The sequence below is a fragment of the Pipra filicauda genome, unplaced genomic scaffold (genome assembly GCF_003945595.2).
Source record: "Pipra filicauda isolate LSUMZ 115617 unplaced genomic scaffold, ASM394559v2 scaffold23_size5868930_pilon, whole genome shotgun sequence".
Taxonomy (NCBI): domain Eukaryota; kingdom Metazoa; phylum Chordata; class Aves; order Passeriformes; family Pipridae; genus Pipra; species Pipra filicauda.
The window spans coordinates 2,288,605-2,432,783 of NW_024104354.1; the positions used below are offsets into that span (position 1 = coordinate 2,288,605).

General features: G+C 38.9%; 1 protein-coding gene and 1 long non-coding RNA gene across 3 annotated transcripts; both read left to right on the forward strand.

Moving 5' to 3' along the window:
* The first annotated feature begins 19,610 nt into the window (after positions 1 to 19,610).
* Positions 19,611 to 70,150, forward strand: MOXD1 (monooxygenase DBH like 1). 2 transcript variants are annotated; one of them, XM_027746657.2, is made up of 12 exons: positions 19,611 to 19,672; positions 31,132 to 31,278; positions 32,716 to 32,880; positions 33,232 to 33,315; positions 51,351 to 51,530; positions 53,787 to 53,889; positions 56,943 to 57,109; positions 58,516 to 58,707; positions 61,422 to 61,481; positions 63,222 to 63,364; positions 66,763 to 66,931; positions 69,656 to 69,951. In XM_027746657.2, the coding sequence occupies exons 2-12, from the start codon at positions 31,201 to 31,203 to the stop codon at positions 69,818 to 69,820; spliced, it is 1,506 nt and encodes a 501-aa protein (XP_027602458.1). In that variant the 5' UTR covers positions 19,611 to 19,672; positions 31,132 to 31,200; the 3' UTR covers positions 69,821 to 69,951. The 2 variants fall into 2 exon arrangements, with proteins under 2 accessions (XP_027602458.1, XP_027602456.1); XM_027746655.2 differs by lacking the exon at positions 19,611 to 19,672 and adding an exon at positions 19,855 to 20,224 and having other exon boundaries at positions 69,656 to 70,150.
* A 13,890-nt stretch (positions 70,151 to 84,040) lies between these two features.
* Positions 84,041 to 88,042, forward strand: LOC120323344. Its single transcript, XR_005563692.1, has 2 exons — positions 84,041 to 84,230; positions 87,324 to 88,042. It is a non-coding gene; the product is annotated as an uncharacterized LOC120323344 (long non-coding RNA).
* The last annotated feature ends 56,137 nt before the right edge of the window (positions 88,043 to 144,179 follow it).

Consider the following 144,179-nt stretch of genomic DNA (forward strand, 5'->3'; position numbering starts at 1 on the left):
TGGGCCACTACCAGCTATGTTAAGGCTGGCACTAGTGATGCTAATGCCTTGGGTCTTTTGTTTTCAGACTACACTAGTCTAAAGTAGAACAGCAGTCAGCATTGTGGCTGAGTAGCTTTCTCACCAGTGAACTGTCTAAAACTGACTTGGAAATTTCCTGACTTTAATATTTAACAAACTCTTTATACTATTGCAAACAGGCACAGAGACATGGCCTGATTCTGTTTGCCCAGGAGATCCTTTTTGCTGCTGCAATACCTCTGTCAGTGACTGACTGATTCCACTGACATGCTGAGGAAGGAAAAGCAATGCTTTGGCAGCAGCTGACTCCTTCCTGACAGATCAGAAATTTTGTCCATGCTTGATACTTGTCACATTGCATATGCATTGTGATTTGTCTGCTTCTTTGGTTTTCTACTAGGAGGATTCTCTACTAAAACACAACTTGAAGAATATTGCTCATCTTGGGAAGAATGGTGTATTTACTTATGGTCTGTTTACCTTATAAAGGGATGAATACAGTCTTTACTGAGTTTGTCCCATAGTGGCTGCAAAGCAGAATAGCCAGTATATAAAACTTCATCCATTAGGAGCTGGTGAGAATCAGGCTTGGGCAACAACATCAGATGACTTGGAAATTCTGTGAGTTGTGCCACATTGCTTTTCCCTAACTCCTACTGCAACCTGCTGCCTCTATTCTTGTTCTTCTGTGTCTGATGTCTGCATGTCTTTATTTCCCACATGGAATTGGCTCTTTATTTTCAGTCATGCGCCTGTTCAGCTGCTCTCTGGTGGTAGTGGCTGGGGCGCTGTCAGGGAGAAGAGCACTGCTGAGAGCTCACGTGTGCTTTGCTGCTTTCATTCATGATTTACTAAAAAAAGCAGCTTCTGGTGTGTGGGGGTGCCTTTCCCACGTGCTCTCAGATGAAAGTATTCTTCCTTTCTTAAATCCCAGTGGAGGTGGGATGCTGGACCGCTTTACCTATGGAAGAGATGAAGGGCCAACTGCCAGAAATCACAGGGATGTCCCTGCCTGGGCAGCCAGGTGGGGCTGGCTGGCTCCAGCAGGCTGGGTGGTTGCTGCTGCTGCCCTGTCTCTGAGGCAGGGGCTGGTGGGGAAGTCAGCACTAGAGTGTTTACATACAAGCTCCTGTACCTTTTGGAGAGACCAGCCTGCAAAGCCCTAATTGCTCATTAAGAATCTTGGTTCTGTTAATTTTCAAACTTGATTAGACAGAAACAAAGTGCTGGGAGTGGTTGTATTTAGTGCATTGAAGGGCATAAAAAATTCTTTTTTAAGCTGTTCTTAGTGGAACTTCTCTCTATCATTTCCCTCCCCTGCATGCATACACTCTTAAATGTATAAAATGCAACTTACAAGTGTTTAAAGGAAACTTTGATATCTACTAAGAAACCAGTAAAACATCTGGATGTAACATGTATGAGTCAATGTTTTTTAGAACAAAGATTTTGGCTGTTCCAAATTATCCATCAATATCTGTCAGATTAGCAAGGCCAAAAAATGCAATAAAAGCACCCTTCATTTTACTGAAGGAACCTGCTAAGAATAGTTCCTTTGTAGTTATCTTAACCACACACCAGGGGTGCTTTTCTGTTCTTTCTTACTTTTTCAAAGAGCTGAAAATCAGAGGGGCAGACAGCTTTTTAAAGCTTTTTTTTTCTTTCTCCCCCTGCACTTCCCCCCTTGGAAATTGTTCTTGATAATCGGCAGGGTATGCAATATCCCCAAGCTAACTTCATACCTAACAGTCTTCTTATGTCACCCACTGTGTGTATAGTCAGCAAATATGTTTGATGTCAGGTATGGACTAGATTTTTGGCATCAAAAGTAGTCTGAAACAATGAAAAAAATGTTAACGTTGGGGAGCAAGGGGTCTAAAGGTGGAGGGAGGGAGAGAATGACACAATCTGTTAGTGAAGTTGGAAAGAACCAATACCCTTGTAGTTGATTACTGTATTGGGTTGTTTCAAGAACTGTGTTGTTGAGTATCACATTTGGAAGAGATTACCTGCTTTGCTTTTGTTTAGTTCTGTATGAACCTATTTGATTCTTTTGGGAACATCAGTGAGAAAGGAATGCACAGGGATCTCCTTCCTGCTGGATATCAACAGTTGATGACTTTCTGTTTCTTATGATACCCATGGTGAAAAGTGGTGCTTAAGTGGGTACCATGCAGCTTTCCTTTTCAGATTGCAAGTCCAGATCTCTCACCCAAAGCCACTGTGGAGTGAGGAGTAATTATCCTCTGATGAGGTACCCACCTGCAGAGCCATTCTAGATGATATTGCAACATAAGAATTGCAAGAATAAATATCTGAAAGCCATCAGCTTCCAGACATATTTGTCCTTGTATGTGTTTCTGATGGTGTCCCTGACACTGCAGAGGTTTCTGTAGCTTAAAAATGCAAGTAACAAGGCATTTATTTAGTTCTTTATATTTCCTGATATATGATATCCTTCAATGATAAGGGGAGTCATATTTGCATAATAGTAAAGAATTACACAAACCTAGAAATAACCAGAAAAAGAACAAAATGTTGATCTTTGAAAGGCAGGCTGGAAAGCAACAAATGATGATGTAACTTGCTATTTATACAACTCATTCTCCACTTTTCCCCCACATGGCTATATCAAATGTCTAGGCTTGAACACAGCTGCAGTGATTTGGTTTGCTTTCCTATTCCAAATATCACAGACTATTTCAAATACCAGAAAGGTAGTCAGGATAAGGAAATGAATCACGCTTGTTGATATGGTGTGGGTACAGAGGAAGGCCACAAAAATGATCAGATGGCTGGAGCACCTCTCTTACAGACAAAGTCTGAGAGAGTTGGGGTTGTTCAGCCTAGAGAAGAGAATGCTCCAGGGACAGTCACTGCAGCCTTCCAGTGCTTAAAGGGGTTCTCCAAGAGAACTGGAGGGGGACTTTTTACAAGGGGTGTAGTGATAGGTCAAGGCAGTGATGCCTTAAGGTCCATCTGTTTTTTTTATTTTTCTAATTTTTATAAGCTTTGTAAGTAGTTATATAGTAGAAGTAGATTTAGAAGCAGCAGCACTTATTCCCTTACTCTTAGCATAGAAGCTACACACATTCTCCAACCCTTTTATCCCAACTCCCCATATCAATAACGCCTGAATTCCAGTAGAAATGTTTAGTCTCTCTTTAAGATAGGGCTCTTCTGTTTGAGGACATCTAATCCTGGCCTGAGTATAGTCAAAAACTGGGTGAACTAGTCCCCTTTGTGCTCTGAAGAAGATCAAAATTGATGAAGAGAGGGTCTCCGAGACCTCAACCTCAATTCCCAAGGGGTGTGACTGAGGGTGGTCCGGGGCCAAAGCCAGGGGGTGGAAAGATCTCTGATCGGACAGGCAGTATTATAAATTGTAACATCTGTAACAGAGCAGGGGCTCACATCTTGTAACCTATGTCCAGACACAAATTAAACCCTTTCCTTATCTCACCTTCAAAACTAAATTGTCTCAGAGTTTTTTTCTCCCTGAGTTTTCTTTAGGCAGCAGCAGAATGGCTTTGAACTGAAAGAGGGTAGGTTTAGACTAGAAAGTGTTTACAATAAGGGTGGTGGAACACTGGCATAGGTTTCCCAGAGAGGTGGTGAACGCCCTAGCCCTGGAAACATTCAAGACCAGGCTGGATGGGGCTCTGAATAACCTGATCTAGTTGAAGATGTCTCTGCACGTTGCAGAGATTGGACTAGGTGACTTTTGAAGGTCCATTCCAGCCCAAACTATTCTATGATTCTGTATTTGCAAGAATATTCTAAAGAAGGAATATTCACTATAAGTGTCTGCTCTTTTGTAGACGTATCTCTTTCCATGAACACTTCTTTGCTACTGCTGCTAAAATATATTTTTCTGATATAAGACAAAAATAACCTAGATTAAAATGCTTGTTAGCACAAGAAAATTAATCAGTTTGAAGCCTTTTTTTTTTTTTACTTTCACATTTTGAAATATGTTTTGCAAAAATTGTGGGGAAAAAGTAAAAATAAAAAAAAAAAATAAAAAAGAAGTTAGAAATTGGTAACAGGATTGTTCACTCCCTCCCTTTCCACCAAGTACTTCAGGATTCGTCCTGGACTGAGTTATAATTGTGTTTTTCCTTTGTTTAATGTTTATGCAGAAACATATGGTTTTTGGCAGTAAAGACTGAAGTCTAAAGAGGTAATAAGAGGTGGGAAGGAGTAGGCAAACTGCATAATCCAGGCAGTACAAATGATAATCTACCTTTCCACCTTTACTCAGAAAAGCTGCTGGAGTTTACTGCAGCTGCCAAGTTTGCAGCTTAGGAGGAAGGACTCAGCTGTGTTCAAGATCCACACTGAATTCCTCAGCAAGAGATTCAGCTGCTCTCAAGCCCTGTTTTCTGGATGGACCTTTATCTGAAGGAGGTAAGTAGGGACAGACAGGATCTTTTCTCCTCAAAAGGAGAACAGCAACCAGCAACTTGTGGGGAGAGTGGAGAAATATATTCCCTGCCATCGGCACTGTTTGCTCACTTCCCACCCACCCTTTCTCCCTTCTCATACACCCAGATATTCTTGCTGCAGAGAAAACTGAAGCCCCAAAATGGGGTCCTCAGAGCCTAGCACAAGAGAAGAATTTGACCTTCGTATCTTGTGCTCTTCAAGACCTTCTCTGGTACAGTGTTACTGAAATAGATGCCTTGCTGTCTGATATGCCATTCCCCAACAGCTTTTCTTCGACCAGATAAAGAATAAATATAGTCTTGGAGACTAGCCACTGTGTTGTCAGGAGAATTAGGCTGAAGAAGTTTGGAGGATTAGAAATGCATATTAAAAAGTAGATTTAAATTGTCTTTGTAAGATGACAAAAAATTGTTGAGGCTTATTCTGTGTCAGACGCAGTTTTGCTGTCTTCAACCAGTCTTTCTTTAAAATAATAATAAAAAAAACTTTAAACAGAGAATGAAAGTAGACCATTTGCCCCAATTTGTATTGTTTTTGTTAGTTTACAAACTAGTTTGTAGATTCCCAAGCAGGAAACTGCAAGCCTTTGCCGCGGTCCGAAGAGGGGATGGGACATGAGGAAGGGTGCAAGTCCAATTCCCTATTCACTCGTGCACACTGTCTTTTGTCAGCTCGAGAGGGGAAAGGGCCAGAACATAGGGCGGAGCATGAGACAGACAAGCACGGGGACAAACCAGGATAGGGACATGGGCAAAAGGGGGAGGAGTGGGGGAAACAGGGAGCAGGGAGCAGGCAAATTCGTGGCAAGCCTGGGCATGTCCAGGCTGTGCACTGTGCAGTGTGAACACAATGAAACCACATAATAACAGTAAAGTCCATATGATAACTGCAAGGTCCATATAATAAAGTCCTGCCAATTGCTGTATGCTTTTCTCCACGCCTGGAACTGTTCCCATCCTGAATCTTGCTCCTTCAAGCCTTGAAGCTCTGAGGGAAGAGGAGCTGTCTCTGCAGCAGTGAGCCACTATCCTTCTACTGTAGCCCCACAGTGGCGTCCCTGGAAAAAGGCAATCTGGCACCTGAGTGGCCAAGCAAAAGCACAGGGTATCGCTACTTTTCAAGTCTTAAGGTAAAAGCAGGTTTTTTTATTTAAGGATGAAATACTCTTAAGTACCATCTGATGCCAGAGGAATAGAAGCATATCTCTCTGATGCCTGAGTTTCTAGAGTTGGGGAAAGGGCTTTTCTGCAACCTGTTGCCGGTGTATTTTGGTGCTGAAAAAAATCTCCGGAGCAGTTAATTAGGGGTGAGATAAGAAAGGGTTTATTTGCCAAGGCTAAGATGTTATACGACGCGCGCAGCCGTGCCTGAGAGGTTACATTTTATAATACCATCTATCCAATCCCAAATGTGCCCACCTTTTGGCCTTTCCTCTGGACTGCCCCGGGTCCACCCCCTTGAAATGAGTCTGGGGTGTATTTTGGGACCCCCCTTCATCCCATCTTTGTCTTCATCAGAGCACAAAGGGTACATAGTTACCTAATTCCTGACCGTATTCTGTAATGTGGACATTACAGATATGCTGTAATGTCAACTGTCTAGGCCTTGCCTTGACAAAAGACTAAACACTCTGCTGTATTCAGAAGCAGGATTGATATGGGGAGCATAGAATGGGGTAAGAGGGTTAGGGAATGTATAAACAAGGCTGCTAGAGAGAGGGAAAGGAACAAGGGATAAAGAAGGAAGGGGTTTCTGCTTTTAAAACCTACCTATAAAACTTACAAGTCTTACAAATATTAGAAAAATAAAAAACCATTAGGGGCTTAAGGCATCAGTAAAAATATTTGGAATATAAAATAGATTTTGAAATACACAAATTTGCTTTAAGTGCTGTATAAACTGAGGGGAGTAGATTGTATGCTATTTGGGATTTATTCAGGTAAAATGTCAGTATGATTCTGTAGGATGTGTAAGATATTTGCTTGGTTGCTCATTCTGCTAAACTAAATGAGCAGCTATTGGGAAAGATGGGCTGTTTCAGTAGGATTTCCATAACCTTCATTTGGGGCAGATGGGACTGAGACCCTGTTAGCTGTTGCTGAGTCATTCTGCTTAACCCTGTAGTGTCCCCGTCCCTTTGAAACTGCCTCTGTGAAGCACCGCTGCGAGTTTGTTCCAGCAGAAACTTAACAGGAGAAGCAACCACTGTTGTTTGCAAGGGAGGTTATATCTGATTCACTAACAGAATGTGGGAGGTGCATAAACCAGAGAGTGAAGGCAACTGGTGCTCCGATCCACCTCTCAGGCTTCACCATCCTGGGAGTGGTGAAACCAAATTCCCTTCCAGGACTGGGACTTGCCTCCTTCAGTATCTTCCCTACATTCCCTATGTCAAGTCACCCAAACAGGAGGCAATTTTTTTTAAAAGCATCTCTCCACAATTTATCCTGGTCTTGGCTTTCCTATTGGCAGCTTTTCCCCTTGTTCCAGCCTTTGCCTGGCAACCCATATGGGCAGAATCAGCTGTGCTTTAAGACTCTGCCTACCCCATTGTGATGACTTTCTTTCTGCAAATAAGGCCACTTAGGTTGGCTACATGATTGCTGTGCAAGTCAGTAGTTCTAGGCTGGGAACAAACATTTTATTCAATCAGTGTCAAAGGCATTCAGTGATGAAGCGATCTGACATCATCAATTTGGAAACTTCAGTGAACTTCTCAACCAATTAGTGGTTTTATCTCAGTGTAGCTCTTCTCAGTAAAGTAGAAATTTCAGATTATTTATTCTGACAGATACTGGAGAGAGTATTTTTTTTATTTAATACCTACAGTTCTAATTCCATGATGGAACTGCACTTGAAAACAGGCACATGCCCAGTAAGCCAAGCATTTCCTTGGAAGTCAACCCTTCTGTCATCTCCTCTGCCTGTCCCCAGTCCCCAATTTACATCTGAACCTTGCCAGGACTGTGGAAGTTTGACCTCAAATTTAACTTTGCACCCAGACTTAAGATATCCATAAACTCTCTACCTAAACTGCAACTCCTCTAAATTTCAGTAGAAATTATTTCTCAAAAAAAAAAAAAAAGAAATATGAGATTTATGATTCATCCATTTGCAAACACAGCTCTACAAAAAAAGGGCTAAAGGGATATATTGTAAACCATGCACATAGACTAGAAGAGTTTTGAAAACCCAGAAATATTACATAAAGGCCACAAGACTAAATGAAAGCAAGAAAAATATTTGAGGGGAAAGGATGAGGTAGGGGAGACAGAAAAGGATCTTTCTATTTCTTATGCTATAGAGAAGGGCAGAAACAAATACGACAACTGTAGGTCTGAGAAACTGGACATGACTGCAGAGGGTTGTACTGAATAACACTATGCAACATTGTTCTGGGCATTAAATGGTGTCTGACTATTACCCCGTACAGATGACTCAAACTTTGGAAATTTGTCTTCCATGAATAGCCTTCTGAAGCTGGTCTTCTTTACAGCCAGAAAACCCATTTTTGCTGTCGTTGTTTCACAGGGAGGGAAAAAACAGAAGCTTCCCTGCATGTTGTGTTTCATTTGGTGCCTGAGAATTCAATAGTCTGGTGGAGTCATTTTGGCTATGACTCTAGGGAAGTGGCCAGTTCCCTGAACTTTTATTGACTTGCCTGTTATTTTCTTGTTTTCTGGGAGGGCTGCAGTTGGAGTAAAAATATAAGGAGGACTGGAGCAAGGATTAAGAAGACAAAAGCATTGGCATCATAGTAATATGAAGAAGTTGAGATATGCAGGCATAATTCAGCTTGGCTATGCATGAGTTGTTATAAGACAAAGTATATGCTAGTCTCAAAAACTTAGCAAGTCAAATATTTTATTAAATGATATTCAAAATTTCAGTAAAACATATTTGCCTGAACAACATCCTTAAGGTTGCAAAAAGTCAGAGGGTGTTGTATTTTAATTACTTTTGTTTCTTAATTACTTTTATGCCTCCTCATCTCTACTGTTCTGTCAGGAAGGTGTTGGTGAAATATGAGCTGTTCCCAATGCGAGTTTGTTCATTTGTGATTTTCAGCATGATTCCTCTGCACCAAAGTCATGTCTGCAACAGTCCTGTGCTATTTTGTTGAGATGTTTCTAGCAAGAACTCTGCCCCAAGCTGTGTTGTCTGCTTGTATGCAGCAACCCTGATCCCCAAAGGAATGCAAGGACATGACTCTTCAAGACTGATATTTTTTTAAAAGTGTGTACAAAATACTGTGGCAGGTATGGGAAGATGTAAGTAAAATCTTATGCTAATCTGACTTGCTGCTCTTTGATGCCAAGGACACTTTGAATATTTTCATCTGGCAACAAAACCTTCTTTGGTTGGGTTTTGGTTGGGGTTTTTTTGGGGTTTTTCTGAGATAGAAATTTGGGTTGGCCTTCAGTTTGTTTCTAAAGGCAGAAAGGAGGAGGTTTCTTAGCTTGGCCCTCTGTCTTTCCTTGTTAGACTTTGCCATGTAGATAGAGAATCTTTTGATATGGTCCTTAACAAAATCAGACGAAAATAATTTAAAGAAGGCAAAAAGTACAACATTATCAAATGCTTTATCAGGAAACCATTTGACTGATGAAAAATTCCTGAGCCTTAAAAAACCCATGGGGTTTGTAAATCAAAATGAGAAAGGAGAATGCAAATTTTGCATTGTTTAACCCAGCCTCTAACACAAGCTCTTTTTAAGAATTGATTGTTATTTTGGTTTTTTTTCTACTAGTGCAGGGTTGTAAAATTTTCCACGGATGCGCATTACAGGATACTTCCCACTGTGCTGAGTAGTGCTTAATGACTATTAGTCATTATGGGACTAATATTACTGATTTGTTTTCAATGGGTGTCAAGGTACCTTAGGTGTTTGTGAAAGATGCTGTGGGAAGATTTAACAGGATGGCACAAGACTGGGACTAGTCTGAGCTGGTGCATGGACATCATCTTGGATGAGAACAAGTGGGTGACAGCGGCACCTCAGAACCATGCTGCTTCTGGAGTAGTGATGGGGAAATAATTTATTAAAAAAACCCATCAAACCAACAAGGCAAATCAACAAACCCTGCCTGCCTGACACTAAGGCAACAGCCTAGCAGTAGAGTCTGAAGCCGGAAATGCTATGGTATTCCTCTTTTCTCTCAAAGAGGATAAGAACAACCTGGACAACCTCCACACCAGTCACCCTACTGGTGACATTTTTTCCACCAGCTGCAAGAGTACGGTTTAGTGACACACCATGCAAGATCTGCCCAAGACTTGAAGATACTCTCTTGGAAAACCCTCAATGATGGTTTTTAAAATCATTAGTCCAGATGCAGGTTTGCTAGAAGAACAAGCAGGTGACTGTGGATGTTCCTTGCACTGGCGGTGATATGCTTCACAGAGAAATCTCTGACAAGAGGCTGTGAGCAATAAACTAGCAATTTGCAGGGAAGGTCAGGTTTGGACTGCAACCTCACATCCTACCAGGGGTAATGAGTGTATGGTGTTAAAATAACACAGAAGCTCTGGAAAAATGCTGAGGAGTCAGGCACTGGTCTATACTTAGCACTGTGAAATTATAGTACAGCACCAACAAACCGAAATTCATTACTTGTAGACCTTCTATTTAATAGAAAACTGAGTATTTGACTGTTGCAATGTCAGGCTTGTAAGAATAGAGAGAGATGAATGAAGCTAAATGACCAAAAAAAAATTATGATTTTAAGTCTGTGAAATGCCACTATTTACTGAAAATAACCCATTGTGCATCTGGGTTGGAAAGAAGTGGTCAACAACAATATTGGTATCACATGAGTCTTCTGAGGTTGTGACCACAGATGGATGTGTACTGCTGACTTCTCCAGCTTCCAGAGGGTTTGGGAGAGAGTGCTGAATTCACTGCTTCCTTGAGGAGCTCTTCTTCAAAAATACAACCATTATGGGCAGAGATAGACGAGCTCCAGAACAAACATTGATCTCATTAGAGTTATATTTTTCTCTTACTGATTGAAGGAAAAGGAGAAAAATAAAAAAAAAAAACCAACAACAAACTCCTTTTCCCGCTCTGAGCTAGAGTAGTGTATGAAAACATTACTTGTCTTCAAAATGCTGTATCATAAAGAAATCAGGGACTGTGGAAAAAATTTCTGTTTACAAGGTGCTTCACAGGCTCCATCATCACACAGCATCACCCAAATTAGCTGCTTGAAATCTTGGCACCAGCACAGAACTTTTAAGGCAACCCCTCCAGTCTTTTGCAGAAATGCAGCTTGGGAGGCCTCTGACCTTCCCTGGGAGGGATGTTTGAGAAGAATTTTTTGTGCACATGTATTCCCATATCCAGATTGCACAAAAGTCACTGCTCTGATACTTTCACTGTTAATAGTTTGTGTGTGGAATTGCTGCATAAGTCTGTCTTACACACACCGGAGCTGCTGGCTTTGCAAAAGGAGCACCCCTGTAAATTTACAGCTTGACGACTGTCAGGAATGGAGGTTGGAGCTGTTTTCCCATCTTTATGCTTTTTTCTCATAGAAATCTTCTCTTTGGGAGTGGGGAAAGAACAGCCCTGGCTTTCGTGTTTCTGTAGATGAGCAAGAGGGAGGAGGGGAGCTCCTAGTACTCTTTTGCAACCTCTTCCCTGCTTCCCTCTACCCCAATCACAAGATGATAACACAACTTGAGCTGAAGTAAATTTAGGAATCGCGTAATCAATCTTCATTCTTGTATTCAAAAGTAAAGGTTTTCCTAAATTAAAATAAACATTTAAATTATTTTTCTCTTGTCAAGTTTTCATATTAAAGAGCTGCAGCTCCTGGAAGTCCAAAGCAAGTTTGGCTACTGAAAGAGGTAGTTTCTTTTTCCCACAGCCCAGTGATCTTTTGTCAAAATGGGATTATCTATGTATTTCGTAAATGTCATGACTTATGACTAATACAAAAGGAATTAAAGCTTCAGTTAAACCAAAACCAAGCAAATAGGCAGATGCTTCTGCATGATCTTTGCTCTCCCCTCACACCCACGCAGTTAGCACACCTGGAGTCATCTGATGGCTTATAAAGCCAACAAGGACCCAAATTCATATCACCAGCAGAAAGTGTTAAAAGCAGCTCCACCCAGAAGTCCCCAGAAATAGTCTGTGATTATTGAGCTCAGCTGGTACAGTCACATGTGAAAAGGTTGCTTATATAAGTCTGGGTTTGAGGCTACAGTCGCATGGGTATATTAACCAACCTGTCATCACCAAAAATTGAAATAACATGTATTCTTCCTTTGGATTGGTATTGTGTGCTCCAAGCAGCAGTTTATTTAGTTATGTTTGGAATACTCCAGCTTTGATGAAGTGAGCCCTAATTTGAAAACTTTTGTGCCTAGGAACATTAGACAGCTGCAAATCTGTACAGTAGTGCTCATATTAGAACATCAGACAACTGCTTTTCTCCTGATGTTTAGAAGAAACATCTGCAATCTGCTATTGTCTGGACTTTCTCAAAAAGTCTAGAAATCTGTTCATCATACCCACTGTCTCTTCTGCAACACTTGTATCGTGTCTTTGAAAAAAATGTCAGTAATTCATAAAATAATATGTATTGATAACACTGTCCTCAACATAGCTGTTTTATAAAATAATAAGAATGTAAAGATATAAATAATTCTATTAGAGTAACTCTTAAATGACCAAACTGAGCATCAAAGAATATTTAACGAGATACAACCTTCTCGTATGGTCATAAAACATCTGTCCAGATCCTCTCTAAGCAATCAGCTACTGAGAAGGTGAATGGTGGTATTGAAAAGCAATTACCAGACTACCTCATAAATATATGGGACAGAACCGTATAACAAACCTGGAAAAAAATTTGAAAAAAATATTTTTTAAAAAAAGCAGTTTCTTGTCAAAACTATAGTGAGCTAGGGTAGTTTAAAAACTTTAAAAGCACAATTTTGGATCAACTTATTTGGAAAACAATGGGCTAGGGGGTGTTTAGGGCAGTAAAGCAAGGAGCAGAAGCAGTGTAGGGAAGGAAAGGAGAGATGGGAGAAAAATGGTGATGGTGAACATTTGGAATTTGGCTGGGAGAGCAATCTCTTTACACAGCTCAGATGCAGTAAAAACATTACATGGGTGACAGCCTGAACGTGCTTCAGATTGTATTACATTGATTAAAATCTCTTACAATGATAACTTGTCATTAAACATTTAAATTTAGCTTTCTGATAAAGCCTTTTTATTTAAAAACTATACCTTTTAATTTAAAAACTATGTCTTGCTATCTCCTGCTAATGTAAAAGCCAGAATAGCTACTGTGACTTTGATGTCAGATCAGCACAGAATCATTTAGGTTGGAAAAGACCTCTAATTATCAAGTCCAAGCATTAACCCACCACTGCCAAAGCCACCACTAAAGCATGTCCCTAAAAATATTGCCCAGAAATTCTCTGTCCCATGAAATGTTACCTAGAAATTTCTGTGCCCAATTCACAGCTCCAGGCTGACCTGGCATGTACCTGTATATTAGGACCATGGATCCTGCCTGGAAGCCTGCAGGGCCTGAGTACCCACCTCATCTTTTGGGAAGCTGGTCAAGCATCTATGGTTACCATGTAACTTTTCTGTACAGTTGTCCTTCTTGTTTTGAATTTGAACAGCTTTTGCTTTCAGTGATGCAGCTGGGACATATCTTTATTTGCAGATCATATTTTCTACTGTAATTTTATCCATAGGTATTTACAAGCCATAATCAACTCATCTCACCTTTGACTCAGAGCTAAGAAAAGGAAGGAGATTTTTGAGGGCTTCAGTGAGTATTTAGGTCATTTTTCTCTATATTCTCAGTTTCTTTTGGAAATCTTACAGTACACTTACCATTGAATCAGCAGTTAAGAATTTAATTTCTCAACCTGTGTACACTTTAAATGCACACACTTTATTTGTAAACTGCACATTTCAACAAAATTTTCATTGCTTAAATACAAGCTGTCTTTTGTGTATAAGTGTTTGGTGGGGGAGGGGGGAGGGTATTATATATACAGAGCAAAATGTATTGCATCAGTTCTAAGTAAAAAAAACCTCAGCTCAGCAGAGTGCTTTAAAGTTTTAGAGATGAGTATTTTTTTCCACCAAAGAATGTTTTCCTTCTCAAAGGCAAGGTTACTTCTCTTGTTTGCATTGGGAATTTACCACTGCCTTCAGTGAAAACAGGATTGGGTTCAGTAGTTTGCTGTGTTGAAAAATTCTGGAAACATTTTCATTAGATGGAGTAACTTCAAGCTAATCTTTTTAATTTGTGGGGAAGAAAGATACTACTGTTGTTGTCCAAAGGATGCAGTACATTTGGCACCCTCTTTCTGCTACATCTTTGTTTCTTGTGTGTATTTATATATTTGACTGGCTATGCAGGCTGTTTGCACAGAGGGTAGGTAGGTGCACTCTCTCCTTCTGCAGAGCAATACATCCCCCCAAAGGCACCAAGTTCCACCTCCTGCTCTCCTTCTGTTTTGTGTTTGTTCTGCTAATATTAACATTATAAATAAGAGGGGAAAACTAAACCCAGAGGGAAATTATGCTTTCTGAATCCATCTGTCCAATTATGAAAAAAGGAGAGACTGTTCATTTAGATTTAGAAAACTGGATGCCTAATGAACTTTGTGAAAGCTGTACAGGAGGGATAGTCTTCAGCTTCTTACAGAAGTCATACAGGTTAAAAACCTATATCCACCAGCTGGTTTCTGAACTGGATCAAGACAGACAACAAGACAGTGAAGGATAGGGACCAGAAAGTGCCTTCCTCCCCTCCAAGAGCAGCTGTGTTGTCTTCCACACAGTCAAAGAAATATATAAGGTGCAGAACAGCAGTTATGGGCCTGAACTACCTCTTCCAAGATCAGCCACCTAACAGAGCTTTCTAACAGGACGAATGGTGATGAATGAGAGTTGGTTCTATCCAAAGGCAGAGCAAGAGAGGAGAAGAGAAAAAAACTGAGAGTGATGGACATTGCAATGGGGAGGCTAGACAGACATCTCCTAGGTCTGATACAGGTAAAAGGTGATTCCAGCCCATGAGCCAGTGTTTGGCTTAGGTCAGAAAGTTAATTGTCACCTGGGAAGTGCATTACTTAAATAAAGACTTCCACTTTGATTTTAGTCAGCCTGTCTTAAGGAAAAAATTTAAAATCAACATGTCTATTTTCAATACGACAATTATTTGTCAACCTGCGTTATTTACTACTTTTTAGTAAAAGAGATGTCAATAGTAAATCATTATTAATCCAGTAGCATATATTCTGTCTCTCAGAAATTTAGTATTATGTGGAGATAGCAAATGACAATATTTAATTAACCAATAAAATCTATAGTAATCTCTCTACAATCTTGTTCTAACCAGTAAAAAAATATGTTAAATTTGCTATCCAGATTTCTACTCATGTCTGAAATTGCCAAGACACAGCAGAGAGAAACATTTTGACTCCATTTTTTCAATGGTGTTATTGTGGTGAAAGTCCACCTGGCACCAGGGTTCTTCCAGGGTTGGCTGGCTTCCTGCACTCTGCCTCTGCTCCAAATAAATGGATTCATCTGGCTATATGTGAGGAAGAATACAGGAGGTACTTTTTAGATGAAGAAATACTGGAAGAGGAATTATTTTACAGTGTTTAATCCAGACGGGTGCTTTTTGTAATCACTAAAATCTTTGAGATGACATTATTAATGAGACTATGAGAAATCAATTTAGAGATGTACCATAGACCTCCTAAAGTCAGGAACCTCAGAATCCTCATTTGTTTTGAAAAAGTCATTTTATACAACTCTAAATTTGTTTTTTTATCTATGGTTTCGTGCATTTGAAGTTAGAGTTCTCCACAAACTACATGCTGCTTTCATACTCATTATATATAATAATTTTCTCATTTGTTCAGGCCTACACTTTACAACCATAACCCCTGTACGTAAACTAAATTTGGCAGGTTTTAGTACTGTGCGGTATACCCAGGTTTAGAAATGGTAAGAAGTTCTAAGAAATAAGAGATGCACTTTCCTTCCTGGTGCTACCCTATTGAGCCTGCTCCCAGGAGCTGATAGGAGCTGGGGAGCAAACAGAAAAGATCACAGAATCGTAGAATGGTTTGGGCAGGAAAGGACCTTAAAGATCATCTAGTTCCAACCCCACTGTCGTGGGCAGGGACACTTTCCACTAGACCAGGTTGTTCAGGGCCCCATCCAACCAGGTCTTGAACACTTCCAGGGATGGGGCATCCATTCCTTCTCTGAGGAACCTGTTCCAGTGCTTTAGCACCCTCACAGTAAATAATTTCTTCCTATTATCTAAATATTATATGTCTCTATATACGTATCTAATATCTAATGCTAAAAAGCATTTGAACTATGTATGTCTTGTGTGACAGATGAAGAGACAGGTAAAATTGTGATTATGTGTGTACTAACTTAGCGAACATATATGTGAAGCATAGGTAACCATTTTAAAATAGTACTCATCCTTAAAGGTACATGTGTTAAAAGCTATTTCTCTTCAGGGAACAACAACACCAAAACAAATACACTCAGGGAAAAGTAAAAAACCTGAGATTAGGTTAAATTCAAATGAAAGGGAATGAATTCTTCCCCACATCTGAGGACATATGACTGTATAAAAATGCCATTGCTGAGGTATCCCCTTGTGGGACTTGCTGTGAATCAGCTCCCAGCATTACCCTGCATGACTGACTATGGCTAAGTGCCTCCTTCTGCAGAGGTACTCGTAAAAGAGGGGAAAAGACAACAACCACAACCAAGAGAAATGAGGAACTCTTTGCTGTAAAGCCTGCTGGCTTTTCCAACTGGTCTAATAAAACTCTTGCCCTCCAATTTTCTCTCCCAAGAGAAGTTTTAAGAAGTTTTTATGAACTTGAGTCAAGGTATTTGGAAATTTCGCAATATCTGCTGAAACCAGCCTGCCGATGAGGAAAAGAAAGCGAAATCATTCTGCTGCTCCCCCAAGCACAGGGCTGGGAAAATATTTTTTTTTCTAACATTGATTTTATTTTTCTGTCCTCAAGCAACTAATTTAAAATATCAACCAGCATGAGTCCAGAATCATCATAAGAATAGCTGAAAGCATACTAGTCTTTATTTATACTAGTTTAAGACTAACAGAACATTTAAAATGTAGGTTGTAGATAGCACAGCAGAGCTCCAAAACTATCCTCACTGGAGCCAATCAGTCTCCTTCAAGAACAGAATGGTTCACCTTTGTATTCACTGTTCCCAAACTTTGCTTCCAGCTTCACTGATTATTGTATATTACTTCATAAGAAGAATTTGCATCTCCTCAGTATGCCTATCTGAAAGGAAAAACAACCGTGTCTTATTCTGTACTACCTCCAGCAATAGAAAAGAAAAATTCAAAAGGACAAAAAATGCATAGAAAGAAAGAGAATTAAAGACTTCTGAAAACCTTCGTACAGTTACTCTGTTTGCAGTGATCAATTAAATTGTGGGCATTTTCCACTTTACAATGTAAAAATAATTTTCAAGTATTTGGGAAAGAGGGGCAGAGAAGAATAAGAGGGGAATAAAACTTTAAAGACCAATACACAACTTCTGATACATTTACATGGCTGTATTTCTACTCTCCAAAGTGCAGCTTCAATAAACATTAATAAAATAAGCATGGTGCTTTGTTCTCTCACCTTAGTTGAGTAGGTTCAGACAAAACTGTTGTTCCCAATTTGAGGTTTTTTTCTCTAAGATAAATATCAACCTGACCTTGGTTCCTGGCAAGGTTGTGGAGCAGATCATCCTAAGTGCAATCACACAACAGCTACAGGATGGACAAGGGATCAGACCCAGCCAGCACGGGTTTAGGAAGGACAGGTCCTGTCTGACCAACCTGATCTCCTTTTATGATCAGGTGACCCATCTGGTGGATGAGGGGAAGGCTGTGGATGTGGTCTATCTGGACTTCAGCAAAGCCTTTGACACCATCTCCCACAGCATACTCCTGGAAAAGCTGGCAGCCCACGGCTTGGACAGGGACACCCTGTGCTGGGTTAGGAACTGGCTGGAGGGCCGAGCCCAGAGAGTGGTGGTGAACGGTGCTGCATCCAGTTGGCAGCCGATCAGTAGTGGTGTCCCCAGGGATCAGTGGTGGGCCCAGTTCTGTTTAATATCTTTATTGATGATTTAGATGAGGGGATCAAGTCCACCATCAGCAAATTTGCAGATGACACCAAGTTGGGGGGGAGTGTTGGTCTGCTGGAAGGCAGGAGGGCTCTGCAGAGGGACCTGGACAAGCTGGAGAGATGGTCTGATTCCAGTGGGATGAGGTTCAACAAGGCCAAGTGCCAGGTCCTGCACTTTGGCCACAACAACCCCATGCAGTGCTACAGGCTGGAGACAGAATGGCTGGAGAGCAGCCAGGCAGACCAGGGAGTTTGGATTATCAGGAAGCTGAACATGAGCCAGCAGTGTGCCCAGGTGGCCAAGAAGGCCAATGGCATCCTGGTCTGTATCAGGAACAGTGCGGCCAACAGGTCCAGGGAAGTGTTTCTTCCCCTGTACTCAGACCTGGTGAGGCCACACCTGGAGTACTGTGTCCAGTTCTGGGCCCCTCAGTTCAGGAAGGATATTGAGGTGCTGGAGCAGGTCCAGAGAAGAGCAACAAGGCTGGTGAAGGGACTTGAGCACAAGTCCTATGGGGAGAGACTGAGGGAGCTGGGGTTGTTTAGCCTGGAGAAGAGGAGGCTCAGGGGAGACCTCATCACTCTCTACAACTACCTGAAAGGAGATTGTAGCCAGGTGAGCATCGGTCTCTTCTCCCAGGCAACCAGCAGTAGGACAAGAGGGCACAGTCTTAAGCTCTGCTGAGGGAAGTTTAGGTTGGATATTAAGAAGAACTTTTTTACAGAGAGAGTAATCAGACGTTGAAATGGGCTGCCCAGGGAAGTGGTGGATTCTCCATCCCTGGAGGTTTTTAAGATGAGACTGGATGTGGCACTTTGTACCACGGTCTAGCAACCATGGCAGTGTTGGATCAAGGGTTGGACTTGATGGACTCAGAGGTCTTTTCCAATCTGGTTGATTCTATGATTCTATGAAAATCTCACAATTTTCTGTTTTGTCAGTCATCTGAGGTTGTACATTTGAAGTTCTTGCTATAATTAAAAGACAGGTCAAAATAATCTATTATCTTTAAAGATTGCTTTCATTTCACCAGTATCTAATTATTGTTTTCTCTCATTTCTTGTGATGCTTTAAGTAAAAGTAAGTTTTGGTGCTTATCTTTTTAAGCACTTGCTTTTCTAGAAGATGTTTTGTCATTTGATATATCCCTCACATGACAGGAGGTGGTGATATTCTGGAAGCTCAAGCGATTTTGTGAAATATTTTCATGCAAAAGGCAAAAAAAGAAGCATTACTAATTCCCCTTATGTACTAGTTTAATTGGGTTTTATAAAATTAATATTTAATTTTTGTTGAGTACCAGACTCTTACTTTTTCATTTAAGTGTGAAGAAAACACAATTCAAACGGTGTAATTTTCTTTTGAAATTGATTTTGTATTTCTTGGAGCTTTCAAGACCCATTATGACTTCTTGTCGACTCTAACTTTCCCGTTTTGGATGTTATGCTACTTTTTGTTTCCATCCAGATTTGCAGAGGGCTGGGAACATTCCTCCAAACCCATCTTTCTGTTCGTTGCTCTCCCCCGGCATTGGCAGTGGTGGTGTGCCGAGAAAAGGGGGGGGGCAGCATTTGCTGCTGGTGTGTCGGAAATAGCACAGCCGGGCCGGCCGAGTGTTGGTGGCACCGGGGACGGTTGTGGGGGTGTCAAGGGACACGAGTGGGCTTTTGAGCTGTGCTTTTGTAGCCGTCTCAGTGCAAATCACTCGAGGGGTCCTCGTTTTCCACTCATGAAGCGAAAAGAACTCTCCCGACGGGAGACCTCCTGCATCGCTCCATCCGTCTGCCGCGCTGTGCGCTCGCACTGAGTGAAGAAGCGGCCGAGAGAGGGAAAGCGCCCGTTTGCCTCCGGGCTTTCTCCCTCAGAATTCTTCCGCCGGAGTTAGAGCTGCCGGGGGACAGGCGGGGGTCTCCCGTCCGCCGCCTTCTCTCCGCTTCTCCGGTTAGGAGAAGGATTTTCGCTCGCTAATGCCGACTCCGAGCATCTCCCCGGGAAGCCCCCGCGGCGAGCGCACAGCAGGTGCTCCGAACGCGGCGGGTTCCGTCCCGTCCCCGACGGGGACGCGAGGGAGCCGGGGGCGGCCGCAGCGCCGGGCCGGGGCGGGGAGCGAACAAAGCAGCTGCCGAGGGCGCGCTGCCCCGACGGGGCCGGCGCGGTGCCGCCCGCAGCGGGGGCGGAGTGACCGGGGCACCCGGCCCCTTCTCTGAGCTCACACACACACACACCGCACACACAGACACCGCACACCGAACACGCCCTCCCGGACACACGCAGAGGCCGCTGGTGCGAGGCGAGAGGATGCGGCGGCTGCGCCCCTGGGCGCTGGTGCTGTGCGGGCTGCTGTGTGCCAGTGCCGGTGCCGGGCCGTCGCTGCGGAGCTACCCGCACAGCGCGGTGCTGGACGGCGCGGGCGCCTACCGCCTCCACTGGGGCCGCCGCGGCAGCGCCCTCGCCTTCTGTCTGGAGGTGCGCACCCACGGCTACGTGGGCTTCGGGCTCTCGGCCAGCGGCAGCATGGCCTCAGCCGACATCGTGGTGGGGGGCGTGGAGAGGGGCCAGCCCTACCTGCAGGTAAGGCCCGGCTCCTTTATCTCGACCGCCGGCCCGGGACCAGCGCTGCTGGCACCCCGCTCCCACTCCGCTTGCCGGGTCCTCTTTGTTCGCCCACCTTCCCCCTCGCTGCTTCTCTCTCTGAATAACCCTCTTTCCCTGCTCCTCTTTTATTTCTCAGCTTCCTCGCCCCGCATCTCCATACCTCTTTACTTCTTCCCTCAAACTTTTTGGTCACCCCTGTTGTTCGGCGTTCATTTCCCCTGGAGGAGATACTCCTTTTCGATCCCCTCCCTGCCAACCTTCCCTCTAAACTTCTACAATGTTTTTATTTAAAGGTGTCAGGTTTCTTTCCTTTTTATCCAGAAAATGCAACAACCCTTTTCTCCCTCCTTGGGCGCTCTCCCTGCCTGCCCGCTAAGCCTAGACCCGCGGAGGAGAGGGGAGGGATGGCAGTCTCTCCCAAGGAGGTGCGCCACCTTTCCCCTCACCCTGCCAACAACTGACGGAGCTTGGCCGTCCTGATGCCGACTGAGCTTGATCTTTCTAATTCTATTGGCATGAGAGCACGATCCCACCAGCTTCCAAGCCTGATGACGTCCCCGTCTGCTGGGGCAGAGCCGATGATGCTCCTTTCTCTGCTGTTCCTCCTCTCCTCACCTGGAGGTGTTTTGACAAAGATATCTGAAGGAACTTGCAGAGTAACCACAGGGACTTCTGATACATGTCCTTGGTCTGGTAAAGCAACCTCAGAAGGGCCCAGCTGTATTGGCATAATTTGCTTGGTATGTTTCTGTAGTAGTCTAGATGTTGTCAGGGCTGCATTTGGAAACAGGAGTGTGAAACAGACGCTCTTCTGGTGCTTCCAATGAATCATCCCTTCCAAAAGGCACTGGTGGGTGGTGGGGTAGGAGCCATGAGAGAGGAAGGGACCCACACCTCTGGTCCCCTCTCATCAACCTGAGATACCGCCTGGAGGAGATGCCCTGGGGCCGGGGGAGCAGGGACAGCTCGTCCCATAGGTCAGTGAAAGGGGAATCAGGCCTGGAATGACATCGTTGCCCCCCATTGCTTAAATAAAAACTTTACAGGCAATTTAAGAGCAGAGTTTTTAGAACTCAGTTGTTAGAGTATGGTCTAGAAGTTGTCTGTCTTTATTTCATTGTGTCAGAGTTTTTTGATCTTTGAAGCTGCTGCTTAAATTTTAGGAGCTTTTACTCTAAGATTATGGATTTTTATTAGCATTGTACCATAAGAAAGCTAAATGCATAATATGCTTTCCCTACTATTTGTCAAGATTTTATAAAATCTATACTTTTCCAGAAAAAGGGAACCTTTTTTTTTTTTTTTTCCCTCTTAGTTTACTGTATGAAGTTTAGGCAAAATATTGTCTTCTCTAAGTTCAGATCAATGATTTTCAGAATGTTCTTTTCTCCATATTTCAAAATGAAGATAATTTTTCTGAAAACCTGAGACTAAATAAAACACTAATAGTAATAAAAATAAAACCTATTCTGCTCATTAAAGATTGAGCTCTTCACTCACAGGATGTAAGGCACTCTGGAGCCTTACACTTCAGAAGATACACCTATTAACAATTAAAAGAACCCCAAACTTCTTGCTTGGTTAGTTCACAGATCCAGTTAGAATAAAGCAAACCTTTTAGAAAGGCATTCAAAACTAGAGTAGACATATCCAATGGTAGAGGATCCATCGCTTCACTTGATAGTCTGTGTTGTTCCTGATTTCCAGTATTAGTTTGTCTGAGTTTAGGTTTCAGCTGTGTATCTTCTCTGCTATATTAAGAAATGTACTCCCCCTGCACCCCACCTCCAAAAAGTTATTTATATGCTGCAATCAAGGCAATCAAGTCACTGCTCAATTTTCTTTTTTCATAAAATAAAGAGATTGAGCTCTTTATCATCACAGGACATTTTCCCCAGCAATCAAAGCACTTTTGTGGCTCTTTCCAGCGCTCTTCACAGGTTTTGTCATCCTTTAGGAGTGGCCCCATACAAACTCCATTCTTCCACAGATTTTATTCACTGACATTCCATGACAAATAGAAACGGACTGTAGTGCCTGCTGATACAGAACTACTGATATTTTTCCTGAAACACTAATTTAGCACATAAACTGCTATGCTAAGTGCTATATTATTTTCTTGCACTTTTGAGATGCAACTCAAGTATTTCTTCTGTGAAATATTCCTGTTATGCTTGCTTGCAACATGAGGCCTTTTCCATCCCCATTCCTTCTTCAGTTCCGGTCAGCACAGTTTCCTTTTAAACTGGACTGAGGCTTTTTAAAAAGTTGCTCAGTTAAAATATTTCCATATATTTCCATACTTGCATCAACAAGGAAATGCCAGAAACAAAGACGGCCCCAAGATGGCCCCCCCAAATTTGTCCAAAGGCTTTTTCTGATCAGGTAGCAGGGATTGCTATAAAACAAATAACTTGTTCTAGGATGCCATTTCAGTAATATCTAATTCTTGCCTTTACTGGACACACAAATACAGTTGTTATTTTAAAAATACATTCTGTGTTAATTGTATATCATCATAATTTACATTATTTACTACTGAAAAAGATTTTTTCATAGATAGCACCCTTGAAAGTATGTGGTTTTATGCCTAGCTGCACTCCATGAAATATGTACGCCCTATAATGAATGAACTTACTTTTCTTTTTGGTTTTAGAAATATGTTTTTATTCCATGACCATCAGTTGGAAAATGTGCATCGTGGTCTAAACTCTTAGAAGGGTCATTTTTTGGTTTCTTTGAAAGTTTTGAGATGCTTGTTAGTGGCCTGACATTCAGATGATGTTCTGAAACACCTTTATAGCCTTTCAAGTGGGCATTGAAATTGCTAGTCTCTTGGGTCAATTTTGCCTCTTTCTCCCCCTTAAATTCTCTCTCCTTAAAAATAGAAAGTGTTCTCAGAGGTAAGAGTTCTCTTCTGGGAACAAACATGTAAATGTAGTTAGACTACAGCTGTCAGTAAGGGTAAAAGCAGATACTCCTTAGTCTGTGGAACATCCAGCTATTGAGGTAGAGGAAAACTTTCAGATAGTTTTCAGAGAAGAAAGAGAATGCTATTTTCTCTGGCATTTATTCATTGGCCTCATAGAGCAAGTAAATGCTATTCCCACCATCAGCAGGCAGTGTTTGCCTTGAAAAAATGGGGTCCTGGATATCCAAGATTAGGTTTTACTTTTCTCATTTTTCAGGTGTATCCTGAACTTGAATATAATGAACTATTTGTTTTGATTTGCTTTTCTGTGTTTGAGCTGTATTTAATCTGAAAGTGTGCCTGACATAAGGAAAGGCTAAAATTATCTGGAAATCTGAGATTTAGTTTTCTTTAATTATATCAAGATGAAAAGTGTTACAATGTCATAAGAGAAGAAGAAGAAACCTTCATGGTGTACCAGAGTAGTTTTTTGAAAAGCGTTTGAATGATCAGAGAATTATACATTTACTTTAATAACATTTCAGAAGGTATTTGAAATGGGAAGCTAAGCATATTTTGGGAGGATTTAGAAGGCATAGCATGGATATATGTATGCATACATGCATAACTTTAGTGTATCGTCGTGAGAGACGCACCTCCACCAAGCAGAAGAAGAAAAAGAAGGAGATCAAATTATTCTCACACATTACTGAGAGCCCTGTGGTGCCAGATTGTGTGAGGTTTCGGTGAGCATGTTTGAGAACAAGATACCAATGGGGGTTGATATTGGAAAGCTGTCTTTGTCTGTTTAGGAAGGAGGTGGACTTAGGAGAGTTCATACTTAGGAAAATATTACCTTGAAATATTGCCACAGTCACTTGCATCATGTGTTACTCTTCGTACAAGTTGCAAGTTCTTGGGGCAGCCTCAGCTTTTGCATCTAATTTTCTTTCATCTTTTTTTTTTCTTCTTTTTTTTCTCTTTCTTTTTTTCCCCTTTCTTTTTTTTCCCTAATACATCTCTTTGTGCTTCTGAATTGACACAGCATGCATTTTCAGGCTAGACCCATGCTTTTTCCTTGGTCTCCACCCCTGTCTGGAATTGTGCATCCCCACCCACAGCACGTAGCTGCTGAGAGCCCCATTTTGGGGAGAGTAATCCTCCTTGATGAATGCCTATTTTGTGCAAGTTATACAAGAGGGTTGCATTGTTAGAATCTTCTGTTGAACTTGCACAAAAATAGTCCCTACTCAGGGTGAATAGGGACTGTGTGTCACTAAAAAGTACTTTATTATTCATTAGAGCCTTGCTTGTTAACTGTCACCCAAACTAAAGAATATCTGTTATCAAATGTGTCCCATAGAGTTAGCTTAATTGCTCACAGGGAAGTACTTGGAAGAGATTTTGAAGGACAGAAAACAGTGAGCATTTTCAGTACTTAAAGATATGCTGCTTTTAAGTGCACTCATGCCAACAGCAACAAAAGAAGTGTTTAGAAAACAACTTGAAAGGCACCAAGAGATGCAAAGCAAGTGCCACACTGACATATCTCAGTCGGTGTTTTGTTGGAGGTATTTCATGCCTTTGGGCATTGGGGCAAAATCTCCAGATGACTAATGTCTCCCTCTTGGCTTCAATGCGGGGCATAAAGAGACACTCCAGTGTACATCTCCTCTGGCTGGATGCTTTGTAGTTCCCTTTCAGAGGTACAATAGTTAGGACAAGGAAGAAACATTTGGAGAACAAAAGATGGGAAGAATTCTGAAGCTGTTTGCAGGCTTTGGAGAGGACATTTTTGCAAGTATTTTTAATTTGTTTGTTTTTGGGGGGTTTTGGTGGGTTTGTTTGTTTTTGGTTTTGTTTAGTTTTGTTTTGTTGGTTTTTTTCTTTTATCGTTTTATTCCCTCTCTTTTGGATTTTGGAAACACCAAGAAAATGAAATCTTCCTACAGCTCCCCAAAAATATGGAATTGTAGCCACCATGAGTTATGTAAAGGCTTAAAATAATGGAAGAATGATTTGATTCCCAACACAAACAAGGATCCTACAGAAGTAGGAGGGGGAAGAGGGGAGATTTTCTAAGGCACATACAGAAATTTTGGGAACAAGTATCACTAATAGTTGTGCTTGAAAATCCCCTAAGTGTTTTTAATCTTCCTCATAATTGAAGTAATTGAAGTAATTAAAGTAATTAAACCAAGAAAACTTGTACTGGTTAAATGTGGCTCCTGTGTAAGGAATGTTCCTTGTGATAAAGTGCAGTTGTAAGATTGTATCTTGCAGTATCTCCTACTTACTGATTTTCTTTCCCTTAAAACACTTTGATATATGTTTTGTCTAGTCTGTTTGTGTTAGGACAGCCTTTAATCTAGTTTACTATCTTCTGATATAACTGGAATATAAACTCTTAAACTAACATTTATTCTCCATGTAAAGACTAGGATAGGCCCTTGGGACTCCACTGCAAAGTCAAATTACCCATGCCAATGTGTGATGTTGTATTTCAACCTCTAACTGCTTGTGCTTCTTACACCTTTGTGTGGTAAGTTAGACAGGTCTCCACACTCCAGTGTTTTCATTTGTGTGTGGCATAAGCAATATTTTTTTATCTCTCAGGAATGTCACATAAACAAAAGGGTGTCACTGCCAGCTATAGGCTACTGGGAAGCCACTCTGGGCAGCATTTAACTAGATATAAGAAATACCCCGAAGTGTATTCAAGTGACACAGTTTGAAAGAGTAAAGACATATTTCTAAATAAATGATTGTGTTTAATGTGTAAAAAATACAAACCCTCTTTTTTATAAAGAAAATGTATGTACATACACAGGCATTTTCTGTTTCTGTAAATACTCAAGTGGAAAATGTGTTGTTGTTGTGTATATCTGTATGTCTGCATTTGAAATACAGACACATCCACAATTATTTGTTAGAGGTAAAAATTTTCTGTCCCTATCAAAGTTAGTAGTGCACAGGAAGTAAACAACCCACATTTACTCTACCGTATTTCATCCAGTTTAATTGGAATTGTACCACGAATTGTGCACAGCTTCTCAGAACTGCCCGCATGAGCAAGATCCAGGCTTCCTAGCAAGGACTGAATCACTTTTTGCTAATTTGAACTTACTTATCCCAGTTACTTTAGGAGCATCCTGCAACTGCTTGATTGCTGTTACTCTACCTTTTCTATGGTTATTTTTTCATTTGTGTACAATCCCAAGATCGGCTCAGTCAACTGGAATGCTCTCAAGGTGTTCTTGCACTAAGCAGTGATGCTTTCAAACTCCTGTGTTAGGTTTCTGCAGGTGGGCTCTGCTTTTCCCTAGCATAAGAGCATAGTAAGATCTTTGCCTGAAACTCAAGCTGAAATTCATTTGAGGTTGCAAAAAAGTTTGCTTTGCTTGTTTGTAAACTTGTGTTCTGTTTGCTTCTTGCCAAATATGGTGTAAAAGCAGCTTCTTTTTGGTGGTAATATCTAGTGTGTACTGGAACCTTGAGCAGCAGGATTCCATTTAAATTGAGTACAACAATAAAAAAGAGAAATGTTAACCACAGTTATTTTTTTTGAAACCCAGAAAGGCATAGCTTGGTGTTTATTTCAAACAACTGTTTCATTAAGTTCTTTTCTGTACCGTAGTAAGCTATCCACCCTATTTATACTAAGATCCTCTCCTGCACCAACTTTCATCTTTGTTCCAGCTTCATGATTCCTTTTGCCAAACTTGTCGTTGGTCCTGATCATGGACATCGGTTTGGTAATTTGGGTTGGCTACAGAACATCGGTGGGGATGAGTTGCAACACAGCTTGTTTTTCTGTCATTTCCCATTCTTGGCTTGTCACTTTTTTAAATTCTAGGTGTTAAATTGATGAAACAGCAGCAATCTTCCAGTTAGAGAAGAGCAGCATACATAAATTGGGGTGGCCGAGTTGCTCACAAGCCAAGCCCACAAGACACTTGCTGGATGGGGCCACAGTCTGAGAATTATTTTATGGTCCCTGAGGTTGAAAGGAGATATATGTAATTTAGTACAGGAAATGGATATTGTAAACAAAACAATCTTGTACATTGTAAAGATGTGGGGAAGTAGTCCCATAAACACCTGTTTCAGTCCGTGATGACAGCTGGTAGGGCTTTTGGGGTCAACCTTCCCTCTGCAGCTGTGCTTGCATTCTTGAAGGAGGAACCAACTTCTTTTCACATCCTTAAGAAATTACTCTCCCTAACTCTTTGTGAAGCAGAATCAGAAACCATATATATCACAAAACATTTTTTTTTTAAGAAGGAGAGAGGCTGATGGGATTTGAAAAACATATAACATGATCGGCCTCACATCTGGAAAGGAACATAAAATAACTTATACTGTCAGGAAGATTTTTCATTTCCCATATGTTTTTTCAACTCCCAGGTTCTATGAGGAAGGAGATACTTAATTATGTGATGGATTGCACAACTTAGTCCAGAGTTTAATATGGTATTTTATGCAATATTATTAAAGGGAGTACAAAAACTTTAAATGTTTCATGGGTAAACAATTTACATAAGAATATTCTGAAATAAACATCCTTGTTATCATGTAGTATGACCAATAACACTTTTGCAACTTAGTTTTAAACACTCTTTAAATAATCAAAGATATTCATACTAGAACAATATAGTTGCTTCACCATTTTCTTTCTGTAGTTCTTATACTTTTGTAAAGGTGATTTGTAATTTGAGAACTTTATCTTCATTAAACATAGGATATATGCTTTTTAGTGTGTATAAGAAACTGAAGAATCTGAGTGCAAGTACTGAATCAGTACTTGCATTCGTTTTTTGTGGATTTATCCACACTCACACATGTGAGTGTTTCAAAAATTCAGTTTTAAGGAATTGACAATTAGTGTAGATTTCTGCTGGGACTCCATGAAATGCGGGGAGACTTGTATCAGTGTAATCTATCCTACAAAAGACACAGGTTTTCCAGCTAACTGTATAGGGTAGCAAAACCAGATCTGTGTAAAAAAAGTCACCATTTTAGAGCCTTTTCCTACTTGGTAGGAAGAATAAACGGTTCCAATATGAAGCATGTTTCAGACCACGTGTGATAGATACCAAATCACTGTAATGCTGTTGATGAAAACATCACACTCCTTTCTCTAAAGAATTAAATAAGCGAAACCTATGAATTTAAATGACTTCTGTGTTACAGAAGTCTGGACCTGAGAGAGTTTCAAACCATACTTAGATATCCTCAGTTCTGAAAAAGATGTGGCATCATATCTTTTCAGTGTGTCTTCATTTTTGAAAACCTCCTTTTGTTCATTATGTTTTGTATATAAACACAAATCTTAAAGGCTTTTAAGCTCTGATGAGTAAATTGAGCAAAATCTTCACAGTTTGACTTAAAATCTCTGCAAACAGAAATAGATATGTATAGTTCCTGGGCAATATGGCATTATTTTGTTTTAAAACTGGTAAACAAACAATTTGCATGTGAGATGTTGAGCAATCGAAGTCTGAGTTGTTTAGATTTTTTTTGGTTACGTTATTTGGTTTTATTTTTGTGATGAACAGCTGGATAATTTTCAACAAAGGAAGTAAAAATAGTAATAGGAGCAGTTCGCTTACTCCTAAATAAGTCTTGGCAAGTGTACTTGCAGTTGATTGCTCTTGGGTGTTTCTGCTGCACACAGTGGAATTGTAAGAACTGGGGAATAAACACTGTCTTCCTAGGCATTATATAAATTTGCTTCCCAGGTATTCTCAGCACCTTGATATTCAAGACCTGTTTGAACATAGTGTGTATCAGGCAGAGAAAGTAAGTAGAGACAAGGAATTAATACTTTCACAGAAATTTTCACATGAGAATGATTACTGTTAGTTTGTCAGATTAGCATCTAGCCACAGAATAATTTCAGGTGTGCCGCTGAAATCAGTGAGGTGCTGTTCGTTGTGGGCAGCAGGGGTGGGCAGCGAGCACCCGGGCAGGCAGCAATGTGAGTGCCCAACGCAGCTCTTGTCCCATGGGGAGGATCCTGGTCCTCTCCTGTGGCCTGGGCTTTGGGACCACCTTCCCCAAAGCATTTGCCAGCAGCCACAAAATGAGCCCCTCGTGGTGAGCCAGAGATGTGACCTGGTTTTGACTGTCATGCAGGTAAGTGAAATAATTACAGTGACAGTCACATTATCAAGGCACATCTGAGCTCTGTCTTCTAGACTTGTGAAGAAATGGTGAAGTTCACCAACAAAATATTTGTGTGAACACCTAGCTTTGCTTCACATTTCTCAGCTTTCCTTCTCACAGGGTTCAGGCAAAGACTTTGAATTTGTTCACATGAGGAAAAGTTGTTCTTGAATTTGTATTCCTCAATATTTCAATGTGTGGGTGCTCTTTCTAATATGAGTGCCTTCCTCCAATTTAAGGTAACATTTCAGCAAAGATATCACACTTCAATAAAAGCTGATGTTCACAAGGTTACGTTTCTCGTCCAGACAAGCCCTTACTATTTTCAAGCAGAAGCAGAGCTTCCACAGAGGAGTGTTTTCAGAGCAGGAATGATATTGTGTACAGACATGCACTGCCTCTTTCCAAGTTCTGATGCAGGGCTAAAGTGGAGTGTTTTGATCCCATTAATTACCCATCTTCAAAGAACCCTCCCAGAACAAGTCTATTATTTCCATCTGGAAAAGCACAAATCCAAAATTATTTCTCTAAATAAACACAACTCATCAGTTCCCTTTCTTTCAGGTCCCAGGTCCTTCTTTTGCTCTTTTTGGTGATTATTTTTTCCATGTGTCTATTATTTGACATATGTACTTATTCATTTGTATTTGTAAGAAGTGTTGATAGGAAAAGAAGGACTCTGTGGTCTCTTGCACACACACAGGTTTCTAGGGTGGGGTTAAGTTTAAGATTACAGCTCCTAAATTATCCCTTAGTGAATTAATAAGGCTTCAGTTGTTGTTTATTAGTATCAAAATGCTTGGACATAATATTTTGCAATTTTTCATCTTTGTTATCTCAACTTAAACAAAAGGGGAAAGATAGAAATCTCTCCAAAAGTGAATAGAGGTCCAAACAGCTACAAAAGTAAATGCCTGCCAGAATCACCAGTGCTGCATTATTTTGCAAGGGACACCACACAATTAATGGTGTCTGTCTGTTTGGTGTGAGAAATACATTGATTAATTAGAAGCCCCCTTCCCTACCCCAACTCAGGCAGAAACAGCCTAAAGCTCAAAGGAGGGCAACCAGAGAAGGTGCGTCTGAGGCAGTGGCCAGCCCTTTTCAGGTGGCTGGTGTAGGAGGAGAGGGAAGGCTGGGTCCCAGCTGCACTGGGCTGCAGGAATTTGGGGTGAGGAGGTTAATGACCTGACATTGCTGCCCTGCTACTCCATTGTACCAGGCCTTTGCTGAACTCTTGATGGAGAGCATCTTTCTTATAAACAGTTCCCTAGCCTCTTCCAAAACCTCAGTCTAATCCCAACCCATCAGCTTTTGAATGAACTGAGCACTTTCTGTCCTAGTTAAGCCATAGGGTTTCTAGTTCCAGTCGATGTTCATTCAAAGTTTGTTTTTGTGGGGAAATAAAAAACATAGGAAAAGTTGTGAAAGGACGGAATGACTATTGTTGTTACAAATATTAAGTGAAATTAGTTATCTCCGTAATTTCTTCTGAAGTTCATGGCATCCCAGTTATGATAAATAAGGTTTCTTGGTTGTTGGGTACAACCTTTACTTCTGCAGTTATGTCAGACAACCTGTTGCTAAAGTTACTCAAGATGTCCTTTAAGCTGCTTATCGAGGAGACTTGCTTTCTTGGAGATTTTGTATGAAAAAATAGTTCAGTGCCACCTCACATTTATCATTTGCTTCAAAACTGATACTTCAGAACTTTACATGTTTCAAGGGGCTTCAGTATTAGACATAGAGTTTCATTTTTAATATTAAATTTTAATAATAATGGGTCACCTTTTCTTTAAAACAGGATTATTTTACAGATGAAAACAGAGTACTAAAAAAGGACCCTCAACAGGATTACCATCTGGAATATGCCATGGAAAACAGTACACATACAATATTGGCTTTTAGCAGAGATCTGCACACTTGTGACACAAACGACAAGAGCATAACGGTAAGAGACTCTGACTATATGTAGACAGATGAAGTAATTTATACAGGTTAATTGTATATGTAGTTATTAAACTGGTTATTAAAATCTCTTTTTAGTAAAAAGACAGAATTAGAGAAATTCACTTTCCAAAATACCTGTTTGCTCAACTTAAATTAACCAAGCAAAATTCTTGTACCAGTTTTATTAAGCTGTTATATTTTCATTTCTGCTTTCTTTGTCCTTTGTACTTTAATACATTATGTTCTTTAATTTCTAACAAGAGTACAGAGGATTGAAACAGGTATCTCTGGGCCATCAAGTCCCAGACGCCACAGTTCCAATCGTTCAAGATGCCAAATTAAGAAACAGTTTTTAGATATTACGCTAACTTGTAATTGATCTTAGAAACAGATTTTTAAAAAGTTTGGAGCAGACATATTTAAAGTATCTATTTATTTCTTTATTCAAAATTAAGAAGTTAAAGAATTTTATGGTAAAAATTTCCACGGTAAAATATTTTTCATGTTAAATTCTTGTGTTGCCCTAGGGACTGCTGTGTCATTTCCTAAGTGTAATTTTAAATTACATGAAATTGATGACTTCTGTATTGGAAATGGCAGATAAGTTAGACAAATTTGCAAGGCGTTCTATGCTTTGGCTTGTTTAGTACTTATTTTGGGAGCTGTAGTGTAAGAGTAAAACAGTATTTGCTTTATCTATGTTTTCATAACATATGCAATAATAGCAACATGAGAGGCTGAAAGATGCAGGAAGCAAAGGAAGCAAACCACAGCTGTATAAACCACCAGTTTTCCAGGCAGTCAATGGATCTCTGTTTTTCACACCTGCTCCAAATTCTGAGCATAATTTAGCATTCTGGGACACTTCAGGATTTATTAGAGCACTTTGACTCAAGGGTGATTATTGCAACCTGAGAATAGTTTGCAGAGAACTGATCTGTGCAGTGACTCTAGAATGATTTTTAAGATGTAAATCTGTCCTGTAATTGAATGTCTATCTTCCCTAGTATGTAAAGACAGCATTTCACTGAAGGTATTCACATCTTCACAGATCTGAGCCTGGAAAAAATTTGACAGGGAATCTCATTGCTGGCCAAATAAGTAATATCTCTAGAAAAATATTTGTCATGCATTTAATTGGATACCTCTTTATGAATCTGTTCTGCCATTTGCAGATAGGATTTCAACTCACAACATTAGGGAAAGAATTTCTCAGAGAAAGATTTAACTTCTGTGTATCTCCAGTGAACCCTATACATTATTAATTTTAAAGGCAAAATTGTGTAAGTAGATGACTGCTCCTCTGGTATACATTGTCATTGTTCAAATACAGCTACATCTATGTCATACAATTGTAGGAACTATGTGAACTATGTAAGGAAGATGTTGCTTCTATTCCTTATGGGCTTTTTGTTTGGTTTTGTTTTGTTTTTTTCAGGAGAGCACAGTGCGGGTAATCTGGGCCTACCACCACAAAGACATGGGAGAAGCGGGTCAAAATTACCATGGATCTAATCGTGGCACAAAGAGTCTACGTTTGCTAAATCCTGAGAAAGAAGTCTTATCTGCCTCTCTGCCATACTTTGACTTGACAAACAAAGACGTAAGTTACTCCATGTTTTGAGTTTATGTGGAGATGGGAATAAAGTGGTAGCCCAAGCTTTGGGCTTACACAACAGGTAGTGTGACTTCTATATATAGATTAAATATAAGGAAGGAATTCTCCACTATGAGGTTGATGTAACAGGTTGCTCAGAGAAGCTGTGCATATCTCATCCCTGTTCAAAGTCAGGCTGGATGGGACTTTGAGTAGCCTGGTTTAGTGGAAGGTGTCCCTGCCCATGGTGAGGGGATTGACATAGGGTGGGATAGATGTTCTCTAAGGTCCCTTCCAAGCCAGACCGTTCTGTGATTCTATGATAATATTGTGTTCTTGCCCTTTTTATTAAGACAGGTGCCTGTACCAGACAAGGATACAACATATTGGTGCCAAATGTTTAAGATTCCCATACAACATGAAAAGCATCACGTGACAAAGGTGAGTGATTCAGACTGACCAACTTTAGAGGAACTCAGATAATAATTACACTTCAATTCTTGCACTTCGAAATTTTTTTACTGCTTACTGGAGGGAAAAATAAGACCTCTTCTCTGTCTTCACAAACATGGGTCAAGCGTATGTGTGCCCAGGACTCGATTCAGGTGTGCCCCGACAACTGCATGCACAAGGACAGAGCCCCTTTCTTTCTGTTCTTTTCTCTTCTCCTTTGTCCTCTCTCCTTTAAGAAAATGAGGTTGAAAATTATTTCTGTCTGTAAATATTTCCGGGAAAGACTAAGTAAAAAAACATGTTACATTAGGTTTCTACTTTTATATAGGAATTTAATGAATTGCTTTTAACAGATAGTAATTTTAGATTAAAAAATAATTAGATGGTGATGTTTGTTCAAATAAAGGGCCAGGTTCTTATTTGTTTCCAGTCACCTCTCTTGCGATGGCCATTGTGGAGTTATGCCACGTTATGTCACGTAGGCAAAGACACCGTTATCTTCAGCCATGTAAAAGCCAAATATTATGAAAAAAGAGGTGATGTTGTAGTTTATTTAAAAATTAGTGAAAATGTGTGTGCAAACATTCACACAAGACTCAGAAGAATCCTAGGTGATTTTAAAACCCGCATGCATAAACATGTTTTCATATAACACATTTTCTAACTTTTCTTTCAGTTTGAAATTGAAAGCTTAGGAGTGCTGAGCAAAAGATAGTGCTCACAATTCTTCCCAAGAGCAATGTACTGAAGACCTCACAAAAGAACAACTTCTTACTGTTCTAAAAGACATAAGATAGCACAGTGATGTAGTTCTGGGCCTCAGTTTTATGTTCTTTAAACTCTTAAATGCTTTAAGTATACAATTCTATTCCATTTTTTTATTATTGTCAGTCATATTTTTCCAGTGCTTTCAGTAAGACTGAAACTTTAAATTAACTCAGACAACATATGATCCCCAGCGTAAGTCTGATAAATACCTATAATGATTCTGAAATTTTGGGGGTTTCTGCACTTATCAGAATGAACAGTTGCAAGGCCCAAATTTCTGCTTTCAGGCACTTGATCTTTAATCACATTTGAAATTTATGACAGCTACTTTCACAGATCTTTATGAAAAGCAGACTTTGCTTGTATTATGGTGTATATGTCAAGATTCCTAATTTTCTCTTTCAAGTGAGAGTTTTAAATGGTAGGATTAGAATTCAAGCTTTCCATGTTAAATTTGGTGGAAGGTGTAGATACACGTTCTGCTAAAAGGTTCTCTGGAATATATTTTCTAAATGTTTTACCTAACTGCACATACAGTTGCTCAGTTTTTAAAAAATTGTGATTGGTTGAAACTAAAACAAGATTTTAACTCAGAAATACATTGACTAATTTTTCAGAATAGTTTTTTATTTTTTTATTTTTAAAATATATAAAGAATATTAAAATTTTAGAGATAGTATTTTCAGAAATGCATTTTTTTAAAATAAAATTGAAAATTAGAGTATAATCCTTAGTGATTTTCCATCTTCAAAAACCAAGAAAATTTCATGTTACTGCTTAAAAAATGTTTAGAGAGAGAAAAACTAATACAGAAAGAGAGTAGAACTATGTAGGAACACTCCCCTAACCTTTCTTTTCAGGGACACAACTTATATTTTCATATAGTGACTTTTTTTAGATGACACATAGAGGGTTGCTGTGGAATTGTATCTATGTTCTCTCGCAAACTGATTAAACATTTCCTAAAGCCTACTGATACACAAAGGATGGGGCTTATGGCTACTCAGGAAGACATTAGCTATGCAAACAAAGATTGAATTTCACAAAGGGGAGGACAGATGAACTATTTGGCCTGATCAAACTGTCTGTGTTAGTTAAATACTTTTGTAGATGCTGATTCTGGATTCATTCTGTAACACAGTTTTCACGCAAATCTACACATCTCATTTTTACAGACAGAAAAAAAAAGGTTTAGAAATGGTACAAATTTGTCCCTGGTATGATTTATTCTACTTCAGTAGTGTACATGTGAACTGACTTTTGCCATTTCTGTCCTCTTGTATGATTTTGTGGAGCACTGAAGTGCACAGCTCAGTGCTTGCTGGACAACCTGTGACACCAAAAATGTGTGCTTAGCTGTGCTGATGTGTAAATCTGCTGATAATCTGGAGTCTCAAGTGGGTGCAACAGCCACAATAGGAATCTTTTTTCATATGTTCAGCTCTTCTCTGTCATTCTTTCCTTCTTGAAAATTGCTCTGAGCATTTTGTAGTAAAGTGTTTTGTTTTTTTTTAAATCAGTTTCATCAGGAAAGCATGATGTTTTAATGAAGGAAACTGGAAAAAGTCAGACCTGTCATTAAAGGTAGAGGACAAGACTTTTAATCATTTCTGGTTAACAAATGCCAGGTTCTGAATTCAGATTCTGAATGTTAAAGGATTATTTAATTTCTATTGACTGCATTGTTTTCAAAAAGAGTGACTATATGCTCTTAGCTAGAATATATTTAAGGTATTTACAAATATATTTCGTAGATACAGTCTGATGGTGCAACAGATGGGTGACATAACAGATGGGTGACACTTGGACTTAGGCTTCATCTACTCTAGTGTTTTAGTTTCTTCTGTTAGCACAAGATGAAGAAATAACTAGCATAAGAGATCTCAAATTTAGTCAAAAGTAAATTATGTAGGACCTTAAGTCTTTTCTTTCTCCTTACATAATAGTCATGTTGCTTTCCGGGAATCCCAGGTAATGGGAAAGAACATATTTTCATTGATCAAGCATGCACCATGACATGTAAATCGTGAAAGAGATAAGACTGTAATCTTGTGTTTGTCTCGTAGGTAGAATAAGGACATGAATAAGTGATTCAGTAATTTCTCCTTGTGCTGCATTTACCAATGGAGAACAGAGCTTCACTGCAATAGGGGGGCACCCAGCCAGGGTTAGGACTTCTCTGTTAAATCTTCCTTTGCTTCACATCTCTTGCAACTTTTTCCCTAGGGAAGAGATTGTGTCTTCCTACATGTCCCTACAAAGCCTTCCATTACAAGATCTTTTGTAATGCCTCCAGGAACTTCTGGAGAGATAATTCATAATAACATTATGCCTGCTAAGAAATAAAACAGAATAAGAAATTTCTCAATAGCTGGGCATAACAGTGATAATAATTACCCAGATCACAACCAAAACCAGGCACCGAGCTGGTTTTGTGACTAATGGTGTACATCACTCCTCAGTTCAAGCTGCCTACCCGGCTGAATTGTGACTGTTTGAAAATTTGTTAAACTTCTACAGATTTTCCCTCTCGTGTGTTTTCTGATAGCAGAACCAATTACAAGGGAAATAGGTAAATTTGGAAAACAATAATATGCAAAACGGATGAAAGGACTTCGTTGGAGGTAATAGCAGGCAACCATCTTTCTTCAAAACACCTATTTGCAGGATGGCTCTGCAGTGGTCCTGGAGTGGTGGACCTTGGTTGCTATTCACACGGGAGAACACGTGGCTGCCTGCCTGCAAACTCTTCCTGCAGCGATGTGTGCATTGGCCTGTTGTGCTGCTTTGAGCTTCAGGCTGTGGTATGTGCCTCAGGCTTACTACCCAAGGGATTTTTACTTTTCTCACGTACCGAAATTAGCCAAGAGCCTTCTCAGAAGTAGCTTTCTTAGAAAAAAGCATTCCATTTCTTGACCCAGACTTTCCAGAGATGGGTTTAAGACTATGTCTTGCTAGGACTTTTGCAGTTCTCTGTAAATATAATTATTCTGACTGGTCCTGAATGTGCCTCTTAATCACATCCCTAAAAGAAAGTTCTCTGGTTTCACTGATTGCACCTTGGGAAGGACCTCTGCTCCAGCAGGACCTGTCAGAGGGAGAGAGAGAGAGACCCACTGGTAGAGCAGACACACAGGCATGTCCATGCACCCACCTTTGCATGAAAATGCCATGCTGAGGACAGCTCCTTGGGTGTGGACATTCCACAGAGGCAGAGACACTGAATGCCAGGGTTGGGAGAGGGGCTGGCAGAGACAGCTAACCCTGGGGAGCACACCCTGAGAAGGGGAGTCTCTGCAGCACCCTCCCTCTTGTAAATTACCTGTTTTTAAAGTCACTTTCTTATTACTTTTTCAGGTGAAAAAAAAAAAATTATTCAGTGGCAGCACACTGGAAAACTTCCAAAATCCTGTCATGTTTGTACTGTTAGGATGTCTGATTTTCATGATTTTCAGTGTGCGTGGATATGTGTGTGCTGACACATCTGTTTCGATTTTGATAAACTGTAAGTCTATTTGCTGACAATTGGGTTTTTTTCTGTCTATTTGCTGAGTTTATTTTTTGCTCATTGTGAGGTGGCATCATGCAGATATTTACCATTAGCAAGAAAGAGAAAATTTGTTTTACATCCATGAGAAATGCTTCTCAGTCTTCCAGTAAATACTGTTTTTGCTTTATGTTCAGAGCTTGTTCTTACTGCTTTTTCTACTCATGTTTCTACAGATACAGCTCTTCTTTATTACCGTCTTTAGCTTAGGTTTCAATACTCCGTGTCTTTTGTTACTTAATGTAATTGTACTGCTTATTAAAATGACTGCATCTGCTAAAGATTCATTACTTTGGCTTCACATTAACCACAGATCTCCCATGTGCTTGATTATTTTTTCCACTGCAATTAAGAAACTTTTAAGATAGCGTTTCCTCTATTGTCTCTGGATTTTCTGTGAATCCTCTAGACCTGTGGTCTCCCACTCCACCTGACAAATTATTTAATTCTGTGTGTAAACCGAAAATTTACAGCATATACTAGTGAAGGAATAGTATGTTTATCCTACATGCCAGACATGCCATCATGAATTTGTGAGAAGCTTTTCAGCTTCAGTGCATAGCAAGTCTGTGCTAGTTTCAACATTGTAAATTTTCCCTCCATGTTTTCTTAATTCCTTTGAAATACACTGTGTTTTCCTTAGAAAAAGTAGTTCCCCAGGCTTCATTAGTAATAATCCTGTAGTGAAAAATATGTCAAATATTGAATTTCACTTTAAGAGTAGGAAAAATAATTTATGTAAAATAAAAACTATAATTGGATAGCAGGGTCACTTAGCTGTATCTACATGTCCTTTTTCTAAGAACTACTCATTTTCTTTCAGTCTCAAACTTTCTAGTTTTTTTCCAAAACTAGTATAGTCAGAGAAATACCAGCAAAAAGGCTGTGATGTGGCCGTGCTCACAAGCATAAAATACTTCTGATTCTGTAAGAGAGCTTTTTTAATGGGATGTTCACTTTTAGAGGACCTTTGGCATCGGAAAGGAGGATGGTGGGTTGCTTTTTGTAAGGTCTTAAACATTTGGATTCTTGTAGAAAGTAGTCCTTCTATATGCATTATTTGAACCAGCTTATGAAAATGGAATGAGCAGGTTTACCACTGCTGAAATGGGGAATAAACCCCATCCTAGGGATGAGGCTATGTGGTCAAAATTCACTATCTCTTAAGTACAACTCATGAATACTCAGGAAACATATTAAAGACAGTCTATTTTCAACCATGGAGATGTGCTTCCTCTTATCTGACTTGACTTATCCAAGGGTCTGAGTCAGCTGCTTAATTGACCTTTATAGTGACAAAACTAGCTGTATATCATCCTGAGAAGGTGTCTGAAATGTACGAGCTCAAGCACCCCCTGCATGGTTCAATCTCTCTCTCTCTCCATTGACGGATGAGAGAACCCAGACAACCAGTCTGTGCTAGATAACTAACTCTTAGATGAATGAATCAGGAAGACATATCCCACCAGAAAGGTCAAGGGAGAGAAGAGATTATGTTAGAAGCAAATATTGCAAAATAATACTTTTTTAAAAAAAATTTGCTTTTGGGAAAAATGGACTTTTCTTAGCCACAACCCTATGTGATTTTTTTTTGGCACTACAATGTGCCTTACAATGCACTTACAATGTGACTAGTGAAACAGGCTAAGCATATAATCAGAAAAAAACTTAATTATTTAGCATTAGCTGAGAAGCATTACATTGGGCACATTTTTATATAAGCACCAAAGCTTTCCACTACTGATCTCCTTAGAAGATGGAGCTTCTTTTCAATTAAAGAAAGGCCTGTATTATAACACACCAGCAGCTGCTAGTTAATCTTCCTGTTCTGTTTCGGGGCAAACTCTGATAAGGAAGTAAAAACTCCAAAAAACTTGTTGCCAAGGGTAACTTTGCTTTTTGACAGTGGAATGCTTTAGTAATACCAAAGACCTCAGTGTGAAAACACAAAGGGACTCCAGTTTAAGAGACTGATTGATTGGAAGCCAGAAGGCAAGCTTGTATCTTGCCGTACCTAAATGAGGGCACTGACTTTAACTTGAGTGATACCAGACAGTAACTGCTTGTTATTCTCTTGGGCTTGAACTTTTACATTTTGCTAAATGTGATAACTCTAGCAAATTGCACTATGCAGCCTGACATAATATAATGTTCTATATTTTCCACGTTCCCCTACAAAGCAATTGCAGCCTCGGTAAACTAGATTGGCAACCAAACAATCATCTTAGGTCGCAAAGCTTGTAAGCTATCTGCCCTTTGATCTGGAGGGCTGGCTCTTCAGTGCAAGCCTGAATTGGCCCATTAGGTTTAGCAGTGCTAAAGATTCATGTAACCGAACAGGCTGGAAATTAAAAGTTTCCCAAGCACTGTCTCAGGAAATAACAGAAATACATTATTCTCTCATATTCTACTAAATTATTTCATATGTAAAACTGTTTGAGATAGTATTGCTTTCTGTGATCAAAGATTAAATTACGCATGACCACAGATTTTACTATCACACCAAACAATATTTCTTACAGAACATATTTTGTGGTAGTCTTTCATTTCACTTTTATGTGTTAATGATAAGAATGCTTATGTTACACAGTTATTTCTGCATTATTTATTCCATACTTGGTATGCGAAAATAACCTACTCATTTTTGTTATCAGCAAAGTTGAACATCTAGTTAATTTAGCCCATTTTCTTTTAATTTTTGCTTTTTAAATAAAAACAACATCTATCCATAAAGGCAATGTATTTACTATGCCAGCATGTGGTTGGAAAATACGTGTGCTATGTGATTTTCTGGTTAAATAAAAATCAGAAGGTGTGTAATTTCTAATTACATTCAGGGTTTAATGTCAGGAGCTTTAATTTAAGATGTGATCAAATGTGAGAATGGAAAAGAGAAATGAACTCTTTTAGTGAAGATGTCTGAGTTTCACCTCCCAATTCTGAGATGATATGTAGTGTGATCTTCAGGAGAGGATTCTTAATGATTACCCCATTTTGTCTTGTGCTACATCTTTATTTTTTCTTCCTCATCCTTAGATTTGTTTTATTGTAAGCCTGTGACTTCTTGTCTGAAAAGATAAGAAAATCGTATCTAGAAATTGTCTGCAACCAAACAATCAACGCTTCTTATCACAGCAGGCCATAAAATACTTTAGAGTAGGATTGGGCCTAAGATCAGCAATTATGAAGCATATTTTGTGCCAGTATCAGAATAGCAGGCTCATAGGTAGTAACATCTGTCTTGATGGGGGTTGTGTGGATGGATCACACAACAAATCTAACTTGGTCCTACTAGCATCTTGGCATTGCTTCTTAAGATCAAATTTCTAATTCAGACAAATCACACAGTAGCAGCATCTTCAGAAATTTTCTATAGGGCTGATATAATTGCCTTATATATGATATTATGATACCCCCTCCATCTCTACTTCCCCTTGCAGTGCACAGTAGTCACAACTATGTCTAGAGCATAGATTCATTGACTTCTTTTTAGTAACAGTGGGAAAATAGACAGACAATGGGCAGACAATGCTACTGTGCTGCGTCCACACATAGCATACTGCATTGGGTTTGCACAGCCAGGTTTTGGTAGCGGGGTGGCTACAGGGGTGGGTTCTGTGAAAAGCTACTAAAAACTTCCTCTGTGCCCAGCATAGCCAATGCCAGGCAGGTTCAAGACAGGCTTGCAGCTGACTAAGACTGAGCCAATCAGGAATGATGGTAACACGTCTGTGATAACATATTTAATAAGAGAAAAAAAAAGTTATTGCATGGAAGTAATTGTGGCCAGTGAATTGACGAGTGAGAATATGTGAGGAACAACTCTGGAGACACAAAGGTCAGTGGAGAAGGAGGGGGAGGAGTTACTCTGGACACTGGAGCTGAGATTATCTTACAGCCTGTGGTGAAGACCATGGTGAAGTAGCTGTGCCCCTGCAGCCTATGGAGGACCACGGGGATGCAGAGATCCACCTGCAGCCTGTGGAGGAGACCCACACCAGAGCAGGTGGATGCCCAAAAGAGGGCTGTGGATCCATGGGAAACCTGTGCTGGAGCAGGCACCTGGCAGGGAACTGCAGACCCATGGAGAGAGAAGCCCACACTGGAGCAGGTTTTTCTGGTAGGACTTGTGGCCCTGTGGGAGACTCACACTGGAGATGCCTATGCCTGAAGGACTGCACCCCGTGGAAGAGTGACCCAGGTTGCAGCAGTTCACAGAGAACTGTTGCCCGTGGGATGGACTCCTGTTGGACAACTTGGCAGAGGACTATCTCCCATGGGAGGGACCCCATGGTGGAGCAGAAGAAGGACTCTTCTCCCTTAGCAGCGGCAGAAACAAGTCATGATGAACTGACCATAACCCCCATTCCCCATCTCCCTGTGCCACTGGTGAGAGGGAGGAGGTAGAGCTTGGGAAGGAGGGAGGGATGTGGGAAAGGTGTTTTTAAGATTTATTTTACTTCTCATTATCTTGAACTGACTTTGTCAGCAATAAATTCAATTAACATCCCAAAGTTGAGCCTGTTTTGCCCATGATAGTATTCAATGAGTGATCTCTCCTGGTCCTTATCTCAACTCATGAGTTGTCGCTATATTTTCTCTCCCCTGTCAACTTGTGGAGGGGAGTGATTGAGCGGCTTTGGTGTGTGCCTGGCATCCAGCCAGGGTCAACCCACTACACATATATGACATCAAAATCCATACACATGACAAATGAACCACTGGTAGATGGTGAATAGTTTCTCATTACACCAAGACTGATGTTATACCTGCATGGAAATAATTTACATCTTGTATCTAACTGAAATGCACAAAAAATCCACCCAAACACAAAACACCTAATCCTGAGAAGAACTAAATATCTAAGCAAATTATTATAAACTACAATTTAATGCTCTTCAGTCTCCTTTTTCAATCCCCTCACTTTCATTGCTATGGCTTAAGTTGCTAGAACTGAAGCTGTGTCTTTCTGTTTTGAGAAGTGCCAATCACAGATTTGGTTTCTAGAGAATTGCTATGGTATAATTTTAATATAGACTTTAAAAGAACCATGTCATCTGAAAATAACCCATGTTGTGTGATTTCATGCTTGTGTTGAGGTGTGTTAAATCCTACAGAAGGGTACCAGGACCTGACTTTGGGTGAGAAAATTTGGAAATAATAGTGTTAATATGAGCATTACTTAACTGCACTTATTTTGTAAGCCATCTTATGTTTGTATATTAACCCTGCAAATATACATTTTTAGAGGGTTATGAGCAATGGTTCCTTAGAGCTGTTCTTCTGACACAGGAGGCTGTGTCATGTCAAAATCATAAGCCCTGTGCTTATTTAATCCCATGCTTTCCCTTCATCAAACTATAGGTGCCAGGGTGTGCAGGTTGGTGACTCTTCTAGAGGCTCAGTATTCAAATGCTTAAGGTCTTTCTCACATTTGTTCACTTTTGGTCGTCCTTCACAGAAGTCAGCATGTCCTTCTCAGAAAATTTGTTTCCTAATAGAATACTTCTGTGTGTGTAAAACAAAAAAGGGACAGGTTGTAAATTCTCCCATGCTCTGTCTTTGGGCAAAGCTGTGCGTTCACTCCCAAGCAGGAGGAGAAAAAGTGCAATGTTATTTAACTACGTGATTGAATGAGAATGTTTTGCAGTTGTACAATAGAATTAAAACCTTCGCCATTGTTATCTCAAAAAATAGGTAGACATTGCTGTGCATGAATGGTGATTTCAGGATTTCACAAAGGGAGTACCTTCACTGACTTTATTATTTATACTATTCAAATTGTATGTTCCTCTTAAATATATATAAACTCATTATAGAGTACCCGTTTTGGCTTTAGATCTGAAACATATTTGGTTTCATATTACTTTATTATGATATTGTTTTCACAGGGAAGTAATGATGCTGATGATTAATTGACAATTAATTGACTCTTGGAGTGCGTCAACTGTGCTGAGAGACTATGGTCATACTGAATACCGCAACCACTCTGCCAGTGCTGCTGCTGCTGCTTAGGAGTGCAATGAGTGTATTGCCAGGAAGTGTAATTAAATGAAACATGTTTTTTCTTGACTTGAGCTTTTTATGAGATTGTTCCTCAGGGTTATACTTTTTAACTGTTACTAAATGCGTTATCTTAAATCTTCAGACATACGTCAGGCAGAAACAATGTTTTATGGGTATTTTTTTAAGCTATACTTCTTTTGGATGTAGTCTAAATTACTGTATGTCTTTAAAGTCTGTAACTCCTTATGAGTGGCAGAGTTCCAGGTGATTAAATAGGAATAAGAACTTAAGAATGGACTTCATGGCAGAGAGAACAAGAAGTCCCAAACCCATCTCTAGTTCTCATTTTTAAATGTTTGGGATTATTGTTTATTGTGGTTTTTTATTCCTCTTTCCTAATTAAAATATTTAAGGTATTCTGCACACTGACTTGCAAAATTCTGCATGTAGAGTGTAATCATTAGAAATACTATGTGGGAATAGACAGATCTGTGTAAATTTAGATAAATGGCCTCCTCTTTCAGCTAGCAGCACATCAACAATTACCTTTTACCTGAAAGTACGTATTCTTTTCCAATAAATATTCTGCAGCTTTAAACAGGGGTATGTTAATTACTTCTTTATGCCATATACTAATAAAACTTAACTTAAATAAGGGCCTTCATTGAACAATGCAGTTACTGAGTTAAAAAATTCTTTCTTTAGATCAAGAACAGGAAATATCTGCTTTGAATAAAGTTTTCTATTTACGTGGTAAGGACTTTTCCTCCACAGTGGTGTTAGGATTTTTGTTCTGCGTTTTAAAGTGTACTCAAAACCAGTTGAACAGAAATGCCGGTAATATAGCTTAAATAAACCAATCAATCAATCAATTAAGTTAGCACTGTTATTTCAATTTAGGATTATGTCTGGTATTTGAATCTCACTTTGGAAAAAAACCCAACCCAAATATATTAAATGCAAATCATACAAATTTCAATACCTTAAGTTGCATGGAAGTCTTGGTCTGGAAAATTTCCATCCTCCAAGGAAAACTTATGTAATCACATGATAAGATTAACGTTGGGGATATCGCTGTTGCCTGCGCCTTTTTCTCATCTACATCTCTCTTTTTTTAAAATACAAAAATCAAGAGCTGTCATTAACTACACAGGTTATATTTTCCTCCAGCTGGAGGATGTGAAAAATATGTATGAAAAAAATTCGAGTGAACACTTTTACCTTTGAAGGACAATTCACGTCAATCAGTGATGCTTCCTGATGTACATCAGTTGTATATCATCTCAGATGACCATGAATCAACAAGAAGCAGCGGCTTAACTCTGCCTCCTAACTCAACAAAATATACACCTTTCTAAGCAAGGGCCACTTACTTAACTCAGAAGCATTTGGAATAGAGAGGGATTTAAAGGGATTTGTCAGTAGTGATGACTGAATTTAAGACCTGGATTGTACAGGGAGGAAAACAGAAACGGGCACTTAGCTGTGTTCATGCAAATGATACTGCTGATCTCAGGAAACATTACAGCAGTTAGTCCATGCTAGACTGCAGCCAGTTGAGCATTGGAACTGTCTCCTTCAGCTCTGTCTATTCTGTGGTAATTATTTAATGCTTTCTGACAGACAGGGTAGGATGGAGGCATGGGGAGGGTGGTCTCTGCTGACCCTGGAATGCCTTAACTCTGGGCTGAAAGTCTCCAGCAGATTAGTGTCCCAGATGTGACACTGGCATAGACAGGATTTTCTACTGACATGAGCTAGTTGTTGTGTTGTTAGGGTTAAAACCCTGTTCTGCCCTGGAGTCATGGACTTAAACATCTACCCCAGCTGAGAGGCATGTTTCCAGCTCTTGAGTTTTTGCTCAGCACATTTCTGGGTTGTGTGCAAGTGTTAGGCAGCAAATGGCTGGTGGTTTTCTTTCAGAAAATTTATAAGAAAATAAAACCATATTACTGAGGGTTTTTTTTCTGGAATACATGGAGGGTTTTTTTGCTGAAAAAGACCCAACTTTATAAAGCCAACTAAGTATTTGCTTTTCTGAAGAGAAATCTAAAACCTTAAAAGAGATGTTTTAGATAAATATTTGATCATTTCACAATTACACTTCTGAAAAAAAAATCCGAAAAAATCTTGATGAATCCTAATAAGAAGAAATTGTGTCAACCTTTGAAGAAATTTTCCAAGTCAGATAATTTTTCAATACATGTACATGGTACAAATTTACAGCAGTACAATGACCAAAGTAATCAGTAAGAATATACTAGTTCTTCCTGAGGAGGAGTATAGAAAGCCTATAACTTAGTTTTCTGCTGCAAAAATTCTCTCAACTAAACTCAGCCAGTATTCAGTTTCACAGCCATCACTTTTTGATCTGAGTTAATCAGAGACATGGAAAGCTCATACACATAAATGAACCAACCACAGGCTAGAAACTCTTCTAGATGCAACAGTAGCAGGACAAAAATCTGTCAAATTTTTAGTGTCCATTTTGAGACAAACTAATTGCATTTTCTTCCCTGTGTCACCACTGACTACTTACATGAGGTGTGATGTAAGGCTGTGACCTTATTCAGAGTCATTTATATGGCACTATGCAATCCCATCATGTCTTTAAAATATAAGATTAAGTTGAAGCTACATTTTTGAACCAGAAAAAAAAATCATGCTTTTCATTGACATTTCAGTGTAGAATCATCACCTCAAAAAGATCAAAAACCTGTTGTCATTTTCATATCTAAAAATAAATTCAGGTGGGGTTTTTTTCTGACATTCAGTGGGCTATATTTTCTAAATAGGGATACTACGGTGAAACTATGGATATATTTTGCTAACTTTCATCGTCTGCACAAACAGGTATGAAGAACAAACCACAGCTGTTAACATCAGAGAAAACAGAGCAAATAAAAAAGGAGAAAACAAGGAATAAGCAAGAAAGACTTCCAGGTTTCTGGAGATATTTTTTTCCTTTTAGAAAATCTAACTTCTTGGACCACTTGAGGTCTTTTAATTTTCATCCTGTTTAATACATAACACATTAGTATCTTGACCCTGCTTGAGATGCAAGCCACTGTTATATTAAAATTTTGATTTTTTTTTTTAAGGAAAAAAAACCGGAAACAACATACGACAGGTTCAGTTTGTGCAATAGGTAAAGGGATAATAGGACAAAAGAGATAATAGATAAGGAATAATAGTAACCATGGTGGTGTTGGATCAAGGGTTGGACTTGATGATCTTGGAGATCTTTTCCAAACTGGTTGATTCTGTGATTCTGTGATTGATTCTATGAAATAGAGAAAAGAGGAAGAAAAATTGAAGATGAGTAACTTGGCCCTGGAAGATATAAACGTTCTCTTTGTTCATGTGATGTCAGCCTGTTGACTAGAATAGGGCTTCTGTTAAAATAACAGGTAGACAGCACACATCTTATCTGGTTTAACATTATAATGACTTGAAAATGTTTTAATTTATAGTTTTTGAAAGTCAGTGTTTTCAGAAGTGTTTAGAGATTCAGTACCATGAAAGGAGCTCTGTAAAACTTCTCAACCTGTCCGATGAGCACAGGTCATGTCAACTAAGCACCATAACTGAAACCTCTACTTTTGGTTGTAGAAGGTAGTGTCTTCATTTATATTTGAATATTGTGTATTTTAAATACCTCCTTTGAAAGCTCTGATTTGGAGTGGTGCAGGATTATAGTACCTCTATTATGTTTCGCCTCTGTTAGTGGGAGTCGGATAGGTTCATATATGTGAGTGTGCTCAGATAGAAAGACCTTTTTCCCAAGCTTTCAAAAAAAGATAGAGGAAGATGCAGAAAGCAAGTCATCATGAATAATAAACCATGAGCTTCTTACCGCAGGTTTCATGAAAAACAGGAGAGATTGTGTCTTGTTGCATGCACTTATGTTTTGCAATCCCAAACATGTTGGGCATTTTAATGTAGCATGAATATGGGGCTTTTGTTCTCCATGCCTCTGGCAGTTAGGAAATGTCAAGCAGAAAATGCACTTTGCCTGCAGGGGAAGAAGTCACCGAGGTGCCCGTTGGTGCAGTATCTCTGCAGGCTTATTCACAACATGGCAAAGAGATGAACCCTGACAGCTGGGTCTTCCTTGCATGTCAGCAACAGGGAAAACACCACAGAGGAGCCTCAAAGAATGAGGTAAAATGGGGAAAATAGGTAGTTCCATGCATATTCCTTTTTAGTCTCCTGTCAGCTTTTTTCTTGGCTGCCTTGGCTAACAAGAGGTGGATAGGAATTCACAAGGACAAGAGAAGGAACTACATCTCAAAGTCAGGTTTCTTCATAGTTACTGAAAATGAAAAGTGGATTCCCATTTTCACTGCAACCATCTAAACTACTCAATCACTGATTATCTAATTACTTGGCTGAAAATGTCATTTGAGAGTCCCTTGCTGTAAGAGAGCAGAGCAAACAAGGCTATGTGTAAGTAAAATCCAAATAAAAATTAACTGTTCACTTAAATCTGCAGAGTTTAATGACTATTATGTACCATACCTATTTTTATCACTATTTTTCTGTATTTCACTCCTTTGCCCTAATGTGCCATATCAAATTATTATCTTTTCGCAAGTATTCTAAAAGTTGCACAAATTGTAACTGCAAATTGTGTTGTCATTCACTGAGGCTGCAAGTGCTCTGGAAATCAGGCCACCCTGATCTAGATATTTAATTGTAGATACCTGCTTTAACAACTGATGTTACACCTGGGACTACTTATGTGCAGTTCTAAACACAAGTGATTTTCTGAATTTGGCCCCCAATTTGACAAACGTCATTGTTGTTCATCATTATTTGTAAGGCTGGCCAGAGGACAAGAATTTTGTTTATTTGAGAAAAAAATGACATTTTGGAATTTCTTTTCAGCTTGGAGCAAAGTAATCTGTACAGATGCTCTTTGTGGAAAGTGAGAGAGGAAGTGTGAGGCAGCCTAAATAACCAACTTATTCTATGAGCCAAAATAACAAATAGCTGTGTAGAGAGGCAGCACTCACCTGGGATGTAGAATGGCACATTTAAATCCCTACTCCAGTTAATCACTACAATAGAGTATGAAATCATAGTTTTTAGGTTTTTTCTCTGCTGAAGTTATTCTAGTAAATAAATACAGTTAGCTATTCATCGGATCAGAGAAGGGGAGCTCAACATACCTAAGAGGTCTGGTCCTCTTTCTTCTCTCATTTCAATGAGAAATAATGATGTGAGCCTTAGGAAGCTGACCATTAAAATATCTCCATACATTTCTGAATAATTCATGATTAATGAGATTTTCCGAAGATGTTTTTTAATAGAATTTTGACCACTCCTAATATTTTCTTTTTAAAAACTTGTTTAAAAACAGAAAGAGAAAGACCTCTTCAACCGAGTTGTAATAAAAACGTGTAAAAAGCATAACTTCACTGCTGCTCTTCATGACTTATTTCTGCATCTGAACAATATAAGTTATCCTACAAGATGCAATAGAAGTATGTTTAAGGATTTATTCTTTTAGTTTCCTTTTTCTTTTCCTCACTTAAGAAAGCTGAACAAAACTGTTTTTTGAAGTGCTGTTATTATTTAGGTAACTGACACTAAAAAATGATGACAGGATGTGAGTTTCTAATTTTGGTGATATCCCATTGTTTTGAGAGGAAGCTGGTTTTGAAGTAGTGATTGTAAGCACAGCATGCAGTGGGATCTTGTAGCAGCAGGCAGAACTGTCACATGTTGGGACAAAAGTACTCCTTTTTCTTGGTAGATATAGGGATAATATTCCCATGACCATTTCTTTTACTAACCTATACATTATGTGGAACTTCAGAATTCTTGACATATATCCTGCTATTTAATGTATAAGCTGCCATGTTACAAGGGCATTTTTCTTCTGTAGTATTTGGATAAATATGCAGGTATATTATGGGGCAGAGGGAAGAAGCAACATCAAGCTGAAATGAATTTCTGAATCTTTGTCATTCAGTCTGATATATTTGGGATTGAATTCTTATTTAATGGGAAAACTGACTCTTATCTCCTTCAAAAATACCTTTTACTTCCATAGTGCAGTACAGTAATGCATGATGATGGGAGGATTACTGAGAACAATGAACAGTTCAGATGATCTCCTATGAAGTATTTCAATCTTGCCTCCCGAACAAAACTGTGGGGCATCCAATTAAATTGGCATCCTTCCATTAATTTCTAAGCCCAGTGAAGTGGTTGTGCACTTCTTGGATGGACATGCAGGTACTCAGCATCATTTGGACTCGGTACTTTGTGGATTCATACCTACAAGGTTGGTCTTGATACACACAGGCTCTGGCTGCTTCTTATCGCCCTTCCTCTTTTGCAATTGATTTAGTTTTTTGAATGAAATGCAGAGAGATAAATTGTGTTGACAATATTTTAATAATGTAATAAACTGTTCCTGCTTACTGTGTTCTGGTCCTCTGGTAGCACATGAATGTGCTTACAAAATAAAATGGATGTAAATTTACGATGTATATACATTCTTTTCCTGTTTAAAATAACCTTCTCTCTCCTGATGCTCTAGGTGACCCTGCCTTGGCAGGGCGTTGGACTAGATGACCTCCAAAGGTCCCTTCCTACCGCAACTATTCAGTGATTCATTGGTTCAGTGATATTGAGGCAATACTGCATGGCACCCTGTGTCTTAAGAGTTGCATTGCCAAAGCTTGACTTTTCTTGTAAAAATATTAATCTTTATTTTATTCAGTTTGAAGGTAGATATGATAGAATGTGATGAAAACTTTGAAAGCAAAGGCAAGGGAAAAAATCCTTTCATTTTAATACTGTCCTCTATATGCTGATATTTTGTGGAATATGATCTTTCTGAAAAGCAAAATAATTTTTTTCAAAAGTATTCATGTTTGCCCCAGGGACATCATCTCTGACAGAGATGATTTAACATCATCCATCCAAATAGAGAGTGAACACTTATACGGGAATTAAATAATTTCAACCTACCCTGAAGTTTGGTGATCTAATTGTACTGGGGGCACTCGGGCACCACTGAGAGCCCTCCAGCTCATCACTGCTGTAAACAGGCTGAAACACCCAACCTCTCAAGAATGACTTCATGTTAATAAAGTCTTTACAACTGAGCAGATTTTAAAATAATTCTGATTTCTCGTAGATGTCAAAAAAATTGTAAAGTCCATTTTGAGCTGCTGAAGAATGTGGGGTATACCTCTAGGCTCACCCTAGATACACAGAATCTAAGGGCAGCTGTAATTTGAAATACTACAAAAGAGGCAGAAACAGGGGTGAAAAGCTCTGACTCGTTCAGACACCAAACTGGTTCAGACTTTTAGCTGGTTTATATCCCCCTCATGCTGGAATGTTGCTAAACAAGATTGGGCAGGGAGAAAGACAAGTGACAGTGCAAGACTGGGATGAGAGAAGAGAGAACAAGAAAGGTGGTAACAGAGGTTTTGTCAAGATGTAGAATTTATTTCTGTTCCCCACTAATGCACTTGGGCAAAATGAAATTTTTGGCAACTTCATTTCTTGAGTTTGCAGAGTGCTGAAAGTACATCTCAACATAACTACAATATAACATCAAGTCTTTTAAAATAAATGTATTACATAATTTTTATATCTGTCTTCATACCTGCATTAAAATAGTCACATTGAGATATGTTTTCTTTTTTTCTTTTCCTTTTCATTTTAACCTTGACAGGTTGAGCCATTGATCCAGAAAGGCCATGAGAATCTGGTACACCATATCCTGCTTTACCAGTGCAGCAGCAATTTGAATGACAGTGTGCTGGACTATGGGCATGAATGTTACCACCCCAACATGCCAGACTCTTTTCTCACATGTGAGACGGTAATTTTTGCCTGGGCCATTGGAGGAGAGGTAAGATGAATGTCTGTCTAGCATGGTTCATCAATGGGACTTTACAAGGGGGTGTATCATAATGAAGTTTCTTCCTAGTATATTAGAGATTACTTAATCTGTCTGTTTTTAAGGATACACAATCACAATCCCTAAATGCCTCATCAGTAAGTCCTCAACCTCTTATTGGCCTTTTAAGTATGCAATGCAATGGTGATCCTGAGTGACAAGCCAAAAGTAACAAAAATAGTATAGATGCCATAGGGGAGCTTTGGAGCATGGAAATCTATCACTGTATCAGCTTGTCCTATCAGGTATGAAAATACACTGCCTCCAGCAATGACCTGTGGAGAATAACAGAAAGGAAAGCAGTGTCTGTAGGTGACTTTGTAAAAGACACAGACACAGGACTTTCCAAATAGATTTAATTAGTTATGTGCCTCACCAGGGCCTGGTTTCATTGTTGCTCCATTCAGGCATATCATTCTGAAGTTTCCTACGCAGCCCCAGAAGACATCATTTCAGTGTAGGAGAGACCCTGTGTCAGTGCTGAGCCAGCACAAGGACCACTTTGCTCACGACAGAGGGGGCATATCTACAGAAAATACAGGCTCTGATTGCCATGTTCACCCCAGGCTGTGTTTTCAGCTTATTTCATATGTCAATTTAGGCTCCAGTTAATGCTTTCAGCTGACATAATGCACCATTACTGCCAAAAGAATTCCACCCCTTTACCCCCGTGATTCACTGTGTGCCCACACAAATGATGGTGTAGGCACAGAGAGGCACTGGGGTGATGATAGTTTCTGAAGCCTTCATTTGCCAGCCTGCAGTCCAAAACTATCTGCGAGTGCTGCAGTGCGAGGAAGCCAGAGCTGTTACGTGGACTCATCAAAAGAAATTTAATCCACTATGAGCATTATCCCTGACATATGCTTTGAGCATTTTTGCCACCAGCTATGCTCTGACCTAGTCTTTGTACTTTCGAGTATCTTAATCTAAGTGAAATTAAAAACTCATATAAATAAGTTATCATTTAACAAGCACTATGGAGGCTTTTGCAAGGATGATCCTGATGTTAAAGATCGGTAGAGAGGAATCTGACAGATCTGGGGTACATTCAGGTTTAACCTAGTACCCACTTCATTAACTTCAGTTTACCCTTACATTGAATGAAGGTGATAATATTTTTTACTATATATTACAATTAATTCATTAATGTCCATCAAGCATCAGAAAGTTGGAATCTCAAATGGCACATTTCAGAAAGTTAGAATCTCAAATTGCATATTAAAATATTAGCTATATACTATAAAATGTTGCAGATTAATTCCTGTTGCAGTGAGTTTGGTAAATGAGTTCATTTAGGAGATACTGGCATTTTGGTTTGATTCAGGAGTGGGCTTCTGAAGTAAATCTCCCAGTTATTCCCACTCAGGAAGCTCTTTTTATCATCATGAGTGGTTTGAGAATTTTCACAATCCCCTTTGGAATGAAGTTAAACTGAATGTGCAGGGGTGAACCCAGCACCTTCTAGCAATAAATGAGGTTCAGTGCATGGGGGCTGACCAGAGCTTGTCCAAAGGAGCATCATTTGGGGGCAGTGGGTCCAGCACAAGCTGTTGCAAGGTACAGAAACTACTTCTTTTGCAATATTGACTTGCTAATGTAAATGCAGCCATGAAGATCATCTTTATTGTTCAAATAATTTTACTTAGAATACAGTGATTTGTTCAGGAAAAACAAGTTAATTACATGCAACCTCAGTGTTCCCTGGAAATTGCTGCTTGTAGAAACTGGGAACATTTAAAATGTTGATTCAGTTTTTCATAAGGGTTTTATTGTCAGGCTAAGTGTTTGATGATGCAATGTTTATACATTTAAAATGAAATTTTCCTTTTCTTCTCAAACAACAAATACAGAATAAATAATCATAAGATCACAGGATAATGCAGATTGGAAGGCACCTCAGGAAGTCTCTAGTCCAGTCTCCTACTCAAACAGTGAGGTCAGACTTGTTTGCTCAGAACTTTGTCCTCTAGCTATCATGGGATCTACTATTTTACTCTGATAGAATTATTTAGTTTACTGAGCATATAATAACTATATTATATCAAATTGTCATGTTCACAAAGCTGTAAAAGAAGTTACCTTTGTAAATTTTATCATTAATATGATCACATCATTGCAAAAAGAAGTCACTGTATTTATAAAGAGAAATTAACTCTTAACTGTGGCAAAAATGCCTGAACTCTGTATGCGTGTATTGATTTCCAGGGCTTCACCTACCCTCCACATGTTGGCTTATCCATTGGCACAGCATCTGACCCTCTGTTCGTTCTTATGGAGGTGCATTATGACAATCCATCATACACAGAAGGTTTGTAGCCTCACACTCTTTAAAACATGCAACATTGGAAAATGTGCTAGGCACAAGTGCTCATCACTGCATTGCGTGGCGAACAGAGCAAATACAAAACCACGGCTTACTTTTTCTGATCGGTAGTCCCTGATTCACAGTGTTTTTCTCACTGCTCTCAAAAGTTTAAGCCAAAGTCAGTGAGAGATTCAGGTATACAAGAAATTGGGGACCAGGTGAATAAATCTCCTTTTATCACTACATTCTTCTTATTATCTCTCTCTCCGTTTGCTGGGAAATCCAATCAGAATGAAAACAAACAGTGTAACACTCAAACTGTGAGGCAGCAACACAGGGAATGATCCTTTTATTAATTTTTTATAGTTTGTTTTTTTTTTTAAATCTACCTGAACTGTGGGCAGTCTCTGAAGTTGAAGTACAGACTCAGATTGCTAGACCATTCAGTGGGTAAAAGCAGTTTGTCTTATAAGATAAACTTTAAATTTATAACAGTGTTTTTTAAATGTTCCTCCCGAAAGTAAATTTTATTTAGAAGAAGTAAAAGGAAGAAAACAATAAACTTTAGAAAATCAGGGGAACTTTGAAGCTGTCTTTGGGAAAGATATTTTTTGTTCTGAAGCAGAAGTTTGTTAGCTACTGTACCTGAGAATATTCTGGTGATTTTTATACATGAACTGAGTAAAATCCAATACAGCATAGTGTACTGGCCTTTCTTTACACCCCCGTGTTTTAAAATAAAATCCACTATGTGGGTTATGGTGTTCTGTCTTACTGTCATTTCCCCCCTTCATGTTGTTCTAAATTAACTATCTTTTTTTTTATTTATTTAGTGGCAGACTCTGTCCTTTTAGCATACACATTTGCATGGGATACAATGAACTTTGTTTGCATCCTTGATATTGTATGCTTTTCCATCAAATGTTACCTGCAAGCCTCAGAAGTCGCATGCGGAAAAACTGTGTCTGATTTGGTTGTGTCCCTAAATTTATCATTTTGTTTTAATTGACTGTGCTGTATGACAGCATTGGTTTAGTTCAGGTGGCACATACAAAAGCTGGAAATCAATAATGTTTTGTTTCCTTTTCAAGCAATGTGGACAATTGCAGGGACACTCCTGGGTGAACACAGGATCTCACTGAAGACCTGGAAAAATTCAGACAGTGTAGGCAGGGAAGGGTGCCTGTAATCCAGGTCCTGCATCTCCTCCTCCCTGGCAAAATACACAGTATGAAGTTGTGCCAGGACTGTGAGAGCGTACACCTGAGTGCTCTATCTGCTTCACATGGGGACAAAAGAATTCTCCTGACACAACACCAAACTCGCCACTGGGTGACCTTCAGTTTTGTATTCTGTCATCTGTGTTTCCCCAGCCTGGGTGTCATGGTGAAAGGCTGCACTGTTTCCCTCACTTTGTGACCTGGGGTAACGTTTTCCTGATAGACTCAGAGTGGCAGTCACTGTTGGCTCCCAGTCAGGAGCAGTTCAAACATTTTTAATTTAATGTGGATGATTCTGATTTTGTAGTCCTTAATTTCACTTTTCATTTGAAAGATGGCCTCTTTTCAGATTGTTTATCAGAAACTCTGACAGACCATAAAAGTGTCTGACATTTAGATGTTAGCAACCAGTTTGAGGGGGAAATTCCACAAAGGAAAAATCCAAGTTGATGAGATTTTATGAATAGCTCCAGGAAGGGAGTGAGTTTGGATTCCCAGATACTAAAGTTGTGATGTTGTGGGATAGGATATATCACCATAAATGTCATGATTCATATATTGCAGAATGGTTGATTACCATTTTTAATTGGCTATGCATAGTTCATATTCTTTGTTCCTTAATAATTATATATTGTACTCCATCTTAGATATTTTAGTGACTGGGTAACAGTCTCTACTGTGTCCCTCTGCTATTTGCTTGTCTTAAAATAGACTGTAATATCATATTGGTGTAAAATTTGGCTTCAGGCACTGCTATGTCTGTTTTTTAGAAGACTAATATAGGTCACTAGGAAGCCTCTTACCTTGTCTGAGATACTCGATACCCTTTTGCATTTTTAATTTTCAAATTTGAAATTATTTCAGCGATTATTCATAAATACAAAGAAAAAGTGAACTACCAGAATGTAGCAGTTGTGCAAATACAAATTAATCTTTTTTGTGTGTATCTCGATTAATATGAATGACTAATAATTATAAGCATTTAGATGATGAAGGTAACATAATTATTAATAGTTACACAAACAAACATATGGCTAAACATATGTAGGTGAACAAAATAGATTATATCTTTTTGACTGTTAAAAACTCATCCTCTTCACAGCAGGCTTTGGTTCTTTAAACTAATTTTTGAAATCAAGAGAAGTTCTTGAGACAGTGCAGCATTAAAATACCCTGTAATTCTCTTGTCTGCCTCACTCAAGGTACTGGTGTTATGTACAGGTTTGGGATTTAGTAAGCAAATGTTCATGTTTAGTTGATGCTCTCTTAATTTGAGAGATTGTAAAACGGGTATATTTTGTCATTTGAGGTATGCTGTAATGTAACAGCCAATCCTAAGCAAAGGAAAAGTATAATTAATGCTAGGACTCCAGGCAAAGAAATAGATAAAATTCATAAGCAGAAGATAATTTTTAAGAAAATAAAACACAAAAGTTTTAAGCTTTGCTTTAAATATTTAGTATGAAAATCATACACGGAACCTTTTGAGGTCTTATTATTTCCTTGTATTGTTTCTTCTGCCTGTGATTTATCTTCTTTTCCCTGAAATCCGTGTTGAATATCTCAGTGGAAGGGACAGGAGGGCTACAGAGAGTACATATTTTTCCTTCACATCTAAACACCAAAGAGAACAAGATACTGTGCTTAAAAACTGTCCTGTGGACTGCCCCTATTTATTACTTCCTGAATACAGTTTGAACTCATTTCCAGGTTATTGAGGTTGATTTCTCGATTTTTTAGGAAATAGCATGAAAAATGTGAAACAATTTGGTTTTGGTTTTTTTGTGTTTGAAATACAGATTTATAGCCATGGCTCACTGTGTTCTTTTGTTGCAGGCTTGATAGATAACTCTGGTCTGAGGCTAATTTATACTCCAGTTTTAAGGAAATATGATGCTGGAGTTATTGAAGCTGGTCTTTGGGTCAGCCTCTTCCACAATATCCCACCAGGCATGCCCGAATTTGTGTCAGAGGGTCACTGCACACTGGAATGTCTGGAAGAGGTACGACCCTTGCCTAAATCCATTGGTTTTCATTCATAGAAATAGTTTTAGAGAGTCACTTTAACTTCTTGGGAAGATTGATGTGAGCAAAGGTGTCTGGTACTACATGTTGCCCTCCAAAATGCTGAGTCTTTTTGAAATGGGTCTTAAGACTGCTCGGTGTTCAGGCTGCTTTACTTACATGAGTAATACTGGATGACACAGTGCTTGCAATGTTTTAATTTTGTGTTGAATATATAAGCATACACTGCTTTCCATGGCAAAGCTATTAATAACTTGGAATAGCTAGCCCAGAAAAAATGTTGAGACTAATTCAGACCTGTGCATGTGCAAAAGGCTCCTAATGATGAGGTAAAGCCTGAAAGGTATTCTTAGACCAACCACAGAAAATAAAGACCTGACCAGGTTTTGTTGTATGGCCCAAAGTACAATTATGCATTTATTAAATACTTGGTTTCATTAAGATAACTTAAATATCTCTACAGGTAATGGAAGCATTGTCCAAGATCTGTGATTAATGTATCATGGTTGATTCTCATATACTTTGTCCTTTATAAGGAAAGGTTGAATCAAGAACTTAGTTTACTATGAAGGCCAAATTAGATACAGAATTTAGATTTCTTCTTGGAGGTGTTAAATATTGCATATTCTCCTAGCATTTTTCAGCCTTAAAACACTTGAGTAATCTATTTCATGAGGTTTCTGACCCTAGGGCTGTTCTTGAAAGGTACTGCGATAAGAGATTATTTCTACCTTAAGCTCTGAACAAGAACCAAAGTTGAGCATACTGGAAGTTTAGATCAGTAGATCTAAATGGGAGTGAGATCAGATTTGCATCAATTTGGAAAAGTTAATTTTCAAATGTTCTTGACCTGGAAAAAATTTCAGATGTGAACTTACAGTATTTCACTACCAGTTCACTTGAAGATGGGAAATAGAGCATATTATAATTACAGCCTCTCAATTTTAAGTGCATCTCTTGGCACGGTGTTGATGGCAACGTCATTCATAACTACATAGAAATTGTTTTTCACAATAAAAATCCACATTCTCCAGTATCAACCATTATCACTAAAATAATGTGCAGGTTTTATAGTATGATTCCCTTGGAAGTCTTAAACTGTTAAGAATTATTTGCAGTCTAGGTGATTTTCATTAAAAAATGTATGTACTAAGAGTAAAACCATGGGTTTTTTGTAAAAAATAATTACAGAAAAAATCTAGCCTTTTTTTGTGTGTGTATACAACCTTAATTTCACATACAGGTTTGGTTTCAGTCTAGACTACATTTTGCAGTAAACTGCGTGAATGCAAAATGCATTAATTGATATATTTTCACTCTGTACATTACATTACATGACATTACCTTGCATTTGGACACACTAATAGTGATTTCCCTTGGCCAGGCTCTAGGTGCTGAGAGACCTACTGGGATTCAAGTGTTTGCGGTCCTTCTTCACGCACATCTTGCTGGCAGAGCTATCAGGATGCGCCACTTCCATAATGGCGAGGAGCAGAAGCTGCTTGCTTATGATGATGAGTTTGACTTCAACTTCCAGGAGTTTCAGTATCTGAAAGAAGAAAGAACCATCTTGCCGGTATGACACACTTCATTCTTTCCCTTAAACTCTTTAAGAGATCATGTGCCTAACATTTTCTCACATGTAGGATTAATTTTGCTATGAAATTTCTTACCATTGCATCATAGAATTTTTGAATGTTTTGTTAGTTTTTCCACTTATCGCAGACTAATGCATTAAAATTTCGTTATCTCAGGAGTGTCCACACAATTCACCACAGAACTGGCTTGGTCCATCAATTCAAGCTATTCTTTGAGTATGTTTGATATCCACAATTACTTGATTTGAACTTTACTATCACAAATGTTTGAACAAAGCAGATTAGCAAATCCCACATGTACCTGGCTGTGCCATCTTTGTGCATCCAGCAAGACGAATAATGGAAATGTCAATGCATGGCTTTAGAGAGCTATTGGAACCAAGTAGCACATTGTCAATTTTTTCACACAGCAAATGTCCAGCCTTGCAAATATGTCTACAAATCAGCCATATCTTCTGTTTGCTTCACATTTTTTGTTGTTGTTGGAAGGAAAGCTCCATGCTTATCTTCCACAGAAGGTTTCACTTGTAAACACAACCCTTTTGAAAAAGAAATCATACAACTCTATCTATTATGCTTGTGAAAATAGTGTAACATAACTTATAGAAAATTTCCAGCTACAGTTATCTTATTAAGCAGTAGCTATCCATAGATATCACATGAAAAGAGTCTGGGTTTTTTGTGTGAGTCATTCATTTAAAAATTATTCGCTCATCTTTTATTAGTTCCAGCCAGCGTATTTTTTGATGTTTTGACCTGAAGACAGAAAGTTTAGTGCTGCACACTCTGGGTGCTCCAGATCTGGCCAGCAGAGAAGCTTATCCTGGTGCATGGGAACAAACCTGTTACTTCATAGAATTGATCAGACACAAAATGTCAGAAAAGACCAATGAAATCATTGAACTTCAAGTATGGTCAGGAGCCCCATGGTTTTAAACTTCCAGGCTTCTTTTCAAGTTTCTTTGTCTCTTCTGTCTCTTCTCCCACACTGGGATACTTTGATATTTGTACTTTAAAGGCAAGAAGCTAAAATGCTAAATTTCTAGTTTAATTTCTACAGCAAAACCTGGATGTTCAAGTGCAGCATGTACTCTTTGAAGTCAAACTGCTTGTACTCTACAGGGACTTCAAAGACAAACTGGTGTTACCTCCTTCAGGAAAGAAGTGTTGAAAGGTTTAGGAAGAGGGCTGGCAGAGGATGACAGGTTTGCAGAGAAAGCCTGTAATATTTTTAAGAAAATCCATGCAGATTATAGAGGAAGGCCTCTTACAATTCAAGAACATAAGGGAGTAGACAGCAGAAAGACTAAAAAAGGTATCTGATACTATCAGCAACATGAAAAAAAAACCACCTTGAGTGGAGAGCCTTTTTTCAGGCCTTTCTTTGCTTTTATCTTATGCAAAACTACCAACGCAGCTTTGCACACATCATCTGGTGTAATTCAGATAACAGTCTAATCAATTAACTAATAATAATAATATAATTTTTCAAGTAAGTTCTACTTATTCTCACTTCCCAGAAGCTCTTCCAAGGGTGTATCCTTCTTTTAGCTTGTGGAGTCCAGTTTATTTGCTTTCTTCACGTGCTCACACACTCTTCTCCGTTTAGAAGCAAGAGAACAAATATCATGAAAGGAACACTTTTAGTGAACCTTATACTGTCCGTAACCTATGAAAACCATAGATCTTTCTGGTGGGAACCAGCATATTCCTGCTGGAGGTAGTGAAGCAATGCCAGTTCATACTACTTCAGAAACCTCCATCTCCATTTGGCTGACATGAAGCTGACACACCTTCTTCCAGCGGTCTGGAGTACAGACTCTGCTGGCATTTATCTGGTGATGAGACAGCCTTCAGGAAAGGAGAAAATCTAAGCCTTTAAAGGTTGATCTGATTTTTTTCAGGGAAGTATAATGGGTGATAAGGGAAGATGATGATACAAGAAAAATAAACCAAACCAAACAAATATTTGGCATCCTTGTGACATGAAGTTGACAAAAATACCAGGTTTTTGGTGTCTGACTATGTTCTTGAATACTTGAATTTCCACTTGGTTATCGTGGTGATTTTGAGATTTGTAGTTGATTAGGTACAGGGAGTAAAGGTATTAGCAAACAGTTGATCAGTTTGTCAAGACACCAAAAGGTAATTGTATGCACTTGAGAAGGTAAGTATTAAGCCTTTCCCATACATATCTGTCAATGCAGTGAAGTCTTTGCCTGCCACTCCTCTACTCCCAGGCTTGGCAGAGAAATAGTTGCCTTTGTGATGTGGAAAACCTTCTTTTCCTCATTTGCCAAATGTTTCTGCTGTAGTTGGCAGGATAAACTGGCCTGGGTAAAGTAGCACTGGATGAGTTTTGGAGCAAGAATCATTTGTATGCATCGTCTAGTATATAATTTTCCAGAAATTGGATGATAACTGGGCACCTTCACTGCTATTTAAAAAAAATGCAGACAACAGTCTTAATAAGACTCTATTTAAATCCATGGGGTATCCCTGAGAATCTAGGATAATATGAATGCTAGGTGCCGAGGCCTTAGCATATGGCAATTACTTAACCCTTGTCTTTGAAAAAGTCATATCCACTGCTCTGATGTTTGTTTCTTAAGTGCTCACTGTCATCTGTGGTTACCTGAAGTTGGTGTTAATAAGCTTCAAAACTGCAGACTTTCTAAATTTTGTGTTCCAGGGAGATAATTTAATCACAGAATGTCACTACAATACTGTGGACCGAATTCGCATGACATGGGTAAGCAATATTTAAGTGGATCAAAATAAGTACACAGACAATATTGGAGATTAAAACCTTTTTCATAAAACACTATTTAAAAAAGTGAACTTACTTGTTAAGGCCTGTGTGCATGTAATTATGTATTATCTTTCCTTTCACTGATTCTTAGGTTTTAAAATCTTCTGAATGATGGTGATCATAGTCTTATCTCTAGCATAAGGCATTCATATGACTAGTTTATAACAATAAGCACTTCAGCTCACAAAAAATCTTTAAAAGTCAAACTTTGCTAGTATAAGGAATGCTTTCATCACAACATGTATTTACATGCAAATTCTGCAAATTCTAATGAATTATTTTTATGGACTTACTACATGTTTTTCCCCGACATTGTGATTGCCAGTTCTTATGTATTGATTTTTACTTAAGATATGACCAGGATGTTACTGGACTGTTTAGTTTTGTGCCTAATGTAGAATCCAGGCAGAATGCAGTTCCTTTGGACTGGGAAGAGGAGCTGAGGACCCTTCCCCCATCAAGGGGGTCCAGCTCAGGTTTGGCACACGTCAGTGCAGTCTCCCAGGTGCAGCTTTAGAGGTTGGCACTGGCCATTGTGATGCAGCCACTTGGTTTTGGAGGTAAAAGATATTTGGGTGCTGGCACATGAGCTGGACTGTATCAGTTGGCTACAAAAATGTAGAGTGATGCCAGACCCAGTATGCCTATGGGAGGCATATAGCTGCCTTCACCTGGGTCTGATCTTGCTTACTGGGGAGGGACTGGTTCCAAACCTCTAGGAGGTGAGACCTGAGGGGTTTCTGTTCTGCAGGGAAGAACTGTTCCTGGCATCCAGTGACCTCAGGGATACTTCTCCTTGAATCATGGTTTGCATGTAGGCACATGCAGTAGTTATATTAAGAAACAAAATAGCAAGAATGGAGGGTTTTGAGCTTTTGTCTTGTTTTTCTGTGTGGTGACCACACTAGCTCTTGGCCCCTGGTTCATGTGTTTTGTCTTCTCCATTCCCATTCCTGTGATTCCATGAGATTTGTGGAACTGTACTCACACAGGACTTAGGATTATGTAGCTCATAATCTTCTCCATATTTACCAAGATTAATTTTAAAGTAGTTGTTTGCCCCATGTTACTCAATGGAAGAGTGTTTAAGATTCTATTTCTAGAAATGTTACTCTAATTAATTCTTTTGTAATTAGTGCTCATTTTTTCTTGAGTCAACCTTGTCTGTTAGCATAAATAATTGGGTTTTTTCTCACTGTTTATCTTCATGAGTACTTACAAGCAGAGTCCAGAGAGATACATATTCCATCCCAATCTCCATTTTACTAGGCAATGCTTACTTAATTTCTTATTTAACAGATCAATTATCCTACCAGGCTTTTTCTACCTCTGTTCCACTTTGAAGCCCTTTTCTGAAACATGGTTGATATAAGTACCTTGGAGACAACTGAAAGCAAACCTGAACTTCTCAGATAGTACTCTTCAACATAATAGGAGTCTTATTTTATTCATAGTTGTTCTTTCTGTTGTCTTTTTATCTTAGAAGCTATTGCTTGAGCTTGCTAAATATTTTGTAATTAATTGTGTAATAACTTCTTGTTACTTGATAACCTAGCATACAAGATAAACTTGCTGAGTTGGCCTCCTGATACACATTTCATTAGCATATAAATGCTAAGCAGTGATTTCATTTGTGGGATTCCAATGCTACCTTGATTAAAAGAAAAATCCCATTTTCAGGGTGGTCTGAGCACCAGGAATGAAATGTGCCTGTCATATCTGCTCTATTACCCAAGAATCAACCTCACCCGATGTGCGAGTATTCCAGATATAATGGAACAGCTCCAGTTCATTGGAGTTAAGGAAATCTATAGACCAGTCAGGTATGCAAAATGTTTATGAATATGTGTAGCACCTCTACTTCTGTCTATGAAGTTATAGAATAATTTTTAGACAACTTTTCTTTCTGGTAGTGCAACATGATCACTCATGCTGCTTTCTTTTGATCAATATGCTGTGCTGATAAGTATTTTTCCTGCCAAATTACTCTGCCTTTTTTTTTTTTTCTTTTGATAGGAAAGCAGCTTCTCCGTTTAAAAAGATTATATTGTTCACATGAGGGTTTTTTTTTTACCCCAACCATCTATGATTGTAGACTACATATTAATGTTTTAAATCTATCAATTTATTAAAACATACCAACATTTCATATATAGAGAAATAATTTTGAAAAAGGAGTTTGTGAGCGTAAGTATTGAATTACCCTGAGTAGATTTGTTGTCAGCAATTCTGCTGACAAAAGTGCACAAAAAGGGAAGAATTTGTAAGGTAGAAAGGAAGGGAAGGGATTGAGAGAATATTACATTGTCCATAGTAAAAGATAAATGGTAGATAAGGACCATGATAGGGACCAGTAAAAGAAGGTTTTGGAAGAATCAGAGGTTGATGTACAAGGTGAGTAGAGAGAAAAACATGAAAGCAGTGTTAGAATTCTAGCCAAGAAGAAGGAAAGAGCTTCTTAGGTGAACTGTTGGCTACAGGGGCTTGCAATCTTGTGTGAAGACACACTCTCCCAAGCCTTGGACTCCTACTGTTGAGGGAAACAGAACACTGCACATTTTTGAGTAGTAAATCCATGTCAGAAAGAAAAACCCCTAGCTCATTCATCAACATTGGTTCCTAATCAAAATAACCCACAAGATCTGACTATTGGCCTCAAAAGGGGTAATATTATTTTGTTGTAAGATCTGTCAACTTCAGTACTCCACAAATGTTAAATAGCCCTTCTGTGAATGGTGGGGTTTGGGGGCCATTACCATTTAGGCAACTCAGGTTCCATAGTAATCACCATAAAGATCCATGCAATTCAGCTGGCAGCTGACTGCTGGAGTAAACGACAGTGAACAATCGGTGAATTTTATATAGAGTGTTGGAGTTTCTCCAGTAAATTCATAGAAGTCTTCTTCTTCATGACAGTTCTCATTGAAAACAAAATGCTTCCCAGTTTGCCGTTGGATCTGCCTTTTCTGTTTTTTAATGTCAATGGGATGACCTGCACAACAATATCACTCATTAAGAATGATTTCCAGAATCTAACATAAAACTTAAATTTTGCTAGGAGATAGGAGGAAGTCCAGTATAGACAGGTTAAATCTGTTTGAATACATAAAAGTCAATAAAGAGTTTATTTCAAGTTTTAAGTCTCCTTCATAATGCTTAAAATTAAAGCATCTCAACAGCAGATCAAGAGTCGAAGTGATTGTAAACAGTGAGAACAATCAAAAGAGGAAAGTTCCCAAATGAATGAAATGCAGAAAAAAAATTAAACAGTAAAAAGTAAAATGCACTATTAGCAGTGAAAGGTGAATTAAATTTGTATTGTTAGTTGCACTAAATTAAGGTAATAGCAAGATTTTAAAATCAAATGGATAGACTACTAGTGTGTCACCACATTTACATTTTAAAAGTTGTCTTTCCTTACACAGTTTATCTTAACAAAACATATAAAACTATTACTGCAAAATAATTTGATGTACAGGCTTGGTGGTCTTAGTTCTGAAATTTACATTCAAGAAAGAAGAGTTTGAAGGAATGCATGGTGCAATGAATGTCTACTTAATTTTCCACACTATTTCCATTTACGACCTCTTTTAATACAGAGAGAACAGAGTTTCTAAATTAGTCCTAGCTAAAAGAGTCTCTCTGAGCTTAGAAAGAAAATATTCTGACAAATATATGCTCTCTTGAGTGTTCATTCATGATAACTGTACTTAAGGAAAAAATGCACATTTGGCCTGGGGAAATAAGGATGTTCTGAATAGACTAAGTATGCAGACTGTCTGCCACAAATGGAATAGTAATTAGAAGAGGAGATTATTAATGCCTCTAGTATTTATGACCTAATCCACAGTTCTTGTTTCATTAAGCTCTGTCAGCCTAAGGATATGACCTGATACTCATCTCTCTTGTATCAGTCTAACACTAGAATTGCTTCACTGACTCCTCTAAAGTCTCTCTCGATTTACACATGAAGACAAACTGGAAGCAGGAGCAAGGCATCGTAGCTCACTTTAAAACATTTTTGGTCAATGATTTAAATCATGAGGAGCTCAGATGGAAGCAATTGGGCCACAATAGTGTCAAATAGGTGTTTGATTAAAATTATGTGCTCGATACCTAGAGGTTGAGTGGACATCAAGAACATAGTGGACATAGAACTCTGGCATAGGCAATTTACCCAAAGCAAGTGGGAGACAGCCTACTGCAAGATAAGACAGAGTGTTATCTAAAGTGCTTTGAAAAGACAACTCATGCTCCAACCAAAATATTAATTAGGTTACTTAGATAAAGTTTTGAATACCCTTGTTCTTCTACTAGCTGTATTGGATTTTATGTTTTTAAGAATTTGACCTGTCCACCATATTGTTTTCATTCATCCCAGTAGAGTCATACAAGGAGAAAGCAGGAAGAATGGAAAAGATTTTCTTTAGTTTTGTTTTGGATTTTTTCCTAATTTTCCTTTGTTACTATTTTTTAATTTTCTTTACTAAATGAAAGACAAGAAATCTCATTCCTTCCCTTTCTACACTTTTGGCTGGTGGGGAGTGGGATTGTCGCCATTTGTTCATGAGAGGATTCCCACGTGTGGGTAATAGAGCAGCGCAGCAGGTCTCTCTATACCACCTCTGGCCAAAAACCCCTTTGCAGCCAGCATGTAGGAACATGCCAAAAGGCAATGTCCACACAACCAGTTATTCTCTGCTACCAACCAATGCATGTCAGAGCAACTCCTGTGATGTTAGGCTCAGTTTTGACCTATTATCTGAGTTATGATCAGAGCTTGGCAGAACCATCTGGAAGCAGCTTTCTAATGGCAAATGTTTCTTGGTAACCTGGCCTGCCAAGCCTCAGAGAGGGTGTGGGGTTTTTTTTTGTTTTGTTTTTTTTTTTTGAGAAGTTACAGCAGAAGATCTGTTTTGTATTGCCTGTTTATTCAGTTTGTAGAGAACAGCAATGTAACTCTTGAAGTCCTTAATTTCTAAAAGCGTCTGGCAGCAAGTCCTAAAGAGTCCTAAGTCTGTTAAAATCAAGGAAACTGCTTCACTTTTCAGTAGAATAGAACTTAACTGTGAATGTGAGCTATGCATAATATACACAGTAATAGTACATTTATTTTTCTGACGAGATTCTCCAAAAGCTTTTCCTCATCAGTTCCAACTTGATAGTATTTATGTTTTGGGTTCTTTTAAATCTAATTGTAATTATTTTTATTTTTTTTTAGGACTTGGCCTTTCATTATCAAGAGTCCTAAGCAATATAAAAACCTATCTTTTATGGATGCAATGAACAAATTCAAATGGTCCAGATCAGAGGGTCTCTCCTATAATAAACTTGTTCTTAAACTACCTGTGAACGTGAGGTGTTCAAAAACAGATAATGCAGAATGGTCGGTAAGTCTGTGCGTTGAAAAGGAAGCAACAATGTCGTGAAAAAAATGTGATTTAGTCTCTTTCATTGTATATAAATAAATATCTGGTTATATATCTTTAGAATGTTTACATGGCTATATTATATTTACATACAATAACAAATGATGAGAAAGTTTTATCAATGCTTTCACCTAACTTGAGTTCTAGAAGCATTTAAAGAGAAAAATTGGAGTTTTGATCAGCACTTGGGACCGGTAATAGAAGAATGGAGTCTTTCAGTGTGGTTGGGACTGGTCAGAGAGTAGCCACACATGTCTGGATTACGTGACTGAGTCAGGAAGCTGTTTTTCCTTGGCTGCCTTCATGGTCAGGGACTTATTTTAGGGTCTTGAGATGGGTGATTCAAACCCATTCAAACCCAAATCAGGTTTCCTCTCTGAGTCACCTTCTAGGGATAAGCTTATTGACTGCATAAGGTAGCCTCAAGAATCTACTTTCTTAATTCCGGCATCTAGACAGCCTAGAGTTATATGAGTACTCTTCCAATATCTCTTGCTTTTCTGTTTATCTTGTATCACAGAATAGTCTATAGTATTGGGCCAAAGAAAGTACATTTGTATTGTCTGTTTCCCCTGTGCACTTTGTAAGATTTTATCTTCCATAGGTTTCCCTTCCCTATTCTCTTGATGAAAAAAGCCTGTAAGATAAAAAATAATTGCCCAGTAAGTTATTATTTATTCTACATGTCTACTGGTATTTTTCTAGGACTGCTGGGAAAAGCTGTCATCATTAGTGTTGATGTGTGTTCATTAAGACTGGCTAGTGCATGTAGTATCATCCCTGAAAGGAATGATGAAAAATATGTATTTTTGTTTGAACTCCTTTACAGACTCCAAGTTCAAGGCTCTTTTACCTTTTTGAGATTTTCTGCTCTGAAGGGGAGATGGTCTGATTTTACTGGCTTATTTCCTATGGTGATTTCAGTCCAGTATACCAGAGCGGACAGGAGATACTACTAATGAAATACTTCCTAGGAAAGGATATTTGCCTCATTCTCCTCACCCTGGAAAACAGCCTTTGGTGCCTCATAGCATGTCACGCAGTCTTTTCAGGTGGTGGAGAAATTGCCCCTCCTGCAGTGGTGTTCTCAGATTTTTCCAACATCTATTAGATGGTTCTGCCCATGGGATGTCCAAGAAATACTCTGTACTATAAGTAATCAAAGAGGTTTTGTGTTTTTTCTTATATTTGTCCCATCATAGCCCTCGTGTGAAAAGTACTTATTGACAGTACACGTGATTATTCACCAGTTTTGGTTAAACTTCTTGATCATTACAACTGAGCAGTAGCGGTTGCATATCCGCTCTTTCACTGATTATTTGTGAGAGGACAAGTTAAGATGATGACAGAAATTTTATCAAGCAGGAATAAGCTGTTTTTTCTTTTTTTCTAATGGTATACTTTCTGGAAAATGCTGTTCCTCTTTATCTTACAGGATGAAGGAGCAACACTTACAACTTAGAAAACATAGTCAAAGAATGAGCTCACTGAACTGGGTATTCTTAGTTCTTCCTTTAAATCAGTTTCCTATTTCAAATGAATAGGGCGTATTCATCAAAGCTAAGATTAGGACTCCTTCCTTTCCCTTCACTCGTTAGTGATATTACACTAAAATGACCATTCACATCAAAATCAAGAATAAATTTAACGTGAATGGCCAAACAGTCCGTGAGTTGTTAAAAGACTGAAAAAAAATTGAAGCAGAGGAACTGAGTTGAAAATACCTTCATCCTTCTATAGTAATGGTCCCTTGTTCAGTTTTAGTTTCATGTTGTGTTTGCGAAGATTAAGTCAATATTTAGATGTTTGGGTTTTTTTCTGCAGTGCAGAACAATTGAACATGGAAAAAAACCCAAAGCAAGCACATGCTGTACAGGTGGACATTCAGACTTTCAAAAGTGTTTGTGCCCAGGAGCTTGCTTTTGCAGAGATTATTTTCTTTAATATGTAGGGAGTACATTTAGGAAAAGCAAGCCACGCAGCCCATACAAATGTCTCTAATTGCATGTCAAAACCATAACAAACATGTAGTTATGTCCAACCCAATAAAAATTGCACTGACTTCTAAGGGGAAAGTGGAAAACACTCAGTTTATAGAAACATGACACTGCTGTATGTGACCTTGCTTGAGCAGGGACACAGGACCAGAGATCCTCTAGATCCTCCAGACCTCCAGAGATCCCTTCCAACCTCAGTCAGTCTGTGATTCTGTGAAATACTGTGTACACAATTAGCTGCTTTGTACATGGAAGTGTAAGCCTTGTACATAGAAATGAACATATTCAGATATCATCCTATATCCCTATAGCACTGTACCACTGTAAACTTCCGAATTTTTCTGCCAGAAGGATGAAAACAACAACCAAACCAACCAAACAATCCTACAAAGCAAAAAAAGGTCACTCAAATCAACCATCCATGGCATAACCTTGCTTTACTGGAGAGGATACCAATGTACACAGCTGCTCTTGAGCTGAAAACATAGGATGTGCACACTGACTGATCATTTGGCATGTAATATATCAATATTTTTACTGAGCTTGATGTCTCCACAATAAGAGTCATAATCCCAGTGCAAAACTAACAATAGATTCTCATGCAAGCTCCAGCTAGCTTAAGAGCAAAATATAGTTTTCTAATCCTATGTGGCAAAACTCTGATCATTTTTTGTTATTTTAATTGCAGATCCAAGGCATGACAGCTTTACCCCCTGAAATAGAGAGACCATACAAGACAGAGCCAGTAATATGCAGCTCATCTTCCTGTTTAAGTTGCAGTTTATTCCTCACCCTGTTGTTCGTGGTACACATCATAGCCAGTAGCATAGGAAACACTGAGCTCTTTGTATAATAATTTTTATTCATTTGTGTTCTGTATGCCATGCAAGTTCTGATGTGTTTGCACTGTTGCTATTGTAGATTTATTTTTTTACATATTGATAAACGAAACTTGCCATTTCAAAATAAAATGTGTATATCCTCTGAAAACTGTGGGTTTTTTGGTTTTCAATGTAAAGTATGTATGAAACACAGTAGGTACACTGACACATTGCATATAGAAATCTTTTCCTGTGACATTTTCTTATACTTTATCTTGACTATTTCACATGGTGCTTTCAAAGTCATCTATGTATATGAATGAAATTAATAAACTAAGTGCAACCTAGTTAACCACATTCAATCTGATGTGTACTGTATTATTTTGTCTTAGTTCTTGACATCTGCAGTTAATGAAATTACTGAACAGGTCTTGCAAACATATGTTTGTCTGACTGACATGTGCCGTAAAGCTACAGGGGGAATTCATTCAGGGAGGACATTTCTGGGAGCAACACACTGCAAACCATCTCAGCTCCTAAGAGAAGTGGGAACTATGGGTGTGAAAGGGCTGAAAACACAGGCAGAACCCCAAATTTCCCCATAGTGAATCCTGTACGAGTCCTTTGGCTTGTTTGGCGTTTCTTTTTCCTGATCCTTGATAATTCAGTGTTTTTATTCTGTCTTAAGGTACTTGTCCAGTGAGTAAATCTTTAGCAAGAAGTAGGCACTCCTTTTCTAGATTTGATCTGGACAGCAGTAGCAATTAAGATCTATCTCACAGTCAGGCTCTGGCATGCACAGGGAATCAGAGTACGAGCCTGCCAGGAGGTATTGTTAGCACATGCTGAACATAATAATAGGCCAAACTGCTGATTAAGAGGTTGTTTTTCTGTCTCATATGTACAATTTGTTATTTATTTGTTTATATATTTGGAAATCGGCAACTTTTTGACTCAGATGGTGTTGGGCAGGGAAGATTCCCAAAAGAGACCTAATTTATTACTCACCAATGAAATTAGGCAACACAGTAGAAAACGACATTGAACATTTAAAAAAACCCTTCATTTTTGTAGACATACCAGAGTTATGGTAAGATATAATTTTTTCAGTGTTGCAGAAACATTACTGGAGTGTGGCTATAAAAATAAGTTCATTTGGATGCTAAAAGTGCTTCCCTGATCATTGCGACACCTGCAGTACAGCTAACCTCTGTAGACTTAGTAACATACAGACCTTTCTTATGTACATTTTATGTCACTGAGCACTCTTGTGTAGTGTGGTGAGTCCAGACCAGATCAAGAACATGACTGAGCCGAGATAAACTGGGTTTCTGCCTGTTTTTGTTCAGTAACTATTAACGACTGATACCACCTATTTGTGCATTTACTCCTCTTAATGAGGCTGTTAGGCTGTTCTGATGCAAAGAAATATCATGTAAGAAAGAAAATAAGGAGAGGATTTGAGAACTGTCTTCTCTGCATTTGAGAAGTGAAAAGGAAAACATCACAGAGCTGGTAAGGCTCCACTGTGGGTAGTCAAAATGACAATGCATATGACACAGGAAAAAGGCACTGAAGCAGCTAATGCTTCAACTAGAGATGAGAGAATTAATCCAGTATAGATTAATTTTCTAACAATCTCGTTACAGAACTTATGCATAAAGGGAGTTTAAAATGAGCCATGAAGGTAGAGGTTCACAGGGCCTACTATATCCTCCTAATGATATATCTGCATTTGGAGTAGGAAAAAGTCCCACCAAATCCTGGGAAATTTCTTTACCGTTGTTGGGCAGCTGCTTGCTCTAAGTATTTCTGGACAGCGATATGTTCTACTGCTCTTCCCTTTGGTCCTGGATAGGTAAGGAAAAGGTGTATGCCAAAGACCATATGGATTTTTTGGGGTTTAGCCTCTGAAGATTCAATAAAGAAATGTAACTATTGACATATCTTCTTCCTGCCAGCAGAAGAACTATGTTCTTCTGTTTTGTGTTCCCAAATAAAACTGATTGAAAAACAAAACCAAAAACTAAACATAGTCTTGGCAAATCATAGGCAGAAAAGTCTTCTGAATGATTACTGATCTGTTCTGAATATAAAAAGCTATGAGCATCCTCAGCTAAGATGTCATGGAGTCTAGGATGCCTCGTATTGTAAAAGTAATCAGCGGGAACCTTGGCCTTTCTTATGCTTAGACCATCCCTAAAATGGGAATGTTTGACCAGCTTTCTGTCAGGGAGCAAGGGGAAAAATAACAGGGAATGAAATAAGAAAAGAGCATTTGTGTTGGAGAGGGGAGCCCTTTCACATGCACTGTGGTGTTTCATTTGCTACTACTGGCATCCATTCTAGGCTGACTTGGTTTGCAACAAAGATAAAACAGATCTAGGACTATTTTCCATTCTGGCTGTTCTTTGATTTAATGTGGTTTCTTATCTACAGGGATTTCCTTTCTATGGGCACCCATCCTAAGAACACGTGAACAGACGGGTGCTTGTTGTTGCCATCCAGTATGCCATGAGATGATGTAAAGCAAAGACAGCTCAAAAAGGATGTCTGTGAGAGATAGCTGGCAGTATATCAGGAAGACCTGTCATACACGTTAAATATTTTTGTTTAACCTACAACTGTTTTATGACTTCTGGAGGAATGGAAAGGAAAATTTTGCTTCACAGGTAAATAAAAAGAGAGACTGGTGATACAGTTCTGGGAGACTTCCAAATAAAAGGATTCAAAACATGTGAGCACATTACACTATTAAAAAAACTTAAAATAAGAAAAAAAATAAAAAGAAGAATCTGAAATTTTTGAGAATTCAAACAAAGGTAAAAGTGAGAAATGCCACAAGCTAACTCTATGCCACTGAACTAAAAATGTATGCAGCAAAGAGATACCTAGTCACACTGCACATGAAAACCTCTCAGACACAAATTTCTGTGGTTTTCATTCATTATTGTGCTGTGGTAAAGTATATGTTCTTGTTTTGTATTTCTACTCAAAACTCTCATAATAGTTACAGTTAAAAGTATATATAGAAAATACTATTATCAAGCAAACCATAGTAGAGGAGAAGATGTGTAAAATCTATGACTTAAGGGATGATGAGCTCAAAATGACTAAGTATGATACTGTATTTTAATGATTACATAATTTCTATGTGAAGAAGTGAGAAGCTAGATATGTAAGTATTTTAGTGGGATAAGGTGTTGCATTCCAGAATAGGTGCCAAAAATCCCATTCTGCTTAAATCAGATTCCCCACATAATGGTCCTGCTGCCTGTCATCTGCCGACTGACTATAGTTATAATATTTATACTATTTAATCTCTTTTAGGTTTATTATTTGTTCATTATGGAGCTTCCATTTAACAAACATATGGCTGTCCTCAAATATGCTTGTTATTTAAATCAGCAACCATTTGGGATTTTGCCTGTGTGCTATACAAAAAGTACGCAGGACGTCTGAGAACGGAGCTCCTAAATTTGCCCCTGTAGAGGGGGGTGTCATTCTCTGATCACATACCCCATCCACAAGACCCATCATACAACCCTGTATCAGCCCATCCACGGCTGTGTCGCAGTGACATCTAGCTTGGGTGCAAGTGTGGACCAGCACAAGGGTGAGAGGCAGAGTTGCAGCTGGTGGGAGTGCAACTGTGCTGGGATTAATCCCTTTCAATGGGGAGATCTGGCTTGGTAACAGGACTGGCTGGTTTAAAAGAGGCCTGTGTGGCCATATTGTTCCAGATGCTGAAGGGGTACAAATTTAATACATAAAACCTAGCAGAAACACTGGCCTCATTCTCCCCTTTCCTCCCTTCCTGCAGAAAGTGTATATTTTTAGACCAATTATTACTGTTGGAATGTTTAAGAATTTTCATTTCTTCTGCTCTCTGTGCCTTATTTCTGATTTTTGGTATATCCCTGCCTGGTGTGAGAGAGAGAAAGAGAGAGAGCAAACTTACCCTGAATCTTTTAACAGAGGGAAAAGCTGGGAGAAGAAAATGACAGCTGTGACACAAAGAGCTCTTCTGTCCTTCTTCCTCCATCACCACAGAGGTTTCCCTAGGTCATAGGAGCATATCACCAGGAGCATTTCCCATCTCCCCACCAGTGTCCTGCAGTTGCACTGAGCCTGGCACAGGGTGAACAAATGGCTGAGGGCAACCATGAATTTTCCCTACTTCAGCCCCTGCAAAGTGCTTGTAGTGCAGGTGCAGTTGGCCTGTATACCAAAACCTAAAGCCTGGTGCTTAGTGTACTCACATAGGAAAAAGGTACGAAAGCAATTTATGTTTTTACATTGAAACTAGCAAAGTAGACTATTTTCCTAGATTGAAATTTTATTTTTGAGATGACTCTAGCTTGCAGGAAAATTGTAAGATATCAGGCAAACATAAGAAACTTAAGATGACTAAAAATGTGACATAGTCTGCTTCTGAAAGATGGACATTTTAGACGACTAGTCGCATCCTGCTCAGAAGAAGACGCACTAAAATTGAGTTCAAGTTCTTCCAAACTACTGAACAAGAATCGCACATCACCACTTGAACAATTCCACTTAATCAGACGTGGCTTTTCCTATTACCCACTTGGTTTGCATTGCATCCATGGGCTTCAGTGTTGAAAAGCGTTTTCAAAACGTATAGTTACACTGCAATTTTTTTACAAGTATAAATGTGTTTTTCTTCTAAATTTGTGATTGTTTCTCCTACTCATACTGCTCAGTAGGAAATGAGTACTACCTGTATGAGGTAATGCTCATGGAGGATCTTTCCGTTCTGCACAGTGTATAAATGCCAGTATTAAATGGTGCAAAATGATTTTTAAATACTGTGATTGACATAATTGTTCCAAAATCTACTTTGACCTGATTTATGTAACTGAAGAAGACAGAGGAGAATAATATTTCCTGCTCCCAGTACCTACACTAAATCTAACTGCCTTCAAGATGACCCATAAAAACTTTCAAGGCTACAGGTACCACACCTGTAAAAATACATGGAGAACAAGAAGCTTTTCCCAAACAACTTTGCTGAGTGAGCCACTGACTCCAGCAACACTTGTTTGCTCTGTGTCCTGCCTTTCCTATGCTTGTAGCACTGCTGGTGACCTGTCTGATGACTTCAGCAGTGACTTCAGCTCTGGCTGTGCAGCTTCTGCTGCTCTTTGCCCCACGGCTGTGTTGAGTAGGACTGGAACTGACTGTGGCCACTGGCTTTGTCATGGCTGCTCTGCAAATTGCCTTGGGTCTAAATAAAACTGATAAGGAGTAAGTGAAATATGTTTTTAAAATGTGCTCACAAAGTTGGGTAAAGCTGGATTTCAACATGCAATGGGAACTCTAAACTGAAGAAACTGCATAGTTAGATTGTGTATGTACTACGAGGATTTTAACCAGTCATAGCTACCAAATGTAAAGGTAAGAAAAAGAAACTTCTTAACAGTTCCAAGGAGCATAGTTACTCTGATATATAGGGAAAATTTTCACTACTCTGATTACCTGCCTTAGAAGCAAAATCTGTCTTATAACATATAGCATCATGCACAGTTAGGAAAGTTGATGAGGGTTGATTAAATACTTTTTGAAGTGTCCTTTTAAAATTACTGAAGTTTAAACTGTGTTTTAAGATTTTTAAGAAGGTCTTTTGAATGAAATATCCACCTTTACAGTTAAATGCAAACAAACCCCAAAGATGCAAGTGAATGACTTCACAAAAAAGGAAGGATGGTACACTGGGAGTGTGCAAGTGATAATGGTACAAGCTCAGGTTGTAGCGCCATCCTTATCACCACTTGCTGAAAAATAAAATCATTGGGTGATTCTTTGCTTGCTCCCTTGACTGAAAGAGGCCTGGGTGGACAGTGCAAGATTTGTGTTAGCTACGACAGGTAAAAACTTTCATCTCCATGACTTATTAGACTAAATTTTTTCTAGATAATTTTACTTGAGTTAAACTCTTTCTATTATGTTTTCACTTATTAAGATCATGTCCATATCATAGCGCAGGAATCAACTTTTATTATGTCATAGACAGCATATGGATACCTAATGACAGATATATATTGCAACAATTCTTGGCTTGCAGAGCATGCTTTTGGGGGAAGGGTTGACCATCTATCTTGAAATGTGCCAACATTTTAACCATTGAAAAATATAGAATATGCAATAGAACATATTTTTCATTCACCGTATACCTTTGCCTTGTATTTTAAGCTCCAGGTGTTAAAAGCATATGTGCGTTGTGGGTTTTTTTTGTACTTACTGTGCAAAAGGCAGCCCTTTTTTCACAGTTGCTATACATCCCCACATACTGTTGTTTTTACCTGGCATATGCCAGAGCTCCTTAAATGATACCAAGTGTTTTTTCCTATACCTAGCCAGATGAGGCTTCTAGTTGCTCTTTCTAGCAGAGGAGAACAGCACAGAATATGGGTTTTCCTGGAGGAACAACTCTTCCCTGACAGTTTTTGATGTGAAGGAATGTTTTGCACCAGGTCGTACTAACAAAATATTTACTTTAAGTGAATGTCTTTTTATGTTTGCTACTCTGCGTGAGACAAATTCATGTAACAGAGAATCTGGGGCTCCACATCTGATCTAAGACAACATATTGCAATTTCATTACCAATGACAACTAACACTGTGGTGTTGAGGTGAGCTCTGAGAGATAGAAAGAATGACCAGATTATGTAAATAATCTCCTGGAGACTCAGAGAGTTATTGGCAAAGTAAACTGCCTTTTGTGAGGCTGTTGTCTCCTTTCCTGTGAATGCCTCCCATGGGTCACATATACATCACCTTGTAAATGCTTCCAGCTTCTTCCAGCCCAGTAAGCAAGAAACCAGCTTGTTGCTGAATGTGGTTCCGTCACTAATTAACCACCAGACAACCATTGATGGTGGTTTACAATTCTGTTACAAAATAGTGGCAAAGCAAAAAAAAATTACTCTGTCTTTTAGTTTTATAGGCTTGAGCAACTGTTTCCTTAATTAAATAATTGCCATTATTTAATCATTATTTAAACTGTTTATCCCTGTTTGCACTGATTTTTGAGAAACATAACAGTATTTTTTCACTAGAAATTTCTAATCTCTTGAAAGGAAACCTGCCAAAATCTGAGCTGCTGACTCCTTCCCCTGCTCTAACCTGTGACCTAGAGAATAAAAGGTTCTTGCAGCTAGACACAATACTTTGAAGAGTTCTGCCTTATGAAGGAATAAAAATAATGTGACAATCTCAAATGCCTTTAAGCACACATTATCAGTACAAGAGAAAATATGTTTAAAAATATCTACTTCGTTAAGACAAATAGCATTTCTGTGGGTCTCCTGTTGGTTTCACGAGGAATTTATGCTCTTAGGTCTAAAAGAGTATGTTGTGCAGTATATTTTTTTTCACTGGTTGTCTTAGGATTGCATGACTAGTTTCTCATCAGAGGATATCTTAAGGTATTTAAGGGGATAAAGTTTGAAAACTTATTTATAACCTATGCGAACTTTGCAAAGCATTTCTGGGGAATACAGTAAACTTATATATATACCTATGTCTTTTAGACATCAAGTTACAAGTCTGCATTATGCTGTGAAAACCGCAAAAGCTGCTCAAGAGTTGGCCATTATTTGTGGCATCATGTAATAAATCTGGGAGAAGCTATTCCCAGATTGTGCCTCTCTGGGGAGGCTCTAAGTGGAATACTGAACCTGGACACATTTTTAGACTTGACAGGTTGGATTTGCTGCTGATGTAAGGTGACACAAATCCATTATAGAGCTGTATGAATCTACCTCGTCCTTTAGCAGTAGAGGAGTTGGTCCTTCGAGGTTGGCAAGATATAGAAAAGCAGGTCAGAAAGTTGAGAAAAGCATCTCAGGAACCAGAGAGCAGGGAAAAAATTAAAGGTAAATGTGTCCTACTGAACATACCACCAAAGGTTAGTGCTTTTTAGCTGAGGTGTAGAAGAAGTGAGCTACAGCAAGAAGAGAGTTGATCACTGAATACAAAATCTGTAGATATTTTTAAAAAGCATGATGGAAAGAACAATTGGCTTCATACTTAATGCATTGAACTGAGCCTGGGAGTCCCAAGTTCAGTAGTCTATCCATGCCATCACCAGAAGTATGTCTCCAGTCAAACAAATACACACTCCAAACCACTCCTGACAGGTGATGGTGGATAATTCTGTGAAAATTGATACCACAGAGAGACAGAGGACTGCCAGAAATGTACAGAGAATGTATTGGTGCAGAAGAGAAGAAATTATTAAAGCTATTTTTTTTTACAATTAGGCAAACTAAAATTATGGAAGGCTGGGAAAGACAATTAGTCAAGATTTTCTGATTCTGAAATAATGTTCTACTCCTTGTTCATCTCCTGTTTGAACTCCTGGCAACTTGTTCTCTGGGACAGGTAATCTTAGATTCGGCAAAATCTGTCCACTTAGAAGAACACTGCTGACAGAAGGTAGCCTGGTAACCAGATAAGAATCTTCCCTTGTAAATAGAAAGATAAAATATGCCTTTTCAAAGGACCTCTTTTAATTCTGTAACAATCTAACTGTGTTAAAGGCTTAATATCTCTTTGCCAAAGTTGATTCTTAGAGATGGTTCTTTTCTGGGTCTTTTTGTTTGGTTGGTTGATTGGTTTTTTTAAACCAGACCCATGGGGGTTTTAGAGTGTGTTTCTCTCTATTTTTTGTTAAGTGTTTGTGTGATATTGCAACAGTTTAGAAATTTTGGAAATTGCAAGTTGAGGAAAAGATTTCATATAAGATAAAAATTCATATTCAATTTGCTAGTTAGCCTCAATCCCAACAGGAACAGTAAAATGGTTCCAACTATGTAGTGTCCCCATCAAAGTTTAATTTTCACTGAAAACTCTCAATTTTCAAATACTGCACTAATAGAAAAAGTAGGGTTGTTCTCTTTCCTTTTTCTTCCCTTTCTTTTCCTGTTTTCTTTCAGTACTTGCTAGGCTAGGTGTTATCTTCATTTATTTGGATTTAGTTCCCAGCTGGTTTGCTACTATAATTTGCTTTCTCTGGCTTCCCTCCCTTTATTCCTATTCCAACCCTATCTAGAATTTTCCAATTCTTCTGATACCACAAGATCCCTGCTGATCATGTTCTTTCCACCAAGGTTTTCATTTTTCTTTTGTCTCTTAAGAAGAAAAGCCACATACTTTAATCTGGCTGGCATAAAGAAATAGTTATTCTGCTTGTTTGACCCTGGTGAATATTCGAGGGTGCTGCTTCTGCCTGTAGAGTTAGCAACAGCAGAGGAGGAATTTTAGTGTGTTGAATTCTGGAATTGGTAGCAGGTGATTGTCACCTTCCCCATGCTGTGCTATGTGTCACTAACCCTCATCTGCCCAGCCACTAGCCTTGAAGCAATGTACATCTGAGATACCTGGGCAGGAGAAAAGAACTCACAATGAGGTGTAAGGCTCTTCATGTCTATTTTTAGGGTCCCACACCAGCTTGTATTTGGTACACCACTTAATTTGCAGGGGACAGAGGGCTCTTTCCTATTAGCAGAAGGAGTAAAATACTTCTTTCCCCCCCTTTCATGCTTTCCTCTTCAATTTTGCTTTAAAACTTGAAAAAGAGAGAACCAGACTGAAAAAATAACTGATTATTGAATAGCACTCTCTGCTGCCCTCTGAGAGATTTGCATGTGGCATCAGTTCTAAGCTTTTCAATAAGAAGGACACTTCATAACATGGAAGAAATTCTGCCTTCTGACAAGGCACTAGACAGGATGATGTTAAACAGTCTTTTATGCCAGCCTTACCCCCTGCTGTTTGCTCAGCCAGGCAAGGGGGAGAGCTCACCAGTAATGAAGGACAGGAAGGTGGGAGGCCTTAATGTACACTCATGCATTAAAACCCCATCTTCCATCCCCATCTGGTTTACTGCCTACTGTTGTATTATCATGTGCAGTTGCAGAGGTCAGAGGGGAAGAGCTGAAATCAGGCAATATTAGTGCACTTCAAAAAAACCCTTTACGACAGCAAAAGCAACACCAACAACACCTCAACATCTGCCTTCTTCAAATAAGTCATTTTACTAAGGTCTTGTTCAGGCACAAAATTTGAGGCATTTTATGTGTAAACTATTACATCTGTAATTTATACCTGAATAAAGATATTTGCAGTGGCCAGTCTACTCGAAGAAGGAAAATTAAATAAATGGTACCAAAATGGAACCAGAAAGGTGCACTTATCTACACCAAGTTATACTGGTAAAGCAGTGTAATTTTTTTGAAGTGTTTAATCCACTCCAGAGCTAAAGCGAAACTGCTAGGCAGACAAAACCTCATCATTAAAAAAACAAAATTTATATTCATTTTCTAAGGTTAACAAATAGCAGTATCTGAGAGTGTCAGGCAGCCCAAAAAAGGAAAAGAAATTAAAAAAAAGGCACTAATAATAAATAAAACAGAAATGTGAAAGATTTAAAATTAAGGTCCTGCCATCTTGTGGCATTAAGGGAGAATAACTCGAGTGCTTCAGCTGTCCTGGTCTTGCTTCCCTGGCAACCAGTAGTGCCCCAAACATACACCAATGTTAAAAAAAATGATAGGCTGTGGGAGGGGTAAGGATTCAAATACTGTCATATTTCAGTTCTCACCTAATGGGAACTATTAAAATACTTTTATCGGTTTTATCTGCCTATTTTATGCGTCCATTTTATTCTCCCATCAGCACATAGGGTATTTACTCTACATTTAGAAATACCATAACTATTTGGGTTTGCTGAATGTGACGTCCCAAAACAGGTGAAGATGCTGCTGCTGCTGCTGCATGTTACCACTTCTAGCCAGTGGCAAGACTGAATGTGTGTCCCCATCTGGCACGCGTGCACAAACGTGATGTATGCATATATGCAAATATACATATGCATGTGGCTGACCTCAAAAGCAACACCAACAGTGACACACATGAACAGACAGCATAAACAGCCTAACTCCATTGCCTTCTCAACCAGTTCATGATGAAGGTCCATCAGAGGGAAATATATGCCTATGCATAACGTGAATCCCTCTGATAGCTGTCCCCTGGACTTACAAGCCACGAAATCCCACCACCCTGCTCCATTTGCTGGTGTTCAAGTAGACACATGCACACACACACAGACACTCCCCTCAACTTCCAAGCAGGTCCCTTGTCCTTCTCACCAGCTAGCCCAGTGTGATATTGGCGGATGGTTGTACACAGACACCCACACCCCCTCCTGCTCCAGATGCTGGTACCTGGACACATGGCCCTGTGACCTGTGGTCCTGCTCCAGCTGCTGAAACTTAGACTTCCCCACATAAACACATGCAGAAGAAAATATTTAGAAATGGAGCTGAATGAGAAGCCAGGACAAGATGCGCTGATGCAGCATAGGACATGGCAGCACAAGCACACAGACCAGCACTCTCCTGGCAGTGCCCCATTTCTTTGACAGATTGTTGGGTTCCCCACCAGCACCACACCTCCGTACTCCCCCTGTGCAGAGATCAGACACATAAAAATGGACCTTTTCCTGTGCTGAATCAGTAGATGTTGTATTGCTTAAAAACTGCCAGCCAGTTCTTAGCACGATTCACTATTTCTCTCTATTTACTCTCTACAACTGATGAGGCAGAGATCTTGTACAAACCACAGCACATGACAAAAAGGCTTTGCTTTGCAACCTGAGAGATATTCTTCAAAAATAGTGGGGATTTTTTTGCAATTTTGTCTTTAAAAATAATAACTCAAGAAAATCAGAGAGAAGCCACTAGGTGCTGCCCATGGAAATGCTGACTACTCTTCCCAGGTGTTGACAATTCAGCAGCCAAATGCCTGCAATTCAGCTTCTCCTGGATGAGGAGAAGAGCATCTGCAATTTTTGGTCAGCCAAGGAGCATTGCAAACATACAGCCCAAAGCTCCCTGGTTCTTGCAGACAGCTGCATAGTATTTACACAAGAGTGGCAGATATGGAAGAGAGGAAAAAGATGAATGACCCAACAACAAATTTGTTGGACATCTGCTGGCAGAATCCCAGTGACGAGAGACTACTGGACTCACTGATTTACTACTTGTACATCAGAGTGTGCTCTAAGCCCACCTGTACTGCCTAAGCACCCCTCTCCTTTTGACCTTCCTGCCAAGCCCGATTCCAGGTTTCAAATGAGAGGAGTACTTCAGTGCCTTCAGGGAAAGGGGACCAGAATATTTTTACTGTGTGAAAAACAATGTATTTTTAAATAACCTCTTACTTGGAAACCGATGAATCATTTTGGCTGATTTTTTCCACAAACAAAGCAGCCTGAAGCAGACACTAGACATGGAAAATTTTGTCCAAATGAAGCATTCAGAAACATTATACACAACTGAAAATAAGACCTTCAAATGGGAAATGATGGGGACATCTTAGTAGTAACTGATCCTGTTAAGTGGTTTTACAATAATCCTACTGGAAAGATAAATAATTCAACACAGGCATTTTTTATTCTTTTGCACCTTTTTTGGTCAATGCTGACTTTTACCTGTCTCTTAACTCATCTCCTATGGAGATATATAGCAGTAGCTGAGACAAATTAATGAACATTTCAGAAGCTAATATAAAATATTACCACTCAATATTATTGTAGTGTTCTTCAACATTTTTATCACATGTGAAAGAATTGGCAAGATTTTTCCGAATTGTGATTATTAGAAGTGAGTAGGTTAGGGAACAGTTCCTTGCAAAATACTGCATATTGTTTCTGCTGTATCATCCCTTTCTTGGAAAGGTTCATGCTTGCCCAAATAACAACAAAATAGTGGAAAAGGAAGACTAATTGTGGTGTGCATTATATGCCTAAATCCATCTCCCCACTGGTTGTCCTGGAGTGAGCATTCCCCAGCTCCCCTGACGGCACGGGGCAAGAACCTCTGGCTGCCAGCCTTCTCCCACAAACCAGAGGCTGGATCACAAAAACAAAGCCAGCTTGTTATTACCTCCAGAGCTGAGGCAGCAGGTCCGAAGGTAAGAGGGACCCTTTTGTCCAGTTCTGTAGCTTTATTCAGCTCTTTCCCACTGGGTTTTTGGACTGTTTTCTATTGATCTTCCTTTTCTGTTTTCAGTCCTGTATCCTGGTGGATAGGTGACCGGACACACAGGCTCCCTCAGCCTCGTGTGTCTGTTTCTGTACTGCTGGCAGTCAGGGAAAAACCGAGTGGGCATTGCATCAAAAGTAAAATCGAGCTCATGACATCAGAGGATCATATGAACAAAATCCCTATTCAGGGTGAAAAACAGGGGCAATGTGTAGCCTTGACTTCCACACAGAGTCCAACTGAGAGCTATTTTAACTAAACACAATAAAACTAATAAAGATTTATGCTACAGCTGTCAGTACTGAAAAGACTTCTTTCTCCTTCCTCCCACAACAGGTCTCTGGCGATATCTGTAGCTCACCAATCAGCACCCATCAATCAGCACTCCTCTTCCAGGACTTATTTAGCAGAGCTTTAATATTCCCACTCAGACAATTCTGGAAAACATCTAGCCAGCTGTGTCATTAGAAAGAAAAATGCAAGACAAGTAACTCAGTGCAGCGGCAGAGAGTTAGCAAACAGACCAGACAACAGGAGGTAATCATTTTGCTCAGTGTTTTGGCTCTCTGATTCTCAATATTTTTCTCTTGGTAAATGTGAGCTTAATGTACCTTCGCCCACCCCAGAGTCTCTGCAGATGAGAAGCATCATTAGAACAGTAATTACCTCTATTACCTGCAGCAGATCTCCCAAGTACCCATATCAGTCACTGGCACTCATCCTTTCTGTAACTGTGGCCTCAATACAAGACATTCTTGCACCTTTAAGACTAAAGCAAAACTGACAAATATGGCAAAAGTTATGTTCAAGGGAATTTGTTGGGAATAAGTTTTAGGTGTTTACTAAGTATTTTTACATGGTCTTTCAGTCTATGTATTTCTCATGCAATTAATCACTCTCCTTGAAGATAATTATGCGCTTTTGGCTGTAATATTTTTCCTTCTTTAAACTCACATCCTTTCCTTTCTTTGGGCAAGCCAAGAAATGTGATTTTCCATTGGAACCACTGAATTAATTAAGCTCTTGTCTGTTAATTCAGTCAATGTGGAAAAAGGTTGTTTCCTAGGAGTTGTGAAGGCTCACAGGGCTTGTTTTGGAGACCTGTGTTTTAACACTTCACACTTTCTGACACTGCATCCTTCTCCAGAGCTCTGCAGAGATAGTGACCCTCCAAGTCAATAACACAGAGCACCCCATGACAATGGAGTTTGTCAGGAAAAATAGCTGAGTAAGGTCCACTGGCTGCTGCTGATCAGCTGTGTTTATCTAGACTGAGTTAATAAATATGACTGAGTCAAGACGGTGAATCTACTGTCTGTGGCAGCTGGCCAGGAGTTCCTGGGCAAAGAGAGAAGCTCAGTGACACAGGAAGGTAAGAGGTGAATGTTTGCTATTGGTACACAACTGCTAAAACAACTTACGCAGATCACAGTGGGCTGAACAATCAGCAAGGCTGATATGATGACCTAGGAAAAGACTGGCATCCTGGTATGAGATCTGGAAAAATAGAGGGTGTTTTTTTTTCCTATTTTCTTCAGGTTGCAGTTTGGAAAAAAATGTGAAAGCAGTCTGATGGGGAAAATAGTTTCTCTGTCGAGGGGCTGTTCTCATAGTAAATATTAATCAATAGCCAATGCTATCTTTTCATGCTCTCTCTCTTTGTCTTTTCCTCTTTCTTCATATCACTTACACTCTGTTTTTCACTACGTACATACACATACGCACACTGCTGAGGAATAAATAATCTTCATTATCTGCAGGATGGTTTCTCTTACCATATATCACAATGTAGTATTGGATGACTGGCTTACTGTAAGCAGAACAGCAGCACACAGGTTGAATTGCCAGCTAAGGCTCTAGGCTGGAAGCTGAGAGATGGAGAAAAGAGAGAACTAGATATCTGACAGCCTCTGACTAGCATTCAGCCTGAATCACTCATTACATCCTTAAGTTTCTTGGATTTGTGCACCTGGATGCAGACTGATTCAAGATGTTCTCTCTGCATCTGAGCTTATCCAGATGGTCTGTGATCTTTAAATTGGTTTAAACCTATATTAAATTAGAGCTTTAACCACTCTCTTCATCTAAATAAGTTTTCCCTTTAATCACAAGAATTGCAATTTATTTTAAGGTATGTGAAAATACACTTCATTTAACCTCATTGAAATTAATTTATGATCACATCTGTAGAAGTCATAGAAGTTTTGAAAAGAACAACCTTAAAACTATACAAGAAACATTTATAGTATCTTATACTATGTCTCAGGAGTGTATTTAAAAGGTAAATTCTAATCCTCTTCAAGACAGATAATCTGCTGCACCCACAATTAACAACAACAACAAAAACAATGATTAAAAACAGCTAGAAAATTATCTCATGATTTTGACTTCCTGAAGTTCCATTAGACAGTTTTAGGTGATCTTCCTACTGATGTGCTAATGACATGAGTAACTGAGCACTTATTTAATTTCCTTGAAGAAAATTTTTATGCTCTGGACTTCTGACAGGCACGTGTTTCTTGTCCCAGACTAGGTGCTTAAAACCACTGGGAAGGAAAAACAATAACGATTTTTGAAAAATTTCTTATACCTTTGTATATATTTAGAAACAACAATTCTGTTTCAGTTTCACAATGTTTACTGACACGTGCAACCTTTAAAAAGCAACCTAAAGACTCTAAATATAATTTCTTATTTATATCTATTGTACCTTTCATGGCTTTGTAAATCCCTATCATTCTCTCACTCCACCTATCCAGGGGCATGAAGAGAGACACACATTTTTAAGACATTATCAATGGTTATTTCTTGGCAGAGTGGTATAACTGCTGGTATGACCCACAGTTCTATACTTAGCTTCAGTGTCTCTAGAGGTCAAAAAGGACTATAATACTCAAAGAGCTGTGCCAGCTTTTCACAACAGAAGATGTCATCCATGGTATTCTGCCACCATCCATCTGTGCTCAGCATCTCCAGAAATACTCTGGAAAATGGCTGGGAAGTGAAGTACCAAAATTTCCTGATAATAACAAGTTATTTAAGGTGGTAAAGATGAGAGTGAACACTGAAGAGCTGCAGAAGCCCGTCAGATTGCTACTATAGTCAATAGGAAGAGGGCATCCAAAAGGTTACTCAAATCTCAGATAATGTTGGATGCTCTTATGAGCTTACTACCTCCCTTTATCACTGGGAGCCTTAAGGAGCCAGGTCCTGACTCATCCTTATATTAATGGGCATTAATCCAAGTTTTAATACTGTTGTCTAATAGATTTTATCTCATTGTGCCATTTCTCTCATCAAGGTACAACATGGGATTCTTTTTACTCTGTTAATCCAAAGGGCCCTAGAGGCGTTAGCAATGGATAGGAGTTTCATTAATTCCTTCTTTGGACTTTGCGCACAATCAAGGTAATAGAGAGCCAGGTTCTTGTCCTGAAGTGAAGTCAATGCCTCTCTGGATGCCTGCATAAACACCAACACCCTTCAATTTCCTTCAAATATTCCCTCTGGTGTTTTCCCACATGCATTATAAAGTTAGTACAACTGGTTTTTTAGTGCCTTATTTTACCTCTCCTGAGGTTCATGGCATGCAACTGAGAAAGGGTGGGTTGTTCCTGGCCAAGTCTAGGTAATAGAAATGTTTAGTATCATGGATTGGAGATCGTAGGTTAGAGAAGCTCATAAATTTGCCCTAATTTGTGCAGTAGGTACCACCACTGCAGCCAAAAATTAGAACATCTAACAAATAGGACTGAACCAGAGATAGTGATCTGGTGAGCTGCAGCAAACCATGAAAAACTGTAAAATTTGTTCATGGCTGCTTCAGAAGAGGTTAGAGGAACTTGATCTGTGGAAAACAAAATCACAAATAGTTCTTCTGTTATGTTGTATAGTAACTCAAAAAGCCATTTGTAGCTATTCCTGTGCAATAATTTAACACAAAAAATGTCATTTTTTTGGTAGTCGGTTTATACAATTCATGCCATACGTTTTTGAAAAGTCCAATATACACTTGGGTTTAGAGTGGGTTGGATAGGATTTTTGTGATACCGAGGGGTATTTTTTTTCAGCTTATAAAATAGATAGTTCTTGTGGTCAGAGACTGAATGGCTTTCAGTTACCCAACACTGCAAAGGGATGTTTCAAAAGGTGTCCTGTGAGTGGAGAAGCAGTGCCTGTAATTACTGGAAAAAAACTGAGTAAATTAATTAGTGGTAATATGGTATTAGATGAAATTCACTCCAGTGAATCTCAAATGTTTTTAGAGATAGCATTTGGCATTCTCTCCCAGTGTAGAAATATCTCTGGAAACATGCGAGACAACAAATCCCTCATGTTTGCCAGTTGAGACCTCCAGGTGGTGTCTCACAGACTTTTCAGTGGAGAAATGAGTGTGGTCCTTACCAAAGTTCCTGTCTTTTCTTCCATGAAAAACACGTGTGTATGTCTCTTCCTCTGTTGACAGCTTACCACTGACCAGGAGTTACCTCCTCCCAGCAGCAGAAACCTGTCCAATTCTTCTCTGTTCATGAGTACCCACTTGAGTCCTTCCTGTCCCAGCTGTGGAAAAACACCCGCTCCTTGGCCAAGAACACCCAGCTCTCTTGGACCGTCCAGACAGAGCAGATTCCAGGCCTGGCTGTGAATGTAAGGAACAGACCATAAACAGTACAATACCGACAGGCTTGGCCTGCAGTCAAGGTACTCAGGACTCTCTACCAGGCTCCTGGGGGATACACCTATACTTGCATCTGGATTATTGTCGAAAAACAAAGCCTTATTATTCCTTGCCTACCCTGGATCTCAGTACAAAGTGCACTCTAGGTTATTGATTTCTGAGAAATGTAACATTGGATCTGTGATAACAAGCTACAGGCTACATACAAAATGTTTATGTTCCACCACAGAGTCCAAATTTGTGAAATAAATATTTGCTCTCTCATATGTCTGTGGGATCCTGTCATAGAGAACATTATGTGCTATAATGTGTTTCAGAGCCGCTCATGGCAGGACTTGGACAGACCTTTCACTGCTTGTTTAGAATGGGATTTTGTTCAGACTCTCTTCTCATTTTCTCTGCTTCTTTGGAAAAAAACCCCTTTAGAATGTATTTCTGTTAACGTATCATCTGTCACATAAACTATAAACTGTATATTGAATAAAGTATAATGTACTTTTTTGAAAGGTTGGAGTCCTACTGTGCTGAAATGTACTCAGACACATTAGACAGGATCTCAGCCCAGAACCAATAAAATTCAGCAATATTTAGGAACTGAAGTGATGGAGAAAAAAGAGATTGGAATACAGATAGAAATGAACCACATGGACTGAGCACTTGCCCATTTAACAAGTTTTACATAGTTAAAAAAACGTACCATTAGTGTTGTCTGGTTACATATGTAATCTCTATTATGTGTCATTAAAGGTTATCACAGAAGTACATGTCCCCAGATTACCTCGTATCAAATGATCAGGTACGTTCATTTAAAAGTTAGAGAGCAAGTGTTCTTGCCAAGAATTCCTTGTATTCTTGTTTAAGAATAATATATTTTTTACTTTTATCAAATTTAGGTTGCTTCGTATGAAATTTTGCTAGAGGATATTATTAAGAAGAAATTCATATCATAGGAAATGTACAGAGAGGAAAACAATAACACTAGGAAATATTGGTCCCAGCTTGAATTTTGTATGTACCTTGTCCCTTGAAAATGTCACTTTGCCTTTTGCCTTTCAGACAGCTATACCTTTTCTTTCTGCAACATATGAAAGAAACATTTTACTAGTAAATGTTTTCTACTTAGAACAAGCATTTTCTCACATAATTCTTCAGATTGTTAATATAAATATAGGGTTTTGTATTATTATTTGTTTAAAATGTAACATTTACCATTTTTAATGGTAAATAATAAGAGTAAAAATAATCTTTTTTTAAGGGTGAGCAATACATGGGGGCTTGTTGTTTAATTAATGTGTCGTCCATTTTTTTTTTTGTTTTAATGTACTGGCTTCTTCCTGGATTCAATCTATGAATTCAATCAAATTCAGTTAATCTTCACCTGTAAAATAATGTAATTTTTGTATGTTGAGGCTTCTGAACAGTATGACTCTACAGTGAAAGACTAGGAGATAGATCCTCATATCACAAGAATTTTAAATATGGTGTCCTTTAGATTTGGCTTATTTCTCTTTCTAGGACTTCGATCTATCACAGAAAGAGGCAGCAGTAACATCATCAGACTGAGGACATTAAAAAGGGATAGTAAGAAATCCAGCAACTAGTTCACTACAGGCTTAATATTCAGCCCAGAGCAATGGACCCATAAAAAAATAGTTACAGGGCTCTGTCTTGCCTGTTATTTATTGGCCTGATTTGAGAACACTGTAGTGTTGTGTCCCCAGAGGGACCATCTTTGATCACCTGATAGAGAATTACAATACGGAGAAAGCAGGAGACAGATCTGTTCCTTTGCCACAAGGAAACAAATACTAAGGAGCAGTGAATGAAGTTTTCAGTCATCTTCTGACAAAAAGAAATCTGAAAAGTTTGATTCCCCATGTGTTTCAGATAATCAGATCCCCTCTCCAAACTTATCTGATTCTTCAGTTTTGTTGATGCTGCCTTGCGTGTGCTGTTTGCTGCCTGCTGATGGTTGGGGTAGGAGGAAAACCTACTTTATACTCCACCACAGGCACCAAAATTACTTGCTTTTGCTCTGCTTCCAATAGGGGTTTCTTTCTCTTCTCTCTCCGCTTTTGCACATCTAGATTTTGAGATGTGATGATGTTTGAGTATCTCATGAATGATGACTTTCTGCTAGAGTAACTAGCGGGAGTAACACTTCAGTCTCATTGACAGTGACGATGACCAAGACCTGCAATTCTCAGAGGTGGTTCTGAAAATTTTTTTTGTCAAATTAGATTTCTGAATAAATTATCCCTCAAATTTTATTCTCTGTATTTCAATATGCATACATACACATATGTTAAACACATAATTTTAATCCCTGAAATTAGTTACAAACTCTACCTGAGCACAGTCTTTGAATCTATTTGCCAAAACTGCATACTCTTGAACACTTAATAATTATCATCTTTTAGCAACTACTTTACCATTTGAAATATCTTATTCTTGGCAATTTATTATTATCTAGATTACCATGTTGCTGACTAAATCACAGCAAGTCATGAGGATAATAGGGTGTCGAAACAAAATATACAATAAAATTCACAGCTAGTAACAAGGATGTTTTGGAGTCCAATAGTATAGCTTTTGCTACCTCGTGCAGGCTTGCCAGTAACGCATGCTGAGTTGTCACAACCAGTAGCTCTGCCACACAAAGCTGTTCCACAGCTATGCTGTCAAACCTCTTTTTTAGAATCTCTTGAGTGAACTATGATGGCTTTATTATTGGTGAAAATTCTGGAAAATGCCCGTCTTCCTCAGCATGAGTTTCTGACTAAGCCTGTACGAGCAATGAAAATAGCCATTTACATACTTTCCAAATGAAATTCAGATCAGAAAAGCATGGAAATTCTTGCAACTTCTACCGGGAAACAGTGAAACCACAGCAAATCCTGACCTTGACTTGTGCGATCTGTGTTCTCAGCTGAGCTACATTCATATTTTCCATGTTTTTCAGCAAAAGACATACGCTTAAGTGAATGTGTCTGCTCTGGCCCATCCCCTCTTCACACCCTTAAAGGAAAGGGCTTCACACCCTGTAAAGGGCCAGGGCTGCCATATCAGTTCTTCTCCCCATGGGCAGAGCTGGGGAGAGGTGACTCCCCTATGACCATCAGCTAGCTACTGAAGTTTCCTTCATCTAAATGTTGGAAAGAGAGAAATTTAGCCACTTATGTGAGCATGGAAGAAAGACAATGAGATCTTTCTCAGGTTTGATATTTTGTTATATTAATAGAAGCACAGACATTAGATTACATGATATTTTAGCTCAGCACTTGTCAGACCACATGTAGGTGCTGTCTTCAGCTGGGACCTCTGTGGGAAAGACATGGACAGACTGGAACAAGCTCAGTAGGAGCCTCGAAGGTGTTGGGAACAGAGGATTCTTCCTATGCAAGGAGGTGGAGAAATAGGGCTGATTCAGCCTGGGGAAGGGATCAGCACCTGTGAGCACATGACTGAGAAGAGGCATCCAGGGTCTTAACTGTGCTGCATGGTGGGAGGCTGAGGGACAAAGGGGCACAAGTTGAAATGTTCAGGCTGGATGTAAGGAAAAGCTCTTTCATGCTGAGGACAATGAGACCCCTCAGGCATTTGCCACACCTGAGTGGACACAGTCCTGAGCATCCGGATCTGAGCATACATCTGGCCCTGCTGTGAGCAGGAGGCTAGAATAGAGATTTCCTGAGCTTACTGTTCAGCCTCTGGCTCAACCCTGTAATTCTATTATATAGAAATAAATAATTACATAATAAATGAGAATTGTTTTTCAGAAATGAATGCATGTTCTAATGCGTATTTGACTTTTAAAATTGTCAATCCCTCACTCTACTCTCTTCCCTCTAATGGAAAAAACTTTATAAAATAGTGGGTAGTATGTCTGAATATCTTTCTTTCTGGAAAAGAAATTACCAAAATTTACCAGTGGAGGGAGATAGTGATGAATCTTTTGCTCTCAGATGAAGCATAACAGTACATGCAGAGGGGAAAGACAGGAGAAACAAATGCTTCAAGACCAGATGGTATATACTTCATATATTTAAATTGACAGTAAGTTGCTGATTTCCGTGGCATTCACTATTACTATAAACTCTAGGAACAGATATTGCTCTGCAGCCAGGTGAAATAGCTGGTCACTGCCCTGGAGAGACCTAAGGCCGCAGACTTAACTTCTAAAAAGCACCTAGACTGATGTGAATCAATGGGAATTAAACTCCTAGAAGCCTGCTCCCTCAGGATGGGATTTTCAGTGTTATACTGTGGCTTTACTCTTTTAGATGTCTTAATCAACTCCACTGCCTGAAAAGGAAGAATCCTATCCTCCTTTCGCAATATGCAGAGGCCTAAATCCTTACTAGCCGGATCCAAAAAAGCCAATGTGGGCATAAATAAACCAGAGGAAATATTATCTGAAATTCTACCTCTTCCCAATCTTCAAAATGCAGGCAACTGGAGGTTTTTTTAATCAGAATTCACTACTCTGAACTCTCTTCCATCCCTACTTGCCTGTACAATGCTCAATTCACACAGATTATGGCCATTGTGAACTTTCCTCAATAATAAGGGGGTATCAAAAACAGCGCCAGAGGAGAGAAGGATGTGAAGTTTAATTCCTTTCCTTTGCCTTTATGAACTGGATGGAGCATTTCTTGCCTCCTGGATAACCATTAAACCACATGAGTATTAGATGTTCTGAGACAGTCTGTGGCAAAAAGCAGTATACCCCTCCCAGAGGTAAAACCTCCATGCAACATAGTTAAGCAGTCAAGAACTACAGCAGGTGAGATGCTTTCCCGGCCATGGGAACACCCAACCCAAGAGTCTGTAAAATTGTTCGTTCCCTCTCTCTGATGTAATGAACTTGTGGTTATTCACTGTAGTTTATTATTCAAATCATCAAAGCAGTCTATTGCTATTGCATAGCAGTCTATGGTCTTCACCTCTGAACGCTAGGGACATGAAAAGGCCTTTCAGAAGAGGATGGAATTGAGACTGATCCTCTCACATTGAAGTTCAGAGCTTTTCTTGCGCTTCAGTGAGGAGGGTGGTTGTGAATATTGTCTGAGGCAAAAAGGTGGTAACACTTCTACTGTAGTGATACTTCATTAGTAGAAGTGCTCTAAGAACACCTACCAGATAGGAAGAGAGAAGCAGACCAGTACTAGATTGAGATATGTTGCATAGGGGTTTAGAAATCTACAGAATAGAAGCACTTGCAGGATCTGAAAGTGGTCAAGTAAATGCCAAGAGGGATTGCATTTGGAAATTAGACACTTTCAAAGCAATTAGGCTGTGACCTGCTCTGACCTGCTGCACCTGTGAACCCAGCCTCAATGCTTGAATGATAATGTTTTAAGAAGATGCCAAGAGTCAGCTCATATAGTCACCAGCCAGATATGTATGCCTAGTGCATGTATGCAAATATGAAGCAAAATTAGATGTTTTGCCTCACCCTCCGGATAGCATCTTTTTGGCACATTAGGTTGGGACCTGCCATGACCAATGATTGTGTCTCATCTGAGGAGATCACTTACTGAATCTAGGTCTTAGTCTTCAGCCTAGCAAGTACTAATACATTTGCTTAACTGAATTCATGCTAACCCTACCAGTTGCTTGAAACAAGCAACTTCCAATTCAAATATAGATGTAAACATTTTAGGCATAGGGTCAAGCCACAATATATTTTGATTTAAATTTGTCCATAACTGACTTCCCATTCAGGCCTTAATTGTCTTATTCACTGATACTGAACTGATTTGAGCCAGTTAGTTTGGAAGAGAAAACACTTATACGTGGGAAGGTTTTCCATTCCAGCTCCTCACTCTCCATCTGAACTTCATGGATTCAGTGCAGTCTAGTTGTTTAATTTTCAATCACAGACACTAGAAGGTGGAAAGGCCTCCTATTCATGTAACAACACCTCCTTTTCTAGCAAGAGACAACACTACCAAATGCATGATCAGATTCCTCAGCTAGGAAGAGTCCACTTAATTCTGCTCCAAAAGCCACCACTTTAAACATGGTCTGCAAGGACCTGAGCAGTATTCCAGCACAGCGTTAGTGAGCTGAAACAGGGGATAGCAATGGTGAGTCAAGGTACGAGGAAGAGATGAGGGAGAAGGCTAGTAAGAACATCATGCTGCCCTCATGTATTTCCAGTGGCAAGCAGTCCCTGAGATGACAGGTCCCTGATAACATATTACTTTGGTTGATAGATTGTTACATTTATAAGTGTGTGCATGCAGATGTGTATTAGTACATACAGATATACACACAATACATTTTTATATATGTATATACGTATATATACACAAATATATAGATATGTGTACACATACAAAAAACTTGGTGAAGGGGAATCCAAAGAAATGCATATTTCAAAGAAACGGTTAGATTAAATTCTGGATTGAATAAATATATATTGGGTTGAACAAACTTTCAGGTGAGATTTGATTGCCTGATGACATCATATAACAAGAGGAGAGAAAACAAAAAGTTTGGGCATAGGGGCCAGGCGAACCTACCCAATGTCAGAACACTACCTGCCTGGGCAAGGCGCACAACATCTTATTACCTTCCAGATTTCAACCAGCACAGCTTTCCCCGCAAGGCCTCTGCAGGCAACATAAAGGAGGAAAGACAATTTACTGCTCCCTCATTTCTCCAGACACTTTGAGACACTGTCTGGTCTGGAAGTGATAAAAGCGTTTCACAGCTTCCTTTCCCACCTATTACGCTCAGGTGCTTGATATATGAACTTTGTGCGCAGATCTGTTTCTTTACCACTGGCTTCCCTAACATATGGAAAAGAGATTACAAAAGGAGGGTTGGAAAATGAGGTACTGTAATATCTAGAATTTGGTCTGTAAAAATGAACATTCTATGGTATACTGTACATAGTTTTGGTGTAATGAAAAAGACTAAGTATGTGCAGTACATGCAGAGAGTTTACTTATTTATTTTTTTTTATATCTTCTATTATTCGGAGCTACACCCTTCCCATTCCCTGTCTCTTTTTCTGTCTGTTCCTTTCAAGGTCAAGAGCCCCCACTACACTGAAGCATGCTCTGGTTACACCATACACTCTACACAGTGCTCCACAGTGCTTTACAGTGCTGCCACACCAATTCCACACTGAGCTTGGGCAAGGTAACTGATATGGGTAAACACAGCTGGGTCTCCATTGCCAAGCACATTCAAATCTAGAAACCATGAAGTTGTGAGGGTAGTTTCTCAGCCTCACTCTCTTGAAACTTCTGAGTGTAGAGCACAAAACCACCGTAAAATTTTCCGTCCCTGACAGTGGGGCAGTTTCACCTCTAAAGACACCGTGAAAGATACAGTAAAATTAATGAAGAGGCAAAATGTCATTGTATTATTCAGAGATTGCTGTTGGTTATTCGAGTAATTTCTTTTATGACTAAACATAAAAGCTGTAAGATCTACTTACATGTATCTGAAAGATAACAGCTGCTGGAGTGATTGACACACCTTTTAGATTCGAAAATTAGAGACTAATTTATATTTGATGGGAATAACAGGTTTCTGTTCTGTAGAAAAGTAATTATGTACCAAGAAGAATTTTAACCATCACTATACTAAGATCTTACCACAGTCATCCAAAGCACTGTAGTTGTGCTGCTCTAAGATTCTAGTCTATTTGAATATTCTTACAGTTTTTGTAGTATTTTTAAATAACAGAGGCAATATTTAAAATTTGCTCTTCCAAATGGGCTTTATTTCCTTGCATTCAGTTGCACAGACTTAAAGAATAACACAAACACACTTATAAGTAGATTCCTTGGCCATATAAATGGTTTTATTTTCCCAAAATTTGGGTACCTTATGGTTGTCTTTGGAATTACTAAGTCAAGAGGAGATGCCTGGATTCCCAGTGCTTATGAAATACAATCTATTTCTTTAGACGCATAAGTAAGAATTCAGGGCTCTGACACATGATCTAATTATGTGGTTTAGCAAGCTGACACTCATCCTACAATGTGTGATAAACTGTCATTTCACTTAATACATTTCAAGTTGTCCTCAGAACTCAGAATTATTTCTGCCACAGATGTAACTAGCAAAGCTCCTGTTGCCTTGAGTGGAGTAAGTTCACTGCAAGCCCAAGATATTTTGCCAGAAACTGCATGCACATTGACATGCCCATATGGCATTTCTTCTGGTATTTCTTCTCATCTCCTCTCTTGAGGCTGGTGTTTGCTCAAGTCTATGGATGCATGTTCTTTTCCATCTGCAGCTGTGCCAAAAAAAAGATGAGTGCCCTAGCCTCCTCCCCACTCTGCTACTGGAAGTTACCATCCCCTCTGATCTGCTGGTCAGACTCTGCATGTGACTTCCCATAACTTGTTTCAGTCAAAGTAAGCCTATGGGTAATTTTACTTCTGGTTCCTTCCTGGATGACTTTTTTGTGATGAGTTTCAATGAAAATTCAGTTTGTACCTAGGGTAGTCAAGGGAATGTTTTTCATTTCATGCTCAGTTTCTTCCTTCACTCCCTGTTAGCATGTGAGACAGACTTCTCGGAATTGTAAACTTGGTGAAATTCCTTGTACCAATAAATTGCAGCACTAGCAAGCAACCAGTGTTAATCTGGGATTCACAGCAAGGCATGAAGCAGAAAGTCAACAGGCTACTCTGAACGCCACAGCTCAGTAAGAATAAGACAAAAATAAGTATGGAAAATATTCTTCCATATGAAATATCTTTCCTAGGAAGAAGTGGAGGCCCAAATCACCATATTATGCAGAGGGGGAGGGTGAAGATTTGATCTCCCATGGGACCAGCAGACAAGGGAGTGTCCCATCAGTAAAGGGAATGTTTCTATCATTCTTTTCCACCGAATAGTAGCCATCAACAGGGGGGAGTCCACAATCATGCAGAGTGGATAAGGGGTGGAATAAAGAGGTTAGTGTCACAGATCACTGTAATACAGTATTATATTATGCATACATATTATTACCTATGAATATATTATGTTTATATACATGTAGCTTTTCCACACTTTGAAGCCAGGGATAATCTAAGCCTAGAAACATGATTCCTCTCTAGATGATAAATTATGCTAATTACAGTTCAGCTAATTCTCAAAACGCAGTTTAGAAGCAGAGGAATGCCAATCAATTTAGCAGTTGTGATGCAAAGAATGATGGGAAGAAAACTTGAAATGAGGCGGTCTGCGTTGTTGCCCTGGATTATAAAGACGTGTTGATATTACACAGCAGAGCTGACAAATCAAAACACCAAAGCAGTTTTTGTTATTGTTCAGATTGAGTCATAATTATGTATGGTACAGTTTCCAGTAAGAGGTTATCTATCAGACAGCTTACACATGGATTACCATTCGTCAAGGAATTTGTGGTTACTGTGAACAAAGATAAGCAGTTAGTCCTGATAAATACAAAGAAATGGATCAAAATGAATTTTGGAAGTAATTTCCTAGTCAAAGGCTATAATCTCATTCCTGAAACCGATGTAAAAACTATGATCCCCTTAGTTCTTGTTCACCAGCTGAAACAAGGCTAGCAGCGCTGTTTCCCAGCAGGGAAAAGTACACAGCACCTGACTCAAGATACTGGCCATTTTTGCCTCAGTCGTGCAATTTTCTCAAATCCTATTATCACAAGGGGACAAAGATGTAGCTGAGCCACTGTGGCTGAACTTTGGCTTCATGTCAGGGAATCGTTGATATGGGAGAAAAATTTGACACCGAATGTTTTGGAGTTTGAGCATTTATTTTCCTCTAAAAATAGGTCATAGTGTTGGTTTCTTCTTTTTCTATCCTATAACTTTTTTAGTTCCATCGTGGACTCTTAAGTTAAATTTTCTTTATCTGGAGAGAGGTGTAAACTGAAGCTAACTTAGCCTAAATGCATCAGCCTCCTTGAGCTCGCCAAAGGGCCACTGGGGAGAGACAGAATCCTCCACGACTTGCTCTGCAGAAGAAGATATCCTAAGGAGATTAACTTTTCTACAAATGCACTAAAATATCTATTGGACTGGGGATACCCTAGGGCACATCCCTCTCTTCCCATTCTCAATGGTGTCTTTTTTGGACCTAATTTGCTTTGTCTAATCCTGTTTTGAACCTGGAAGTTTTGTCTAACTCCTCACCATGACTCCTGTGTCAGCATGTTTTATAAGTGTACTGCCTGCTCTGTAAAGTGACTTTTATCTGTTTTAAACTGAGTCCTGTTCTGCTGGTGGAGTATTTGTGTGAACACCCTCTCCCTCACCTTCTCCACTTTCTTCCTCGTTGTACAAACCTTACCTATATATACCATCACTCTCCCTCTAGGTGAGCTGTCCCAGCCTGCTGCACCTCATAGCCATCTCATCCCCTAAAATGACCTGCAAATATCCTCATCCAATCCTTTAGGGGTTTAATGCATGAAGTACAAAACTCTTATGTAGTATAAAGCAGAGGTTTTGGAGAAAAAAGTTATGCCACCATAACAGCCAGGAGACCCATCAGTACCTAAGGCTACTGTGCCTCGTTTGTAACACTGAGATAGCTGAAAGTCACCATGAAAAACCACTCCACAGCCTACCACAGCAGTGCATATATGCACATCTTGTTGCCCACTGGAAGTTTTGAGGTATTTTGTTTTGGAAGAATTTAGATCTGATGGTGAAATCAGGCAGGTCATGTCCATGATTCTTCATAGTATTATGTTTCTCCTTTTTCATGAAAAAATGGGCACTCTAACCAGCCAGCTGAAAACAGTCTCCCTCTGCACTGCTAAGTAAACCATCATTGTCAGGAATGTGGGCACACTCCGGTTTGTACCAGGCTGTGTGTGCGCTCCCTGCGAAAGCATTTCCTTTAGCAAAACAAGTAAGCGCCACAACGACAAATACTGCAACAATCAGTCAATTGATGAGCTGAAACACTCCTTTGCCATCATGAAGTGAATCTCTGCATGAAAAAAACAGGGCCTGGAGAATTGCTTTTCCTGCATATCAGCACTCTATTTTTTTCCATGATCCAGATCTGACATGCATTGCTTCTTAAAATTCAGAGACCTGAGAGATTATTATGGTAACTCAGTATAATACTATGTTTAAATTTGCTCTCACTTACACTCTTTCACATGACATGAATCAAACACGGCACTCGTTTGTCCTGGTAGAAGCATGGACCTATATGAAGAAGGTAGTCAGGGTATGTGCTCTGATGGTTCTTCTAACATTTTATAGAATAGCAGCAGCTTGAACAGAGCTGGCTGTCTTGGAATAAAACAGATATTTCAGGCCATGAACCCTTGCTACATAGTTCCTATCACTCACTTCGAATTTACAGTGAAAAGTGTCACAAAGCACAAGGATATTTTGGCTCCTTTAAAAATAACATATATAGTACTTTTCCTAGGATGGTGCAGAAACACAAGCAAAGGTGGATTTTTCTTTTTTTCCCCTCTAAACTAGCAGCATTGACTGTGTGGTCATTTAGTCGTCTTCTGTTTAAAAAATACAGTACATTCCTTGCTCCCAGCCACCTTGACCACCAGCTGCTGTGTTTCCTACGTCAGAGGAGATGAGATCATTAATACCACCAGTAATGATGTCTGCAGAAGTTCCTCTTTTTGCCAGCTCATAGAATGGGTCTGGATGAACTATGAAAAGGATCTATGATCCATTTAAACTCCTCACTGTTTAAACTGGCTATTAGGGATGTGTCGTTACTGTAATTTCCTGTTTTCCTGATAAAAGATTTACTCTGCTGAACTATCTTGACTGAGGAATAGTGCATGAAAGCAGAATTTCTATAAAATAGTTGAAGAGAGAGCAAGGACAAACTTCTAGTAGAGAAAAAAAAGAAAGAAAAATGGGAAAAAATAAAATAGAAATACGAGGGAAGAGGAAGAAAATGGTAGGTCTACAAACATAAGTCCAGTGGAACACAGTTGTGGTCAGATTATATCTTATCATGTCTTCAAGGTATTCAACAGAAGCCTGACCATGTCCAAATATTGCTGAACTAAAGGTGAGTGATATAATCATTTTCTGATTTAAATGCTGGAAATTGGTTTTGCCACAAACCTATATACCAATAAATAAGGTTTTTCTTCTTTTGCTGACCTTTATCCATAGGAAAGAAAGAAATGAGAGAACACAGACAAACCCACCAATTTATAGATAGCACAAGAAACACCTAGCTCATCCTACTGGGCAGGGCAAGAGCTGTTTATTTTAAAATGAGTAATGACATGGCTGTCTTTGAAAAGTAGCATTCAAGGCTGATATTTAACTCTTCTCCCTGTGAGCATATTGAAGAGGTAATTCAGATTGTGGAACAAGAGAACTGGCTGACTCTCAAGGGGATGGCTCTTAGTCGTCTTCTTGGAGGTAGTCTACTGGAGTTTTGTGGGCATGATTCTTCAGGTGGCCCACTGTCTCCTGAAAAGAGCTTCTGCATTCTTGCAAGGTAAAAAATAAATACAGGAGATGGAGGATGAATTATTCTTTCACTTGCTGATGTCAGAGTGCAAAGTGTCACAGACAACAAGCTTCTACAAAGTAGAATGCATAATGGGAGATATGATGATATTTTAATTATCCCTGACCTCAGTCCTCATGGGAAGTTCTGAGTGCAGAGTGATAAGTTTTAGTTAATGACCTTTGCTTAATTTCATGAATTCTCTTTTTCCTTCTCCTTGAATTAATGACTAATCTTTATTTTCTTTACTTTGGCACCTCAAATCACAGTTGAAAATTATCCCAGCAAATTTCTACAGGTTGTTAAATTGCTTATGGTTTAGAAGTTCATTGTAGTTGAAAGTTTTGCTATCCAAGGTTAAATTGTTGAGGTAATCCTGGCTATCACAAGTTGTTGAATTGTTTGTTATCAAAAGTTTTTCATTGATGAAGTTAACAGTTTAAAAGTACACAGCTTAAAATCGTGAATGGTTATAGTCAAGTTGAAAGCATAGGATATCCTTGAAATTTAAAGAATAGGCCTAATGTTGCATTACCAATTCTAAAAAGCTGTCAGTGGAAGAATTAAGAAGTTTCCTTATTTTACCATACCAATTTATAGTTAAGCAGTTATGTCAGCTGACTGCTATCAATTGTTAAAATGTTCCCTGTTATATAATATTCTCTCACGATTCCTTCCCCTTTCACTTCTCATCTACACAAAAACATTATACTTCATCACCAATAACATGTTAAACCGCTTCATCAAATTCCTTTTTTACATCTCAAACCTGTCCTTCAAATTTAAAAAACAAAAAAGACAATCTATTTCGTAAATTCCCTAAAAGGTAAATATCCCTGACTAAGGATCTCGAGGAAAGTACTCGAGGTCCGTTCTCCAATCAGGTTGCATTAAATGGCATCCAGATGTGGTGCAGGATTGTAGGTCCTTCATATTGAAGGAACTCGCCTGCCCACCTGGGCACTGGTGCTGTGGAATAGAGAGCAGCACTCCAGCAGCCGCCCCCAGCTGAACAGTGGATATTTCACCGCAAGGTGGGCTGATCCTCGCATCTAATATAAGAGATGAGCAGCTGGGGAAGAACCCTGACAATCTGAACCTTGACAATCTGACAGAAGAACCCTGATGACCCTGACAATGTGACAATATCCTATTGACTTTATTTTACGAAATAGATTGTCTTGACATTTAAAAATATCAGTTTGAAAAAAGTTTTCATTAGAACGAGGATAGATAAATAACAAAAAAGAAAGCGTTACACACCAAAATCTGAAGCAGAAAATTTGGGACAGCATCTATACGAATTGTAAGTGAAATATGAAGGTGATAAAGAAAAAATACATAATAGAAAGCTCCCAGAGTGGTTTACTAAAAATAATGAATACAGAATGTTATTAAATAGAAGGCTTTAAGAGTGGTTTGCTAAGGAAAGAAAGTTTAAGTAAGTCAAAAGATGGTACGAGAAGGAAGACAATTGGCAAGCAGTAGTTCTAAGAGAAAAGAATATGTTATAAGATTGTAGTGGAAAAAGAAGTGAAGATAAAGTAAATTAAATGAAAAATTCTACTTCTTTAAATCTCTGTTGTCTATAACCAAAACATAATCCCTCAAAGAACTCATCTCAGACAAACTGTGTTACTCCCTTGTGCTTATTTGCCCTTTTATTTACTTACCCTTATTATAACTTGATTTCCTTTCCTTATTGATTGCTTTTGTCATATTGAGGGACCCAAAGACTCGCTAAGAAAACTATAACTAATGTTCTCTGTTACCAAAAAACAGTGCAATTATTTATATATATTTTTTATATACTTTTTTGTATCTTAAGAATCAATTCTTGTTCAAGAAAGTTTTCTTTAAATTTGCTTTTCTATAAAACAAACAGGGGGGAGATATTGGGATCTGATTTTTGAGAAAATGTGTTTTAGGGTTTTTGTTATGTTATTATACTATGTTATTGTATTATTCCCTTTCATTGTACCCCTATTTTCCCTTATTTTCCCTATGCCTTCAAACCCTGCATTTCTATTGGCCAGTTGCTGATATACTTCTCCCCTTGTTCTCCCTATATGGTTCTAGTTTGCATACTCCACCCTTGCTCCTCCCCAGTTACTCCCCTTGTTCCAGCAAGTTCTGCTCCTGCTCTATAAAAGGCAGGAGCCATGTTAATAGTGTGTTCCATTTTGCACCTAAGTGTCCACCCATCGAAGTGTCCAAACCCTCATTCCTGTTGGGCTATCGAGGACGCTGAGAGAGCCTGTTCCCCACACAGTACTAGTTGTATTTCTGCTCAGTTTGCACAATCTCCTCGTGCCCACTTAGAGAGGCCTGACAGTGATCTTGATAGCAATTGAGAGGAATAGTAAAAAATATGCTGTCAGTGAGCACTTATGGGAAACACAGGACTCATAACTGGGAAAAGTGACATATTTCACTGTGCAGGAACACGAGTAACAGAGGAGAAAGAGCCTCTGTGTTTTACCTTCCTCCCAGGGCTAAACAGCATGTTCCCTCAGTAAAGGATATCAAATACAGCTGAAGAATATCTTATTAGAGCTAAATTGCCAAGGAACGTGGGCAGGAGTGACTAGAGAAAGCTGTGGGTTTGGATTCCTGTGGAATAACAAGCTCCCGACTTCCTGTGCTGTTCTTTCTCTTGGTGATGTTTGGGTAACCTACCAGCCCCAGTATGGTAGTAGCTTGAAGGAGGGTGGCCAAGCAAATAGCCCTGATGATGTGAATAATGATTAAAAGGTTAAAGAAACCCCATGTGACTAGCTGGAATCATGGAAGCTTGAATAAACCTGGTACTCTAATAAGCAAACAGTGGCACGTTTACTTCAGTATTTGGATATATATACCATATATAGACATTTCTCCTATTTACTGCTTCAGCATGCTTATCCCTAGCTGCCGAGACCTTCTTTCATGAACATCATTAAAAACATTATTTGCTTGAGCAGTGTGAAATAAAATAAAACTTGATCCCAGACTAGGAAGTTTTCTCCAGATCATTTCCACCTTTCTTTGCGCCTTTGATGTGTGTCCTTTTCAGCCAGCTCTCCCTGGAATAGCCTCCAAATGAAACGATGGTCCCCAGGACCAAAGAGGAGGCTGTGGTTTCCACAGATGACTGCCCACTGCAGGCACCACTTACTTGTGGTGTTTATTTCAGTCCCTCCTAGCTATGGTGCCTGGAGTTGGAAGGGTCAATCCGCAGTTTAAATTGGCATATTTTTAAGATCCTTTCTATTATGAAATATTTATGAGAGGAAACAAGGTTGGACATTCCTGCAGCCAGTCCAGCGTAGGAACGCTATGTGCCTTCTTCCCCTGAACATGTAAATGCAGTCAGTTATTTAATGGAAGACTCACATACCTTATTCCTTTACATTTCAAGTGAGCTGTCAGAGGAATGTAAACATTTATTTGGAGCAAGCCCTCAGGTAAAGGATTACCATATGCCGCAAAAGGAAATTCCAGCATGCCCACCCAAATTTATGCTGTGGAGAGAGCTATGAATAGAAAGTTTGTACACTGTTATGAATATGGATAAAGTACATCACTCATGGCCAGGCCATGAAAAATTGAAAAACACATATTTTGGATCACATAATATTTTCAAAAATATATTTAAAAGAAAATAAACATGAGATTTTGTGTGTTCGTTTACTGTTTGAAGTACCTTCACGGAAGGCAGACATCAACAAATTTTCTTCCAGACCACTTACTTCTCTTGATAACAGGAGGTTCTTTGGGAGAAAGGCAGCAGTCTCATTCCTGGGACCTCTTCGTTTCCTTAGCCAGTACCTATTTGCTAGGATTTTATGTTGTGTTCAGCATTAACAAAAACAAATGCATTTAGAGGGCTACGTTCAGTCTTAGAGGTCAGAATTCCTCATTCTCGGCCACCTTACAAGGTGACCTTTTCATGAGTATTACATGACCCTTGTTCACCTTGCAAATGAGTTTTTATTGTTATTATTCTGCAGCCTGGCAGTAATGACTGATGTTTTGGTGTCGTCAGCATCACTTTCTTTTGAAGTGAAAGGATTTATGCTAGATGTGTTAAAAAAATACGTTAAAACTGGTTTCTGGGAGAAGGACAGCCCCACCATGCAAAACAATGGCCTTCGGACACCTCAGCAATGTCAGGCTGTGCAATGCAAAGGTCCTGTTCATGCTCCAGAGCTTGCTATTATGACCTGAGGCCATGCAGAGCTTCTGCACTGCAATATTCTAAGTTGACTCCCTCTAAGAGAAGTGCTGTACGTGCTCCTTTAGGTGTAAGGAAATCATGAGGGGTGATCTGCCTGCGTTTGGGCCAATTCACAAATTTCTTCTCAGGACCTTCCTGAGAGGGTCCTTTTCCTCTCTGTTTTCTCCCTGCAGCATCTCTTTCCTTTGCAGAGTGGGTATTTTGCATATATGTGGAAGAGACAGAAGAACAATACCATCCTTACATGAGAACAAGTAAAACAACCTTATTATCAGTGAAAGAGGAGTGTAAGACAGTGGAAGAAAACAGTATTTAGCAGCAGGAACCCTTAGAGTGGCATCAGACCCAAGCCAGAGAATGTTAACACAGAGGAAGGGAAGAGTTTGTTGTGGGATAGTGAGCTTCCTTGATTATCTTTCACTATTCTCCCAAAGCCGAGTTTATTTTAACTGGAAAATGCACATCACACTGAATGAGAAACATATGGAAATAAAAAGTTACTGATTTAAAGTCTTAAGATTCATCCTATCTAAGGAATGACAGCTCAATCCTTACTTAGGGGTAGCTGTGGCACCTGGTATCAATGTTCAAGGCAAATATGTTCAAGACAAATATCTATGATCTCACCAGGAACACACATACACTTGTACCCTTTTCTCCAGTCTGTTCATACCCAGGACAACTTGAACCACAAGTTTCCTACGCTCACCTGTCCTTGTGCCTCGTCCAGTGCAGTGCCCAGTACTTACTGCTGGATGTGGTGCAGCACTCCCCTCATGGGAAGTTCTGAGTGCAGAGTGGTACCTAAAGTTATTGTCACTGAGAGAGAAGAAGGAGATGTGTTTAGTCATGAAACAAAAAGCTACAGTAAAGGTGTAAATTCTCCCCCCCTACATGCTGAGAAAAAATGATAGCTTATTTAGTTAATTTAAAGCCAATTAACACTTGATAATTAGAGAAAGAGCCATTGAGTTAGAGCTTTACTACAATGTAGATGAGTTTTCGGGTAAGGCTGGAAGGGAACAATCAATCTCAGTTTTTTTGCCTTCAGTCAGGTCTTTTAGACAGGGTTAAGAATAAAAATTCTGAAACTATGATGAAGACATTATTAAGAGTAAATATTTGGAAGCTGGAGTGTGAAAACAATGACCTTTGTGATTTTTGCACAAATATATTGTTTCCTTTGAGCATCAAATGCCTTAGCTGTTAATTCTTAACCTTATGTAGCAGCTATGCACTCTGACCTTACTGTAGAGGAAAAACAAAGTACCACGCACTTCTGACTAGTAACACTGAGATTAAAAAATTAAAGTTCTGATCTTTGGGTGAAGATAAAATAATGGCTTCAGCACCATGATGCTGTGCATGTCACATTTGATACAGTGAATGATCAAGTTGTTATTGCCTTTTTCTATCTAAGGAAACTTACCTAAGAAGCTTTCAATGATGGGACACAGAAAGAAATTAAACTATAATGTGCTCACTTGCAGATTCCTTCTTGAAATGCAGATCATTTGAAACCACTTTGAACTTTTCACATCTAATGAATTTTTAAACATGAAGCTCTGCACAAAGTATCTCAGTTGGGCAAACAGGCTACACAGTTTGATCCTAAATTGCATCAGTCATGTCACTGTAGGTGCTGAAAAGTGCCATCAGAGTCCAGCACCCACATTTGAAAGCTGAGTGTGGGAGTAGAGCAGGGCAGGCAACAAAGAGACTTTTCATCCTTGGGCCCACTTGCACAAACATTGCAGATGGTCTAAACCTCTGCATTCATACTGTGTGCCTCTGTGAGTGTAAAGCACATCAAAGAGATTCCTGGAAACTCTATCCTAGGGAAGGCTGCAGCCTGCCCATGGTTCCGGGGTGGTAGGACCCTGGGCAAGACACAATCCTTCTAGTTATGTCCCGTTAGGATTCTCAGGGTGGACCCAAAGTTGAATGCCACCTTTTTCATGGCACACTCACTGTGTGAACCAAAGGCTGTAATTTGATAGGAGACTCAGTTTGGGGTATGACAATCAATGAACATCCATGTCCCACTACAGGCAACCTGCTCAGCAAGGGAGAAACAGAACAAACTGTCCTGAAGGGTTCCTGACCTGTTGACAAAATGATGACCAGCTGACCTTTCAGATCAAACGAGGCCAGAATTTGAGTCCATTTTTTTTTGGTGAAAATCGTTTCTACAAGAAAGATGTGTCCTACAGTAACTTACTGGTAAACCTGAATCCCCCAGACCGTTATTGTTTCACCTGCAGGAACTTTTATTGGGCACAGTCCAACTTGGTGCACAGTATTATTACAAAATGTCTGATGATCTTGCAGTTGACTAAGAATAACAGGTACCTGTGAGTTTGCTTATGATCTTCTATCTCACAGTTAACTGTTCTCTTTGTACATGGAGTCAAGTTCCTAACACATACTGATGTCTGAGTCATGTAATTTGATGAGATACTTGCAGATACAATGCATACTCATCCTGTCAATTGCTCTCTGATTGTATATCTACATGAACATTTTACCTTGAATATTAAAGCCCTCAGGGAATTTCCCATCAGTGCTATCCAAATTGTAGCCTGAGAACAACCTGAGCTCTTTTGAGTTTTTTTTAGAACAACTGCTGTCATAAGAAAATGTGTGTTTGATTAGCAACAAAAAACTGACAGTTCTGACTTGCAAAGTGGGGGCTGGAAGCTGATTGACTTCTTTGGGGGGCAGGTGAAGGCACATGGCTGGGCAAAGAGTATGCTGGGGGGAAGCTGCCACATTAGATGAGGACTTACAGGGGATACAAAACACAGGCAAAGCTCTTCCAATGTGATACATAAGCTCCCTAGGGATTTTTTGAAAGAAAATTTCTAGATTGCTTAATCAATTTTGATTCAGTGGCAGGAATGGAGATATTCAGTAACGTTTACAATATCGTATTTACTGTTATTTTATGGATTTGTTTTAAACCCCTCATTTGACAATTCTCATTGAAAAATTCCAGGTACACCTGTAAATCACATGGTGATATTCCTTCTTGTTTGCATAAACTTAGGCATTCTTTCAAACTAAAAAAAAAAAAAAAAAGGAGCTCAGCAGCAACTTACAAAATAAACATATTTTATTGGGTTTGTGTGGCCAGGTCTTGGTAGTGGAGGTGCTACAGGGGTGGCTTCTGTGAGAAGCTCCCAGAAGCTTCCCCAGTGTCTGACAGACCCAATGCAAGGCAGCTCCAGGATAGAGCTGTTGCTGACCAAGGCTGAGCCAATCAGTAATGATAGTAATGCCTCTGTGATAATATATTTAAGAAGGAGAAACAGTTCTTGCACAGATGAAATTGCAGCCAGAGAAAAGAGGAGTGAGAATGTGTGAATAACTCTGCATACGCCAAGGTCAGCAGAGAGGGAGGGAGAGGAGGTTCTTCAGGAGCCAGAACTGAGGTTCCCCTGTAGCCCATGATGAACACCTGCAGCTCATTGAGGTCCACATGGATGCAGAGATCCACCTGCAGCCCATGGAAGAGACCCATGCTGGACCAGTTGGATGCCTGAAGGAAGCTGTGACCCCATGGGAGGCCCGTGTTGGAGTCGGGCTCTGGCAGAGACCTGCTGACCCGTGAAGAGAGGAGCCCACGCTGGAGCAGGTTTGCTGGTAGGACCTGTGGCCCTGTGGGGGATCCGTGGCCCTCTGGGGGACCCACACTGGAGCAGCCCGTGCCTGAAAGACTGCACTCCATGGAAAGTGACCCATGCTGCAGCAGTTTGCAGAGAACTGTTGCCTGTGGGATGGACTCACACTGGAGAAGTTCATAGAGAACTGTCTCGCATGGGAGGGACCCCATGCTGGAGCTGGGGAAGGACCCCTCTCTTGAGCAGCAGCAGGAAAAACCTGTGATGAACTGATCATAACCCCCGTTCCCCGTCTCTCTGTGACACTGGGAAGGAGGGAGGGACGGGGGAAAGGTGTTTTTAAGATTTATTTTCTTCTCATTATCTTGCTCTGACTTTGTTAGTAATGAATTTAATTAATATTCCCACTTCAAGTCTGTTTGGCCTGTGATGATGATCTGTAAGTGATCTCTCCTGGTCCTTATCTCAACTCATGAAACCTTTGTTATATTTTCTCTCCTCTCTCCAATTGCTTTGGTAGGTACCTGGTGTCCAGCCAGGGTCAACCACTACACATATGTGCAAAACTTTATACATGGGAATGTCAAATATGTCCAAGATCATGGAAACAGGTTCCAATTAAGATGTAACATAATTTTATACAGAATATTAGAGTAATAACTATGGGGATTTCTTTGTTCTGTTGTTCTTATTGGTTGCTTTTAATTTTTATGTGACTCTACTTAGAAGTAACGAACACATTGATAGAAGATAGGTTAGTTTAACATTAGCATGTGGTTCAGAGAACGAGCAGTAAGAGAAAGATATCTTGCAGTAAACAATTTACAAATAACACAATCTGTTTCTTTCATGGGGATATTGGTTCCTGTGGTATTTCCAGACCAGCTTTTTAAATGCATCAAGTTCAGACGGTTTAGTTACGCAGATAGGATAACATCCAAATTTTACAGGTTTTCGTGACATTTGTTGTATTTAAATCTTCGTGTTATTACTGTGAATGTTCGTGTTGATTATCACTGGATGTGTAAGAGACATATTTGAACATATGGCTCTTTCAATACTGAATCAAAGGCTTGACATTAATTTATGAATAATGACATCATAGAAGCCATATGCTTTTGTCAAAAAATTGAATTGTTTCCAAGTAACATCATTATTGTGAATATGACGCAATGATCTGTCGCATCATTATGACTGCCACTTTTCTGGGTTGTATGTTCAAATGTAAAATACTCATGTAAATGTAAAATACATATGTTTATTGCGACTTTTTTTCTCACAAGTGAAGGAACATTTTTCTTTCTTTTGCTATTATCAGTGGCTGTACTGATTTCAAGGACTTAAGTTTGAAATTTATAGTTGTATTTGAGTTTCTATGATACAAAATTTACTTTCATAAAGGTCATTTAATTACAAATTTTTTAAAAAGGCAACTCCAAACTACAAAAAATCTTTTGTTTATGTATGCTACCATGCTGATAGTGTGGACATTTTGTGGTGAAATTCTCCTGCCAGGCCTGGCATGTGGGCCTGCTGTGCTGTAAACGGAAAGATGGCCTTTCCTTCTTGTTTACAGTCACTGCATTTTGAGTGGGCAGGTGAAAAACAGAGTCTAGTTTGACACATGCTGAGATACAGATTGAGAGTGTATTCTTTCACAGGCACCTTGCTCTTCTCTGAACCTGGGTGACTTCAAAGGGGCTTAAACATCTCAGGTACCTTTTCACCTCCCACTGATAGTTTGCTTAACTGGAGGCTGGTCTCAGTGTGCCAGGGCGGGATTTGTTCTTGACTTATGGCCCTGGCTGGTCAGTGTGTGCCTGTCTTCTGTGTCCCACATGCAGAGGGACATACAGGTGCCCGTAACATACCAGTTAAAAGCAGTTCTACCCATCTCATGAGTGTGGTTTCATAAAAGAGCATACATTTCACAGGATACCTGACAATCTGCTCATTTGACTACCGAAGATAAAGCCCTAATTGTTACTTCACTCAGCAGTTTCAGTTAATGAAAGAGGCAAGATAATTGTTTGTGGTTCTGCTTTTCTTTTTGATTTCCGGTCTCTTCTGATTTTGACAACTAAAGTAGACTGCTCCAAACATAAAAGGATTTATTTCCTATAAGGCATATCATAAATTTCCTGGCAGAGCTGGTCTGGAGTTGCTCGAAGTGTTTGTAGAATATGACTGTGATCACAAACTCCACCAGAAGTTTTACAGAGGGTGATGGTACCAGGACGGGTCTGGAATAAGCTCCCTGGATTATCACAGATCATTTACCACCTGGAACACTGGAGACAAAATATTGTCCTCTAGCAGTCACTCCTGAGGAGAATTCATGTCTCCTCCTGAAGTCATTGATGAGATGCCAGTTTCAAGAGAAGAGCTCCTGATTTCTGTAGATGTTCCATACTTGCTCAGTGGCTCAATATACTGTTCATTAGCAGGAAAATTCTGACAAAACTAAAATTTACTGTTTTTTCTAAATAGATTTCTACCTTTCGTTTAGTTCAAGTTCAGCTGTCTGGAAATAAAGAAGGAAATGCTTAAATTTAGCTTCACGGGCCTTTGTCACCTAAGAGGAAGGAACTAATGGTTGAACTCTACTTTTTCCTTTGCCATGGAGGATGTGACAGTGTTGGCCTGCTAAACAAAATGTCTATGTAAGAGTGAACAACATGCTTAAAACAAATTGACATTCTGCAGGAAGTCTAGTGTGATCTTATTCCCAGTCTAAGAAATCAGATAATCTTTGGACAGGTACTCTTCCAGCTTGTGGAGTATGATTTTTGTTGTTGCTGCTGCTGGGTTTTAATCTCACACAGTCATTGCTGATGTCACTTCTCCCTGAAACGTAGCAAAACTTCTTGTATATGAGAATGTCTGATAGGCCAGAAAACTATCCTTAAGTAAAAGATGTCTTAATAAAGTGTTGTGATAAAAAGCAGACTGAAGATTTGCATAACTAACATCTTTCCCTATCGCACCAAGTGGTTGATGCTGAGGTAGATCATAATTCGGTCTACAGCTCATTCTTCATGCAGCTTCCAGTGAGAAAAATGATAACATTTTGTAACTTGGACTGTATTTACATAAATTTGCTCTCATTTTGCACATTAGCACTGGAATGATGTACTCCTTTTTCCTGTAAAATGTTTCCATACTCCTCCTTCCTGTTAAAATGATTCTACCACTCTGGGCAACATTTCTCCTTGGTGGATCTACTTTTAGAAGGATCAGACTAGAAGCATACCAGCAAAGCAAATGTGGACAGCAGATAGAGATAAGCAGTGTGAAAAGGTTTTTTGACGTAACCACATACTTTCTAGAATGGTTATGTTTTGAACTCCTTAAGTCTGTTGCTCACAAATTCTTAAAATATCATTCACTGAAGCATTGTGTTTGTTACACAGAACAATGAGTTATCTTTAGTATTCTGCAGGATTGGAATTTGTCCCATTTAGTCCCTGTTAAATTATGACCTTGCCCATACTTTCTGCACACTTGCAAAGCATGTTTGCATGTACATTCCCATAGCTTTATAAATAATTATGTTCTGTGTGTGATAAAAAATTTTCAGAGAAATCACCAGTATTATTATTGAAAAAATCTTGGAAAGGATTAAGAATAAATTAGTTGGGTCTGATTAACAAATATTTGCTTGTATTTTTATAAACTCTGAGGATTCATAGGCAATATGTTAGACATGTCTGGTACTACAAATACAGATTGCTTTCACTGTATTATTTTTGCTACTTAGTGGTGAGAGGTGATATTCAAATGATTTCATAAAATTTAGAACTTGCAGAATCTCAATTAATGAGATCTCTGTTCTTTATTCTTGGCCCAGACTCAGATTACTATGTGATGTGCTTCCTATCATGAGACTATGATCTAATTACTGAAGTCATTGGACATCAATTTTAATTTGGACTGATCTCTTGTTTTTCAGGACAATGGACTCAGAATTAATAGATCTTTGCTTAATCTGTTTTCTATCCTAACCTCCTCACCTATAGCAGAAGACCAGTGCTGTACCTAACCTAATATTCCAGTGAGCATTTCTTCTGCAATAGATTCTAGTCCTTTTTTATATTTTTGTACATGCAAATGTAATTATTAATTAATATTAATAATGACTAATTTTACAGATCCTTCAGTAAGCCTTGCAAAAGCTCTACCAGCCTTTTCCTTTCCCCTTTGTAGTCATATCCCAACTTCAAAGAGAGAACAAAACAGGATTTCATGCATTTGGGATAGCTAATACCACAGCAATGCATCAGCACAGTAACTAGTGCATATATCTGAAATATATGGACAGAGCCTCTTTCTATGAATATACATTAGATCACTGATCTCCTGCCTAGTAATTTCCACTTCTATCAACTGTATTACATCTATGCTTTCTGTTTCTCTCCTTTTTGAGATTTTCCATCCAGTAGGCTTCTGTGGCGAGAGGTAGGCAAGGATAAAAACAGCCAACGAAGTATTAACGACTACACGCTACTTCAAAAGATGTGAAGAATGTGAAGATGGTGTTGTAAACTGCAAAATTTGTAGGTCCAGCTGCTTTATGAAAAACCAAATCCTCACAAATTCCGTAACATTTTCACAAACTGTTTAATTTATTACTGAAGGAAGGAATGTGATATTTTACTAGCATTTACTTAAAGCAGCATGTTTGCTTTTTTTTGTGACAGCAACTGGAATAAAGTAAGGAACAGCCCTCTATCATGCTTTTCAACAACTCCATGCTGGCTTTGCACCAAAGAGTTGTGAAAGGACACTGTATATCATACTTATGTGTCTGGCTATGGTTCTTCCTTCCATGTTATGCTGCACAGATTCAGGGGGAGGTGGGATAAGAAAGCTGACACTGAAACTAAAGGAACGTGAGACAGATACTGTGTATAAAATAGAACAGTGTATGTGATTAAACTATATGCAGTTTCCAAGAGGTACAATGGACCCCTCAATTTTATCCAAACTCAGAGATACTACTGAGCACAATGCCTGTCCTGGGGAGTGGAAGGAATTAAATTGAAAAAATTCAAATGAAAACACTCATATAAATCTCAGGCTTACTATATCACTGATGCAAGAAAACACATCAAGACCTCATTAATATCTTGTGAACGCCATAAAAACCACATCAAGCACATGTACACAGCAGAAGAGATGTCAGACAAGGGGCAGGGTGGTTTTGAGCCACAGTTATATGGTGTCAGTGTAGACATCCAGAGCTCAGTAGTGAAACAGAGAAGCTTAGTATAGTATAGCAAAGTATATACTTACAAATTCCTTTAAGGTAAGATTTTAAAACTACCCCAACGTACTTATTTATCTTAATGTTTGGAAAAGTTGACTCCTGACAAGAAAAGTATGGATTTTTTGAGCAAAGCACAAAAGAAAAATAATTAATTTTTAAGCACATTTACTACTGAGAGATAATTTAGGAAAGTAATGAATTATGCACATGCATGCTTGTTATCTATAAGATAGTGTTATCTGTGCTACAGCTGCTGAGGGATGTCACAGTAAGTTAAAACCATAAAACCTAAGAAGTGCTTGAGGCTAGAGTCTAAAGATCTTTAGTAAAGAGCCGTATTAATGCTCTTTTTAATAACGCAGTATTAATTAGATACAATTCTCACTTTAGGGAACTAACAGTGTTTTCTCCGCTTCTAACACAAATACAATTAACCATCCCTGTCCTACTGGAATCTAGTAGGGTGCCAGCAGTTGTAATACAGCAGGATTTGCCTCGGGATTTCTAACATGATATTCAGGGAAAAGCATAATAACGGTTGTTGTGTTGAAACTCTGCTTCAGCTATTGGTGTCTTGTTTCCTCATGTGGTATTGTCTGCCCATTTCCTTAGAATATAAACAGGAGCAGGAACACTCTTTTCATTCTCTATTTGCATTGCACTTGCCACAGGGAACAGTGCTCCAGGCAAGTAAACATTCTTACTATTTTTATTCTTTTTCATTTTTCTTGTTGGTACTTATTAAAATAGCTATTATAAAGTAGAAATGGCTGCATTTTGGTTTGTTCCTATACAAAAAACTCTGGAAGAAAAATCTCCCATCTGTTCCATGGAGAGAGCCCTTATGTAACTGCCATGATAGTTCATTATCAATTAGAGAAATGTCAGCTCTAATTGGTAAAACTTAAAAGTCTCCTCTAATGCTGTACTTCTCAGTTTAATTGGTGGCTTAGCAACTCTCATAGTTTTTCCATTAAATTGTTTATCCATATGCTCTTAGGGATGTCTGGAAAGCTCTGGCTACATATGTGTGACTGCATTTGCTATCATCCTCCTTCTATTTAACAAAAATAGAAGCATTATAAATGTCATACCAAATATAAGCATTGTCCTACTTTAGGAGCAGTTGACCATTAATGTGTGGAAACATAATCATGTGACTGAGTGGGCTTGATAGTCTTAAGCATGAGCTGAGACCCTAGAAACTGCTATGCCTGAGTTTGCAGGGTGAGGAGCCCTGGAGGCTGCTTTCCTGACAAACCATAGGAATGGAACAGGACTATTTCTGTGATCCTCAGCACTTGGGCAACATTACTTTGACACAGTACAATGCATCATATGGGCATTTTGTCAGAGCTGAACAGGAACAATGGGAAGCTGAGAGGGCAACTGAAGAGCAGGTCATCTACTTTGCTGTGAGCAAGACAAGATGGAATCCAGGGCAAGGGCAGCTACAGAAGGGTGAGGGAAAGAATTGCTCCTTCTCACTGGGCTTAAAATTCCAGCTTGGTTTTAGCAACCACAGGGATTTATTGCCCTTTCAATTGCTGGGATGAAACCCAGTGGATGTCCTCTGGTGACCCACTTTTGGGTCATGCCCCAATGCTTGTAAGCTGTTGATCTGACAGATCTCAGCAATAGGAAGTTTATTCTGATGTGGTTCTTGACTGGTTTAGGAGATGTTTTGGAGGGAGGTTTGATGTAGGTCATGGAGCACTGATGTGGTCTGTCTGTGTTTTTCCATCTGTTTTTGTTCTGGGAGGGACCTAATTTGAGTTCCTTTCACCACATGGCAAGTTCCTCATTGCACAGATTTTTGCATGATCCCCCTGCATTTTAGGAATACCTAAAAGCCAGATTTGACAAAGTGTAGGAAGTGTCTGATCCTGGAGGACTGCTAGAAAAATCTCATCTAAGATTGCATGCCACCACCACCACCATTGGCACACCAATTTCAGAAGGTGTTGTGTAACCAAACCTTTCCTTGGGTTTTCAGAAATACTTAAGCACTTAAGCTGTTTCATTATGTTTGAAATCTCTCTTGGTTGCCTTTTGGGGACCAGTGAATTGAGATTCAGTGCATCAAAGCCAGGACTGTGTTGCATTATCTTAGAGCAGGCACAGCTGGACCACTGGAGATTGAGTGGTCAGAAGTAATGTTCCATTTTCTTTTGGAAGAGGCAGATACTCCCTGGAAACAGACTGACTTCCTTAACAGGGAATAGGGGGAGCACTGAAAGCAATCTATGTGAGTCCTCTAAATACCTGCAAATGCGTGTCTCTTTCCAGCAACTGAATAAAGAGGATGAGCTTCTCAGCTCAATTTCCCAAGACCCTTTGGAAAATTTTATCTTAGTTCATTAAAAGACAATTGAATTTTCCATCTATTTCCTTCAGTCTGAGTTTCATTGATCTCTGCAGAAGAAAGATTTTTAAAGGATTTATTATTAATTTTTCTCTTAATTTTCTCTCCTCTATTTGTGTTCCTGAAAAAACACAGTCTATCCTAACTTTGAAAATTTCACATTTGTGTAATTTAGCACAAATATAGCACAAAAGCCACTTCTGGGACACTTACAGGAAACCCATTTGTCACATTCACTTTAGAGATGAAGTCTGCAAAATTCCGTGTCCCATACTAACAAACAGGAAACAAAAACAAAGTTAGAAAGTACAGAGAGTAAGCCTTTCTTAACATCTTAGCAGCTTCTATCCTCAGAGTGAGTCTGTGAAACTGGGAGAGGAGGTAGGTAGGGTATTATGTGGTAGCAGAAGAAAAAGATGAAGTAACTGAAATAGTTATGATATCCCATTTCCTTGGTGGATGACTCAAGAACTCCTGAATCCTGCTTTCCATGATGAACAAAACATCATGTACCGACTTTTCCTAAAGTTATGTGTCGGTGCACACAGTAAAATGGTGGGATTCTTGTGTATGTTTTCTATTTCCACTTGTACCTGTATATACAATCACACCGCCTAGTGTTCCATAGATAGATAACTGACCCATGGCTAACGCTGGCTGTGGTAGACCTCCCATAGATAGGCTGGTAGCAGAGTAAAGAACTACAAAGAGGAACTACAAAATATCTAATGATAGCTTGCTAGCCAGATCAGAAATTCACTTGGTAATTCAGCCCCTTTCTTGCAGCACATGAGTAACATTTTGGTGGCAAGTAAAAATGATTGCACCAAGAAAAAATATAAGCAGATAGGCAGGGACTTTCTTTTCCAAGATCTGGACATCTTAAAACCCTGTCGGAGTTTTGCTACAGATCAGTGTGTTTGGGGATGAAGGGCTGAGCAGGTAACTGAGGAGTTCTTTGATCTATGTGGATAAAAAGCATCATATGCTGTAGCAGTGAAAACATGTAACTTAGTGTAGATGGTATAATTTAAGACTAACATTATTGTTTCTCTACTGTGCATTACCATTTCTCTACCAGAAATGACTAAATTTATGCAGCACAATAAATAAATAAATAAATCCCTAAATACTGAGATAATCCAAGAAAATTTTGGGCATTCTGGATTGCACAGAAGTCTTTTGGCCCATTTATGGTTTCACAGGTCTTAAAGATCTTGTAAACTGGCAATTAAAAGGAAAAGATTTAACATGAGAGCCTTGAGAGTTTGCAGGTAACTACTGTTGTAAAGCACCAAAGGGCCAATGATTGCTAGCTGAGACAGAATGAATTATGCTAAGCTATGCTTACCTGGACCTTGTTATTGTACACTGCCACAATAGCAGTAAACAGAAAGCAATACTCAGAAGCCATTCACCTGGCTGCAGAACCAGTACAATGTGTGACAGGAAAGAGTGACTTGGCAATCATACTCAAACCACATTTCAAGAGCAAAACTGAGACCAACCATGTTTGCAAAAGATGACTGTATAGAGGCTTTTTTCTTCGAAAACAAAGGATATGTATTCAAAAATAATTTTCCTGCTGATTCCTCTTCCTTTATGCAAGATGATGTTTAAAATTGAATCTAAAAAATCCGAAAAGCATATTCACAAAAATAAGCTGAGAAAAAATTGTTCTCAATTTTGTTAACCACTATTTAGAATGGTACTCGTCATGATACACAGTGTAATTTCTACTATAGGCAGTAGTACCAAAGTCAAAAATTCCACAAACTATTTTTGAGAGGGTAGGGAACTAAATTTAACAGAACTTTTCCCTTCTAAACTCAGATGTTTTCTGCATTAGTCTGGGAGAAAAACACATCAGGGGATGATTTATATGCAAAGGTATCATTTTTGATTCAAGAGATGCTTGACCACAAACTGTCATAAGGAGGCAGATTTTTCTGGGAAAATACCTCTATTTTCTTCCTCTATGTTTGTACTTTATTATTTGCATTGACAGCTCTTGAAGAAAGACAGTGGCTATTTGGACCTTTACTCTGATTCATACATGTTCTGTCCTAGATCTGGTGCAAGAAGTACAGTAGTAAGAGGCATGATGCAAAACATTGCTGCTTTAGTTTTCTAACCTCGGAGAAATACAAAATGTGTATCACTGCTATGGAAAACAGGGCCAAAATACAGTTGATAGGCCAGAAGAAATGGTCAAATGATACCTCCTTAACAATAAGGGTTCACATTTGGCCAGTGAAATGATCTCTCCATTTCTAAGCTTGATCAAAATGAGATACTAGTTATGCAGTAATTTTATGAAGCAGATATGTCTTGCTAGCACCTGACAATAGAAGGAGCGTGCACAGTCAACCTATATTTTGGATTTGAGCTAAAACATGAGAAAACAGCATGTAGAAGCAAAATTTAACATTATGTATTGTGACAGTTTCATCTTTGTTATCATATAATCTTCATCTAGTTTATGAACATTTTTAACCTGTGAGAGAAAGGATTTTGGTAGCAAACTTTCTTCCTTCAAGGAACACCAACTACTGTTATGTTTCCCAAAGTGGCTATTAAGTTCACATACACCTGGTGTCACGTGAAAGGTGGGAGTTTAGAATTTTACTTGTTGGCCCCCCAGGAAAGTTCAGACCCTGATGTCCGACAGTCTGTCAGCATCTCGTAAGAAGACCCTTCACCAACAGGTTCACAAGATTGAAGTATACCTCAGCCTCTGTTGTTAGGGGAAACTCAACAGAGCCAAGATCCCTTAGTGGATCCCACAACTGCTGTTATCCGCTGCCAGCAGCTGCAAGGACTCACTTTTACTGTTTAAGAAATAACACTTTTATTAATACAAATTGTAACAGATTAATAGGGTTCAAAGGTTGTCGGTGATAGCGTTTACTGCAAAAATATGTTTTAAAGCAATCTCCTGACATATATTAAGCAAGCATGAGCTCTATCTGAAGCAATCTACTAATATGCTATGGGGTAAGCATAAGCAAAAGCTCTAGTCGTAAAAGCAGCATTTGACATGCTCAGAGTGTATTTCTCACCCAAGGTGTCCCTCTGGGCAGGGAGAAGGTGGACTCAGCCTGTTGACTGATCCCAGCAGTTTCGGTGTAGGTCTTCTCTGACTTTCTCCCTATCCCCAACTTACTTTTATGCTATTTTCTTCATGTCTGGTTGGAGTTTGAGTGGCTCTAGTCATAAATACCTTTTATTGATGTATTTAATGAGGTAGGGGGGCGGTCATGTTTTGGCACCTGAGGAGGGTATTTGATGTGGTTGTTGGCTTCAGCAGCAGAACATCTTGATTACCCTTGTCAGACAGGTACTGTATGGTCTCAGTACCACAGTGTTCTCCCATTCTGCTGGGATTAGAATGGGGGGGAGGGGGGGGGCATGTGGTCTCCACTTCATTCCACTCTCCATTCTGTTTCTCTGAGCAGATATTTATCATTGTACTGGGGAGCATGTCGACCTCAGTCCATCCAGGGAGTTGCAGCTGCTTTTTACCTTAAAATTCTGAATCCCCTCTAGGTTTAACTCCATCCATCACCCCACACCTGGTGAAAGTACTTTTTTGAGACTACACATTGTCCCATTATTATTTGTATTCTATTTATGCTCCAGCAGCATGCAGAGGTCTCAGTCATGTGCACTGGTCTACAGCCCACCTGTGGAGGAGAAGCACAAACACTGAAACTGCCCTTCCTTGAAAAGCTTTGGGCCTTTTTTGTGGGGTTCTCGGGGAAAAAAGGAGGGAGAAATACAAGTGTGAGCCCAGGTACAGCAAATGTACATGATGAACAGTTGTATGATCACGAACTTACACTATTAAACTGTGTAAGCCTCAAATGTTGAAACATGCATTTGAAGTGATTTCAACTCCCCTGCAGATGCTACCTTTTCAAAAGGGTTTTTGTCAATTTTTTTCTTTTCTAAAAAAAATCTAACTTTCTTTTTTTTTCCCTCTCTATATTATTTCATCAGTCTTGGACAAGGAGAATTGAAAGAACATTGCAGAGAACGTAAAAACGGGGAAGAAACAGGAAATGTAGTATAGAACAAAGCGGGGAAAGAAGTGTTGTGAACTGAGGTGAGGAGAGTAATCATTATCCAACAACTTCAGCAAAAATATTTCCTAGCCACAGTGGGAGGTCTCAGAGAGGGCCTTTCATGTTTGATGGAGGTTCCAGGGAAGACATATATTCACTTCAAAAGAGATGTTAAATCCTATAGTTTGAAACAATGCTGAACTGCACATGCTAGCAGACTACCTAAATCTCAGGGCAATGGAAAAGTCAAGAGAAATATCAGGGAGTCTCTACTTTTTTAAGGAAAAGCCTTTAGAATTTAATGAAGTACTACAAGAATGATGTAGGGATTTCCATAATTTACAATTAAATCCTAGAAGGATACTTTGAATATCTGGTAGAGTTGATGTTATTTTCAGCTACATTTTGAAATCTTTAAGCTCAGAAGCAGGGAGGATCAGCCAAACTCTCTGTGACAGGCAATGGAGCAAGAATTTCAACCCCTATGGACATTTCCAAGCTGCCACTGTATATGCTCCTTGCTGTGTATTTCCATCCATTTGATTAGGCCGCTAGTGGTAAATATACAATATCCTGCTTCCTCCATCAGCACTTAATGGGTAAACCAAATTTAGGCTAATAGGAGTACAATTAACAACATCTGAGGTACTATTCCAGCTAGGATTTGATTATGACTGATTATGTTGCACACGTCAACATCACTGCTAATCTTTGGCACGAGGAACTGATTAAAAGGGATTTTTTTCCCTTTTTACATCAATTATAGTTTGCTTTACAAACTTCCCACAAACAATCTGTTGGCATCACAAAATGTTTTCTAATCATTGATGGAGGCTGGGCTGAAGCAAACATTTTGAGTGAAAAGATGCCAGAAGTTTTCCTAAGGATGATGACATCCAGATAATTATATGCAATCTTCTTTTCCAGTTTGTAAGTTATGCCCTGCCAAAACACTCACCCATATGCTCTTTGCACTTTTCTGGAAAGATGATCATACTCACACTTGCTGTCATAGTCCCAAAGATACTGAAGTTATTTCAAAGGAAAAAAAAATTACAGGAAAATTGGCGACTCCACTGATGCTGTTGTTTTCCAAGTGTATTGTCAAAAGGCAGATCCAAAATTGTTACAAGGCAACCTTGGTCACCCTTGGAGCTACCATTTTACAGCTCCCCAAGAATCAGAGATAGTTTTGAAAGCCACCATACCACTCATCTTATGTAGATTTAACACCAGTAGTTGGAAGATACTCAGCCTTTGGGGATAGGCTTTTGTACTACTTTTGCATAATGAAGAAGAGAGCATTTATGATCTGAACCTGATGGCAAGAAAGTGAATAAATGACAACAGGGACGTCTTGTTGTTGTAGGAACATACCCTTGTGGTGTCCCAAGGGCTCAGGCACAACTCCAGACAGGTGGTATCATTTTTGGTGGATTCTTCCACTAAAAAGGAACTATTCTGAAGTGAAAAATATAAATAAAATTTGTTGACTATTTTTAATTTCATTTTTTAGGGACAGCCATTTTTCAGGGACAGCCATTTTTCAGTTTCTCCAGCTCCATTATGCTAGACTTCATTGAACACCTCTTCTTTGAAAAAATTGTTGATTTGCTGCCACAGCTCAGTTTTGCACAGTTACCTTTCTTTTGCCAATTCATTCCTGCTAGGAAAGAAAAAAAAGGGCTTCCTAAAAACTTTTTTTTTTTAAATAATTTAATTAAGAACTTAAACAGGCTTAGAAGGCTTAGAAGTATTCAAATGCTTAAATATGAAGTAGGTTTTTCTTTACAAAACTTTTGAAATACTGAATTTGACTTAACATGACCTTCATTTACCATTTTAATTTGTCAAATATTTGACACTGGTATTTGTCATTTTGGTTTTATTTAAAATATTGTTTTTGTTAATATTTAATTCCAGTGGACTGAAAAATCAATTATGCATGACATATTGAAAATAATAAATCAGACAATCTGCTTCATGCCTTCACTGCTAAAACAAACACAGCTAATTAGATATAGATGATAGCAGCAACTCTTCTAAAGCCAAATACTAATTCATCCAAAAGGGTGTCTTTGTGATATCATCACTTGGTCAGGGCACATCATCTCATATAAGTTTTTTCATCCCACTTAGGCTCATCACCCTGGCACAAACCGACATCTCCAAAGTTGAGTCATCTTTCTTGTGCCAGATACCCATTTAAGATAAGACTCTAGGGGATGGCTATTTCTCTGTACTGACTACAAAACTACTGAGACGTATCTCTTTTTTTTCCTGTCTCAGGCAATTCCTTTATACTTAAGAGAAGGGAGGCTTCGGACAAAGATCTTTTTTTCTTCATTGCCTTTCAAAGCTGGCTAAGGTAGTCTGCTCCGTCTGAAATTATACCAGAGTTTTCAAAAGGCAGTGATTTGGGTTAGTGCTACAGGGTATCAGTGTCATGACTGAATGGCCTGTCCATCTAAAGAATGAAGATACAAGTCTCTCAAAACACTTGTCTTGTGAAGATAGAAGACACTATTTTTAATATATTCCTTGCTGTTCCCCCACCTATGATCAAAATAATGTGGTTGCTTTGGCCATAACCATGTCTGCATAGACTGTAGGATTCACCTTCCTTGTTCATATTATACAGATGTTTTTGTTAAATCCTTGTATGGCCTGGACAGTTAACACAGGTAATTGTAACTGGTAGGAAGATCTGCACTTAAGGTATGGAAGAATACATGGATCTTTGGGAACTATACAGTGACAATGAAATTGAACATAATATTTGTATACAGTTAACTACAGTGTCAATGATGGGGGTCTCAACCCTGTTAAGCACTGATATTTTGTGAGGTTCATTCCATGGGGATATTGTGCAGCTAACTAAGACCTGTGGTCTCTAGTGAGAAGGAGGTAGGCAACATCTCCTGGGACTAGAAGAGATCACAGCATCATTTTGTTAGATGCGGCCTGCCTATTTACCATATCAACTCCTCAGACCAACCCAGGGCAAGGGTCAAATACCAGCAAGAAGTAAGTCTGTACTGCTATATTACAACCTTCAGGGCTACAGGATGTAGAAGTTAGTATCTTCTCCTGAAAGGTGGAAAAGAAGAATTTGTCTTTCCTAATTTTAGTCAAGATGCTTAAAGGTTAATTATCCTGGCTAATCTAGTTGTCTAGGTACTATTGAGTGGGGAATGATTGACATTTACAAGGATAATGCGTCATATCCTAAAATAGGTGTCACCAAAAAGTCTTCCATACAGACTAAACACAGACTTGTCTCTCTCCATTGCTGACAGAGGAAACATAAATGACCATTTTAGGCTAAATATGTTCCTCGAAGACATCTGAATTTAGGTGAGATGCATCCTAATTCCAACAGTCTCAATCCACCCACAAAATCTCCACTTTATTCTCCACAATTACAAAATGCAGTTTCAAGACATTCTTCTAAAATGACCTGCCTCAAAAATGCTCTTGATTTCAACATTTCAAACTGTTGCTGCCCAGGGCTCATTGGTCTGGGAAAAGCAGTCCTAGCAATTCTCATAGATATGGGCAGAATTCTCATAGATCTTTGTTTTTTCCAGTCATTATTTCATGAGCTGCTCTTGAATCAGTTTGCCTTCATATATCACACATAAACTTACTCAGAGGCTTGTGCCTACCATTTCAGGGCAGAAGAGTTACCATGAAATTAGTAAAAGCCATAAGTGCCATTCTAAAGTACTAAACAGATTAGTGATTTGTGGCATCAGTGCTGGTTAAGAAAAGTGTTGGATTTGTGGAGAGGTTTGTAATTTGGTATTTCCCTAGTAAAGTCCTAAAATCCTAGTTAACCCATGGCAGTCATATGGTACTCCTGCTACTCAAACTTTAGAATAAAACTCAAGTTTTATTCTAAATGGAAGCTGTTTGAAGATTGTCTGTATAAATTGGCACAGTGTCGAATTAGTACACTGAATGTAGATGCAATTGAAGGAAGAAGCATTGTGAGATATCCAGCTGCTCAAAACTAACTTCTACTATTCTTACCATTTTTGCCGTTATCATTGTTCACATCCAAAACCATATCAGCCATCTCTTACTCCAGAAAAACTTTCTTGGCAGTTTCAGCAAAGAAGCCGAGAGTTGAATTGCCACAGAAAATGGGCTGCCTTCTCATAGCTAGGGGTGTTTCCACAAGAACACACTGAAGATATGTTGGTAGTATGAGAAAGCATTGCCGCTGCAAGTACTTTTACTATCCTAAGAATAATATGAAGAACTGAATGCCTGTTCCTGAGCACTACATTCACTTTAAATTATATGTATACCCACAGGTATGTACTTGTCTACTCAACAGAACTATTGTCATTGCTTATAAAGGTGCAACGTAGTTCAGCAAAAAAAAAGGAAAAAAGACTTGCTCCAGAGCTCAAAGATTTTGAAAAGTGGAATACATATATAAACACACCATCAATACTGGTTGTAGTAGTAATACTGATAATGATTAGTATTATCAATATTAGTATTAGATAGGAATAGAATACGTCACATGTTGTATCTGTCTGTTGCCAACTATTTACATGAATATGGAGACACTCCAGTGACACTTTTTGTACCATTTCTGAGCTGATTGATACAAAAGATCCCTGGAATATGTTCAGGAAATCCAGATCTGATGAAAATGTTTTCCTATTTCCAAACCAGGGAAGCTTGTAAATGCATTCAAGCTTTTGGATGCTTAACCAAAACAACTTCATTTGCAGTATGCCCATTTATGATTGATACCATGTGAAACTGTCATTGCGAAATTCAGAAATATGAAAAACTTGTCTGATTTTATTATAAAGTTTAAACTCAGTCCTTGAACTTTGTAAAACTTGTGTTTATGCTCTTCTTTACCCCTAACACCCAGGGGAAACTATACCTCCTGACATATGTAATGCTAACTAGGAATGTTCATGGTGAAAGTGATCCAGCAAAGACTGTTTCAAAATCTAAATGAAAAGTCTTTTTTTTAGCCTGAGGAATGGCAAGGTAGGCAGATGGGAGAAGTTAAATATGAAAATAAAATGTACATGAAATGCCGAATATTGCTATGCTGGTGCCTCTTTTTCTACAGACAGCTTTAACATATTTTTATTTACTGACATTTCCAACATTAGCAGCACTTGCAGTATTTTCATGAGTCAGATCATGGGTGGTCTTTGTCTTGTTCTTATTAACTGGAGGTCAGCAAGAACTGAGTGGTGAAGATTATAATCGAGACAAGTTCTCAGAATAAGGGAGAAGCAAGCAGTAGAGAAGAGAGTATGAACGAAAGAGACCAAGTTCTCAAATAAAACAAGGAATGTGATATAATGTTATTTCCTGAAGTCTTGCACTGTTGCTGTAAATCTGTTTTGCCTAGAGACAATACTAAGCATTTGAAAGTTGATACCAGTAGTAACTGCATGCTATAACTCCATGGCTTCCTTGCTTGTCTCTCTTGGCTTTCATGGGAATCATTTGGGTTCATCCCACTGACATTCAGGTTATTCTCTGAGATTTTGGAGTTGGTTCCACTTACTGAAATACAGAAGTGTTAAGAAATGGAGTTAGGGCCTAATTTCCTTCAGCTAGTGATTATAGAACTAACAAAGACTTATAAAGACCATGGCTCTCCCAAAGGCTCTTAATATATTCCGCTACAGATTGAGCTTGAGGAGTCTATCTCTTACCTCTGATTTTAAAACTAAGAATTTGTGTTTGTATCCATCCTGGTTTTCTCAGGGTGTTGTCTCTGTGGCTGACAGTTCAGCTTAGCCTCAGTGATACCTCTTCAGTAGCGGCACCAGGCTGGGTCCCATTCCAGCTAGACAGTCTGAAGGACCATCTATGACTCAAAGTTGAAAGGACTCTATCTTTCCAAAAGTTTCTGTGTGGCCTATCACCCCCTTCAAGTTCTGTTTCTACCAGCACAAAATGGTTATCCTGCACTTTGTACACAGGTTTCTCTTATAAATGACTGGGCAAGATGTACATCAAAAAGCAGGGCCTCTGGAGCCGAGGGCTGCCTTGGTAGTAGCTTGTCCCTGGTTTCACTTCAAATGCCCTCAAACTACCAGAAGGTCTTGGGGGAAAATTGTCTTGATTTCACAACCCACAGAGGGTGTGACATTTCTCCTCTTCACAGTCATGTTGTGAGGCGAATTGAGTAACTCTTATCCAGTACTTTGGGAATGACAGTGGAAAGTATTCCTATAAATGTTACCATGATATTTTTCCCTAAATAAACATCTGATTTCTTATGCTGAAAACTTCCTCAACATTAATGAATAGAAAGAGCTTGAATGTAACTTTGGCCATGGGCAGAGGTGTACTATTAAAAAGACAAGATTTTCCAACCACTTTTTGTCACTTTCCAGTTTTCTAGGGCAAGGCAGAGGTGAGTGGTCACACGCAGCTCACATGCAGGTTTATATGTCATCTGCTACCTCTGACTGCAGCAAGCATGTAACTCTGACTTCTCATGGGTAAGAGGATGATATTTCAGTGACCAAGGTGTTTCCCCTTCTCCCTTGGCAATTTCTGCTGCGGGGCAGCTGAGTTACAATTGCAGAGGGATGAACACTAGATGGAGACAGATGCTCCTGCCACTGGGTGTAGAAGATTTCCTATGGCGAGCTGACATTTCCTATCAAATAAAGAGCTGAGGCTAATGAGGTGCTGACTGTTCTGAAGCAGCAGGAGGATTTAGGCATTAGAGAGGTTTTACTCCCCCCACGTCATCTCAGACCTCAGCAAGCAGCTTTTTAAGGACTAAATTTGAGCTTTGCTGTCATGTGAATGTCGTATTAGTTCATAGCAGAGATGGAGGGTACATGGGACGTTGCATAAACCATGTGGTTTCAAAAGGGTGAATCTAAGGAAAGGGTAACTTCCATTAATCTCCTTCTATGTTGCCTATGCTTTTGGTCAAAGGTCTTTGCTAAAACCAGATTTGTATTTGACCTTTGTGACCTACCTTCCCTTTTTCATAATATATCCTGAAGATAGATACTCACTGAAGCACTGGAAACAAACCATATAAAAGAGGAGGTGAGTGGAAGGTTTGAAATTGGGACAAGATAAATATCTAGAAGTTTAGGGCTTTTTCAAAGTGTATCAAACTATCCACCTAACTGAAATGTTCAGCAGTCTTGTGGTAAAAAATCCATATATAACTAAGGCATGATAGATGGAGACACGTTAACAATTCTGTGTTAGAGATGTCCTGGTACTCCAGATGAACATCCCTGATCTTTTTGTTATGAAATTCAGATCTAGTTTTGAATACAAGAGTTAGTACTTGAGCAAACAAGCAAACAAACAAAAAAACCCAACCCCCCCAAACAAACCCTCACAACTTTACTGCTAGAAACTGACAACCAAACAACCAAGCACTTCTAATCTTAAAAGAACACTGGAACATTCAGATTCCAGAAGAGTCCCAAAGGCTATGCTTTTTGGTTTGTTTGTTGTTTTGTTTTTTTTTAAATCTCACCTCTGATTTCAGTCACTGGGAAAAATAACTGTGAAAGAGATAATGGTCTTGTCTGGAATTGCACAAGAGCTGGCCTGTGGAAGGCAGCAGAGCCTGGTAAGGGAGAACAGGGACACTGGGAGGTGAGCCCCCAGAGGAGTGAGTTTGAGTGACTCAGTACCACCCGCCTGCAATTCTTCACCCTGAGGTCACTGGGAAGTACCTAGGACACCTACATGAGAAAAAAGGAGATATATTTTTGGGCAAGGATGCCAAGGGAGTAGGTGTCCTCTGCCAGCTGATACCCTCTCTCTCACCCAACAGGATCTGTGTGTCCATACTTGAGACTCAACTCTGATCTTTGTTCTGGCCCTGAACAACAGTGTGACTTTGAGGAAACCTTTTCATCAAGGTGGGCCTTCACTTGCCCTGAACAAGGAAAAAAAAATTAAAAATTTAAAAATTTAATAATTCAGTTCTGCCTGAATCACAGTGAATTAAAACAGTACAGGGATTTCTCCTGAAGAAAATGAAATGCGATAGGAAGTGACGTACCTCATCACGACAGAGAAGAAAGGATATACAACAGAGGGGAAGACACAAGGTTGAGGCTTTCTTTTCCAAATTATTCATTTTTCCAGACATGTTATTTGATAATTTTTTATTTATTTGTTTTTTAGGAGGAAGGTAATGGCATGAACATGCATTTATGTAAGTATATCTGAGCCACAAGATTTGGAAGTCTGTCTTTATGTCACAAACAAGTGTAGATACAATGATCACCAGCTAAGAATAGAATGATGCAATGGGGAGCAGCCAATCACATAATTAAATCAGTATGTTTCATGGAAACAAGTCCAATGAAGAAAAACACAGCCTGGTGAAAAAAATACATTAGCCAGATATGTTGGGGTTAAAGTCCATTCTTTGCCTGACTTGAAGGCATTTAGGATGAAAAACCAAACTGAGGTCCAGTTCAAAGAAAATCAAAGACTGGAACAACTCAGTTTTATCAGAAATACAGGGAAGATTTTGCTATCTTTCTACTGCAGAATGAAAAGCAGTTTCTGCTATTTAATTAGACATGATATCTTCTGAACAGCTCTGCATGGTTTTGACTCACGCCTTTCCTTGGCTTTACAAGCAAAGAAAACAAGGGAAAGCTGTCAAGAAAACACGTTTATTCTTTGGAGGGAGCACTCCAGTCCACACAAACACCTTCATCTAAGCTCTGAATTTCATTCATGCACTCAGTAAATTACTTCTCTACCACTTCTATAGTGAGGTAGGTTGCTCTGACAAAGAAGCAAAATAAGGGAGCTGCGCTGAATGTAGAAGTAAAGGTAAAATCAGAGACTGAGGTAAAAACCTTCACCATCAATTAGCACCAGCAGAAAAAAAGTAAATGGAGCACTGGCATTCTCAAAAAGCTGATATATTCACCTCCCTTTGGCTCTTTAGCCACTGAGAAAGATGAGATTTCTTCTGAGAAAAGGCTCTAAGAAAAAGCAGAAAACCATTAATTTTGCCTGTGTTGTATAATTTTATATAGGGTGCAGCAAGAGTTGAGGCCTGCATTTCTGATTTCATAAAGGACAGGTTCCTTTGTGGATAGTTATCCGTTACTCTAATTTAACACTACACAACATAATGTTTGTTGTGACCACAGTTTCAAAACCAGGGACTTATTCTATTAAATAAGGCATTCTATATTCTTTCTTTAAAATGTATTGATACTACTTTTTTTTATGCAATAACTCTCTTCCCTGAAAATTGTATAAACCCAGCTGCACTGGCTTTAGCTCAGAGGATTAATTATTTCCAATAGAGGCAGTTGAAAGTTTTCCGAAGTTTGTCTTAGATAAGTATTCAAAAGACTGATGCTTATTCAAAACATGTCCAAACTATGTGAACCTGTTTGGCACAGAAATACTGAAAGATTAAACCTGAGAGCCTTTTACTACATGCTGGAATGACTGCCCTTCTTGTAGTGAGAGATGCCTGATTGCTGCAAACACAGACTTGGAGAATATTTGTTCACATTCCAGCCTTCAATTTGTCTGTAATTCTCTCCCTTCACCATATTCACACAGCGAATTTTTTTTTTTATGTCACTATTTAAAAAATGTCAGTTCTTTATTTGTGTCTGTAAGTGAAAAAGGGTACTTAAGCACAAATAATTAATTAGTTTAGAAACTTTCAGCAGTCTAGTCAGAGACAAAAATGCAGAGAACTGATCCCACCCCTGAACAATAAATGCTGAGCCGGCAAAATCATTATTCATGAAAATCTAAATAATACAAGCAAGGCTACCAACATTTGGTATGCAGAAACCAAGCTTGATGTAACAAATTTGTGGTGAAAAAGTTTAAATATGTCAGATAATTTTTCTTATGTTTTTGCCATTTTCAATAATTCAGACCCATTCTAGCACTTCTCAGTCTGAGAATGTAAAGTGTGACTGATGATGACAGTTTAAAGGGTGACTGCCATCGAACCATGTTTTCCTGAGCTTTTAGACCACATTGCAGAACCCCATTCTTTGCTCTTCCACTTTATTTTGGGTTTTCAAAGTAAATTCATACTTTGAAAACTGATTATCTCTGCCAGTTTTACTGTGTGTACATGGCATTCTCTGATATTACCATATTGAATCCTTAGAGAAACACCAGGAGAAAAGTGCTGAGCCACAGCTTGTCAGCTTTAATTGCACCAGCACAGAAAGACAGAGACCAGATGTAAAATTTCTTTACAGCACTTCAAAAACAAAATAAGCCAATGATGAAAATATTCAAATTTCCATGACTTAGACTTACAGCAGAAATTTGGACCACTTCCTGGCCCAGCTGTTGGAGTCTTGAGGAAACCTTGTATGACATTGCTGCTGTTTAGGAAAGAATGTAGTGTTAGGGAAATACCAGCTTTCAAAAGGCCAGCCCCTCCACGGGCCAGACACACGGTGTTGTCAAGGATGACACAGGTGGTACCTGTTTAAGGATCCTATCAGCATGACACTCTACTTTTCAGAGAAGGACTAAGGACACCACTGTCTCCTGCATCCCAGTGCCCTTTAGGACCAGTCCTGGGGTGAGTCTCCTGCTTGGGACAGTGGCTAAAAGAGCAAGTAGGACAGAAAAAAAATTCAGAGGCAGTGTAAGCTACAGTCAGCACTTATTCATAAGTAAGTTTGTTTCTTCTTACAGCTCACCCCCTTTTTAACGTGCAGTTAGACACTCAAGTTATTCGGCAGAGAAGAGGGGGAGCATGGTTTGTAATTCAGAGAACCTGTTTCCTCTCTCAAGCCGTATGTCATTGCCTTGGGGGACTGTTACCATAATCAAGCTCTGAGCAAATCAGTCACGATGTCTAACCGCAAAAGATTTTTAATACAAACACTGAGCTGAATGCTGCTCCTGAGCACAGCAGAGTCTGCAATCAGCTATTGACTTACTACTGTGTTTGTGTCATGGGCTGGCCAGTGCTTCTGGTTGACAATAGATATCTAGGCTATGAAGTAATGCTACTGAGAAGAAGCATATAGACATGGAGATTGGTACTGTCTCACAGGAGTCTACTAATCCTTTTGCAGCACAGTCAGAGACAGCAGACATGAAATCAACACTAGAAGCAAGCTCTGGAAGATTTCATTATGATTAATCTTTCATGAAGGATAAGAATCTTCTTGTAGCTCCTTTACTTCTGTGTAGTTTTGATAAAACCTTCATAGACATGTTGTGGTGTTCCCTAAGAAGCTGATAGGCTATTTCCAGCTCTAACAGCTTTAAAGAAAATACCAGGCACCTTTCCAGTTTCCACTCAAACTTGCTTTGGAGCCAGGAGGAGTTTGCCTGAATGAGAACAAAGAATTCGAGTATCTTTCTGTACTTATCTGAGGATTGTCACCACTGACACCTGTGAGTGATTGTAATGTCAGTGGTGGGAGACAGCTTAGGTTCAAAACCCCTCTACCCTTCCAACTCAACTGCTTTTCCCATTAGCCTCTGCTCTTGTTAACATACTGAGCTCTGTGATGCAAAGACATCCTTCAAACAGTGGCAGAGCAAACATATGTTGCTCTGGTGGCAGGTGCAGTGATTTTTGCAGCATCCAACTTACCTCAACAGTCCTCAGGCAGACATCACTTACTGCTTGTTCACCATCACTGATCAGTACCAAGCCAGATTTCTCTGTATTCTCTGGGTCTTACATGTATTTTGGTAGCTCCTTAAGGTCTCAGCTGGGTCCAGACCTTATGATGCAGCAAGGCATGTGGCCCCAGTTTTTATATGGCACATATTAATTTGTGATTACTCTCCATGTTTCCACCCAGTGTGTTTTTTTCAGTGACTGACTGAATAGCTTAGTGCCTTTGCTTTGTGTTGGAGTAGTTCAAGTGGTATAAACCTTTGCCTGATGGAAACCATCACCACTCCACAAAAGGCATTCTGTGACTTTTTATAGGGAATGAAAGGCTTGTAACTAAAGCATGTCTATAGTTCCATGCAAAGGCTTGTGTTAGTTTGTCAAAAGCTGTCTTACACCAGTTCCATCTTGTTTCTAAAAGTAAGTTATTCAGCGCAGCAACTGAAGTAGTATTTAGCTAACCAGGAGGAGATTTATGAATAGCAAATGCTGAAAGCAATGTATTTCAAGGAAATATATTGTGTAATTTATGAATGCATCTTGTAATTTGAATAATGGGCTAGCTGATAAAATAGAAGTCTGCCTTAAGCAACTTGTGAGCAGGCAATGGTGTTAGGAACAAATAGATCAGTAATTTGCCCGGCCACTGCAGAAAATTATTAGAGACACAAGAAGTGGACACTACTATGCTTTCAGCTGGTTATAGTTGTCTTAGTCATTAGACAATCATAGTACTATTATACTTTTTTAGAAAAATATTATACAATTATACCACTATATCACTATTAGACTTTAACAAGAACAGAGTGTGTTCTTCTGTTTCCAACTTCCTCCTGAGACAAGCATAATCCTGAATACTTTGTGCAACCAGCACACCATGGAAGCAGAGACAGTATAGACCCTCTTGTTCCAAATACAGGCTGTCTCTTTAATATGCTTACTGATGCAAATCCACGGGTCACAGTTGACTACAACATTTGCAGCCCATGTCAGTGATCCCACAAAGATAGTGAAAGTGTTGAGAGCAAGCTGTATGGTCATTGATACAACTGCACCTATGAAGATCTTGTAGCTCTGCATTATGACATTTTTAAAAAAAAATTGATGAAATTTGTAATCATTCCTTAGAAGGGCTAATGCTGATATTAGGAATAAAAAGCAGGGAATACTTTTTGGACCCAGCTTTTCCCAGTTACCACATTGCTCCCCTACAATCAACCCTACCTTCCTGAAATCTACTTCTTTTTATGTTTCATTTGTCACCTTTTGATCAGTGTAGAAGTTCACAGCTATCACCACAGTGCTATTCAGACATCTTGCTTATTGTATGGAGTAGAAACAAGAAGCCATTTCCTGCAAGAAGAACCAGAGAAAAAAATGAAATGAGTGAATTGCCTCACAGGTTAAACACCATGAGATATATCAGCTGCTCCTTCGGGGTCTTGCCACTTGTACAGCAAGTTATACAGAAGATGGTAAGAGGGAGAAAGAAGACAATAAAGGTGGTCAAATTAATGTAGAGTGAAATAGCAAAATTAGGGGTAACATTAAGATGGAGGAAAGTTGAGAAGAGAGGGAAAGGAAGTGTGTTTTCAAGCAAAATGCTTTTGGGTAAGAAGCTTTTGAACAGCGAGCAAACACTGTTTTTTCCAAATCTATTAGAGTGCACTGCTTAGGAGACCTTTTAACTTCTTAACGTATCCAATGCCTTTCATGCAGATGTTTCACATTCTGAAACCATGCTAGAGAGATTTCTGAGAACTCTCCATCTGTTGTATGACATACTGAATACCATGAAGTAGCTAAATCTCTCGTACAATCTGACTTGCCAGTGAGATGACTCTGCAGACAAGATGTGAAATTATGTAGGCTGAATTTCTCCTGCAGTCACATTTCCACTGGATGCAGTTGCTTTTAGATGAACATGGGCCCATAGGATGGCAGAGTCTGTTCCTCCTTGAATTCTTGTTTTTGCACTGCTGATGATCTGACCTCACACTGAGCAGTCCAGTAGCAGGTGGCTTTTTGCCCTCAGGGAAATGTTTTACGAGATGAACTGGCAGAGTTAAAAGGGTTGAGCCTGATTTCCCTGTACATAACCAATTATTTTTCTTCAGAAGAAAACTGTCTCTTGATAGTTGCTTGCCCATTAGGCTGGTAAAAGAGGAGTCTGAGCCAGATCAAGGACTTTGGAGGGCTACTACTAGTAATCAGTAGTTACGCTATTTCCCAACTATGGAAACAGTGAGACACAGCTGCCCTGTATCCTTGACTGGAGGGTAAGATGTCTTCAAAAGGTGGTACCGAGCAGATGTTAACAGGGATCTAGCAGATGATTTGCTCTCTGAAAAATCACAACACTGACACAATTTTAAACAGATTTTCAGTTGCCTAACTACAGGTAGACAGGTTTGAAAATGCTGTCCTGGGTATTGTCAAGTTCTGCATATTAAAGACTATGTCGTATACAAAAACATTCAAGATCTACTGCTATTGTGCAGGTAATTTCCAGGAAACTCAAACAAACAAACTAAAAAATGTACTCTTGTATCACACATTTTAGTATGTCTTATTCTTTCCTTCTCCAGTTGGCTAGTTGCCTCACACAAATGCCAAGAAATTAATTACAGTACATACTGTACCTGTAGCTTATGCATCTATTATTTGTGCAGATTTTTTCCGGCAGTAGATCATTTTGGGCAGGAATTGGTTGCCAACTAGGAAAGGAGAGAAGGAAAAACAAAATAACATCCCTTAGAGTGGGTGGTAATAGTAAGCAGAATATTATTGGTCTGTGCAGGCAGCAGGATCTGGGTTTGGTGGTGTCACTGACATCTTCTTTGAACATGGCAAGGGAGAACTATTACAGCAGTCAGAAGTCCAGCATGCAGTTAGGGTTAGGTAAAGGGATTGAGTAATCATGCAATGGTTGTTCTTATATAACTTGTAAAACTGTGCCCAGGGACCAGAGATGTAACTTAATCTTACAGCAGCATTTCTTAACACTGTGACTGCCAGGGGTCATTTGCTATTTCCATTAAAAACCTTCTTTTTTCAGCTAGTTTAGAAGTCAGACACTTTAACTCACAGCAGGCTAAAGCTTGCCATAGACACTATTATTTCTCCACTTTGAAAGCTTAAATTAATTAGATAACAATAAAAATATGATATAATTCTAACTATTGTTATCATTAATTTAGACCCAGACAATTCAAAAAGAGTGAAATAAGCTTGATGGTTTTAAACTTGTATTTTGTTGTGGTAACATGAGTGCAATTCCTATTTCATATATCATGAAGTCAGTTACTGTACTGAAAACCTTTTCCTTTGCAGTCCATCTACTGATCTACTTATTATACATTTAATTTACATTCCATTAATTTATATTTAATCTGAAACTTTAGTTCTGACTCTCAATACCTAATAATGGAACTTTTGAAAGAAGAACTAAATTATTTTGCTTCATAAGACCAATTTTTTTCTTTCTTGTTCTACAGAGTATTTTCCATTCAGATTATTTTGTTAGCAGTGTTAGCCGTTACTTTGCAACACGATTTTTCAGTTTTAATTGACATCTACCTAGAGATGGTGCCACTCAATCATAAAATTCTAAAGGACATGGAAAGACTTGATTTGAGTCCCAACTGAATTTCTGTTTATAATGCACTCTTCTTATAAATTACTTTTTACTTTATCATTTATGTCTTTGGCATCTAGTCAATAGTAAAAACATGAACTTCCCAGAACTTGGCAATGTTGCGTAAAGCAACACATAGCAGAAGATTGGTTTGATCAAAATCACATAACTGGATATATTAGGTAATTATTTAATTCAGACAGGTTTCACCTTGCCTATGGTCCTGAGCAAAGTTGCATGGTCACAGGGGAAATCAATGGGGTGATGTGCTCAACAGCTCATCCCCAAAGGAAGGCTGCAATATTTTGCAGGCACACAACACATACCTCATGATAACAGATTTATCACAGTGTAACACTATGGGAACTGGAAGCCAAATTTTCAACCTACCTCTACCCCTATTGCACCATTTCAGAAGATCGGGTATTGTCATGGTACAGGCTAAGGGATGCTTCATGCTACTCTTCTCAAAATAGCCACAAACCTGGACATAGAAAATAAAAACCAAGGACATGCTTCATTAATCCTATTTTTTTGCTAATCTATGGAAATGCAAGGAAAACCCTTGTAAAACATGGAAGTGCAAAAATTCATGAGCCTACCACAAAGAAGTTAGACTTTTCTCCCAGTTCTCAGACAGCCTCATTGGGTTCAGCAGTACTTTTTCTGAGATAGGATTTGTAAAATAGAGTTTAGAATTGTACATACAGTGTTTCAGCTGAGCTGCGTTGGCTAATTTTTTATTCAGTTTTAGGTCTGGTCTTTGAGAATTACTAAACAAAAAATTAGCTTTGTAAATGTGACTACTGAATATCGCACTATGCAGGGGGAGATTATATGATGCCAGAGGGTTATCCAAAAATCAGATTATTGATGTTTAATGTTTATATAAGTTGAATAAATTTATAACCATTATCTTAACCAAAACCCTGTAAAGGATTACATTATGTAAATGTACTTCCATAATAGTGTTATTATGTCCTTCCATGCCTTTGGAAAATGTTTTATTAGTCAGATCTTTCTTACTGTAATTATTTAACTGCTGTGCATGTTTACACCTAATATTTTCCAAATTTACAGGAAGAAAAACAAAACAGACAATCATAACCTATGAAACAGACTTTGAGTGCTAGGTAGCAAATAGCAAGGGGAGGTAAAATGAAGAAAATTAGTCGAAACCTATTGTAATCATTTGGCATTAGGGAACATTTAATTTATTTTTTTTTTGTTCTTGTTTCCATGTATTATAACATTATTGGAGTTGACTTCATGGATCAAGTGCTACTAAGAAAGTCAAATGTCACTAAGAAATAACATATTTTATTTAGCACTGTAGGTTTAAAACCTGACAGAGTCAATATTTATCAAACACACTACATTTAATATTTTTGTTTTCTACCTAGCCTAATCCACACTCCAAAATTGAGAATATAGTCAGTGGTCTACTCAGTCTACCTTTATCTGTAACGGTGTTCATGGATTCAAAATGCTGACTGCCAAAAACAAGTCAGAGCAAGAGTCTTGTTAACTTATTAGTAAATGTTGATGGTTTGCAGTTATTGAACTATTCACAACAAAATTCAAGTTTGGTGGTGGTTTTGGTGCTATTTTTGGACTTTCAGTCTTGGAAATGAAAAATTGTCATGTGTTCCTGAATCTACATTGTTGACAAAAATGATCTGAGGCTATTCCATCTGTTTCATGGCTTTAATCAGGTGCACTCTATTTCTTTGTTCAACCACAGAAATAGCAACAGTATTTGCTCTAATATCTAGGACAATTTTGAAATTATCTATTTTTTTAGGTGTAGCAAAAATCTTTTCTAAAGATTAAGAATCTAAATTCAGCTGCATTCTGAATTGCCTTCCTTTTGATTTTCACTACCTGTTCAATTTCTTGAATTTAGGCTGCATTTAAAATATCAGAAAAAGGCCAAGATAGAACCTAGTTCTGAGATTTCCAAGTGACCAGATGGAATAACTAGAAATTTCACCAAAATGCCTGTCCATTGCCCAACTAATTTTACAGGCTGGCTCTTGCCAATACTTATCCAAACTCAGATGAAATTCCATCTGAAGTCTTTGAAGTCGTTTTGGAAAAGTAATTAAAATGAATGACTGTTAATCACTCATTAACTCACAAGTACTACTTGTAACCTTATACTGTTACTTGGTGGAACTGTCAATAAGACTGTTTCCATTTTCCTTGGCTTTAGCGTTTTGACATTTGGAATTCTCAGAACCCCAAATCAAGATCTTCATATGAATAACTGCTTTTTCTCTCCTGGTGGAACAGTCACGTAGTTTTTTCCATAACTGATTTTACAATGTGTAGACTTAAAATATTTTGTGTTCAGCCACTGTATGTCAGAGCTATCTTTGATTTTGCAATAGCAGAACAGCAAGGACTTTTAGGAGATGGACACAGCACAGAAGCAGGAGTAGTAAAGCCAGCATGGAGTAGTCCACCTCTTAGTGAGGAATTACTCAAAGAGAGAAAGCCATTATTATGAAGAGACATAAGTTTTGAGAACCCTTTCTTTTGCTTTGTTTTTAATAGATGTTATCTGATATCACTCAAATATAAGAGGCAAGGGCAGGAAAAGAGGGTATAAGGATGAGTCATCAGACAAACATTCCAGCCTTCCTGTCAATCAGAAGAATTCCTCTGAAGTCAGCCACAGAAACCTCCACCTGTATCAACAGCTCAAGAGAGAGCCAAGAGCACATGGAAAGGACCTGTAAATTGCAAATGGTTCCTTTTGAGACCTGTCAATACCTTCTCACACAAAGTACCTCATCAGTTCTGGGGAAGCCAAAATATGGAAAGGACTCCACAACTGGTGACAGCAGTTGTGAGAGCCAGCATCTTTTGTATGAAACAGTGAAGAGAGCAAGAATACTGAGCAGATGTGACACTTGTTTCCAAAACGTGAAGTTATAGAGAAAGCATGTGAGCTCTTATATTTAGCCTTTTTCATAATACAAGAAAGATGGTGTTCTGATGAAATTGAAGGGCAGCAGATGTCAAACAAAAGGAAATGTTCTCAGAGATCCTGATTCACTTGAGGAACTCAATGACACTGGACATCACTGAGGTCAACAGCTTAATCCCAGGCAAAAAAAAAAAAGAAAGAAAAAAAGTTAAAACCCTGGTAGCTACCCTCATGTCTAGCTCCAGGGACACCCCATTCTGAGAGTGCATCTGTTTCACTCGGTATTTGAGAGCAAATTGGTTAAGAAGTTTCTCGTAATGTAAGTAAAGCAAGGTCATGATTGCAGAATGAGACCTTCAATGACGATTAAAAACTCACTTTAAAAATTATTATAAAATGGCAAAACTATCTGTAACAACTGCTTTTAGCACTTTGCTATTGAACATTCGCTGGAAATTGCTGTTGTAAATTTTATTCTGATTTCCTAGGGCAGTCTTTATGTTCCTGTTGTTGGACTTCAGGTAGAGGAGGAATTCTTCTGTTGCCCCTTACGTGAGCTTAGATTAACAGGCTCACTAACTGCACAGACATTTGCTAAAAATTTAAGAAAAACAAGAGCTGAAATCTATGTTTAATGTTCCAGCTGTCTGCAGATTGAAGAAAAAAAGTAAAAATTCAAATGATCTCACCAAAAATAATGAAGTCTGGCTGAAAACCATCTGGGCAAGAACAGAATCTAAAAACTGGAGTTACTCTTAGTACTGAACCTGATTCCAGAAAAGCTTTAGTGTGATTCCAGGAAAAATCCAATTTCCCTGCTGTTGTTTGCTCAGGGGACTACTTTATAAAACCAGTTGTACCCATGCCATCCCTTCCAGAAAATTATTTGAAGTGGATATAAATAAGGATAAGATTTTGACCAGCGTTTTTCCTTTTGAATGTCCTGATAATTGGTGCAGGCCTAATGAATACAACAAACAATAAATGAGCCCTACAACTGTACTTCTTAATCTAAAAACTCATATCAGTGGAAATGATATAATATATCATTGCCTATAATCTAAGTAACACCCCACTGCGAAATGGAAAAACAGGGGGTGTGCTCGTTCTAACCTGGGCCTCCAGTTCACAACGAGTAGGCACTACCCTGAAATTAGGCGCATGTTTCTTTGAGATCCTGTTTACTGCTAAAACTTCCCATTGGAGCCTCTTGCTCCCTCAGAAGAACCTTTACTGGGTTTAAGTAAAGGATAGCATAGATCTGTCCAAAGCAGGTAGCACTGAACAATACTAGAACAGATGCAGGAGGAGCAAAGGCGCTGACTTACCTGAAATATTTAGCATTGGTCTGAAATGAAGGACATATATGACCAAACAAGTGACTTCTGTGCAGTATGTCTGGGTTTATGTACCAGAATAACTTGACTAGGAAAAAGCTGAATGCCAAATCCACAATGTACTGAAAACATATGGATACATCTGAGGAATTTAAAAGCATACTGCATGTAGAAACCCAGGTTTCTTACAAGAGTAAGTTCTTTGTAAAGCAAGTTGATGCAACAGATTTTCTGTCAAGTAGATCCCTTAGTTAATACTGAGGAACAGACTAGACTCAAAAAAGTCTCATTAATTTGATAAAGAACTCATTTTTTATCTCCACAGTACATGAAACTGCAATGAAATATCCTCTAATAAGTGCAAGTCATTACATAGTTCAGTAGAAATGACAGGGTGATATGAAGAGTCCCAATAAATTCTGAAAATGTTAGCAGACATGAAAGTGTATTAAACAGAAAAGCAAGAAAAGATGAAGGGAAAAGTCTTCTTTTTAATGGTGTAATCTCATAGCCAAAGGAGCAGTGTAATAAAACTTCCAGTAATAACAATGAAAAAAAATGTTTGTGAAAAATCATTTAACATATTGCAGGTCAAATGACTGAGCCAACTAAGAGCAGAGGGAAAGGAATGCCTGACCTGTGACAATAGAAGAATGTTGTTACAGTTTTTAAAACAAGAACAAATAAGGGGTGGAATAAATTAGACACACTGGGAGGGAAAGAAACCCTATACAGCAAATGGCTTTGAAATATGGAAATATTGTGACTGTCACCAAGTCAAAGAAACAGTGATATGGAGTAGTTGTACAGCCAGTGCAACAGTGCTAGTTGTCTTCCTGAAAGAATTTTCAGATACAAGCTAAAGAATTAATTTTATTCCAAGATAAATTAATGCCTAGTACAACATGAAAGACTACGGAAAAGAAGCCCTTTTGATAATCACCAGTGCATGTTGTTTGTAGATTAGACCATATGCTTACACAAAGGAAAAACATTGCCCAGAACTACTTAAGTTGCTACCATTACATCAGCCCCAAATTATAAAAATAGTAGAGAACCTTTTGCAGATAAAGTTATTCTTAATTCAGCAGAAGGAAATGGATTGCACAAAAACATTATTGCAACAGAAAACAGGCTTTTATTGCACCCCCAAGGTCTCAGGATATTAGCAGTGGCTTAGTGAATGCAATCACAGAACAAAAATGCAAGCAATACATTTTCCAGGAAGAATCCCATTGACTTTGCTACCAAATTTGGAGATGACCTTGGAGCAAGAGCTGGAAAATTGAAAATAAATAAATAAAAAGGAAATATAATTATTAAAAGGAAAATACATGAAAATATGCAACTTATTAGAACCACTGAAAAAACTCAGAGTATCACAAAATGGTCATAAAACATGAGAATGAGAAAGTTGCTTTTGACAAATATATTTCAACATTTTAGAGAAAGAGATGCTCCTTTAGAGAAAGAAGCAGTGATGAAACAAAAATCAAATTATGCTACATTTTCATATAATAAAGAGACATTTTTTTCAGTGATTTTTCGGACATTTTTCACAGAAAAATTAAACTCTCGGCTTCTTTAAAATGAAGATCTACAGAGATTGTGCTATTGTCTTTGAGAAAGATGGGAAAAATCAAAGGAATTGACAAGTTTCTGAGCTCTACTGATGAACATTATGGGCTATAGGTTACACAACTTGGAATGAAAAGAGACCAACAATAGCCCATTTTCAGAAAAACTAGTTTTCATAAACATTTGTATTTCTTTGTTTCATAAAATTCATGGCATTTTAAACATTATTTATATTTTTCCATTAATAATTTTAATAATTTTTAGAACATTAAACTATTTCTTGAAAGGGTAGTTTTCATTTTTGAAAAATAATTTTTACCTGGAAAAAAATTGCAAAATCATTTTGGAGCTAATTTCAGGAGCTCTGTAGACAAATACTTTATACAATCTTTTAGAGAAGTAAAATGGGTCATTTAAGCAGTAGGAAATTGGGGACAACTTTAAAACTGCTAAGCACACAAACAAGAGGAGCGTTCTGTTCCCAAAATACTACTCTGTTCCCGAAATTCAGTAAGTCAAATCATCACTCTATGATTACTTCCTCTGCGGCATCTTGTCTGCATTCTCATTATGGATTATGTGGACTGAGACAGGATTTGATCCTTATGAATTTCTATTACATGTCACAGAAAATCTCCAACATTAAGTGCAATCTGAAACCACCAATCAATAAAGAGGGATAAAACCACCTTTTAATGTGTTTAATGTAATTTAGGTATGCTAAATGTCAGATGTTCAATGACAAGCATTGAAATAATATATTTCCAGTGCCTAGCATTGTATCGCAGTTGTCCTCATAACAAATGTCTAAAATCCCTGTGGAATATGTAGAAAACAACCAGTAAAGAATTCAGTGTAAACTTTCACTTGTGAAAAGCAGATGTGCCTCGCAACTGGCATTGCAGAAGAATAATACCAGACACCTAGCTATGAAGAGGGAGTTCTTCAGGACTTACCAAGGCAGCTGGGAAGAAGTAGCTTTTAGAGTAGAACAAGCTTCTGGACAGCAAGAGGCAAGAAGCTGGCTACTCTTCTCTTCATTGACAGTGACAGAACAGGAAATAGCCAAAAGCTATTGAAAATATTTATGTTAATACACAGGAAACCTTCAGAGTTTTTTTCTAGTCTAATACTTGTCTGAAGGATAATTCCATTTGCTTTGTCATTTTGGCTTCTCTGCCAAGTTTTTCTGAAGCCAGTCCAGAAAAGACAGGGAAGTTCACAACTAGTACTTCTAACTGTATTTCTTGAAGATGAAAGATCAAAAAAGAGCAAAATTCTGTCATCAGTAAAGCCCTTTTTATTATAGACTTGTTTATTTGTTCCATTGGTGCTACTCAGCGTGGCCATGGCTCATTGTCAGGAAAAAAAAAAAGGTAAATGGGAAATTAAAAAAGGACTCCTACTGAAAGAAAATAATATTTTTTCCCTCTCAGTAGGTGATTTTCTCTGAGGTCAGCCAGGTATGTGGAACTTTTTGTTTTTCCCACAGTATTGTGATCTGTTTCCTGTTGATAGGAAACGTTAACTTCTGTGGTAGGAATATTGCTTGCTTTGGAAATTGTAATATAGCTAGTGCCCTCAATCAGATTTTTTTTGAACTGGTGAAAATCTGGAATAATCCCAGAAATAAAAGGCTAGGGAAAAAAATTAGAGAAAAATGGTTTTGGTACAATTTGGAATTCTCACCTCATTGTTTCTTAATGCTGTGTGGTAGTTTTGCCATGTGCAGTAATCTGAGATATGACAGGAGCCAACAGTACTTTTTCAAGAGCAAAGTACTTTTTCTAAAATCATACATAAAGTCTTAGTTTAGTAATCTTGATGGTAGAGAAACTCTAAAATACTTACCATCTCCATAAAATAAATGCATATTTAAAATACAGGTATTACAAAAATCAGTAAGTAATCATGTTCAAACAAAAGGAACGAAATACTAGCAATGGATTTATCAGAACTTAATAGTGTGTAGCATAGAAAGAGAATGGCAGAGCCTGCCAGATACTCTCTGTCCTTGTTGTTTGTGTGACCAGCAACATTTGTAAGAAAAGCTACAGTCTCAAAGCCTTTTAGTGGGAATGTGTAAAAAAATTTCTCAGGTGTTCCAGCCACACAGTGCTCTGAAAAGATCTTTCCTGACAGTCTGGAAATACAAGGAAGGTATTTATAAGATAATAGGATAGCTGCTGGGTTTTGTGGTTTGTTTGGTTTAAGTCTCTTCACTGCACATGCCCATTTTGCAGTATGCAAAGCCAGAAGCAGACAATAGAGGGTTACTGTACTCCACAGAAACACAAAAGAAAGATCCCAGGTGCTAAAATGGGCATAATGGAAATTAGAAACATTCTCATTCCCAGATGTGGTATTTCCTCTAGAAAGGTGGCGTCTCGCCCAGAGCAAACAGATCAATTACAAAAACAAGGCCACACTCCTTAGGTTGCTGCACCTGGTGGTCATATATTTTCTTCCATGCATTATACTGGTCATTACTTTTGTTCTACAGAGTCATAATTTTTATTACACACTGCAACATTTTTCCAGGATGGCTAGGCCAGGTGCCATTTGAGCTGCATTATCATACATTTCATCCTAATACACGTTTGACTTATTTCTAGTTAGTCATTGGAAGATAGCAGTAAAGATAAGTACTTTGGAAGGCATGTTTTTACTGTGAAAATAAAAGATATCCCATGCATGGGAAAAGCATGTTCAAAACTTTGCCTCGCACTTTCTAAACTTCCTTGAAGTCCCCTCTCAGATGTTTTTACCCCTCCCTGAGCATTCTTGGAGGCCCTTCTTCTCTCTTTGTCCTTCCAATAGGCAAGGTAACTTTTCTCCTGAGGTTCCCAGCAGCTGACTTACTTTTTGGCACAATTCCTACCACTGATTTCACTCAACAGCTGTGCAGACATAATGGGCATGCCTCAAGTGAATTTAAACTTGTAATGGTTCCTGAAGCACTTGGGGCTTAATCAGTTCCCTGTTTGAAGCCCTCAAGAGGACAGACCATGTTATTTAATCACCTCAAGATGTCCACTGCTCTGATCCTCAGCCTAAGACTAGACAAACCCTATGAGTGGAGCTCTCCTGAAACAGGTAGACAGTTCCCTGTGCAAGGCAAGCTCACACAAAACCCTAGGAACTTATCACCACAGCCAGTGATTTCTTTGGGGTATAAAAAACAGTTTTCTCCTGTTTCTGTACAGTTCTCAAAATCCAGCTATCCTTATGGGGTTGTGGTTTGGGGTTTTTTTTGTTTGCTTGGTTGGTGTGGGTTTTTTTGTTTTTGTTTTTGTTTTTGTTTTTGTTTTTTTTTTGTGGTACACTGCAGTCTACAGAGAGAATTTAATGGAATGCTTTCAGGTTTCTATTAATGAAAACAAAATACTGGAGCAACCCTTCCCCCGTTCTTCCTAACTCAAAGGGGTTTTTATATTTAAATGCCAAGTTGAACATGTCTGAGATCGGGTTATTTTGTTGTTGTTGTTGCTGTTGTCATTAGTTAGCTTACTTCATTTT

Bases quoted from the DNA above. Each gene is read 5' to 3' on its own strand.
- MOXD1 (XM_027746655.2), top strand. From the start codon at position 19,952: ATGCGGCGGCTGCGCCCCTGGGCGCTGGTGCTGTGCGGGCTGCTGTGT. The intron at 31,279-32,715 runs GTAAGAGACTCT...TGTTTTTTTCAG, and splicing joins CAAACGACAAGAGCATAACG to GAGAGCACAGTGCGGGTAAT. The intron at 53,890-56,942 runs GTTTGTAGCCTC...CTTTTGTTGCAG, and splicing joins CAATCCATCATACACAGAAG to GCTTGATAGATAACTCTGGT.